The 144,179-nt window shown below is 39.1% G+C and overlaps 2 protein-coding genes across 20 annotated transcripts in view; one reads left to right on the top strand and one right to left on the bottom strand.

Annotated features, from left to right (window-relative positions):
* Positions 1-1,879: 1,879 nt before the first annotated feature.
* On the bottom strand, positions 1,880-55,548 carry BAZ2B (bromodomain adjacent to zinc finger domain 2B). Of its 13 annotated transcripts, none has more exons than XM_066323246.1 (35): positions 55,395-55,548; positions 49,624-49,782; positions 49,051-49,244; positions 46,504-46,710; positions 45,435-45,833; positions 42,804-42,984; positions 40,925-41,221; positions 38,568-38,628; positions 37,947-38,055; positions 37,581-37,682; positions 32,707-32,917; positions 31,683-31,775; positions 31,508-31,569; positions 29,901-29,966; positions 29,126-29,191; positions 28,448-28,492; positions 28,166-28,198; positions 26,914-26,979; positions 24,317-24,457; positions 23,321-23,575; positions 22,347-22,561; positions 20,900-20,974; positions 15,645-15,888; positions 14,907-14,969; positions 13,560-13,704; positions 11,574-12,238; positions 10,788-11,064; positions 10,464-10,619; positions 9,844-10,004; positions 8,635-8,945; positions 8,113-8,248; positions 6,230-6,376; positions 5,237-5,505; positions 4,505-4,648; positions 1,880-3,330 (listed from the first exon to the last, which is right to left on the bottom strand). In XM_066323246.1, the coding sequence occupies exons 1-35, from the start codon at positions 55,546-55,548 to the stop codon at positions 3,177-3,179; spliced, it is 6,063 nt and encodes a 2,020-aa protein (XP_066179343.1). In that variant the 3' UTR covers positions 1,880-3,176. The 13 variants fall into 13 exon arrangements, with proteins under 13 accessions (XP_066179343.1, XP_066179334.1, XP_066179333.1 ...); XM_066323237.1 differs by having other exon boundaries at positions 40,937-41,221; positions 42,375-42,984; XM_066323236.1 differs by having other exon boundaries at positions 10,788-11,061; positions 28,172-28,198; positions 42,375-42,984.
* Positions 55,549-137,428: 81,880 nt separating this feature from the next.
* The window catches only part of MARCHF7 (membrane associated ring-CH-type finger 7), a 24,791-nt gene continuing 18,040 nt past the window's right edge, over positions 137,429-144,179 (top strand). For all 7 annotated transcript variants that reach the window (XR_010744044.1, XR_010744045.1, XM_066323251.1 and 4 more), the window contains exons 1-2: positions 137,429-137,542; positions 143,222-143,372. Coding sequence is in view for 5 of the 7 variants with exons in the window: in XM_066323251.1 (XP_066179348.1) it covers positions 143,232-143,372 (141 nt within the window). In the remaining 2 variants the exon portion in view is untranslated. The remainder of the gene's footprint in view (positions 137,543-143,221; positions 143,373-144,179) is intronic.

Below are 144,179 nucleotides of genomic sequence, written 5' to 3' on the forward strand. Positions count from 1 at the left end.
CGCGCGGCGACCGCCTCAGCCCGGCCTCACCCGGCCTCCGCCCGCCGCGGGCCTCGGGCACAGCCCAGGGGAGCTCCCACACACGGCTCCCTCAGGCTCAGCAGCCCTCAGGTAACCTACGCCATCGCCCTCTCCGCCTCCACATACACGCTCAGCAACTCATGTAAATGGTTTAGCCGGCACCTACACCGGCACCTACCTGTTCTGAGAAAGACAAAGTCACTTTCTCGGGGTCACTGTGCCCAGGAAGCATTCCCCAAATGATCGGCCTTCCGTGTTTAGCTTGTACCGTCTCATGCTCCGTTTTATAGCACGGTATTTGCGCACTCTGTGATCCACAGCTGAAGCCTGGCCTTTGATTGCTCTGAATCCTAGGCGACAGCCGTTATTAACGAGAAGGCTTTAGACCTTTTAAAGCTACGTATTTTGATCTTCAGCTGCTTTTTTATCATTCCATTTTTTTTCAAAGACATGACAGACAAAAGATAACTCACACTCAACCAAAACACTCTTCACTGAGCGCCATTACAGTACTTATAAAATAGTAAATTGAAAGTTTTGGAATAAATTTTCTAAACTAAAACTGGCACAACACTTTTTTCAGAAAGGATGAGAGCACACTGGAAAACTTTTCCTCTTAGGAAAACATACAAACATCAACAGGAGAGAGAATCAGTGAAGAGGAAACGTTACATTTTTTAGTGGTTAAATCGCTGCTCTTTTCTATGGAGATATGAAGGTATATGCATGACTCAAGCTTGCCATTCAAATATGATATTTCCTGTAAATTTAATTTTACTGCAAGAGTAACAAAGACACTGGCTGTTAGCAAGGAAAGCAATACACTGACCAAGTTAGAGAGAGATGATGCCTGTCTTACTGTCATCACTAATTGCAGCTGCTGCCACCTTCCCGGCTGTTCAGCTGAATTGGGATACAAGTTGAAAAAAAAATGCAACTTGTATTATAGATCTTGTATGTCCTGTAGCAGGTAATCTGTCTGACATTTCAGAAAACTAGCAGTTCTAGTATTGCAGACAAAGCAATAACCTGTACAGAATCTGGGGGGAAAAAAAAAAATCACTGAAGAACTAGATTTTCAATTATCTAAGCATATTTATAACACCTCCTTACAAGCTTACCATCATAAATTCAAAATAGTGATTAATCTTCACATCTCTGGTACGTGCCAGCAAACCTCTTTACTGAAAGTCTTCACAAGGGTCGTGGAAAGGAAAGGCGTGGAGCAGTCGGTGTGGGAGCTCACGTTGGCATGCAAGACTGACACTCAAATGTGATCTTTTTTATTGGGGGTAATAACAGATTATTCTAACAGGACTTTGGAATAAAGGAAAATATTGCTGAACAGGATATTCTGGGGAGAGCAATGGAAACTTTCATAAAAAAACAGGCACTAAGACTCAAACATGGCAAACCTAGTTTAAAAGCATAAACCAACACCCTTCCCAACATTATTCTGTGAGAGAATTACAGGTACTGTGGTTCCACAATATCTGCTTCTAATTCCTGTATTTCCTTCAGGAGCAAGAGTTATGATTAATGCCCTTCTAGGCCAAAGAAGAGACAAAACCTCACATGGCCAGTGGTGTTCAGAAACATGACCCAACATGAGCATATTCGTGTCCGTAAGGACAATGATCAGCCTTCACACCCACGTTATTTACAGGCAGGGAACTGCTCTCTGGCTGCTTGGCAATTGCTTCCTCGTGAGCTACCATTAAAAGCCCAGGAGAATTAGATGCATCACGAAGAGAACTGAATGTTAAAGGCAAGACTCCCAAGATATTATCTACAAAATACCCCAAACCAAAAAGCCTGTATACATAGGACCTGAAGTATTAAAATTGCCAAGAAAATCTGGTTTGCAAAACAGTCTTTTATTGTATCCGTGCCACACATACTAGTGAAAAATAACACTCCTAAAAAAGGAAAAGAAAAAGAATGCTACCTTTCCACAACATTTCTTTTAAATAAAACTTCAAGTACTCTTACATTAGTACAAAAAAAATTCCGATCTATCTGCCCCAACAGGCCACCACAACACACAGTAGATAAAACACAGTGGTTACAAATGTCTTCTTTTGTTATTCTGTGGCAAGGCAAATGGAGGGAAATGTTTCTATGAAAAAATACTGTGTGCGTAGGAAATTGTCACAATTTTCTTCCACATGGATACAAATGATTATACTTGAATTTGAGGCCGTGGGGGCTTGAAATTATATAACAAAATAGAAAAATGGAAAACTAATATCCCCTACACCCTGTTTTAAAGGCAGGCACTACCAAGATTAAGGAGACTCCACAGTGTTGGTAGAGGATAATTACTGTACAAGCCATAGAGCTATAATTACCTTAAGACTAAAATAAAATGCTACCATCCTCCTAAGGCATAAACAATAATGTCTGCAAACAATATGTACACATCATACATATTTAAAACAAGACTTAATATAAACAATAATGAACAGTATATACATGTCTCAATTTTTCTTCACTGTCTTGAAATACAATTTAACTACACAAGTGATGCAGCAACATATATATAAATGTACTTGTAACTCTACAGTAAAGTTTAATTTTTAGTGCCTTCACAGCACATCAGTGTAAACAGTTTTACTTGGCTTTGTTTTATATTTTAAAACATTCCTTGTTGTATTTTCAACATTTAAAGCAATTTTCTAGTTCTTCCTTTTCATAGAAAACGAAGATTCTGAATGCTGTATAATCATAAATAATTCATAAAATTAAATACATTCACTAAAAAATAAACTACAAAGTAAAAAAAATGAAAAATAGATATTTATTGAAAGGGAAAAGAGAACCATTTCCCCAAGTAGAGCTCTGGTGGTTGAATATTCAGTGCGTTTTGATAAATTGCTATTGCACTATAACACCCCTTTCTTTGAAATTCTTTGGGTGTGCTTCCCTGTTCTACCTAAATTAGTTTGTTAAAACACACAAACCAATAACCAAGGGGCCATGGTTGCTGTAGGAGTGAAGCCTTTAAAACTAATATCACAACTCCGTGATATTTCAAAGGAAAAAATTAGTTACGTATGTGCCTTGCACTTCCATGTAAATATAGTTCACATTGCTGGTCTTATCAGTCCTCATTTAATGGAAAAAAGAAAAGAAAAAAAAAGATTCTAGAAGCTTCAGCTCACTTTGAAAATCTCTGTCCATTTTTTTTCAAAATACTTTCTCATGTTGTGGCCCGCCCTGCCTATGTCAGAATCATCTTCATTGAAAGTTTCACAGTTGTCAAAAACAAGCCTGACATCCAGCGAAAATGCTTCAAGATTAGGGTACCTGAAAGAAAAAAGTGAAGGGTTTTTGGAACACAGAGAATCAAAGGGGAAAAATATTTCAACTGCATGAGAAAATACTGAAGTCAGAATTTAAATTAGAATTTCCAACAAGAAAATGAACATCAGTGAATGGAAACACTCTCTTGTCACTGTTTTGTTATTTCCCTCAGAAGTTCTGTAAGGTAGAATTTCATGCCTGTACTGGAAAACAAACTTTTAGAAAACTAATTCTTCCTTCTCTTCAACAGCTTTCTAGTAAAAATGTTACGGCTATTTTCCATTTATATATCTATTCTTGGGCTCAGAGTCCTTTCAAAATGTTGAATAGAGCTGAATTTACCTAAATTATGTACAAATGGGTTAAAAAAAAGGCTGTTCAGATAACCCTGTGACACTGTCTTTGCTAATTATTTTAATTATCCTGAATGGCCCGAAGAGTGTTCTAATATTCATAGCAATTACTAAAAACAAGAATAAAAGTTACAAGTCTACTGATACGAGCACATGGGGAGCGTTTGAATTTCGTATTCATGGGAGGAAAAGCTTGAAGAGGTTCAAAAGCTCCTTGTGCTGTCCTAGGAAAGTTGCTCTGTGTGGAGCTGACAGACACTGCAGAGGGTCCATTCTCACAGACTCATTAGTGCACAGGAATATTAACAAGGAGGGAGGGTACACAGAGGCATGTAGTGTGATCTTTTAAGAATCTGTGCAGTCTAATTGCAGGACTAAGAAATGATTAACCAGCATTATAGGAGAGTTACCCACAACAGAGCTGGCAATTCCCTCTACAGCCACATCATTTACAGGGACTCTAGCAGCTTAAAACCTACACAGCTGGTTCTCTCTGACATGCAATAGCACTAAGATGCCTCCGGGAAAAAAAGATGAGGAAAAAAAGCCTTCCTGTTGATTGTTTTGGTGCATTTGACCTGGCAGTTTAACTCTTTTCCAGCTAGTTCCACACATTCTCCCATCTAACATACTATTTCACTGGGATACGGCAAAGATAAAAGCATACTATTAAGAATTCTTATTTTGACTGTAGACGTAATCAGAGATCTGTCAGAGCCTAACAGTTGTTTAGCTAATAGTTTAGCTAATTTTAAAAATGTACTGTGTTTCAGTGTTTAAATATTTTCAAAATGTCAAGTGAAATTTACAGTATGTTTACTTACTGTCCACTACTTAGCTTGTCTCTAATGGTAGAAAAGTCCATCGGTTTTTTAATAACTTTCTTATAACCAGGAACAAGTTTCAAGTTTACAGGAAGTAGGAAAGGCCAGGCATCTTCATGAGTTTCCAATTCTGAGAGAATCATGCTGAATAAAATAAGGCTTCAAGTGAGTATTTTTTAACTGTTCATACAGTCACAGTGCATTCACTATTACATGAATTCCCTATGACCTGCCAAACTACTGACTTTACAAAAGCAAAGCACTTCATCCTGCACCCTTTGCAAGGCTGAGAACAATGTACATTGAGACACACAACTGAGTAACTGAAACAGTATAAAGTTCTCTCCAGGCAACCTGTGTGAGATGAAACGCTAATGATCAACACTCCAAAAGAGAACATGGTTCTGCAACGTTGATCCTCAGTGTAAACCATTTGCAAACCAGCTGCCAAACCTGACTTTCCAAGCCTGTGACAAGGCTAAAGCTGTGTCTCTCCTGCCTGAGCAGCACGTGGTTTGTGATTGATACCCTTGAGAGAGGCAGTGCCACTGCCACTGGGGCTGGCCCTCACTCCTCCCAGCAGACACACCTGTGTGTACTCACACCAGGTGTGCATATATACACACATTTCTCCAACAATAGCATCCCTGCTCCCCAGAACAGAGAGAAAGAAGATCAAGTACTACTTGTTTCAACAAGACTTAGCCCTAAATTTAGCACCTGACACTTTACCTGCATATAGCCAGGTCCTTGGAGTTAGAGTCTCCATCTCTCTTAGGTTTCTTAACAGCAGTGCAATTTTCTTGCTTTAACTGGCTTACACAAACATTTTCATCCATTTTTCTTTTTTTAGGGTCTGTTTTTCCTCTTTTTAAGGCAACGCTTGTAGTTGCAGAGTCTTCATCCTCTGTTTCTCCTGCTAATTTCCTGCTTCTCTTTTGTTCATTACTCTTTTTACCTTTAATTTGAAGCTTTTTTATCTTTAGAGTTTGACCACTTGCCTACAATAGAGAGAACTGAAATAAGTAATAACCTAGAAATTACAGAAACCTGTGTTACCACTGACAGACAGCAATGAAGATCAGAAACAGAAGCATCAAAACAAGTTAAATATGAAACAAATTAAATATTTAGTATTAGAGATCATTCATTTTTTGCTCTTCTCTGAAGGCAAATAAGGCTGCAGAAATTCTTGGTACTCATGACCTAGGTTCTCAACTTGTGACAATACAAAAACAGCTGACATTTAAATTAGTAAAACAGTACCTCCTAACAACCAAGTTGGCATAGTTTTCAACAAACATTAGTCCGTTAATAAATGGCTGATATAAACACACAAAAAAATTTTCACCAAGTTTTTTCTCTGCTTTTTCTTTTACAAGAGAACCTGAGACATTGGTCTGGCAACACTTAATGATGAAATTTCAAAACAAATACTGAACAGACTTTAAAACAGAAATTAGAAGTTATGGTATTGAATTAGCATGAAAATTCTGTACCTACTTACATTAAAAAGCCCACAGTTTAGAGGAAATAAAACTGTAGCCTTTACTGTCACTAAAATACAAGTTAAATAAAACTACTAATCTCATAATTTAACAGGAGCCCCCAGTAAAACACACAGAGCATTATTTTCACTGGAAAAGCACTGGCAGACCTCTAACCCTACCACATATAATACACCAGTCACTTGCTCCAGTCCCTTCACCCTGACACGAGGGTTACCTTTGCTATGCAGGCAGGACAGAACCAGTCCCCATCTGGGATGGTGCTGATCTTGGGTCTGTGGCAGTAGGTGTGACAGCCTTTATCGCAACCATCACAGAGGAGCAGAAGTTCCTCGTTATCTCCCTTTCGACAAATTTGGCAGTACTGTAAGTCATGAAAAATGGGGTTAATTCAGTTTTCAAAATTTGGAACACATAAATGGTACCTAAATTACCCTTCTCTTTCAAACACACAAATTCACTCTCAAAAATACTTTCATTTTACTTCAGTCAGAATCTGCTAATGATCATATCCACAGAAGAATATACAAAGCACCTACATAAGGAACAAATTTAAAGGCTACATTTGGGGAACATGTTAGAAAAGCAATTCATTTATTATAACACAGGCGTCCCTAGAGCACAAAAAAAGATGAGCACTTTTTATAATTCATTAATATCTGTGAGAAGTAAAGGTATACTATCAAAACCTCTCGGCCCAAACATACTATCTCAGAAATCTTCTCTTCATTTGTGCCCATACTGTATATGTACGTTGGTATTTAATAAAGAAAATTTATATTTTACAAGAATATTTCCACATAATAATCAGTAAGGATCTTACCCGAAGGCCACAATGAACAAATTCAGTAAAGCAAAACAAATGATCCCAGCACTTCCTAAAATCCACACTAACTTAAAAATATCTAAAGGATGGTTAACTTTCTTATGTACATTGTGTGATTTTGCTAATCCCTTATTTCTAGACATCTTCTTCAGGAACTTAAAAAATCTCCAGGTATTTTCATCAAATACATATGTTTACTGGCATCACAGAATATTCTGAGTTGGAAGGAATCCATGAACATCATCGAATCCACCTCTTAAGTGAATGGCCCATACAAGGATTGAATCCATGACCTTGGTGTTAAGAACACCCTGCTCTAACCAACTGTGTTGTAATTAAATGCACAGAATATTTAAACCTAATTGAGAGCAATACATTTTTTCAGAATACTAAATTACTTGAAATGTTCCAATGCCTTTTCAGATGCACCTACCAAATTCATGAGCTTTTTGCCCTAAAGATACTACTTAAAACTAACAGCTATATAAACTCAAAAGTACAGCCTCACATTACAGCTTTTATTTAAATCATCCTTTAATTGTCCAGATGTAATTAGAATCTGTATAGGACTGACAGAAATTTAAAAATTAGGAAAAGAATGGAAGAATTGCTTTTGCCACCCACTACATAACACTGGTCATACTTGATCATATCATAGTCCCTACTGCTGTAGTATTAAGTTTTGTTTTCAGGAATTTGAGAATTCAGAGGTCCATGCAAATTTTGACATATCCCCTTTGTGTGCTTTTTTTTGTATATGTAGTTGACACAGATTGACTTTCTGAGTGTACAAGGACAGAGGTTATTTCAGCTGGTCTACACTTGCCTAATTTGTATGTTCAGTTGTGAGAACTCTGCATGCAAAAAGCCACATATTTGGAGCATCTCAACTTTCTGAAAAATGAAACCCTTAATGAAGGATATATGATGTCGAACCTCCGTACAACTTGTGTCACAGGTGAGGTTAGAAACACTCCATTAGCAAGAGTATCTTTCATCAGATGGAGCAAGATGACTTTTACCTCGATGTCATCATCAAAGAATAATTACCATCTTAAGCAATGTAACCATTTACAAGAGCTTTCTATCTGAGCAAGTTTGGGACGCTGAATTTGTGAAGAAGGGACAATCTTTTCCATTAGGCTTATTGATCTATGCCCAATGTACAGTTTAACTGTGTGAGGTTTTATGTGATGTAGTAAGAAATGCATTATTCAACTTCAAATGCCTGAAGTTGTAAAACAGGATACAGCAAAACCAGTTTAGATACTTACAACTTTCATAATGGATTTTTCCCATGCTATTGATTTCTGTAACTGCTGAATGCACAGAGCTACCTGGGCAGCACTGCGGGCTTCTGACAGTGCCCTTCTCCACACCTTCAGCCCCGGAGCAATATCCTCTTCAGTTCTGCAGTAAAATACAGGCAAATTAAGTAGGTCATACCCGTGTTTGCTCATGTTTAAATGTGGGACAATCATTATCACACTGAAAGCCAAGCAATGACAAAACGTACACAGCCAATAAGTATAAGGTTTAAGCAACTAAATTTCATGTAGTGCACAGACTGTGGCTACGTGCCTCAAAGCTTAGTCACAACCAGTTAAATGTAAGATAACTTTGCAAGATTATTAACAAACATAACAAAAAAAATCTTTACAAAGCACCATGCAGAATAACATGATCCGTATGGATCACAGACATACAAGAAAGTACAAAGATAACAGGCAATAAGAAAATAGGCTCCAATTAGCAAAGAAGCACAATAATTTTTCAAGTTAATCTCAATAACCTACCCGTCACCATCACCACTAATAGATGGTGCAGGAGCAGGGACAGTAACTGTGCCCACATTATCCAGTTTGATCTGAATGGTGGTACTTAAGGGGCTCTTCAGATACCTTCGCTCAATGTTCCGCTCCAAGTCAGCGAGCCTGGTTACAGCTATATCTAGAGGGTTGTCACTCCTCCGCTCTAGAGAGCTGGCACTGCCTTCGCCGCCTCCAGCACTATCTCCATCGTGCTTCTTGTGCAATCTAGTAATTGACTTATGTTCACGATATACCAAGTCGTCTCTCTCTGACGCAGGTTCAGGACACAGCCAACCCTATGTCAATAGAAAGGTTTGGGCATTTATTGGTTGCTGGTAACTCAGTGTGTAAACAGAGGAACTGTTTTATGGAATCAAACTAAGTCACTGAAGCGCTGTTTCCAGTAGATCTTGGTTACTTGTAATCCATCTGTAGAGACATTTTCCAAAATATCCAGAGAACTAAAATAATTAATCAAGAAATACAAACATTACCAGACTTTCTGAAGGGACCTTTCTGCAACAGTCTGCATTCTTATCCCCTTGTGAAGTATCCTGTTGTATTTGTCGAAACACCAGAACAGGTCTACCTGTTCACTAGGCTCAGGAGGTGGTATCAGGACACAAGAAAGTAATATCCATTTCAAGCCAAAAACTAGATCCCCAACACTGCACCTGTACTATAACTAAACATACACAATTTAACAACCTTACACCCACCACGGAAAAATTCCAAAATCCAAAGAATTCCTAACTCTATCACACTCATCATCATTGCATGTTCTCCATGGCCCTACAATACTCAAATTATTCTGATGCACTTGTAGGCATTTCTCAAAGCATTACCAGCAACAATCACACAAAGCAGGCAGAAGCGTGGCAAGCCTCACTAGAGTTCAGCAGTCTACACGAAATACCGTCTTTGCACTGAGAGAAGGTTAACACAATGTACACAGAACTGCACTGAGGGAGAACACTCTCCAGGAACTGCCATCCTGAGCATCTTCAGCTGAAGACTGAACTGCAATAAAATGTTTCAAACACAAAATCTCCATGATACTGCACAGTGTATATGTTTCATTTGTGGGCAATTAGGATGGAATAAGAAGGCACTTACCAATACACAAAGACTGCTATTCAGTTTAAATTCTTACCACTTATTTTAAAGAGACATTTTATTGAAAGTTGGTTTTACCTTAACTTGTAAACTAGCTGATGCAACTCTCCTCTCTAGATCTTCCACCTGCTGAAGAATAGCAAGATCCATCTCCATAGCTTGTTCTTCTACTGACCAGTTTTCCACAACATCCCGAGTTACCTGGTTATCTTCGTTTTCATTGATATCAATAATTGCAACTGTATTTGGGAATCACATTTTTATTACTTTAATTAGCATTCAAACTGCAATGGTAAATTCAAGCTGATTTATCCATCACTCCAGTCAAATGCTGAAGAACTGTTGTAGAAGTATACTATTCTTAAAATACCCAGTAAGGACAACAAATTCCGTATGCTTTCAAACTTGCAATTTAAAGGCAAGAAGGAGAAGTCTAGTGTTACAGAGATGGAAAGAGCTTCAGAAGGTTACCAGAGCTTAAGAAGGTTACTTGTACCACTAGAACTATTTATATTAAATGGCATTTCTCTAATCCAGTAACTTTCCAGAACAAGGCTGGTGAAAAGGCAACTACAGATAAGGAGACCATTACCTTTTTTCTCCAACCATTACTTTAACTCTCCTGCTAAACATATCCCAAAGAGCTCTAGTTGTCTAGTGCCCCAACACCACATGTAACATAAATACCAACTACATACCATCCTTGTTTTTGATGCAGGCCAGAGTGATATAATCCATGTGTTTCTGTATTTGCTTTTGTAAGGCCTTTTCTCTTATTCCCCTGAGATGGAGCACTTTAAGCAAAGATTTTAGGTCCTCTGGATCAGTAATCCTCCACCACCCATACTGCATTTCTAAATCAAGACAAGCACATAAACATTTTGCAGGTGCTTTTTTTATGTGATAACACATGATCAGATTAGGCAATCATTTAAAAAAATCAATAGGCAAATTATCTAAAAAAATTGTAACATGATAGAGGCACTGCAGAAATTATCATTTTAGTGTTGCATTACACTTACCTTCTGGTATAGGCTTTGGGTTAGGATAATCTACAGGCTTGGCTACTTCAGCTGCTGTAGAAGGGGCAGAAGCTGTTTTTTCAGCTTGTAGTGCTGGTGATTCACCTTTACTTGCAGGAGCACTGGATGCCAAGAATGAGTTACCATTGACTTCTGATAAACCCAGCCCTGATCCAAGAGCAGGTAAAGGAGATGGAAATGGAACATTTGAAGTAAGAACTCCTGTAGGCCATCCACAAAACTGAAGTCCCATTATAGGTAGTCCTGTCTTCATCTGCTACAGAGCACAACTACCATTACTATAACCAAGAAACCTGAATTATGATTAGGATGCTATTTGTCAAACAATAATCAAAACATGAAGAAAGCCTTTACTCAGTACTTCAATTAGTTTCAGAAAAACTAATGTAACACTGACATGTAATACTTATTAGGGCCCAGTTAATGCTAAAAGGAAATAGCTTCTAAAGGTAGGGTTTGGTGCATCACACTTCCAAAAACTAGTTTGTATTTACCTGCTTTTCACTTAATACCAGTAGCCAACACCCTAAAAGCCAAATTAATTACTGAAATACAAGTACAAAATATCAAACATTGGCTTACTTGAAACATTATAAGCCAGTATTATAAAACTCCTGTATTTAGTTATTAACATTTAGGAACAGAAAAAAACCATAAAGAAATGCAGATACAATGATCGTACATCTGTGAAATAACTGGTACGAACACCCATCCTGCCCAAATAATCTCTGCAAATTCAAGCTATTCAAAAATTAATCTATTTACCTGCAGCGGTGACAGTGCGAAAGGACTTAATCCCATGGGGCTCTGTGCAGAGGCTGAGCCCAGAAGAGGAGATGGAACAGGTGACGGTGACTTTGATGGTGGCTGCGACTGAGGAGTGAGCGGGGCTGCAGTGGCCGCTGTGTCCACGTGGGTCACCGAGGTGTCATCACAGGGCACCCGTGGTAACAGGCTGAACCACTGCCTGCTCTTCTCAGTAAGAGTCTTTAACAACTGATCACTTGCAATTAGCGGAGAACTGTAGAACTTTCCTGTCCCGCTGGCATTAGGACTGAAAAGATTATTAGAATCAGACTTCTCGATGCAGCTCTGTGATGCAGGGGGTTGCAGACTGCAGAGAGAGCTTTTTGAGTTACTCGGGTAAGATAATGTGCAGCCATTTGCTGCACTGCCATTGGGTTTTGGGGACACAGTGTCAGCCTCAGGTGGCATTTTTGCTACCTCTAACAGTTTGCTTAATTTTGAAAATGACCCAGGCTTTTGTAGAAACAGGTTAGTGCTGTCCTTTTCTTTCAGATTTTCCTTTTGCTCACAGTGAGTTGTAGCTAAGCAATGTAATTTTTCTTCTGTTTCAAATTCTTCTTCTTTGATATGCATACTTTCTTCCTTTTTTAACTTCTCTTTTTCTTTTGCAATTTCTTCTAGACCTAAAAATGTGTAAGAAACACAGATTATCTGTAACAGATCAACTATTCTATGAAGTCCTATAATCACAGTTTGAATTAAAAATTACTTCATTTTTGGCTCAACACGTGCTAGATTCCCATGTCCTTGCTGTTATTGCTGTTAGTGAAATCTCTTCTCACTTTACAGCACACTTTGCAGAAGGAAACAAGTTTCTAGGCATAAAGATTTCAACACTACTAAACACCTCTAGGAAAAATCACCTCAACACAGCTAACACGCTATTGGATTCACGTAGTGGAAGCAGTTTGCCAGTGCCAAGTCTCTGAAAGGGACAAGTTTTTGCCAGCTTTCTTTTTGCAGGACTCTGCGTGCCTCATCAAGAAGCCCCTCAGGAGATAAAGGGAGTGCAATGTTTACAGGCTGAAGTTTATTTTTGCAACTGATCATTTCATTAAACACACTGCCAGCTATAAAAGGGAGAACCAAAATTCCTGTTACAAAATCAAATATTCCTCAAATACTGAAATAACATTAAACATTTTACTTCTTTCAATAAAAATCATTAACAACTTTGACTGTGCAACAATATCAACAGTCTGTGAAGTTTAATACTCTTTCATAACCCACCCAGCATGACTGGAACTCTCCATACAACCAAACAGAAAGCAAACATCTAAGCAATTTGAAGTACAGCAACCAGAAGCTGACTTAAAAAGTCTCTTCAAACATAGGAGGTGCAAAAGATCTGAAGATCCACTCTTTACGAAAGGAAAACACTTTTCTTTTTCTCGTTTGAACTGCTGGTCTTTCTTAACCATTTTTCTTCTACCTTTACACTGACTGCCAACTCAGACAAAAAGTCTTTAAAAGAATAAAATGCTTTTGAATAGAGAACTGTAAGCATAAGAGGAAGGAGATAGAAAATCCAATTCCTTATTTTTTAAGTTCATCAGATAGTGCAGTCACACATAAACATGTGACACACAGTTCATGGCAGGGACATATACAAATATTTACTTACTCCTGAAAAACCGTAATTTTTACAATGAAAAGTGCATCCCCTCCTATTAAAACTTCAAAATGTGTTCACAATTATGGTCTCTATCAAGATACAAACAATTTAAACACCATCGACTTAACAACTGAAAACTTCCAAAATACCAAGCCTTGTTTTGAAAGCTTTTCCCTGATCTTTACAACCAGAGAACCACACGAGTGGAGAGCTCTATTGACAACAGCCTGAGGGTGAAGACCTTGCTGCACAGAGCCAGCCTCCAGAGATGGGCAGCATGTCTTGGCCCTGTGTGCATCTGTGTGCCACCACTGCTTTGTGGCTCTTACCTTCACCACTTTCCATGCCTTCCACAAAGATCCCCCCGCACTGCGGCAGGATCCAGTACCGGCGCCTGTAGCGGTCCTGACCAAACATCATCGAACGCAAACAGTGGGAAGCTTCAAACAACTTCTTTCTGTACTGGCTTTGTTGCTATTTAAAAAAGGGAGAGCATTATAAATCAGTAGGGGGGAAAATCTGATGATTACAGAAAACATCTGGCTGCCAGACTAAACAGAAGTTCAAGGGTCAGATGAAGAGGCCCTCTCAGATACTCAGGATTGTGGTGTGTGTGTGTGTGCTGTGATATTCTACTCACAATCACTGCCTTGATTTTACTTACAAAGCTTCCTTTAAAAAAATCAATTACAGCATGCCCTGGCTCAGCCTAGGTTTATCAGTTTTCCTCCAAGAACACATTGCAATGGTGCACCTTGTCTTTTTATCCCTGACTCTCAAAAAGCAGTGGATCAAACAAAGATTTCACTGTAGAAGAACAGCTGAAATCCTGACAACTACACAGCATCAGCAAATGGTAAACAGAGCCCTGAAGACAAATGATAGTGCAGCTGCTGATGAGAGATTAGTGAGATATTTTAACTGTTCATAAAAGAATGACAACAACAGTACAAAAAAATAAACTGTCTGTGAACATAATACAGCTCTTTGAGGGGGGCCAACAAGAACTCCAGTTTGGTTATTCAGTTCTTGCTCTGCTAAATTGACACAGCCAGGAGTCAGGTGGAATCCTGGACTGCTAATTGACTGCAATATGGAACATGAGAAACCAACACACAAGTCTTAAATGACAAATTTTCTAATAGGAACAATAAAAACATGGGCCATGAGTACCCTTAATTACAGCATTACATCTTTCACATTTACACCTCTCTTCCTATTCTATTGCTGCTTCTTTCAAAATGTGAAGCCCAGACAGCCCTGTACTGGCCCAGAGCACAGCTGCAGAAATCAGCATGGAAAGGAGAGCATCAGAACCACAAGTCCAATAACTGAAGCCACTGCTTCTCATACAAAATTTGTCATCGCTTTCTAAGATCAACAAAAACGAATATATAAAGTAGATCTGAATGAAATTACACGTTTTATTTTCTGAAGTGCAAATGTATTATCAACTATTACTAAACAGCCTTTTGAGTGACCTCCACTTAGTGCCACCAGACTAAACTCACAGTTCGGTGTCATGAATTGGAGCTTCATTCACAGCTTCACAAAACAAGAGCAGATACATATTTTAATTTGTATTAAATTGGAGCACTGAAAATTATGTTTAATATACTAACTCATGATACCTAGTGATAACATTTGTAGAAGAAAAAAGAGTAATGATCTCTCACCTTTGTCAGTTTTTCAATCTGCTTCTCTAGTTCTTCAACACTTGCTGTCTGGTCCCCATCATCCTATAATCACCAAATATACTGTCACACCAAATTTATTTCAGGAGAAAATCATACTACTATGTCTTATCATTATTAAGAAAAAGACGTAATAGAAAATGAGAGGAAAACACCACAGAGGAAAAAAAATAGTTTTAACTGTGTGTTTGTACAATATATTTCACTAGCAACAAGATAACTGAAAAGAGAATACACCTTGAATCTTTTCAAACCACTCCAGATGTGTACAAAGGAGAAAGCTCATATTTGCTGAAAACTGAAGTAACTCAGTTTGTGCATGAGCACAACACTAAGGAATTTAACCTTAGTTTCTATGAAGCTTTTTAGATAGTCAAAATGATTTTAAGTGTTTCTCACTTGTGAAATAATGGCATCTCTTAAAACCCCATCAGTAAGCCTTTGGTCAGTCCATATTTGCATTTTATTTCAATATCTACATAAAATTGTAGAGCCACTTCAAATTATAACTCTGCTACAAAAGTTAGAGCATCAATCCTGCTGATTTTTGAAGCAGAATTAACAAAATAATAAAAATTAGTAAGAATTGAAAAACACTGAAGGTAAGTTATTCTTCCCTCCTTTTTATGGGAACATTTTGGGGAAACAGAGCCAGAAAAACAGAAGGAAAACAAGTTTTAGCTTATTCGCAAAAGTTTCATTATACTGACAATTCCCCACCTCATCCTCACAAACTTCTGCCTTCTTTCCTTTTTTATCATCTTTGTCCTCTTCATCCTCATCGTCCTCATCTGCCTGCTCGTCGCTGTCGTCATCGTCGTCGTCGTCATAGTCACTGTCCCCTGCCTTCCGCCGGCGCTTGCGGCCGGCTGCGGGCGTCTCCAAGGAATGTGGCTCCTCACCTCCATCCCCACTCCCTGCAGCATCCCTTTTACCAGTTTTCTTCGCGTGGATGATTCTAAGCCTTGGGACACATGAGAAAGGGTGAAATGATGGATTATGTCTGTAGCATAAACTTGCTTCCCATGAGATTGAAAGACAATCATACACTTCAGATTTAAATTAGAGCTTCTGATTTTCTCAGTATTTATTGTCACTAGCCAACAAGAACAACTGAGGTTATAAAACCCTTACAACTCGTGGTTCTGTTCTGAATGTTTCTCCCAGGTCAATTTTATTGCGCAACTGTTCAGAAGAAATGAAACACAGAAGGGATTTTGAGAAGTCAGGAAAGACGAAAGAGAAGAAAGAACCATTTCAACTTCTTTATTTTTTATTTAACGCATTTAAGAACATGATGACCTGTGTCTGAGCCAGGGAGAAAAAAGTAAAAATCCTCACTTGGAAGTATGAAATTATATACATTGCATGGCAACAGCAAGGTTGGTTAATTTTTTTTTTTTCCAGATTTTTATGAACTTCAAATATTATTTGACTTTGGTCCTTTAGCTGAAGAACTTTTTATTCTAAGATATACTTTTTTGGGGGGAATTTTAGTTACCTCAACTACTAAAGATTACTCAAACTGTCATTTTTCCTTTTATGAAAGAAAAGGGAAACTTACATACCAGTTATTATGGTTGTAGTAGACCTCCTTCTTCTATAAAACCCCTATAAGACAAGATTCCACACAGCAAAAATTACAGTTCCACCTATCAGGGAGCTTGCAGGCAAACATGCTGAACCACAGGAGGTGTAAATAGCCAGGCTGAACCAGTCACTTTTCACGCAGACCAAAAACGCAACTGACTTAGAAGAGATTTATAAACGTGTAGAAAAGACAAAGATTTTGTAAGAGATGACTGAAGAAGGTAGGATGGGAAAAGCAGAACGGTAACGACAAACACAATTACCAGGACGTAATTTTTCCTTGTCGTACTCCTCTCTCTTCCCATCCTACAGAACAATATTCCATACAGCAAGTGGCTAAAAGTACTACGAGTGCTGTCCAAGTACTGGCTCCAGGGAATACTGACAAATGGATCAGCCTTCTAAAACGCTGATAACCAGAGCCAGTTCTCAACAGCACAGACTGAAATGAAGATGTCACTGTCCAACCGAGAGCAGCACTTTTTCTAGAAAAAGACTGTTAGCCAAAAAATCATCAAGGGGACTTGAAAACTGCTGGGCTTTGGTTTTCCAGTGTGGTTTTGTTGTTGCTGTTGTTTTGGGTTCAATTTTTATGCACTGGTTAATCCACTGGAGAATTTACAAAGTTTTATACATTTATTTTTTCTGTATCAAGTGGATGTTTACCTGTTTTAGTGATTAAAAAAAAAAAATCTCAGGCCTTTCAATGAATTTGGAAGCAAGTAACATTTTCAGGTATGGTGCAAAAATCCTCAGTCTCATTAAGCATCGATGCCATTAGGCGACTGATTAATTTTTTTAAAAAACTAATTTAATTTTTACAAGGATAACTTCAAGCCTCTTTGCACGAACTGGAAATTCGTGCTAATACAGAGAAATTTACTACCAGAATCACTTATTCAGTGACTGGATTGACTGCTGCAACACTGGATGATTTCAGTGACAATTTACATACACTAAGATAGTCTTGAAGACAATTCAGTAATAAAGCTGGCAAGTGAATGTTCAATGACCTGCCAACACTTCTTTCACATTCCTAAAGGGAATCAGAAGAAACAAAAAAGGCTACTTTTGCTGAAAGCAAAAATAAAGATGTAATGCTGTCAAGCACTGAAGGAAGCTTGCCTGATACTGCAAATTATCAAGCAGGCAAATGAACCACAGATGCTCTCCTTTGGTAGCACCACAAGCAGAAGAAGGCAGCAGTTCCTACTTAAAGTAGTGCAGAGGCAGAAACCAATGCCAGCGTAACTTCAAAAATGTTACTTTAGGAAGCAGCATGATTCTTCTGTTGCTACCTACACATATGGCTCACTGAGAAAAGAAACCCTTATGTAAGGAACTGTTCTGCCTTTCTCACTTTCAGGTCTGAACCAAACCTGCATCTGCAACTGCTGAGAGAATTATAAAGTTGACTGGCCTATAAAAAGAGTGGGTGGCTCATCAGAGAACCAGATGATTGACTTAAGCCTGCCCTAATCTGATCTATAATGCTTACTAGATCAGAGAAGAAAAATTCACCTTGTGACTCAGTTTTCATGCTTTCCCCATAGTTTTTGTACGTATTAGGTAGAACCAAGGCATGTACTTTCAATATACTTTTAACATTCTTCACTTCGTGTCTCAAAAAATGAAAGTTGGCAAATCAGCATTAGCATCTCCTACCCAAACTAAGTGTGTAATTTCTCCCCTTAGTGATGCTGCTTTTCATATACCATGATCATTTAGACTTGCAATGGTTTCATTCAACAGAAATTAATTTACACAGAGCATTCCATAACACTGGCATGTTAAAAGAACACTGTTGCAGTAAAAAACTGGTTTCAAGTCCTGTAAAAAACCAAATTATTACCTAATTCTTTAAGAGGCTGCTAGTTCATTACTATTCTGTTTTATGTTGATCTGGCTACAAAAGAGATGCCAAAGAGAAGACATGTAATGAAAAAGGAGATGTTGAGATTTTTATTATCTAGTTTAAAAAAAAAAAAATCACAGAATCATCTCAGGTGAGAGTGTGACCACAGCTGTCACACAGAAAGCACAAAGAAAGACAACTTGATTGCATGAGATAGGTGCCTTTACCAAAACCAGATTAGTAGCAAGATTCACATCGAAACATGATAGAGAAGGAATTAGATGCAATCTCTCACTGACCATCAGCTAAGCAGAAACAGCCCAGGCAGTTCAGAACTCAATTTCTAACCATCTATATTACACTTATTAAGATCCTTGAAGGAAGGAAGAGAAAAAGGAGGAAGAGCAGGGAAAGGGGTAAGAGGGAAAGCATCCCTCAAAACAAAATACGGTGATTCCATTTTCCAATCTGTGATTTTACTGTTGCTTATTTGCATCTGTCAAGCACAGGCTTTTGTATTTATTTTTGCCCTCCTCCCCAGCCAAGTAGTTTATGCAGTTTAAAAGTAGGAACATAACCACAAAAAAATTCCTTCATCAAACACATGCGAGGCAGACAGAATATTTTCTCATCTTTCTTGGATATACTTGCAGCCAGCCTGCACACAGTGGTCTGAAGATTAACAACAGCAAACACTGGCCAACCAAGCTGAGATGGAATCAATCCATCCCCTACACACTTCTGGCAGAAGGGGCATGTGCTGAGGGGCACATAAATGTCTGTAGGCACGTGAAGAGAGGTCTCAGCTGCTGATCACACAGCAACTGCTCCACTAACCAGGCATTCCCAAGCAAAACTGTTTGGGACTGGGACGCTTAAAAATTAGACCAAGATGTGAATGGATGAGGAAGATAACATGTAAGAATGAAGTCTGGAAGCAGAAAAAAAATAGCAAAAAGAAGACTGAAGTGTACAGATTTCCTTTCAGAAAAGCCCCAGAACAATTCTGGGGGCTTATGGAAAACACAATTGACATAATAAAGAAAACATTGGTTAAAACTGATTGAAGAAGGCTCTTTTAGAATCTCCTTGGAATTCATCAGAGAAAGTGGAAAATTCAAAAATGTAGAATCAAAGATTGAGAGAGATTTATCAAGCCCAGTGAATTTAAAGAAGCAGAAGAGCAACATTTCTGAGCTCTGCTGCAACAGCTTCACTCAAAAATAGGGAGAGCACTACTGCAACCTGAAATCCACACACAAGGTGAAAACCAAGAAATGGAGAAATGATTGCAGCAAGGAGGAGGAGGAGCTTGGGACTTCAGGGTATGATGCTCACTACTTGACAGGGAAGAAATGAGAGATTACAAGGAAAAGGGAAGATCCTACATCTACAAGTACTTACAGTTTGATGGAGGGAGAGAAAGACTAAGTGCACCCTAAGAAGACAAGGACAGGAAACGGTCTCATTTTGCTAATGGGAAGTTGGCTACATCAGAACTTCAAAAACAGTTCTTGAACTATATCCCATAGAGGGGATACAGATGAAGACAGGAAAAAAGTATCCTCAAGGTTAAAGTACATTCACTCTGTGCAGACTGGGATTTGCAGTGTTAGTAGAGAATTTCTTTTTATTGGTCTAATTTTTTCCTCTACCTCCCTCTTGTCCTTCTTCTTTACTTCTTTCCTTCTTCCTTCTGAGATACATTAAAGGGAAAAAATGGAGACAGAAGATTAGAAATAAAAGTACCTAAAAAGCAAGGACTAAGAAAGGATTTACTGTTCCTAGCAAGAGACAACGATGACAAAGAAAAAGAAAAGCAGAGTCTGGCTATGCATTTTTACCCCCTGTGATTCATTAACTTTATGCCGTCCAGCTTCCTGATAGTTGGAGCCAGTATGGTTGCTGTATGGAATTTTGTCTTGTAGGATGGGAGAACAGTGAATATGAAACTGACAACCCTTAAGAAGTTCCAATTTTACCTTAAACAGAAATATAAAATATATACAGAATACTTAAAAGCTTGCATTCTACATGTGATCCCTAGCTATAGGGAACAACGTGACATTGACAGATGAGAAACACTAAGATAACATAAATTAGCAAAATTCGACTGGCAATTGTATGAAAATCACGTTGTCTTAAAATGCCTTTCAGAATGAACACTGGGAATCATGGTAGGTCTAAATAAACTTTGATTATGTCAATAGCAATTTTATGGCTCCTTTAATATTCCAATTTAGAACTTTTTTGCTTCCTCCAAAGAATACAAAATTAGACTTGATTTTGCTCCAAGTCTGCATGAAACTAATCCTCTGAATCTCATGCATCTTTAATAGACTGTAAAAGACTGGTGTTGCAACAGTCTAAATCCACATCTGTCTTAATTAGGCAGTTTGATTGCTAATTTCCTGGTAAACCTGTAACTTCATCAGCTGATTTTGTGCTTAGAACCAATTCCCTATATAGCAGCGTATGTGAACAAAAGCAAATAAGCAAATTATTGTAATATTTAAGGAATGAAACTTACTTCCGAAGTTTGCCTTCAACCATCCATTTATCTCTCCTTAAGTTTGACATATAATCAATGTTTTTATCAATTTCACTGTCAAAGATGAAAAAATTCCATTAACTGTGAACTTAGGTACCTTTTTCCTGACAGACATTTACATATAGACACTCTTCCTTCAAATAACTGCCTTGGAGAAATCATTAAAATTCAAAATAAATCATTTTAAAGCTATGAAATCACAATACTAGGAATGCCAATGTAGCACACTGCTGTACCTATGACAGTTTTTATCCCCAGTATCACCTCAGCTTGCTTCCCACAAGAAGCATGGCATTCAACATTTCTCATCATAGCTCTAGTTCAGTGTCAAGCCTCCAAATGTCTTTGCCACAAAGCATGGTGCCCTGTGCTGAAAACACAGTTACCACTGCTACATCTGAGGTATTCCACCTAGGATCCCTGGGAATCTACAATCCAACAGTCTTCACTGCAGAAACTGAAGAGCCAAAAAAGGCTTCAGTGCAGTTACCGTCTACCGTCAATAATTCAGCAGATTATAGTTGTTTCTGTGATCAAAATACAGAAACTCAAGTTCTAAGTGATCATTTCTACAAATAGGACCTAACAGCCACCTGCAACAAGAGGCAGTTTCTTTCTATGATGAATTTGGCTGATACACATGAACTTTCTTGCACAGCTGATGCACAGCACTTGCACTGCCCACTTCTGCTGTTTCTCAGCTTTGGAAAACCTGAAGCATCTCTTCCATTTCTGCCTTACACAGCCCTGATTAAATTTTGCAGCACAGTGTACCAAACCCAGAAAATACACCAGGAAACAAAGCAGCACTCAATTAGGTGATGAAAGACTTTACCACAAAAAGTCAGTCTGCAGAAGCATCCCAGAAACTGGCATTTCCTAACTTTTTATTGCACATTGGTGGGTTTTGACAAGTTGTTAAACATAGGAGGGATTTAAAATTCTGAAATGCTATACACTACTGACCACAAATGCAACATACACCTTCTTGATGATACACCAAGCTTGCCACCTCATCTTACAACCCTACTTAAAGTATCTGGACAACAAATGTTTTCAAAAACAGAAGGAAAAAAGGGAAAACAGTGTACTGCAGAAGCCTCAAAAAAACTCTGCCAAATTATTCCCTAGAATACTTAGTAAATTTCTTTGCAATCAAACTCATCTTTTATTCCAAAAACTGCTAGAGAAATTTTGGTTCAAGCTTTGAAAACAAAATTACAGACCAAATATGGAAAAGTACTATTCTTCCTTCATATCAACAGTACATAAATGTAAGAAGCAATAACTCAACCAATTTCAGCTTTCTTTGTAAGAAGAACACAAGTAGTCCTCCTGTAACAGAATACAGTAAATATACAGTATTTCTAAATTGCAACATTTTTAAAATTTTATTTTTACACACCTGTTTGGGAAAAAGTCTTACCTTACTACACTTCTGCTGCATGCTAACTCATTGACCAGAAATGCAAGTACTGATGCTTTCTGAGCTGGAGAATGTGCCTGAAAAGCTTTTGTCCTCAAGCTCTCTGTCAGCTCTGTTTGTCCACAATGAGCCTCCATGAAAATCTGCAGAATCTCAGACACATTATCTCGATTGATACCAACATTCAGTAAGTGTTCCCCAAGAATAGTTTTAGCCTAAAAAGAACAAAGACATTTCAAACAATCATGTTTAAAAACCACTGTTTTCCTTTGCAGGCTATATTACTGTTTATAGAAGATAGCACAGGTTTGTTTGCATTTTTACATAAGGACTTCAAACATGATTATTCTTTGAAACTATTCAAATTTAAATCCTAAATACAGTAACAAATTGGAATGTCTTCACCTCAAAGTTTTTAAAAACAGAGATAATATTAGCAATGGTTAAATTAATTACTTGTAAAAGGCATGGTCCAACTGAAAACTGATGAATACTGCTTTGTATAAGGATGCTGTGAAGAGCTCTAGAGTGGAAGAAAGCTGTATTGGCTTGAAAAAGGCAGCCAGCAAGAAAGAGTCATGAATGAACTGGGGTTTTGATGAAGTGACTTTGACAGCAGACCTTAAGGAAAGAAAAAGCAAGATTCACTGAGAATGTAACATGAGGATAAGAATGCAAAAGAATGGATGGAGAGGAGTTTAAAGACATGGCCACAGATGTGACAGCGCCCTAGAAAAGGTCCAAATAAAAACAGAATGTGTGTTTGTGTACAGAGAAAATGCACAGAAATAGATCATGTCTGGAAAATGGGAAGGCTGATGGGACACAAAGTTTTGGAGTAACATTAGAACCATGACACTGAAGAGAAGAATTAGGAAAAAGAATGGAAATCCATGTGAGAGAGGTGTCGGAGACACATTACGAAGAATGCATTCATATATACAGAGTGTTTACTATGGATTTTTTCTTTTTACCTTGTATCCTGTACCAAGTCCAGGATCGCACACAGCTGCAGAGACAAGTTTCACAAGCAAGTCCTGTACTTCTCCCATGCTGTCCCCTACGTTGAGCAAACCCTCTTGAAGAACACTCAGGGAGGGAACATCAATGGTCACATCAAAGCCAAGAACTTTACCGAAGTTACGCAGGAACTGCACTACCATGAGACAATCCGAAAATGTGCTTCCATCAAGAACGAGCCCTGGGATGCGAGGCAGCTCTGGGAAAGGCTGGGAAGTAAAGCAAAAAGGTGAAAGATTCGCTAGTGTATTTCAAAAGGAAATTTTTTTGGTAACAGCCAGGAAAATTGATTGACACTTCCTTCTGCCCTACAGCATGACAATGCTGGAAGGTACAGGTGACAGGGAACCTGCACCCCTTGTCCATTCAATGATGAAACACGTTTAACTTCCCACACACTACAGGAGGCAAGAGATTAAGAAATACTTCCTTTTTGGCCAGGAGACACTGTAAGGATCTATTCTGAGCCGAATTACTGTAAAAGGTAGTGTAAAATTATTCAGGGGAAAAAGGGAAGCGACTTCTTGGGAACAGAGACTTTGAACCTGAGCTTTGTCAAGTCCTTACAGTCAAGAACTAAGAACTTGGAAGACTGGGAGAGTATTTTTTTTGAGCAAGAGCTTGTAAGAGTTCTCTAGATGACTATCTAGTGCCTGTGTACTGAGACAGGATGCATATTCCTGATGTAAAAATAACTTGAGTAAAGAATTTTTTTGAAGCAATCATGGGTTTGAAGCAGGTCTCTTTTTAACTAAAAGCTCTTAAGTAACTAAACATACACTACTGTGTAGTGTTCTAGTATCTTGTATCTGTATATATTTCAAATTGTTCTCTAATTACTTCAATTAAAACTTGAATGCTTTGAGTGTGGCTGCATGAAAGAAGTTATTGACAGAATTATAAAATAACAAACACGAAGCACGAAAGTAAGTCTGTGTTGCTGTGATTACCTTCTGGTCTGCTAAGCACATATCTTCATTAGGCTTCTTTAGCTCCTTTGCCATTTCTAATTCCAATCTTCGCTGTTCCAGTTTGCGTTCTTTATTTAATCTTTTTTCGTCACGTTTTTCTTGTTTTAGCCGCTCTTTCTCCTTAAGAGAATTAAAAGGGAAGCAAAAAACAAGCCACATGTTAAACTTACAAAGCAACAATCTAAGAATTTGAGAAGCACTATTTCTGTAACCTTAATAATCACCACATCAATTAAGAAACCTGCATTAAAGTAAACGTGAGGGGAGAACTAGAACAAAATCACTGAAATTGTAAAGCTATGTAAGATTCGTTTTTTTTTCTCTTCCGTCCACACAGATACAGGTTTTAAGTACGTTGGCACCGACAAACTCTTTTAAGTACCATTTTAAAAATATGACTGAGTGAAAATATGGCAAAGAATTGCCACGCAAGGCATCTGATTTTAAAGGCTCTGCTTACACCTCAGTATTGTTAATCTGCACCTACTACAGCAGAGACCACTCAAGAAACTTCTCTGAACAATACATGGTTTAAAAAGGCCCACACTACATAAACTAGATATAAGTATCTTATAAAACACAACCGATCTTTTCAAACACAGGCAGCTTCTGGCCTTGAATTATCATACACTTCGCATGCAACCTGAAACTGAACAGTCCTTTATGTCTTACATGCTCAACAAGAACACACGGATCATCGAGTGAGAAGCCAAGCATCTATTATTTGTCTCTTCAACACCCACCACAGTGGAGTGACAGCAATACTACAGCAACTCAGTCTGTAACACTCCAGGACTGACTGTGAACACGGAGCTCCCGTGGCCTCTCCCATCCCTGGTGCCAGGGGTTCTGCTGCCACGTGTTCAACACCAATTCACTGACTGTCCTGATAACACAACCCCCCACACCTCTGTACAGCCAATACCAAGTGTAAACCATGTGGGATGTGCTGCATACCAACACCATCCATCCAGAGCACAGAACCGTGCATATGAACAAACACACGTGTGTGTGCCACCACTCAAGAACCTGATACAATACAAAGGTGAAGATGCTGTGCTTTTCACCTGTGGACACAGAAGGGCTAGACCAAGCCAAGATGCTTCCCATTACTCAGAACCACTCCCTACTATTAGCTTAGTTTAAGAGGTCACTCTAGTCTTTTCCATTTACCACCACCATATTTTGCAGCAATGAGAGTATGGGCAATACTAAGTTAGGGCTCAGCTGCATTTGTAGGTCAGTATTAACCACTGACTTCTCTGTTGAGTTCTGGCAGGCCCCATGACTTTTTATTCTTCCTTTTGATTCTATACTGAGTATTACCAGACCACTACTGACAGCTGTGGATAACCACTGTGAATGCACTGAGATCGTGACTTCTACTAATACAGCCCTCAGTGGATTTTATGCAGGATCAAGTTTCACATTAGACACAAAGAACATGTCTGGACCACTAAATTTACACTGGCAGAAAAAAAAAAAGAAGTGGCATTCAGAACTACCCATCTGCCCACCTGCTTGCTGCTCTACAGCTCTAAAGCATCCTCCACACTGCCAACCCAGGCCCTCTTATCTAAACCGAGTTCCTATCACACATCTTGTATGGAAAAATCACAATATGCTGAAGAGGCACACAAAAGCCCTAGCTTGGTTTTAACATGGAAAATGCCTTCTTATTTGCTTTTTCAAAATAGTTTGTTGCCTATTATCTTAGCCTATGTCAATGTCTCAAGGCCTACTGACACTGCCTGCAACTTGTTTTTGCCGATTTGAAACACTTTACAACAGAAGAAAATAAGAGATGTATAAAAGGATATTTATGTGGCAACACAGTAATTTACAGTTAAGACTGAAATCAAAAACTTAGCTGCACTATGTTTCATAAATCTATTTAAAGTTTACTTTTACTGGTTGAAATAAACACTGTTCTATTTCTATTAGAGTAAGAATATAATCAGAGCACTAGATCAGACTAAATGACCATTTAGCCTGGTATCTTGATTTCCAACAGTGGAATGGGTACTTAGGGTATCATCTTCCTGAATTTCCTTGCACTGAAGTATTATTCTGTGTGTCTTGGGTTTGGTCATCACTTTTATTGAAATTTGTAAATACATCCTAGAAAAAAATTTTAACAATTTCCTTAACAACTACTTGCAATAATGATGGTTATCTTATTTCAGTATCTGCATTATCTGCACTGCATTTACAAAAGTCTGGGGATATAGACATTAAAACAAGTCTCAAGATACAGAAATACATAGAAAGTAAAACAAAAAGTAAATTAGTAATTGTGAGGGTTTTGTATTTTACTTATGTTTCCTCTCAAAAGCATCCAGAACTCTCAAAACTGGGCAATCTGTGCCAGTGCTCAACCACCTCCCTCCAGGTAAAAACATTCTTTTTACGCCTGAACGGAATTTCCTGTATTTCAATTTGTGCCTCATGCTTCTTGTCCTATTGCTGCGATGTACACAAATGAAATTATACCTAACAGAAAGAGACACTGTTCTTCTACAGATGATGCAGAATAAAGCCATGAAAATTTCAAACTTCTAGAGGTTAATACTCACTTCTGCTTTTTTACGTGCTTCCATGGCTTTCATGAGCATCATGTGCTGTCTTCTCCGTTCTCGCTCCTATTGAAGCAGGTAATATTAGAAAAAAACTAAACCACATTTTCAGATCAGTAAAAGAGCCGAGTAACAAATTTAGCATTAATAGACAAGTCACAGTAAATACTAAATATAGGACAAGAATGGCCAAGTCTGTGCATGTTTTAGTTCAGGTTTAGAAAGCAAATACAAGAACAATCAAAAGCAAAAAGGTAAAGCAATGAACATGGAGACAGTGTAAAAAAGAAGCATACAGATTTACTTATGGTCAGTTGTGATGCTCCTTCATAAGCTGGCAGAACAAAAAGCATAATGGTTGGCTGGAACAGGTCAGTTACCTTACATCTGCTATGATGGAACTTGCAATTTACTTCTTCAACAGCCAATTCAGCAGAAATTTTAAACTGGTCTTTTTCAAACATTGGAAATATTAACATTTTTGTAACCAAGCAAAAAATTAACATGATTCATTTTATCAGCTTTAGATCAGTTTTAATCAAGCCAGCGGTGGTGCATGAACGTACGCAACAACACCTGCATTAACTGATGCCTGTCCCTCAGCAAATTATGTCAGTAGCTTCAAAAGCATTGAGGAGCAGTATTCCAGAGCACTAAGTACAGTGGCTTTGCCTTAACAGCTGAAGAGCAAATCTTGGCCCCAGTAAAGGCTATAGGAATGTTATAATCTAATTTGGTGAGGTTAGATTTACATTCTAGTATCTCATTGTATACTTATAACATTATGTATTTACCAACAACTGAAAGCTAATTTCCTCCATATCTTACACGGGGAAGACATCACCCTGATTTCTAAAACAAGTTAATTCAAATTGTACTTAAAATGTCTGGATTCATTCCCAGTGAATGGGGGGGCAAGGCTTGCAAAATTCATCCAAGTGACTACCTATTAATTTTGCATCAATCCCTGATTTTATATACTAGTCAAATTTTTAGTGGGACATCATTAATAGAGATCTCTGGTTAAAAAACCGTATTTAGTTATTGCCACATTCAATTTACACACATGTTCAAGACATGTCTTTTTTTCCTGAACAGACAAGACAAGCAGATGTATGCAATGCACTGTGCTGTAAAGCCATGCAGCAGTATGTAATATGACAGCAGCCAGTGCTACATTTTATGCATTGCTATGACAACCATATCACAACCAAATCACAATGCGGTGTTAGATGTACAAAAATAAACATACCCATACCATATCTAGTCTATGCCTCTCCAACTCCTGGTAGAAAGAGTTGGCACATCATTATGAAACAGAAATCACAAAGTCATAAAACCACTTTATAATCCCCCAAAAGACCCCAATACCAAAGCAAAGCAAAAAATCATAAGGCAAAGGAAAATCTGTGCGGAAATCAAACCCAGAAGTTTAAAAAGTGTGTATTTTGAGGATTCTACCCGCCCCATACAACTGGAATTAGTAGCTCACAATTAGCATTCTGTCTGCTTGGTCAACAGAACTTTTACCAACCTGGTGCTTCAGAAGAACAGCCTGCTGCCTTCTCATCTCTTTCTCCTTCAACAGACCAACAAAAGTCAAAACAAACAAAAACATCAATCAGAATTTCCTCACCAAATTGCACAGTTCTGCCACACTAAAACAGCACATCTGATTTAAATTCTAATTTACAGAGAAGTACACGCAGCATACATGACAGTAAGTCTGGTGAGTTGGGAGTTCCATGTTAGAATACACCTAGAATGCTGAAGCAGCAATAGAAGTTCTTATATACACACACACTGTATTTTCCAGTATGTGTAAAAGAGTTCTCTAGTCTTGCATGCATTACAGCCTAGAAAAAGCTACACTTGCTTTAGTTTTTCATAGTTTTTCAATAGTGTGCCTAAAAGAATACTGTGAAAAATGTTACTGCACGAACATTTTGTTATGTAAATCACAGTAATGGCACATAAAGTACTGTCTCTGTGTATTTGTGTATGTATGTCACACAGACACAAGCTCCTCTGCATATGCTTCATGCCTTTTTATAACCATAGACACATGTTTTCATTTGCTGTCTCTATGTATAGCTTCATCATCGATGAACAGTCTCCTAAATTTATTGCTTTTATGTATCAACATCAACAATCAGTACTATACATTATGTACAATACACAGTTCTTGTTTTTGGAGCTCCTCCAAACTAACCTTTATTCGTTTTTCTGCTTCCAGTAATTTGGCATTTGCTGCTTCTTCCTTCTTTTTCTTTTTTGCCTATGCATGCAAAACACACAACACCATCAAAACCCGAAAATAATCTGATTAGAAGCAAAATTCTGTACCTTTAAAAGTTAAGGTATACATCATTGCTTATTGTGTATATTGCAAGAAATCTCTGATGCAGCTTTCACCATCAATTTACATTTCAGCTACTTTATAAAAATTAAACCAGAATTTCAAGTCCCACTCAAAATTGTTTCACCATGCTATTTTAAGAAAGCAAGTACACAAAGTACACACAAAAACAATATAAATGGCAAAGAGATTACTGTTAATTTTTATGTCAATGGAGACTTGGAAACTAGCAATCTATGCTAGTGCACTAGCAAACCTGTAGAGTATACTCTAAAACCGACTTAGTATTTTTAAACCAAGTGCACTTCATACAGAGCAGAGAATTACATTGTTTTAATATGCTACTACTGCAAACTTGCTCTCTAACAAAAGAATTGCTCTGCTGTTAAGTACACACAAGACCATGCTGATAGAAAATAGTGAGCCCAAGTGTGAGTACTTGTAAGATTAGAGATCACAGTTAATGATCTTTTAAGAAAAAAAATTTAAAATACGTTTTTGAAGTGGTCTTTGGAAATCAAGGTTGTTAGAGCTGCTACATTTAGTTACATTCCTAACTACAAGTGTGACTACTAAAATAGTCTTTAAAATGGCAACAGAAAGATTTCATTTGAGCCATTATTTTTACCTCTAAAATTTGCTGAGCTCGAAGTTCTTTCTCCATTCTAATTTGCTGGATTCGCTTAATTTTTTCCTAGAAGGGCAAGAGTGATTTTTTTAAAAAATATACAAAGGAAATTTATTTTTATATTTGAAAAACGACAAGGTTTATACAAACTTTTTTTTACTGATTTCACCCATTTTAGTCAACTGTTCCCATTACTAGTATTAGATGTCTGGTATAACCCTGAAGGAAGCCTAGTTATGCAAAGGTGCTCATGTTTAAGTTGTCTAAGTTTTTACTATTTTTTTAACACCTTCAAGAGGACCAGATTAATGACCAAGTAAGGAAGCTGGAGCATTCAAATTCCAGCTGATGACAATGACGGAGCTAGTGAGGAATGAACGGAGGGCTGAGTTCTGCCATGAAATACATGATGTTTTGAAGTGATCCCCCTGGCCCAGAAATAATGAGATCTGTCCAAGCACTGCTCGTGCCTCAGCTCCTGCAGCCTCTCTCAGGCCAAACTGGTCCCACTGGCAGCGCCCAGAGCTGAGCTCAGCACAACCAGAGCCCACAACGCTCATCCACATGCAAGCTGGGAAACGTGCTCAGGTAAGTACACCTCAGTTTCTCCAGGTTTTTAAAGCACTCAGGTAATTGATGCTAACCCTAGTATGTAGTTTAGGGGATGGAGCTGCATACATGTGGTAACAAAAGAAGTAACTGTAACAGGAACCATGGGTACTACAGCACCTATGAGCATGTTTCACCATGGTGACAAGAAAATGATCAAGTTGTGCACTCCACAGATGTTTGCTGGGCAACCGTATCCTAATTTAATTCATCTTCATGAATTAGTTCCTAAAATCTGAACAAAGTCCCCCATATTTCCATTGTCCCCCATATTTCTGGCAGCTCCAACTTCAACTGAGCTTTGGCCACATGAATTTTCTCTCCACAGTGGCAAGCAGCATCTCTGTCTTCTTCCCATGTCACTCCTATCCCCTACGGGCAAACTAATCCTAGTACTTTCTCCAAGTGTTGGGACGGTGAGATCACATACAGACATTGAGGGGCTGGAGCATGTCCAGAGAAAAAGGGCAAAAGATCTGGAGAAGGGGCTGGAGCACCAGGAACAGGTGAGGGAGCTGGGAAAGGGGCTCGGCTTGGAAAAAAGGAGGCTCAGGGGCACCTTCTCACCTTCCTAAACTCCCCGACAGGTGAGCGCAGCCAACTGAGGGTCAGGCTCTGCTCCCAGGGAACAAGGGACAGGACAAGAGGAAATGGCCTCCCATTGTACAAAGGGAGGCTTAACTTTCGGTATTAGATAACATTTCTTCATGGAAAGGGTTGTTTAGCTCTGGCACAGGCTGCCCAGGGCAGCAGTGGAGACACTGTCCCTGGAGTAATTTCAGAGATGTGTTGATGTGGCACCTGGGGACATGGGTTAGGGATGGCCTTAATGGAGTTCAGAATTTTAAGTAACATACACGGTGTGGTCTTTAAAATGAGATTTAAAACATACACTTTGCAATCAGCACACTTAGTAATTTACAAAATATTTAAAATACACATTACTGAATTATTTAAAACCTCATTTAAAGAGCTTATTTCGCTATTGCATAGTTTACCTGTTGCTTCATTATCTTTATCTGCTCCTTTTGCTTTCGCTTTTCTTCAGCTGCCATAATAGCTAACAAACAAAAGCAAACAATATCAGCAGAACATGGCAATGGACACGTAACTTTTCATAAACTTCTCAAAAAAATCCCCTAGCATGCACAGATGTGCACAAGTAACACTTACCTTGCTGTTTTTTCGCTTCTTTGGCAGCTCGTGCTTGCTCCTGCTTCTGAAGCTTTCTCAGTAGCTTTATCTGTGCTGCTTGCCTAGCTATTTCTGTTACAAAAAGAAATTACTAAGTTCATAAAAACAGTTCTGTCCAACAATACAGATACAGTTTGTGTTCCAGACATTTGCACGTTGTAAAGACAGAGCAAAGAGAGGATTTGTTTTGCACAAACTGGCGTTTACAAAATTTTTCTATGAACCATCACTAATGGCACATCATGTATGTGTAACTGCATCAACAGTGCAAATGAACACAGATACTTTCTACATAATACTGGTTTCAGAGGAAAAAAAATTTATTAAAAGATAGAATCATGCCAATAATGTTGATTCATTTTAAAATAATTTTCTTATTTTTTTTAAAGCAGAGAACATTTGTTTCAAAACTATTAAATCAACATTTTATTCAGAAAGCATGGCATCAGTTTTCCTTAGAAGTCACCTCATATAATTATGTAATCCTTTTTTTAACAATGAAGTGCACACTCACCTGGGTAACATGCCTCTTTCCTGTGGTTACCTAAAGTCAGCCATTCTTATGCTAATTAGTAACCCCCTGAAGCATTCCACTACCATGTGATATCATTTCTGAAATTTTAATTAACTGCTTATGGACACACCGATAGAAGACAGCTGTAGGAAGGATTTTCTGGAGGTTGAATTCAGGTTGCTTTTCAAAGGACTGAGGTCCAGGACCTGCACGACAGAACTCCCCAAAATACCACTGGCTTCTTATGCAGGAACTATAGAGTAAGCTTTTAGACATGTCTTCACACATGCACTTCCTTCTAAAATTTTAAACCTATATACAGATAACTCTTTACTGATCTTCAAAGAGTCTTCAATAAGAGCAGGTAATAAACATCCACAATAAACCCCTGGATATTAATACCCTAGTGAGACAAATCACTCACCCATAGGGAAAACACCGTTTCTGTACCGATACCCTCTCTCTGTGAAAACGCGGGCACGCTCTCACCTTGAGCCTGGAGCTTTCTCAGCAGCTTTGTGTCGGCGCTGTCCAGGAAGTCCCCGCTGCCCACGTTGGGCGGCCGGCCCTTGCGGCGCCTGCTCCTGGCCTCGTCCCTGCCGTGCTGCCTGTCTGCGTTGGGGGGTCTGCCCCGGCGCCCCTCCAGCGCCCTGATCCGGGGGAGGACCTCCTCCTCCTTCAGGAGACACCACTGCACGCCCTGTGAATGGACACGTTCCACACACAGGTATCACAAACACAGGTTAAAGTAACCCCAAATCTAACACGAGCTGTAGATATTAAATACGCAAGTGTTGTGATGTATTATTTGGGCAGGACAATTTCTTCATGATGCACAGAAGCTACACATTGAGAGACTATCACTAGGAACTTTTGTAAATTCTGCACTAAGAAAGATTTTGAAGACTATCTAAGCACATACAAAGCTTTTACCTAGTAGATACACCATTACCACATTATTTTTAATTATTTCTCATCAAACCAAATTGTTCAACCATTTCTAAAAGGCAAAACAGATTTTTTTCCTTATTATGTAAACCCAACAACAACAATTCTGCTTTCACATAATCCACTGCTCAACATGAATGAAAAAATGTGTCAAGCTATGAGATGCTGTCTTCCAACAGAGCATGTTTACAGAAATTCTGGCATACGTAACAAGCAAAGGCAGTAATGTACTTTTAAATACTGCGCTTCAGTGTTGTAGAGCTCAACAACTGAGCGGAAAGAAACAGATGCATTTTAATCTTCGAGTTTTAGTTAGTACAACTGAGTTCTCACCTTATTCACTGCAAAACAGTTTCTGCACCAACTTGAATCAACGGAAAGCAACTTCTAAGCATCCACAAATCTAAACTCAAGTTACATGAACTATATTCTCTAACCAAAGCACACACTAGAGTCTTTTGTGACATCTTGAATACAGATTCTAAAATGCTTTGTTAATAAAAAACCCCGAGTTAATCCTCACGAAGGAATAACTTTAACTGGTTACTAAAAAGTAGAGTTTCTTGCAGCTACAAAGTAGAAAAGGAGCACCATCTAGGTGATGCTGTATAACTGAACACCAGCACTTCAAAATCTTAACATCTTCTACCATTTCCCCAAGCTTTTGAGAAATGCAGGGAAAAACAGTAAGCTAAGCATCCTTCAGGACTTCTTCATAACTTGCCTTAAAAAAGGTTTCTAAAAGATTTCGAAAATGTCTGCTAAAGCAAGAAGGAAAGTTGGTAACTTTAAAATCTCCCTAAATACCAGTTCAGAAAAAATATATTTAGAATGCTTTAGTTTTCACATTTTTATGTACATAAACCCTAAAATCCAATTTACTGTACCACAAAATAAATTATTTTTGCTTATTCTGGTAATTTGTCTTTTAATTATTTCTGCTCATTCTTCAGAGTCTAAGGTCTCTCTGTGTGACTTCAGCAAAAGAAATGGCAGCTTGTTAATGAGACATTTGGATTTCAGAGGAGTTATCAGTATCTGCAAAGATGCTTTTCTAAAGTTTGAATCATCCCCAGTTAAGGACCATCCCCAGAGTACAAGTCACACTTGGTTTGCACACATTCCAAAGGGTTTTGTTATTAATTATGTTCTGAAAATGCACGGTTTGGAACCAAGATCATATCATTAATGTGCACCCCTAAGGACTTTTTAATCCAAAATATTCACCTCTACCACTTGACTAGAAGTCAATTCTCTTACTATTTTGAATGGTACTACTGAAGTGTAACTTTTGTTTCTCTGCCTAGTATTTCATTTGCAGTTTATCACAGGTTCAGTTTATTGAGGTAGGTTCAATACTTGTACTTACTACCTACACCAACTTCCAACCCAGAAAACCTAATTCATAAAATGTTCCAGGGGAGGCAAAAGAGGAATCAAAGAAAAGGGGGAGAAGCAGCCATAGTTAAAAAAGTACAAAAGTACCTTAGAAGAGCAATGGAGCTTGCTCCTGCCCTGTTATTTGTACTTTCTGCAGTTAATGATACTAACAACAATAAATACCCATCACAGAAAAGTCAGAGGTCTACCAGATCATTAGTACAGAGACCACACTGGGTGTTACATTTTCCTAATGCCGCCCAAAAAAGAAACCAGAGGCCATTATAATGAAGGGAATAATGGTTCAGTAAGCAAAAGGAGCAGGTGCTTCAAGGGATGGGAGAAGACAGAATGTCCTCTCAAAGGGCATTGTGGATGCACAAGTTTTCACAAGTTTAAAAGAGGACATAACAAAAATAGTCCAGAACAAAGGCATTAAGGGTTAAGCAAGAGTTGATTTACCATCTATATTTTGTGCTCAAACAACTTTTAAAATCTAACTCAAATTACATTTCTATTAAAGGAATGTACATGCTGATACTCTGGGGTTTTGACATTTCAAGGATAAAATATAGGAGTTGTGCCCTCACAGGCTTCCATAAAATTGAAGCTTTGCTACTCAAACATGAGAGAAAAAATGGCAATGCCACTGTGAAATGTTGTGGTTTATTGTTCAAACTAATCAAAATAACTTTATTCAATTTCTGACATTAAAGCAGGACATTTGCCAAAACAACACCAGACAACTATGCATGAATGCAGAATCAAGTTCAAATTCTGTTAATCAAGCCAATGAACAAAACCATACACACTTTTACAAGAAGCAAAAATCCACTTAAATATCTGATTAGATTTGTGGAGGAAAGTTAACAATATAGCTTCCCTCACTGAACTGCAGAACTCAGAACAGGACACAGACTCCTGTACATGTTACTTAAACTCTTGAGGACGCATGTTTATTCTGTCACCCCAAATCACATTCATACTAATCTCTCTAAATCACAGCAGTTTAAAGCTTCCAGGTCCAGTCACTGAATTTTCACATTTGCCAAACTGCAATCATTCTTGTAATCCTACTCCTTTATGGCCCACTTCTGCCAGATATGCTTCTGTTACAGCATTCAGATACTGCTTTGAATAACCCATAATATTTGGTGGTTTCCATACCACGAGACAGAAACACAGGCACTAACAGAAGCAGGTAATCCACATACTTTTGGCTTGCTCTAGGTAAATCTATAATAATACTGATTTAGCCTTAAGATAAGTTTCTTCACATCCTGTTTCATCTTAGAGCTGTGTGAAACTTAGCCCAGCATACGTTGCATGTCTCACAAGATGACAGAAATGTGTAATGAAGGAAGGGAAGAATAATCACTAAGGGCTATAAAGAATAATCAAAATTATCGCAAAAGCAGAAATAAAATTTCTGGAATTACCTCCAGACATCCATGAAGATATGATTATCATATATTATTTTGACCCTGGATAATTCAAAAAACTTTAGTAAAGAAGGTGCAAGCTCTTTTTATGAAGTATCAGTACCACATACTGCTACATTAGGCAATATTATTTGCCTGAGTGTAGCTCCAACTGTTTTGTAACTTCTCATTCACACATAAAATGTCAACACATCTGAGCACATCTGACACAGCTGCCCTCAGTCTCCTTTTCTACTAAGAAAACTTCTCCTTTGTGTATCTGAGCCTCAGTGGAACCTACCAAAACCCACATCAGTATCAAGTTCAGTGATGATATATGTACAGCAAATTAATGTTCACACTGCCAGTCTTGCCTATAGACATCTGCCCCTCCCAGTCTTCATTCTCAAGTTTAATAGATCACAGGACAACCTACAAATCAACTAAAGGGAGAAGACAGATATAACTACAGAAGGGAACAAGACTAATGAAGTAACACAGGCAACAGACACAAAAAAGGGAACAGGGCAAAAAGAGAGCAGATACCCTGCCATTACATTACATCCCAGTAAAATGAATTATTTCATCAAGACATGCTGATACATAATGAGGCTCATAACTACAGGAACTTGTAACTGTTGAAGCCAAACATGAAGCAAGAATAGCAATGTTTGAGCCTGTAAGCCAGAAAGCACCACCTAGAAGTAGCTGCTTACCATGAATTCAGCCTTGAATGCTTTCAAATCTATACCATGCAAACATTACATATTTCTACAAGGTATTACAAGAACATAAGGCTTAACTCGAGCCTGAACTCAAGACTGTTGAGAGCTAGTAACATGTTCAGAAACTCCATCTTTTCAAGAAGCAAATACCTGCACTGAGGAAAGTCCAAAAAATTTTGTGCACATCCCGAATTAAAGGGAACATGGCCAAAATACAGTAACACAGCATGGCACAAACACAGTAACAATTGACTTAAAATTTTGGTTTTCTTTATCCCGATGTGATTTACCTAGGCACTGTTGAACAATTTTACCACTGTAAAGCGTAACTGGTGTAGTTCTGCATCCCTTCTCTAAAAGCATCACACTTCAGGATGCTCAGACAGTACTCCTGACACAGGGGACACTTGTATATAAAAACATGCAATTTACATATCTATATCTATAAATAAACACACACATATACACGTACATATACTATGCACAGGAACACACTAACAAAGTGGGATTTAACATCTACACATAAATTACTATTGATATGAGGCTGTATACAATAAAAGAAACCAAGTTTTAAGTCAGAAATACCTGAATACTAAGACAAAATACACAGCTCCAAGTTTTCAAACTAGGCCAAGCCAGACTCAGAGCGGATCATTAAAGCACTCTCCAAGCAAAGCCAGTGAAGGTGGCTCTCAACATAGCCAAGGCTCAAGCTCTCTCCACATCTCAATCTAACTACTGCTAAGAACACGAGCAGCTTTTAGAAATAGGTAAAAATAGGTTTTTAGCTAAAAACAAGTAACGCTTCAGATTGTAGCTAAAATTATTTCACCTAAACTTAAGTTAATGCTCCTTGGAACAGAAACTTTACTTTTTAAAAAATGGATACCTGCGGTCCATCTCTGGCTTCATAGAAGTCACCCACTCCTATTTTTGCACTGAAGCTGAAATTGTCCCTTGAGATATCCATTATTCCATTTCTGCTGAGATACTGAAAAAATCACATATTTTTCCACTTCAGCTTGTAAATAATTACAACCCAGCTTTGATGTACAGCTAACTTTGTGAGTGTAACGTTTTGCATATTCTGTCAAAGGGATATGCATTCATGAGACATCAAATCAGTAACAGACTGAGATACATTACACCTCACATCACAGAAAACAAGTATCTACTGGAGAAAAGAAAAATTACATATTTTAATTGCAAGCATGCTTACCAGCATTAGAACACAGAAGTTAAAAAATTAATGTACCTTTACTACATCAGGATACTGTCTCAGCTTCTTTCCACAAGGTGCAAAATATGCTACTTCTCCTTGAAGGCGACCACCAAAGTTTCTTATTCGGGTTTCTCTTTGCCAGCTAGAGTAATATGAAATAGTTGCATACAACAATACACTTCTTAAAAAATAAGTAATTTGTGTCAATTTAAAAATTGTACCAAAAAAAAAAAAAAAAAGAAGAGGAAAATGTGACTAGAGTATCATATCTCAAACAATCCAAACCGACTAAATACATGAATTTATTTCTATCAAGCAACTTATATATGACCAGATTTTAAACAGCTTAGAACTACACTTTAGGGAGTTATTTGGAGTCTTTATCAGTTCAGACCATTAGCAATAATTTCCAAAGCAAAACAGCTAAGAGACGGGTCATGTTTGCTAAAGAGCAAATCTGAGGCACAAAAATTAACACATGAAATATGCTGACACTTTTTAAAGATATCCACAATCACTGGGAGTCAGAAATCTAAATTGCTAAAGCCCTTTCCTTATTATTCAGCCTCAAAATTTTTAAACTCACTTCTTTACCAACAGATTTTTGAAGGCACTGTCTCCCTTTAAGGAAAGGCAGGTATATAGGTAACGTACCCATAATCAAGAGGAACACGCAGCTCCCGTTCGTCTGCTACTCTTCGTCTTTTTGAAATACCTAAAAGAGAATCTCTGATTAATACCCAACAGAACTTACAAAAGAAAACATCTTCTTAAAATGTACATTTTATGTTTCTATCCCCAAAAAAAGAGAATTGTTTTCCTGTTCTCACCACGTACCTCAATTACCAAGAAAACCAATATAAGTGTTGTCCTTCTAAAATACATTTTCCTCTAAGTTTCCTGTAACCTCATCCTCTGAAACTGTAAACACAAAACCTTACTATCCCATGCTTATCTGCTTGTCCTGTTTAGTGCTCTCAAATATTGCTAAATTAATTCCTTGCCCGTTTTCCTAGACAAGACCATATGTAATTGTTTTCAGTAAAGAAGACACAAATAAAAGCACTTTTTACTTTAAAGATCCATTCCAAGAACACTGTCTATAGAATGCAGTCAGATGTCAAATGAGGAAAATTTTCAGAACTACTTCAGCTTTCCCCACTTCAAACAGATGTTGTGTTTGGTGCTTGTCAAGCAACTGACACCAACAGTGTCCCAGAGACAACTGCCAAACATGGGGTTTTTAGGGTGAAAGTCTTTCCTCAGGCCTCTCAGACATCCACAGGACATGAACTATGCACGCAGACCAACTTTTGGAAGACGCACTTCCCAAAAAGGTAGTCTGGACCTTCTGCCAGGAATGTGGCACATCTCTTCCCTGGAACAGGCACGAGTGAGGGGCACTCATCACCACACTGACCCCTGCCCCAGCCTCTCCCAGCAGCACAGCCCCTGCTGCCAAGGGAGCTGCCTAAAGCTCCTTCCAGGTCATGTGAGGACAGCCCTGGAAAAAGCACCAAGGAAACGTCTCTGCTCAAATGCCAAGATTTAGACACAGGTCTGCACTGCTAACCTAACATGAATGACTACTGCATTGTTCTGAATGGTCACAGTGCAGGGAGGGAGGCTGCTTTTCCAAATACAAGTGAAGTGAAAAGTGCAAAACAGATAGAGGTAAGAGACCACAAGACCCCTTCTGTGACTAACCAACTCTAGGTAAAAGGTTCACAAACGTATTTTTGTAGTATTATGTTGATTCTTATTAGGTGATTCTTAGGTGTAGTATTATAATACGTAAGGCAAGGACATAAAACTTATTTATTCTACCTCCTACTACGGTAAACAGAAAAACTTGCTATCAGACTTCTCAAAGCATCACAAATCAACACAGATCCCTGAGAAAAATGTTTTTGGGGTTTTTCTTTACCCGTTTGGATTACTCCTAATCCATATGAAATCTTCTATAAACTGTACAGTTAACAAGCCTGTTTCTGGGATAAATATTAGGTAGATAACATTACACTGCTTCAAAGCTAATGCCCTTGTATGACATGGAACAAAGCTTCTATTCCACTTAATCCAAATATAAAAAGCAATTTATAAGCAGATGTCCCCATTTAAAAATCTGCTTACATGCACGTTAATAAACATCAAGTCTCTAATTCAAAGTAGGAAACACGTGATTTCATTTCATTGTTACCATGCAAGTTAAGAAGTCTGACTTTCAAAAATGCATTCTTTACCGTAGCCATAGTAATTACTAAACGTTCCCAAACAAGTCACCAAATGATGGATTATATGCACCATATAATATCAGGTAAATGCTAAATGTACTTTCAAAAACATTTTAAGAATAAATTCTTGCACATAATCCATAAATTCTGAGAATTTTGAAAGAATTATTAGAAAATTATGTTCTAACAAAATATGGTTACAAAGTTTATCACGGAAGGGGCAAAAATTGAAGCTTCAGAACACAAACCAGAATGTACAGAAATCAGGAGCAAGAATACCACTTCAGAATAAAATGGAGAATTCCCAAGACTTAAAAATGAAGAGTTTTAATGTAATAAATATAAATTCTGGATATTTATTTCTATCTTCTCTCAAATAATTGCACAAGTTAAAATGTCCTAGTCTAAGTGTAATGTTCTAGCCTGGAGAATTTGCAGTTTGGCTAAAAGATCTTCATCACTGCTTCAAACAGTGAAAAGATCACAGTCACCCAACAGCCAAAGTCCAGAGGGCTGTCAAAAGACACCTGGCCCAGCATTCCTTGGGAAAGGAAGTTTTACCAAGATTTTTTACCTGACCAACTGGCATCTGGAAAACTCAAGTGAGGAGGACTCTGCCGCATCCCTGGGGTGGCTGTTCAGTTAATCAATACTCTTAGGGTAAAAACCTTCTCGAGCTGTCACTGGATACCAGGACCTGGACTATGTTTGCAACTACTTTTACAACACATGGACCTTAGCTATCACATGGCAGTGTAACAGAAGAGAGTGGTTTACCACAGTGTGTACTTGTTGTGAGGCTGGAGGCCCCTGTGCCGAGGAACACTGCAGGCTGGGACTCAGCACATAAGGCAGCTGGTGCGGAGCTCGACGTCTTTGCTACTTGGAGATTAAGTGGGGTGGAGTGAGCTGTAAGACCACTGGAAGAGCTCTTCACAGAGGATGAAGTTTTATTCAGTTTCAGCGGAGTTTTTTCTCCCTCGGTGTCGGTATCCGATTCGTCTTGGTCTTTATCATCCTCATCATCTTCCTCCTCAGACCCTTCTGTATCTGACTCAGAATTACTGTCAGACTCTGTTTAAAGAAAGTGTGGCAAAAGGCTCATGTCTTGGAAACTACTGGCAAGTACATTAAAGTCCTAACACTTGCAAAGTATTTTCTGTTATTATACATGCTCTTTTAATAGCACCTCTTGAGTATTAATAGGAGGTTCTACTACCTTAACTTTAGAATGACTACAAATAAAACAGCATTAAGTAATTCTGCATGATACCACACCATTCTTTTGAATGGAAAGAGATGAGTGACAAAAGCTGCAATATTTCAAGACTGTTTACCCCAGAATGAGCTACAGCTGAACCATCCCATTAGCCTGGCAGCAGCTGGGCATTACCCCAGGAAGGGCATTTCACAGGTGTGAATTCCATCGTGAAAACAACAGAACTGGATATGGACTGAAACAGGTCAGAATCGAAAGTATGGCAATCTGGGCAAAGGAGGAGTAAGAATCAAGGACAGCCAGGGTAAGGAACTAAAGGTGAGATACAATCCTGAGATAAAAAGATTAGTACAGAGCGTGTGGATGCGAGTGGGAAGAGAAGGATGAAGGTGGAGGCTGGACACAAGGGATATCAGCACATGGAACAAAGCAGTGACTGTGAACACAATCAACTCTTTAACAGGCTTGTCATTCCAAACTGCATAGCCTGGTCTGCAGCCCTTAAAACCATACAATTACTTGCTCATCGACTACTGTGCTCTTGAATGAGGCACAGAAACACACCTTTCTTGCCACTCTTGACAATTTGAAGGCCCTTGTTTAGTCCCTCTCTGGTTAGGAATCAGGTTTTGCAGCTGGTCTCTGTTTGCCAGAATCATTAACCATGGATCAGCCTTAACGTCAATCCCCCCCCGAGCACTCTGTCACATCAAGCTGCAGGCTGGGTGACTAAAGTGGAAGGCAGGTCTCTGACAGCCTTTCCAAATGGCTAAAGAGCCACCTTACCAGGCCAGCTGACTAAGTATCAGAACACCTCAAACATGATTTTTGGACACGACACAATGGAGAATGGGGACACGTGCTAATTTCAAGGATATATGTAGGGCACTGTGTGGGCCAAGCCAGCCCAGCATGTCCTGCCCCTATTTTAAAATATGGTGGGAAATGCATGTTTTCAAAATGCAAAAAATTATGTTTCTGCTTTTCCTATTAAAAAGATTAAACCACCTGATTGGCTATCATCAGAATCATCTTCTTCATCGTCCTCATCTTCATCTTCGTCATCGTCGTCATCATCATTTGAGTCGTCAGAGTCTTTACTGCTGGGGGCATCTGAGTCTACCCCTCTGAACTGCTCCACCACCAGTTTTGCAGAATGAAGGCGGTGTTGTGGTTTTACTGCATTTACTGCATTATTGCTGACTGCTTTGTCCTTTCCTGAGCCAGGTAACACAGGAGAGGTAGAGGGCATTACAGCTGGCCGGTTACCAGTTGTCTTTTTCCCACACGCGCTCAGGTTTATTGGCAAGGAAAAGGGGGCACTACTAGAAATGGCTACACTTTCATGGATCTTGGTCTGGGGTTTCGGTTTCGTGGTGAGTGCAAGAGGAGCCTCCTGGATGACGCTCTGAATAACTCCATTGGGTTGGTGATTACCTAAAAGTGCATTTGTCAGGAATGGGTTAGAATGGTTGTTTTCCAAGGATGTGAGTTTTTGATGAGCTGGTGAACTAGATGTTGGTTTGGGGCTTGACAAAGCCGCAATAACCTTCTTCAGGCTCTTAGACGATTCCTGTTTCTTTAGCTGTGCTGCTGGGAATGTCTGTTTATACTGTTCCTAAAGAAATAAGAAGACAAGAGGAATAAGATGTCGAGGTGTTCATTTGGCTTTCCTCGGTATTTTCAGACAGGTGAATTTTAGAAAGATACTACTCTTGTGTACCAGCACAGAAAAACTTCTTATTATTACTCAATTCTGCATATAAAAATCCCATGAGTGAAAGTACAGGTACCTTTAATAATTTGCTCACTTTAAAGCACAAGGTAAATACAACACACTAATGGCTACAATATTAGAAAACCAATAGAGGACTCATAGTGTAGAAAAATTTTATTTTTAAAAATGAGGGAAAAGGTATTACTCAGAAATGCTGTGAAATGTTAATTGTTTAACTAAAAGAGTAGTACTTGAAAATCTTCACGTAAAACTTAGTAATAACTCAGAAACGCATGTCAAGTTTGCAGTGTCTTTAGTCTAAAGACTTCCAAAGAAAAAAGGCCCACATCATCTTCAATATAAAATATAATAAAATGGAGAAAGATGGTACAGTTTAAAACCAATTTTTTAAAATTAAGTCAAACACAAAATATTCATGGAAGTTACTATCATTTAAAACTGAATATGAAATTATGAAGATCTCTAAAATAAATATTCACACAGAGCATACCTCCAGTAAAAGTTTTAGAGAAATCAAACTACTCAATGTGTAATCTACCACCAGCTAAAGACTCGTAACCTAAATTTGAAAGCAGAAGCCTCTTTGAATAGCAAAGATGTATGTTCTCATAATTATAATTTATTTAGCTACTCCTGGTAAGTGACAAGCTTATTTGAATCTTACCAAGTAACAGAAAATTGGAAAGGAAGACCATTTTATAACTTCTAGTCTAGCAATAGGGCCTATGTGTTAGCTGTGAATCAGAACTGAGTTTACTACTACCAAATACTACCTAAAACAAAATGTGAAAAAATAAAATAATAATAATAATAATAATGATAGTTGCCTTGGTAAAGGTACCTTTTAATATAGTTATTTTTGCATATAACCTAAGCCTCAGTGTTTGTAAAACGCCAGATTTTTATTCTTTTCTAATCCCCATTCAAATCTCACTGAATAGAAAATTCCTTAGCAGTCACCTTAATCACTGTTAACAAAATAAATAAACTGAGGATTTAAAAATTTTAGGAGCTACAGAAGTGTTCAGACAGACATATAAACTTACTGTACAGTCATGACCAGTACAGAGGAAGATAAACTGAGGGAGGGTGGGCAGGCCCTGGAATGGAATTCCCAGATTTGCTGGGGCTGCTCCTGGATCCCTGGCAGTGCCCAAGGCCAGGCTGGACACTGGGGCTTGGAGCAGCCTGGGACAGTGGGAGGTGTCCCTGGGACAGTGGGAGGTGTCCCTGGGACAGTGGGAGGTGTCCCTGGGGCAGTATGAGGTGACCCTGGGGCAGTATGAGGTGACCCTGGGGCAGTGGGAGGTGTCCCTGGGGCAGTATGAGGTGTCCCTGGGGCAGTATGAGGTGTCCCAGTGGCAGTGGGAGGTGACCCTGGGACAGTATGTGGTGACCCTGGGGCAGTGGGAGGTGACCCTGGGGCAGTGGGAGGTGACCCTGGGGCAGTATGAGGTGACCTGGGACAGTATGAGGTGTCCCTGGGGCAGTGGGAGGTGACCCTGGGGCAGTGGGAGGTGACCCTGGGGCAGTATGAGGTGACCTGGGACAGTATGAGGTGTCCCTGGGGCAGTGGGAGGTGACCCTGGGGCAGTGGGAGGTGTCCCTGGGGCAGTATGAGGTGACCCTGGGGCAGTGGGAGGTGTCCCTGGGGCAGTATGAGGTGTCCCTGGGGCAGTATGAGGTGTCCCAGTGGCAGTGGGAGGTGACCCTGGGACAGTATGTGGTGACCCTGGGGCAGTGGGAGGTGTCCCTGCCATGGCAGGCGCAGGGCAGAGCTTTAAGGCTCCTTCCAACCCAGGCCATTCTTTGATTCTAAAAAAACTACTGAAATGGCCATACTTTTGAAAGCTATCAGCACATAAGTATCTGTCTTTAAAGAGCATTTTTTTTTAATGGCTTTCAGCTTCTCTGTTTAAAGTCATGGTTAAAATAGGTGATTTCAATTGCTTTGACTTGAAACTATCCAACTTGCAAGAAAGTGAAGCCATGCTTACATACTAGATACGTGAAGAATTAAATTAGCATTTTGACTTAACCTAGACGCACAGGAAAAATATCCAGACCACACAATTTACCCACAAGTACTTTCCTTATTTTGATACGGATCTCAGATGCACACCGTCCTTAAGAGATGCATGACCCACACAATCTAGTTCATTTACACCATTCAGAAACCTAGATCAACTCTAAAAACACAAACTCCCATGATTATGAAAATATATATACTTATAATTTTAATACACTATATTTAAAAGGATTTGATAGCCCAATGTTACATCTTTTTAAGCAGAGGACACAGGTTACAAATAATCAAAAACTTCACTCACCCGTTTAGATCTAACATCGCTGGTCAAAGTGATAGATTCTTCAGAGGTATTTTTATTCCCTGCTTTGAGTAGATCAGGGGAAGGAACTACAAGTTTTAAATAGGTCTCCTTTTTGGCTTCATGTACCAAAGACAAAGGTTTCACATTAGGAACCAATCCCGTAGACTGTATTACACTTGTGTGTTTGTTCACAGATTCCTCCTTTGCCTGAGAGCTTTGAAAAATAAATGGAAGCTGCTGTGACAAAACCTGAGGCTGCTTCTGCTGGGACTGGAATGATGAGTGAGTCTGGGAATCAGACACAAGAGGTATCTGCTGGTGTGTTCTTTTTTCTTGAGACTTTTCCTGTGATTTCTGTCCATCAGTTTTCATATCTGTGACACCACTGTGCATTAACACCTGCAAAATATTTATTTTTGACTGTCCATTATGTAAGTTAAAGATCCTTTTAGAAAGGCTAAACATATGATCAGTCTTCATTAATTATACTAGTCTTGGCAGAGGATAAACAATATCAATTTTTTAATCAGTCTTGTAATATAATTATTGTTCATTTTTGGTATTTTTTCCCCCAGACAGTTTCAGCATGTGACAACAACACTTACAGAGCAGGAGTACTAGACCATGGTTGTTCTTAAATGTATTTAACAGGATCTCAAGGATTCCCATCTTGTTGTTCTACTACTAGGGAAGACAAGCCACTCCGCTAGGAAGAAAAGCAACTGCCAAACCAAAAGCCACAACAATGTATTTTCAATTCACTACCTGCACGCAGTACTTAACTTCTTTATATTTCCTACTTTGTAACAAAAATAACAGTCTACAACTGTAAACTCTTAGCCTGTAAAGAACAGCAATACAAAGACATGCATGCACACAGAAGAACCAAAAAACCTCTCCAGAAATCCCAAACAGAAAACCCTGAAGAAAACCTAAAAAGAATATTCTTGGCATTTATTAATGTGCAGTTAAATGACTGTTGACTATTTATACATGGACGTGAGCAGGTCACCTTGTCACAAACAGCTTGCAGCAACAAGACTGTGGGCAGTGGAGTGAGGTGTCATACCTTGTTCTTGCTTTTGTGATGTGCTTCGTTTTCAGAATCAGATTCATCATCTTCACTCTCTTCAGCACTCTGGTCCTCCTCCTCCTCTTCATCCTCCTCTAGGTCATCAGAGTCACTACTACTTACACCTTCACTTGAGGTGTCTGAAGAGGAGCCTGAGTCACTGTCGCTGTTACTAGAGCTTTCCACTGTTTTTTTCCTGGGCTTCTACCGGGAAGATGAATTCTCTTGTTAATGCTTCGGTTTTAACCTATTATACAATCTTGTTATTACACATAATCTTTGAAACAAAGAAAAGTGAGATTCTGGAATAAAGTGATCTGCAATGCTTATAGAGAAAGTGCTTCACAAGCTGACAAAGTTTAAACCTGGTCACAAAATTCCACTGAAATCTTTTTCTGACCACTGCTGACATCACTACATCACACAGCAAAATGCCAAATTTAGGCCTAGAACACTGACCTGGAATTTGGGTCTAGTAAACCTCCACAGAATGTGCCAATGCCAAAAAAACTCATACCCAAAACTTGTATTGCAAATTAGCACAGAAAGAACAGCAAATACTAGGTTTATCAAACTTTCAGTGACACATTCTTTTAACTACTTTCACAGTATGAGCTGTACAGCAATGTACAGTTTTGAGGACTGAAAAGTATATATTCATCAAATTGGTTCTGGAATTTGCTTCTGAAAAATGGACCAAAATCTGCTGAAATACTCTGACAACTACATCATATTGAAAGTAACTCTTTAGATCTTCATCAGCTGTAAAAATTGTTTGGTATCAGCTTTGCCTCCTTTTTTTTCCTAAAATGAAATAAATATCTTTAACCATTCAATAAATTAATAAATATTTTAACTACATTAATAAATTGTTTAACATTATATACCGTCCTCAAGAAAAAAATTACAACTAAGGAGATGACTGAAGAAATCAGAAGATGAATATAAAAAAACGAAAATCTTAAAAAAAAAGAGCTTTTAGAGAAGTATATTTTAAAGTTTTAAAACAAGATATGCTTTTAAGAAGAGGTAAGTGCTACACTTCAAAATTTAAAAGCATAACATCACTTGTACCAGCTCTAACAATCATAATCATCCTCACGTTGGAGCTCTCAGAGCAATTTCTGCGTTTTGATACAAAAGGTTGTTCAAATAATTACAATGACAAATACCAACAACAAACCAACTGACCAAAAACCCAAAACCACAAACAAAAAACAAAGGCCAAAAAGAGGTAAAATTTTCTGAATAAAGCAGAACCAAAAAGTAACTTTTTGGAAGGTATTTAGAGATATCAAAAGAGAAATTTATTTGGTACTCTGCTTAACTGTAGTTGTAGTCAGAAATACAGAAATAGCATCTGGAAAAAGCTTTACCTCTGCTGTGCGCCACAGAAAGAAAGCTGAAGTTTGCATGTAGATACCCAGGATAAAACCACAATTTTAGAAAGAGCCATTTTTAGTATTTAAGCCTGAAAAAAGTCAAAGATTTCCCAAATACCTTTAACTAGCTTAATACTTTCAAAAGCTGTCAACTGTTGAGCACAAAGAAAGTTTTGAGGGAAAATATTCTTAATAATTTCCCTAGTACCTCTACACAATTATAAGTAACCATTTCAGTGCTAACGCCTATTTTTATGCAGATACATGAGCACCAGCTGTCCTTTGAAAATGCTGATCTCTCACATTTAAACATTCAGACTTGATAGCTGAATGTAGTTCAGTAACAGAAAGAAGCAAGAAGCCCAATTTATTCACAAAACAAAAGTAAGTAGATATAAAGAAAGAAAAAGATTTTAGCCTAGATGACTACCAGTAGAGAATTACTCCCTTAGCTTCTATTCTGACAGTAATCGCCTTCCCAGTATACCATTTTCTGTATTTTACTTAAATAGTTCTGATTCCAAGAGTAGCAAAATTCTTAAGACAGTGCTTAGGTCAGTATATAACATTTACTAATTGAGAGACTACTCATGTCTTTCATGTTAAATGGCAAAGATTATTGCTGAAACACAACAGTTAATGATAGTTCTTTCTTCTGGTAAGCAGGAAATGACTTTCAGAAAAGTATTTTTAACACCTAAAAATTTTCTGTTTGTTTTTATAAGATACATGAAAACCTAATTAAATTCACAGAAATAATTGATAATGTTATAACTGTAATACCAATAGATACGTGAGTATATATATACACTGTAATATAACAGTATCAAATATTGGTGTTAAAAACACACTTTTTAAAAAATGAGAAATAAAACAAGGTGTTAGACACAGCTATTAACTTATTAACTAGTGAAACTAGAACTTATAGTAACTTTTGGTTCACAGGTATGTCAAAAACACCAAAAAAATTTAAAAATTTCAAAAAGCCAATACACACTAAAAAATCCCTACAGAGACAAGGATACAGATCTCGCTCTAATAAATCAGAAGAACCCCAAACACTTTGTAGTTGGAAAGAAAACTTAAAAATGCTCCTGTGTGCAGAACATTAATCATGCCAATTTTTTTTGTCTGACTCTTCCGTTTCTTTCTGTGTATTTACCTTATCTTTGATTTTGTCAGCCCTTGTGTCCAAAAGCTGAACTTTGCTTTGCTCCTGGTTGTACTTGCGTCCTCCAGCTCCTGAGGTTACAGTTTTCACTGCTCCTGCCAATGTTGCAATGCTAGTGGAGAGCATGGATGTGCTGAGAGCTGAGACTGCAGTGGTACTGTTGCCATTCAGTGATCCATTTACACCTAAACATGACAGATTTACAAAGTGACCTTTAAAATAAATCTCAAGTAACATGTAATTTCTTTCATATGCCCCAGTAACACCAATATTCCACAGATATGTAACAAGATCCTAGACTACTTACAAGTTACCTGCCACATGTACTAAAATTTGTCATCAAAGTGTTACTCTGATTTGGAGTTATTTTATTTTAATCATACGGAAGATCCATGATTTAAAGGCCAAACACATACTGGGTATGTGTGATCCTTACTTAACAGAACCAATTTTTATAGAACTGTTTAGCAATGGGAAGAATGAGGAAAGTAAACCTCAAATTCCACATTTTTCTGCATGTGCAGAAGTTCAATATGATTATTTCCCGACAACTTCAGCCATTACCTTTGTCTGTATTGCTCCGACTTTTTCCTGGAGCTCTTGAGTGGAATGAAGCAGAATCATGATTCTGTGCAGGAGGAGCAAACAGTGTGGGAATTCCCAAGATTGGTGGGAAAAAAGCTGCACCAGGACGAGAGTGCGTGTCTGCTGTTCGCCACCATTCTGAACACAAAGGAAATAAAAACAAACTTCAGTTGCTCGAATACTATCTTTAAGTATTTCAGTAAGCATATTGCTGTGTGTAATCCAGAGCAGATTTACTAAATCTAGAAGTGAGAACGAAGCATTTAGGAACTTCTCAATGACATACATTTCCTGCAGCAACTCTTGGTCTTAAGTCATTAAAGCCACTCTGATAAAGATTGCAATGCAGTTTTATTTAAATGCATTCTGAAAATTAATACTTAATCAAAAGCTATATAACACTGAAAGCTATGTAACACCCCCAAACGAATCTGCTAGTCTTATAAACTAAATCGGTATTCACAGATCATCCTTTAACATTTATTATCTCAGCACTCTTCCTACATCACAACTACAAAGTAACACAACAGCTTTCAGTCAACTCTGCAATCTGAGTCTTGCAACACTCCAAAGCCTCCACCACAAAACCACATTTGAAGCTGTTCCCCATGAAAAGACCTCTTAAATAGAGGAACTGCTAGCTACCCAATGGTATCTCTTGCCACTGCAAGAGGTTTCTACCCTTGAGTTTGACAGTGCATTGCAAAAATGCAGCCTCTATTTTTTTTCTTGTAACAACCCCATTCAAATGCCCTAGTTTGAACTGGTGGTCCTGCTTCTAACTTCAGTCTGAGTAATGCCGTCTCTCAGACTGGGAGGTGGGCAGACATGATGAAGATGAGACATGATGAAGATGTGTCCTGGTTCCAGCCAAGACAGGGTTAATTTCTGCAGTGGTTGGGAGGGGGCATGGCCAGGACCCAAAGGTTATTCAAATAAATCTCACATCATTGGCAGGGGAAAGAGACTGTTCCAGGGAGAAGGGCTCTCTTCCCAGTTGGCACATCATAGCAGAGGGCAGGAATTTTCTATTGTCGCTAAGGGGGGGGTCCATCTGAACAGTTTGTTTCTTATACCCTCTGTCAGTACTGCTGCTGTAAATATTTGTTTTCTTATGTCCTCTCTGCTCCCAGTAAATTGATCTTATCTCGACCTGTGGCCTCTGCCTTTTGTGCCTCCAATCCTCCTCTCCAGCTCTTTTCAAGGTGATGGTGAGGGGCAGGGGAGAAGTGAGTGGCAATGTGGTCTCAGAGGGAGCACTAAAGCTAGATGAACCAGACAGTAAAAATTACAGGTAAAATGTATTCAGTCTTCAATAAGGAGACTGAAGCTAATACAGAAAGGAAAATACGTGAAAAGGAAAATGAACAGGGGAAGTGACCCAAAAAAAGTAAATAGAGAAGTTATTTGAGTCCCTACACACTTGGAAGGTTGGGGAAGGGCAGCACGGAAGAGAGCAGGCACAGTACAGCAAGTCAGCATGTATCCACAGGGTAGACAGGTAAGAATATATAATAGCAAAGATGACAGACAAAAATCAAACACCTAGAAATTCTGTAATACTGGCAGAGGATATCTCATAAGAGTTTCAGAACCAAACTTCCTCAGGTTTAGAGATAGCCTGAACACAAGTATGGAAAACAAATCAAGGAATTCTGAGACTGTAAAAGCATGCATAAGCAAAAGAAGAATTTATTCCCTAATGGAGAGAAAAAGGAGGAAAAGACTGAAAGAAAGAACAATAAATCCATTTGTGCCATCATTTAATATAAGGAGCATCATGTCTAAAAGGACAGTATGAGAAAGACCAAGCATTCCCTGCTTTCCAGGAGACTCCCATTATCAACAAAGGCCTCTGCACACTGACCATGCTTCTGGTGGACTGCTACACACAAACCACTATAACTTGTTTGTTAATCCTATTTCTCCCTCTACACGTTTTACACTCTATCACTGTGCTTGTGTATATAAGGAGAGGTTCTGGAATGAGTTCCTGACTGCACTAACTTATCCTATTAGGTCTTAGGAATGCAAAGGCATTCACTAGGATTTTCATTTACTAGCAACTACAAGGCAACATAATGGGGATACTACATATGCAGCTCAGGGACATTCCTCTTACTGATTTCAGATTTCCGGTGTCTTTTTTTCCTTCCTCCAAGACAAGAAGGGTTTTTGCACTTTATCAATGCTAACTGTTGCAGGTGATGTGTAGAGTATTTCTCTGAACTTCTGACATGAGTTTAAAAGCATCATGTTTCAGGTCTACATTTGCTGAATTTAGTTCAAATGACTTCCACATCACTTTGTAAATTATCACAAAAAAGACCCAAAAAACCAGCCATAACTGACCCAAACCCCATTTGTGTATCTTCTTCCACAATGCTTATTTCTCACAGACCACAGTGGTGATTCTTAATCATGCTGATGAGCAACACTGCATCACAAAGTTTCGTAAGATTTTGAAGGTCTTTCAAGTGAAAAGACCCTTTGAGATTGTACATCAACTTTCTTCATCATACAAAAAGTATAGCTAACTCTGCACTATGCTACACACTACTATGGCCTTGAAAAAAGACTAAGCGTGCTACCTAAGCCATTACCTAATGTATCTATGAAAGAGAAGACCTCCATTTTTACACATTTAAACACAGGGAAGAAATAATACACAGACAAAAAATAGTAGAAGTCTTGTAATACTAAACTGAACTGTACTGACATTTCCCCTCTTTCTTACCCAATGAAAATACTAACAGTCTGCTTAGCAATGAATTCTAGTATTCCCTTAATTTTCCTATTTTAGTGTTTGCTCTTCAAGTTACTAACTTACCTTATACATGCTCCACATAGCCAAATTTCATATTAAATCTCACTCCTTAACATTTTTGGCTTCCTTTCAAATAGGTTAAATATTTTTGAGCACAGTCTTTGAACTTCTACTAACCACTGCACAGATAAATGATTGAAAGCATTATTCCAAAGGGCAGCATACATTTCCGCAATGCTGGTCTCTTAGCAACAAAGAATGGCTTTGTGCATTTATGTACACGTTTTTTAAATTGTCCTGGATCTCATTAAGGAGAAATAGGGAACTCCAGAAAGACTGAAGTTTTTTGCTTTGACAAAAACAGCCTCTGGTCTGAGAAAAAAAAACAACCAAACTCTTGTGTTTTGTTACTTTAAAAAGTTAATGAACTTCCCTTTTTTGAAAATTAAAAATTAAGGACCTTCCAGATCTGACAGTATCAAAACAACACAGCTTAGAATGTTCAGCTTAGAACAGTTTAACACACTAGTATTATTGCCTTTCAGAAAGATAAAACACTGAATTATGGTTTTATTTACAGAAAAAGCTACTGATTTATATTCTTCCAAAGTTGTGACCATTCTCATGAGGGTGAATGTAAACCTCTTTCCAGAGGCAATTTACTTTTCCAATGCACCTTCTTATTTTCAGCAATGGGCAAATAAGAAAAAAGCAAATAAAACATCTGTTTACTTGATTAGAATGCTTTAATTATTCAGGAACTAGTGCAAATTAACCAATTAGACTAACAGTATGTGATATATTTCACAATGGCTTCACACAGTTGCTTTGTCTTTTTGACCTGGGAATATGCCAAAATAATTTACTTGTATTTTAATCTCCCTGGCAAAGAATAAAGACTCCCAGTTCTAACTCACCATGTATCATGGGCACCTGACAGAGTATGCAATCAGGTTTATTGCAGAGACTACTTAATAGACTATTGAATGCTGCAAAGAGATGAATCAGACTAGAAAGAACCTCTTTAATCTCATGCATTAAGATGCATTACCTTTTCTTAGTAAGAATAATTGCTCACTCTTAAAAAATATTTTATTAGATACTAGAAAAATGCATTTTTAAATTTGAAGATAATTCAATTACCTGTTTGACAGACATTGTTGGGGTTTTCTAAAAATCAGAGGAGTGAAGAACACCTCTGATTAGAACTGGCTGGTAAATAACCTATTTTGGCTACAGACTATCTTGTAAATTCAGGACACACCATAGGTTATTCAAGGGAAAAGTGTCTTCTGCTGGCTGGCAGCATAAACACTTCTGTGGAACTTTTTCAGAGTGATTACAACAGTAATCACAGTGCACTGTGTTAGCAAAGAAACAGATGTACTCATAAATAAAACTGATGGGACAGTATTGGTAGTAAACTATATTCCAGCTTGGTTTTAGGAAGACAAAGTGTCCTTGCAAAATTATGTATGTTCTTAAACATCAGATGCAGCCAGGCACAACAATCTGACCCGGAAAAAAAAAAATGAATGCTGGTAATTACTAAAAGTTGTATTAACTGTTAGCTATCAGACAGAAATGAAACTTTTTTTTTTTAAATAAGAGATGAGAATAGAACTTTTAAAAGGCCTTTAGTGAGGAACTATCTGTTTTCTAATGAAGAACTAAACTGACAGTTCAGAATCTTTATTACATTATTCATCTGCTTCAGTCTTATGTGCTTTGGCAGACCGACTTCATATCCTATAAATGCACAGAACATTAACAGGAGATATAGAAATACATGATATAATATGTACACAGCAAAAGCAGCAGGGAGAGGTAAATGACTCACAGAAATCCTCAGGTTAGGACTGTACATTCGTACCCATACAGAAATTAGCTCCTGATACATTCTAGGAACCACCACAGAAAACCATTTCAAGTGGCATGGGCTAATGAATATGGACAAAAAATTCTTTTGGAGATGCATTTTTGATGGGGTACTGAAAAACGAAACACTTTGTTATTTATTCCAGAAGAGTTTTAGTTAAGAATTTTATGGCTGATTTTAGAGAAATTAAAATAAATAGCTGAGACATAACTCTAGGTCTGCAGACATTCTGGTTCCAGCTTCTTGAGGCAGGTGCAAATAAACAAATGCAGGATGGAGTTGGGGACCTGGAATCTACTCATTACTTATTATCAAGCTGTATCAGTTTGGAGAATATACTTTTGCTCATTCTGCTGCAAGAACAGAGTTTTTTTCTGAAAACCGGGGATTACCATGAATTTAAGCTGGAAAAACTTCCTATTTACCATGTATCATGTAAGAACAAGGCTAACAGAAACAATATTCTCTAAAAACAGATCTGTTTTCCAAAAGTTAAGTGAGAAACGGCAGGGAAGAGTTGGCCATTTCTTATTCTGTGAGTGATGCATGCATCAGTCAGCTGAAATTGGAGTCTCAGTCACAAAAACGAGATTCCTGCATGGAGAAATCTTCCATATATATTTCTGATTCAAGGTAAGATATTTCACTCCAAGACTGTGGCACTGTGAAATTCATCTTTTCCATTTCAAGCTCCATTAGAAGAATCTATTCCTCCAAAAGTAAAACTACAGTATGGGCTGGGCTTAAATGCTGAGAACATGACATACGCTCAAGAAGCTGATCATGACAACTTAATCTGAAAGTAGCACAGTTTGTTAGATGAACCCTTTGCTTGATCCTCACTTCCAAGGCAGCCTTGCAAATGGATTTTTTTTTCTGAATTTAAAATAGGCAGCTTTTACTTAATATAATTTCTTCAATAAATAAGTACTATGTAAAATGTATTCACTATGTAAAATGAATGTCACTTGGCAAGACAAAAAAACCCCAAGCATTTTTCTCGGATGTATCTGCACAACCTTATTACGTTTGACTTGTAATAATAATTACAAGTGCTGACGAACACTAAAATTACATTGCACTACAGACTTGAGTCATTTTTACCACATGTGTTGACTGTGGAGCTCAGCGTGGCGGCTCCAGAGGAAAGGCCACCTTTCGAGACTTCTGAAGTTACCGACGGTGTCGAAGAGGCTGGAGTGGAAGCAGCTGCAGTAGAGGAGACTGATGATGACGTTAACCGCTCCCCAGACTCCATATCTGGAAGAGAGAAGATAAATGGCTGTCTTCTATGGCAGCAAAGGAAATCGCAAGGGACTGTGGGGCTGTCTGTGGTGACCGTGTCCCAGGATCTGCACTAAACGCTCAAGAGGTTCCTGTGAGACCTTCACATGGGAGGCACATCCCATGAACAGCGCCCATCTGTCAGGGAACTCAGCAGAGCTGCAGTACTATGGGAATTTGGTACTGCTGTTCGGAGTTACACCACATTTCAACGTGAATGCCTCTACCGCACCCTGTGCTCAGGAGCTCCATTGCAGCTCAGGCTGGAGCCCTCAGCCCTTGCCAGAGCCAGCCCATTGCTCTCCCCTCCCTGCCTCTAGGCTACATCTCGTGCTCTAGCTTCCCCCTAGGGTGGCATCAGCTCCCACCTTCTGCTGCCTCTGGCCAGACCGCTGGATGGACACCGGTCCTGACAGACTCCACTGTTCTGTCTGACCCCAACCAGCCCAGCACTGCTCAGACTGCACGGGACTGTGCCGGAGTTGGGAAAAGCCCTGCCTGCATAATCCTCAACTGCCAGCCTATCCTTCCTCGCAGAGCAGCCCTGCTCTTTGCTGCTCCCTGATAGACAACTTTAAAGAACCATGCCAAAACGTCCATATCTAGACTCTTAATTTAAGAAAAGACCCAGCAATTATGGTGAGACAGTATAAATACAGGAAGAAAAGCTGCGAGGGGTTTGTGGTGGTGGTGGCATTTACCGGTGAGGTTTTTATACAAAATAAGACATTTTTATCTGTGTCATGAATTGTCTATATCAAAAGTCACCAAACTTATTTTACTGAACAAATGTATATTTTAAGAAAAAGAGACAGTAATATTATTTTCAAAAACACTAGAAAAGTGTTCAGACAATACTCTCAGGCACACGGTGTGGCTCTTTGGGATGGTCTTGTGCAGGGCCAGGAGTTAGACTCAATGATCTTCGGGGGTCCCTCCCAACTCAGCATATTCTGTGATTCTGTGAAGGAGTTTCTCAAATACTTAAGAAGCCAAGCCAATGATGTCTTTGCACAGTGGTAGCAGCATCAACAGACTGTCTGACTCAATCTGCCAGAGAAGCAGTTGATGGTGAGTCAAGATCACAGTGTAAATTGGGTGGGGAAAAATTTTGAAGTCCCTGGACTATTAAAAATGCCATGAGAGTAAGCACAGTGAACTCTTAACTGGGAAACTTCCCAGAAACCTGTTCCTGTCGTGGAGTCTCCCTCACTGACAGAGACAACACCCTTTCTCAGACTCATGCCTAAAATCTGAGGGGGTAAGTACTGAACCTAAATCAAACAATCAAACAACTGTTACAAAAACTCATTCCCAGAACTTGTAAAGCAGAATGCCAAGTACACAAAAAAGACACTTTTCCAAATTCTATTTTAAACAAATTAGAAAATTGGTACGTTAAACAGCACTTCTGATCCAAAGTTGTATTAAAAAGTGACTTTTAATAAAAGACAGCATAAAACTTGTTATCTGCTTCTCCAGAAAGTAGGTCCTAGGTTCACCTCAGCCTGTACAAATGAAACTTAAAAAGTCACAGCAAATACAAAAACAAAATCAACAAAGAAACATTAAATATTGTGAATATACCCTGCACCCATTCTAACTAAATTGTTCATTCCCTGTCACTAACAGTTTTTACACACTGCAATGTCTATGCACAGGGCAAGTCTCCAGGCTTTTAAAGCCAACAGAACAAAGCCTACTACTTTGGGAAAGTGCAAACTGCTAACACAGGAGGTAGAGGCTGTCACACAGAACTGCCAACCCTTTGTACCAACTGCAAACAGCCACTCCACCCTCAACAGCACCTAAAGACTTCACTGTTTTTATTCTTTACAACCTAATTTATCACAAATCGTTTTTACACGCACAAAAAATCAGCTACTTATACTGATAAGGTGCCAAAAAAGATATCTACTACTATACTGATTATTAGGGGTATGACCTTCTCCTTCAGAACAATAGTAGAAATAACAAAACTACTTTTTTCAGGAGATTTATGAAGTAAAAATATTATTAAACATTTTAATTTTTTCATTCAGGACTCCTAATATACATACTCTACCCCAGTTAAACGTTTTCCATCCACAGTTAAAGAATACCTCATTCATTTTTAGCAATCTGTGACTATAATCAATCAAACGTGCTGATCAGTGGAGACAGGTCACTGAAAAATAGTGCATATAGTGTTCATTACATATATATGTCCATTAGCTTTTACAACTATTCCAAAGGATAATAATTAACAAAAATCCCGTTCATGAAGGACTACGGTTTTAGTTTGCATCTATGGACTTAAGTCCGCAGCATTTGCAAACACATAGTAAAAAGATTTACTATGTTTAGTATATCATCAGACATATCAGGACATCAGTAGACACAAATTATTACAACAAAGTACTTTTTTAGCCACTACAAATGCCTGAACTTACTTGAAGCCAACAAGCATTCCTTGTACAAATAAAAATTTGTTGTATTTTGGTGTTGTTTCAATTACAGCTACTGCGAAGTCACTGTATTTACAGAGAGCATAAGGCAAATTAGAAACAAATCAAAATGGTATTATTACAGTATTTCCTTGTAAAAGGAAAGGTACCTCTAAACTTTAACACACTCCATTCGAAACTCAGGATTGAAACTTCTTATTTTATGTTCCATCCAAAACATCCAGAACTCTCAAATTTCTAAGAAAAAAAAAAAATCCTGTAATGCTATGTGTGATAATAAAACACTAAAATCAGTCTTTACCATAGAATCCAACCTAAATGGGTGGAAAATACCTTCAAGATCATCGAGTTTAACCTGTGCCAAATCCCCAACTTGTCACTCAGACCAGAGCCCTGAGTGCCATGTCCAGTGCTGCCTGGAAACACCTCCAGGGATGGGGACTCCACTATCCCTTGGGATGCCCCTTCCAGTGCCTGACCACTCTTTCCATGAAGAAATTCCTCTGATGTCCAACCCAATCCTCCCCTGGAACAGCCTGAGGCCATTCCCTCTTGTCCTGTCCCTGTACCCTGGGAGCAGAGCCTGACCCTCACCTGGAGGTTCCACCTTCCTGTTCAGAGGGAGAAGGTTCCCAGAAGCCTCCTCCAGGCTGAGCCCTCCCTCTGCTGCTTCTGGTGGCCCTTCTCCAGCTCTGTTTCAGTCTCTGGACTTGCTCCAGCCCCACAGTGTCTTCCTTTTCATGACAGACCCAGAAGTGGGCACAGCACCTAAGCTGCCTTAGCAGTGCCAAGCAGATGTCAGTGCCCTGGTCCTGCTGGCACTGCTACAATCCAGGTGTCCCTGGCCGTCTTTACCACCTGGGCTCATGTACAGCCACTTTCACCAGCAGCCCCAGAGCCTTTCCCAGCTTACCAACCGCTCTGGAGCACTGCAGGGGACTGTTGTGATCCAAATGTCAGATCCAGCACTTCACCTTACTGAACTTCAGTTAGTGCCCTTGGCCCATCAGTCCAGCCTGCCCAGACCCCTCTGCACAGCCTACCTAACCTTCCTACCCACAAGCAGATCAACAATCCCACCCAACTTGGAGTCATCCACAAATACACTGAGGGTGCCCTCAATCCTCTTATCCTGACCACTGATAAAGTTACTGAACAGGACCGGCCACAGTGCTGAGCCCTGGGGAAACCACCAGTTACCAACCCCAGCTGGAAGTAATTCCATTCACCAGCACCCTCTGGGCCTGGCCACGCATTCCTAACCCAGCACAGAGTGCCCTGTCCAAGCCATGGGCTGCCTGTTTCTCCAGGAGAGCGTTCTGGGAGACAGAATCAAAGGCTCTGCTGAAGCCCAGGACACATCCACAGCCCTCCCCTAAGTCAGTGGGCAGGTCACCTGGTCACAAAAGGAGACCAAGACCTCAGACACAACCTGTGTCCCTAAGCCCTGCTGGCTAGTCCTGCTCCCCCGGTTATCCTGGATGTGCTGTGTGGCCGCAGCCAAGATGATCTGTCCATAACCCTCCTGGGCACTGAGGTCAGGCTGACAGGCCTGCAGTCCCTCACGTGTGAGAGGCTAAAGTGTTTTAGAAATAAGTGTAGTTAAGAACCACCTACAAGCAGTCCATGTTTGAGTCACAAATAAGAAGACATCCTTGGCAAATCGATACATTTTTAATACAGTAAAGTAAATATAGCTATACTTGCAAGCTTTAAACCAACATAAGCCATCTGTTTGATCAAATAAGAACTAGGAAAACAGTAATAAGCTGCCCTCTTTCCCACCCCACACTGCTCCTTTTATTTCAGTTTGCAGGGGTCTGGGAAGTGTTTCTGAAAGGGTGCTTTTCCAAACTTTAATTTAGCTGCTTGCTTAATGTCTTTAATAGAGAACTGGAATATTGGTATTTCTGAATTATTTTGAATGGAAGAAATTTACATTCTTCTCCTAGAGACATCCATACTTTTGATTTCAAACCCTAAATTATGTTTAATTACTCTAACCACAGCAGATGGCCAACTCCAAAAGAGATAATCCCCAAAACAGTCATTAGACAGGATCAGCAATAATTACACTGTAGACCTAATGTGTTCTGTGACTAAAAAGTCCATACCAGTTACAGTAGATTCATATTCTTTTTAACCTCAAGTATGAGTGAAACATTTGTTCCATTGGAGCTATTTTGTCAGTCGATAGTTATGAATGTTCATGACTGTTTTTAATCTCTCATATTTTTAAAAGAGAAAAATCACTAAGCAAAACCAGGAAAATAATTACTTAAAATTTTTCAGGTGTAATGATTTATCTCAGTTCTTCTCAATGCTTTGCCCAAAACTCCAAGTATTTTCCCAGTATTTTCCATGGTGAATAATAATCATTAATGCAACTGAACCCAACGAAAACAGAAAGTAAATCTCTCAGTAAAAAAAGGAACAAAGAAGGAAGCATGTGAAGATTTACACAAGAAAAATATTGGTCTTTGGGGGGAAAAATTATTAATGTTTAATAAAAATAGAAACATTAAAAAATAAAAGTTTACTAAATCAAACAATATTCAAATAATTTTCAAATATATCAAGTTGAAATTTCTTTACAGTCAATCACCTACCTATTCTATGCTCAAAATCTTCAAAATATACCCTAACGCAGAAGAAAAACCCCTTTCTTAAACAGGTATAAAGGAGTAATTCTCTTCACGGGATAGTATCATGGATTCAGTAGCCTATCAATGTTAGCTGGGATGTGCGAATACTATGAAATGTGTTTTGAAGACATATAAACTCCAAATTCCAGTTTAACTTTTACACCCCCATTACTACTTCATTATTTCAATTATTACCTGTAACACAAAAAGTTGGGTAAAAATTATGCTTTCTCAATGACCAAGTGAAATTTTTAACAACTTTATGACCCCCAACTATAAAAGAGACCCACAATATTGTGTTTTCTTGCCTTACAGCAAGATATTTAGTTGTGTCATAATAATATTGTCAGTCTGCCACTAGTTCCTGTGCCAATGAGTGCTCTGATGCCAGAAATCTTGCAGCTGATGAAGGGAAGCACATCAGAGTGTCTCAGACCACACAGTCCAGCACATCACAAATGCAAAATGCAGTGTCCAAAAAGGTCATGCTCAGAAGGTAAATACAGAGGATGGGTGATAGCCTAGAAGTGACTCAGCAGTACCTGTGCATTTCACACCTTCCACAAGGGTCACAGAAACAGGGAGGGCTTAAAACCAGTGGTGTGCCCAAACAAAACCCCCACAAAACAAGCAAGCACACCGACCAAACCTCAGGTGAGAAGGAAGTGAGGTACCACAGGAATGGGTGCAGTTCCTTACAGACTACAGACACCCGGGGCTCCCAGCGATGCTCCCTGCTGTACTGGTCACAGGCCTTCCAACACACAGTCTACTACTGCTTTGATGTTTTACACACTGAGAGTCTTAAAACTCAAATAAAAGTGCCAATATAATTAATGAGATCCACTGTCTCAAATATTGTACAAACCATAAAAGCCAAGTTAACTGCTACATATTGCAAATTTCGCAGGATGTTGCTGTAATTATGTCACTTTCAATAATTTACTCTAAGTACTTTATGTAAAATTCTCTAGGAAAAAAGCCACCACAACAAAACTTATTTTACTAAATCAACCACCACAATAAAACCTTTTTTTGCTAATCATCAGCAAGACTGGCTTGTGTTTCAAAAACACTATAAAAAGACATTTCTATGCACCAATACACTTAATACATTACTGCCAGTTACACTGTGTGAGGCACTGTACATTCCTGCATTACATTTTAAATGGACTTTATAGCCTTCCCCTGACTCACATCACTCATATTCAATCAGTGATACAACTATTCATGGTTTATTGCATCAGAATCCACAGCAGTGAAAACATTCATAAAATCACATAGATGTACAATTACGTAAATATGTATTTTAACAGCCTTTACCCATATAAGGTGACTTACTAAAAGCCACTTCAAAGCAGATCAAAGAACTTTCAAGTTCAGTATAACTACTGGCCTGGCAAAAACAGAAACAAAGAAGGGAATCAATTGCCATTCTAATTCTTTATTAATATGTAGTGGCCATTTTAAGTAGTCTTAGGATAAAATGATGCTTTAAACAATGCATCTATTTTGATTCTATCCAACAGGATAAACACATCATTAAACAATACATGCAAAATAAGTTGCAACTCAAAAACTTACTTTCTCCTATTTTCAAGTAACCAAGTTGCTTTCCCCTAGAAATAAGCGTCGCTTTGAATATTTCTGCAGTCACACACTTCATGATTATGGTAAAGAAAGAATAGTTACAAATGACAGAGGGCATTATAATTCACTATACATTCCACAGAGGCAGGAGGGGCACACAGTCAGGTTCAACTACAATCCTCTGTAAGCCTCACTTCCGGGCAAACCTCAGAATATATTACTGAAAGCTGCATAATGCTGGGCAAGAAATCTCATCTATCCCATCTGTCCACAAAAAGTGTATGGCCACACTAAGTACCTATGAGGCAACACAACACCACAGAGAGGCACTTAATGTTGAAGTGACCCAAGCCTCCTTAAATGTTTCAAACCCAGAATAACACCACCAAGAGTCCGGTTTAAACAAATATATAAACAGAACCACAGAATGGTTTGGATGGAAGGGACCTTAAAAGCTTGTTTCATTGCATACAGACACACAGCCCACCACAGGCAGGGACGTCTTCCACTGATGAGGCTGCCCACAGACCCGTCCAACCTGGCCTGGAACAGTGTCAGGGATGGGGAGACCACCATCACTGTGGTCAACCTGCGCCAGTGCCTTGCCCCCCTAATTTCTTCCCAACATCTAATCTGAACCTACCCTCCTAAAATAAGATCTACCTGCATTATCTGTTATTCTGTATGGGGTTATCAACTTTATACATCCACGTTTAGCAGTTACCACTTTTATTAAGAACACACATCCCTTCACTCATTTTCATTTCTCTGAAGGGTTAGGAAAGGACAAGTTGACACCATCACCCTCAAGACACAGAAGTAGATGGGGATAGCTTCTTACTCAGATGTACACACTTGCAGTCAGGGATGCTCACCCTACAAAAGCAGCTGCCCAAGCCACTTCTCACAGCACAGCAAATTTCAGAGAAGAAAGGAACCATCCTGTCAGGTACATTCACCAATGGCAAAGCTGTGCAATTCATCCAGCTCCAGAAGAGGAGCACTCAGGACGTGGACAGCAGGGTGGCAATGGTACAGGGCAGCTGTGTGCACACATTAAGGCTTATGGACACTCGGCTCAGGCACCACACCTCTGCACTCCTACGCCCCTAAGACTGTAAACAGCAAGGAAACACTGCTACCACATAAAATCGATGCAAAGGCTGGACTCTCGTTATAACTGCAGAGGCTAAAATAATAGCACATAAAGAACATTCAAATGCAAAGATTCTCTGGCACCAGTTTGGTAAATGCCCCAAAGAGGCACGTTCACCAGAATTTGTCATCAAACCAAAACAAAGATTTATCATTTCAGAACTGAGGTTTCAGAAACCTTTCTGTTCCTAAAAAAACCCTAAACCAACAAACCAACAGATCGTCGCAATGTTTTATACTGTCTTGGGATGAATATCAGTTTTTATTTTCATGCCTAACAGTTCAGCTTAAAGATATGTTTCCAGTTTCAATGTAAAAGCTCACTCTTCCATTCCCCACATATCTTTTGTTTTTTAAATATTCTCATTATGAGACCTCAATAGCTTGGGGTTTATTTGCACTAGATTCTAGTACTACCACATCTTGTTCTACAGAAGCTAGACTTGCATTTATTACTTTAGTTTATGAGGGCACTGAGCAAATTACCTACAACTACCTCTATAACTTTAAAAATATGAAGTATTATTCAATCTTTCCATATTGATAATCAGTACAACATTTTTTAAATACACAGCAAAAATTCTTGCTTAGAGTGGCTCTGAACCACCGTAAGAATAGGAACCCACACTAAAAATCCTATGCAACAGTAGTTCAAAAATCAGCAAAAAAACTGGGACAGCTGAAGTCAATGCCTTTTTTCCTGTGCTTTTCCAAAACCTGAATTTCAATCTGACAGAGGCAAATTTTCTGCTTTTCTGGTAGTACTCTGCCACTCAGAAACTCAGCTCTGTTTAGCCACCGTATCGTACACCTCTTCCTATCGTTCAAAGGCTAGACTTGATCTCAAGCTCAGGATGGGGCTTAGCTCCAATGACAGGCACCAGCAGAGCTGCAGAAAACTCCTACGGGGGAGTGTCCTGCCGAACCTCTGACGGCAAAAGCTGCCACAGGCTTGCCTACGATGGTTAAAATTCAACAGTGCTCGTGCCAAACATGCTGCTGTATCTGAATCTTGCCTAACTTTGCCAAATAATAATAGGAGGCATTAAACCAACAGCTAAAAGTATCTGCTCCAATACAAGAACTATCAAAAAGAGTCATTACAAACAATGTGTTTTGCCCACTTGGTATTATTTTGCTTCATTCCGGGGGGGGGAAAAAAAAAAAATGAAGAAATGACTGCGTAGTGAAAACTTCAGTTAATATTTAAAAACATAATCTAAAGGAAATGTAATTTAGGGAAGAAATAACTACAAATCCAGTATCTATTTTGGTGTATGAACACCATGTGTGTCAAAATAACTAGCTCAGAACTTGTCCATGGGCACTGCCCTGTAAGAAAAAGGATGCTAAATAAAGGGTTCTTTTATCGTGCTGTCTTGAACTTACAGACCACATATACTCTAACAAGTAAGAAGGGGTAAGAATGGTAGCCAAAGTCCTTCCTAACAAATGGTCTTGAGATTTTGGAGGAGGGTTGGTTTGTTTGGAGTTTGTTTCTGAGTTTTTCATCCTAACAACTTAAGTTTTTATCCTAGTCCTTCAAATATTGCTAAAAACTATAACCACCAGCATACTCTGATGAGAAATTAATTATGACTACCAAGTCAGAATTCCAGAAAAGCATTCAGGAGAAACAAATCTTTTCAGTGTGTTCCTGTACCAGCCTCAGGCTTTGCAATGGGTCCTGATTTTGTTTTAGAATATCACCCAATTTCAGTCTTATTATTCTGACATTAATATCATTCTGCGTTTAAACAAAAAGAGAAAAAGCCAAACGTCTAAATTGTACATTAGGTTCTCCAATGCCAACGAAAACTAGTTTTAGCCCAAGGGAGAGTGAGAAGAAGTCTATCAGCCTCTCACATCACTGACTGAGTTTTGGCACCTTGACTAAAAAACCTATCATTGAGGAATGCTAATTCCTCAGTTTTCAACTACTAAAAGCACCTTGCAGTGTCATCTGGCAGGAATGTAATAGTTCCCACTAACATGCTGAGACACAGGCAAATGGTTTCCACATTTTCATGCAGTTGCACTCTCATGGTTCTTTGGAAACCCAGAACCAGTTCCTGAAGGAAGCATTATGTGCCACAATTTTTTGAGTCAGCTTCATCAGTAGCATTCACTCTCTTTTCCAAAGTATCTTTCTTAGGTTATTTGTTCATTGTTTCTTCCAATTTAAAAGGTATCATGACTTTTTTTAAAAATGGAGACATTTAAGCAAAACAAAGCCTCCATAGAACAACAACAGAGTCTACTAAAGTTTAGGTAAACAGAATAACTACAAGGGAAAATAATGGGGGTCTTAAGATACAAAAAAATAAAACAGCCTCAAGAGAAGCCACAGCAGGTATTACTGTGTCAGAAGACTATTCTGGCTGTCTCCCTTCACAACATTATTTTCACAAACCAAACAGATGCAAATCTGACATCTTGGTATTATTTACAAACTTTGAAATAAGTGCTTAGACACAAAAAAAGCCTGCTAGATCGCATTTTTATTTTCACAAACTGGAAAGAATGAAGATAATAGGTAATCCATACTTCCATCTTCTAAACAGAAGTACTGTATCTAGATTTCAAGCTCTAACAAAGCCACATGCTACACATTACATTTTCCTACATGATTAAAAAACACTGGTTAAAACACAGGAGTCCACTTTTGCTGTACCAGGTGTTGTTTTCTTGCAAAGCTTGAAAACCCTTTAAAGATTAACAGTGATACAGATTGCAATAAACCATTCTTTCAAAATTTAAAGGCATTCTGCAAAAACAAGCAGTCAGTGACGGTCACATCTGGCAGATAAAGCTGGGGCTGTCTCGTGTAGTAGGGGAGCAGCAGCCCCAACTCCTGCCACCCATCACTCAATCCAAGAGCTCCGTGAGGATCTATGGCACTTCTCTTCCCTGCACAGCAAAAACAGCTGTATCCCTTGGCCACTGCTGCCTGCCACACTTCCCTTCCCCCTGGCAGCTTGGGCAAAGCAGCTCCTGCAGCTCCCATCAGGGCTGTTCTACCTGTTCTTCCAGAATCAGGTTTGGTAAGTTAAGCTGAAGCTTGAGCCAACAAGGTCAGCTGTGAGGCACCAAGCTTTAAGAGTCTCCTCAGTGGTAGAATATGCACAAAGATTGCAAACAGCAAGGGAAACCTTTTCAAAACATCCAGATAGCAGGACATTGGAAAAAAAGGAGCAGGGGTACAAGAAGACAGCTGCACAACAAGGTAATCTGCTGGAAGACAATCCGTATGCTTTGCTGGTCACCAAACTCTAGGATATTTCATAGACAGAGTCAATATTAAGCACTACTGTAACTTAATTGGAATATCATATAAAGTTTATCTATTAACAGCAGCAATTCAGTATTTTGTTTAAAATAACTTCAAGAGAATCTTGTTTTGTAAGACACATTAGAGCATAGGATAGTACTCCAGGTTACTGGGCTTCCAAATGAAATACCAGTATTAAAGGGGTTGTAAGGGAGGCAGCATGCATATAAAACCTATGGCTATCCTGTGAAACCTTTGTCTTTTAGTCACTGTTCTCAAGATGAAAAGGTCATCGTTTCAGAGAGAATGGCACTCATTCCTCAGCAATCCTCAGAATACACCACAAGTATTTTGGGGAAAGAGCAGTTCAAGTCAAGGCTTCCATATACCACATTTTCACCACCTTGCGAAGAGGAGAACCCTTTAAGAAAGTAAAACACATTGAATCCCTCTTCCTTTCCTCCCCACGGCGTGTTTCCTGCCTTGCTCTCCTTAAAACAGACCTGTATCTACATGCTCTAGCCACTCCGTTGACCACACCCTTTTCTCTATAGCTAACAACTCATGTGAACTAATAGGTCGAGCATGTCCAAAAACCTCTTTCTTCCTCAAGCTGGAGGAACGCTGTTCCTCACCTACTTGTTTTTTTCATGGAGTGAACAAAACAGATATCTCATATATGCTGTCTACTTCACAAGATTTTTAATAGCTGTTTAATTCAATATCTATTTTTTAACCATCTATTATAAAAAACATCTCTCTCTGTTAACTGAATCATACATTTTCTCCATTTTTCATTTTCAGTTCCAGTTTCTGTCAACACAATGGATACGTCCTGTTACTAAATGAAATTGTACATCCTTTTATTTCCACATAAAACATAATAATAGAAAAAGTGGACTTTTGAAGAGCAACAATGATTTTGGTTAGGAGTTCACTACAAGGTTTTTTATACTCTAGTTTACAAAAGGAAAACAAGTCTTTGGTACCAAGAACACAATATTATTTTATTATTAATTTATACCAGAACTGCAACATTTAATTCAGCACTTTTTTAAACTTCCACAAAATCACCGAGAATTGGTACTGTATACTACAGAAGGCCAGTAACATTAATCCATGGCATGTACAGCACTATGGCAAATGCTATGCCACTTATACAAGACTAACTGTAAGTAAAATATAATCATTGTAGACCCATGTAACAAGCCGAGTGAGACCAAAAACATGCTGCAACCATTGTTTTACAATATGAAATCTATTAGACTGATACTCTTGAGAAAAGACCACACCTGTGCCCTGAGTGATAGCTTACACTCACCTGGTCCTCAGCAGCAAGGGCTGAGAAATTACTTGAAGTAAAAATAACACATCAACTCTAATAAAGACAGAAACAGCACTCACACGATCATATAAGAAAAGCTGACAAAAAGACTGTTTTGTTTGATTTGAAAGACTAAGTTTGTTTGACAGGAAACAGTTCTGGAAGTGATAAAAATATTATGAAAATATCAATACCTCAGAATTTGCCTGAAACACATGCATTCTATGTCACTACATTTGTCCACTGAGTATTCATCAAAATTTTTCTTAAAGGTAATACTAGTTGGCTAAAACCTAAATAGACTTCAACGGTTTGGGGCTTTTTAATCTCATGAAAATCAGGTGTTCTGCTAATCACTATTGCCAGATAAGCATTACAACAAGCAGTAGTTGTTTAAAAAATAAAAAAGAAAAAAAAATGCTACTCTATAAACTCTTCTTATATTCTTCTTCAATCTGTAAACATTTCAAACTATTAACCCAGGGAAGGCCGGGGGGCAGGTGCAGGGGAGAGGGGAAGGTGGGGAAAGGAAACACAGAAGAAAAACACCGAACACTTGGCATTACAGGAGAACAGATAAAAAACAAGAACAGCTTACTGCGGAGAGGGGTTTAATCAGGAAGTAGCCATTATCCTGTCGCTACAGAGCAGTGACAGCACTCCAAAACAAGCCGAGGGTTTGGTCTCGGAGGTTTTTGTTGTTTGCTTTCTTTCTCAGTCAAGAAGGAAGAAAGCACACATGCTATCATGTCCGAGTCTGCTGAACCCAAAGGTCGCCAGATGCCTATTGTCAAAAGCTATCCCGAAAATTCAATCCAAGCAAGCGCTGACGAAGCTGTATTTAAGGAAGCATCTAAAATCTACCACAAGCTCCCTCTGTGTTACACACAAAACATGGCTGTCTTATTCAGAGATTAGCAATTATTGTAATGAGATACTGTCAGAGAGGGTCAAACAGTGCTTCCTGCAGTTTACACATCTTGATTTCCTGGTAAACAAACCGAAAGGCAGGTGGAGCACTTGGCTCACCAGTGACACACTGCTCACGGGCCAAAACCCGCTCAGGTGAAGTATGCAGCTTTACCTGTACTTTAATTACACGAGGGGAAAAGGGAGCAGAAAAACATAAAACCAACTGAACTGTGAAGGAAATTTTTCCCACAGTGTCATGTAAGCATCAGTGCCAGGCTGCACTGTTTTCTTGTTTATGCCAAGGAAACAGCTCAAGGAAAATGTCTTTATTTTCATGTAAATGACGCTTATGTACATGCACACACACACCCCCAGAACAAACTGCTCCCCAAGTTGCTTTGGTATGCAAAAGTGCTATGAAACTATACACTGAAACAATCCTGGAAAAATACAAAACTGAGAAAGACAAACTCTAATCCCTGCATGTGAATTTAAGCATCAACCTCCAAAAAAAAGCACAACTAAAGAAACCTAATAATTTGCAGCAATCATAAGAATTAAATAATTACCACAATTTTAAAAGAAAAAACATTCAAATGCCTTTTCTTGAAATTGCCAGAAACTCCTCCTGCACAAAAAGAAATCGACATATCGACTACATACATGGCAATGACTCAGTGAGAAGAGATTATAGGCTGCCCCCTGCCTATAATCATTCCAAAAATTCATTTCCACCTGATCATATCTTCAGATATGATCACATCTTCATAGCGGAACTGAAGACAGTCTTAGGTTACTATGAAAATTAGAAGGGAAAAAAAGAAAAAGCAATTCGCAACAAAAAAACAAGAACACTCCCCCCAAAATAAAAACTTTGACTAACTACAAAAAGCTCACTTCTCCTAAGCAACTACAATGAAGTATTTGGTCCAAGACCAGAATACAGAATTTCTGCAAGGGATAAATATAGTTAACTTATTAGTTAACTGTTACAGCGACCTAAAATAACAGCGCAAGGGCCTGAACCACAACATGTTATCCAAGAAAAATAATTTGTATAGCAGGAGAGAGATACGAAGGCACTGAGGGCTGGGGGGCAGTGGATCAACTGAATTCTTTCTCTCTCAGAAATTCAGCAGCATCAGACAACCTAGGGAATACACCAAATTAACATGCCTAAACAAAACAAACCAAGAAACAACGCAACAAAAACGTTTCTAATAACAATGTTAGAAATACATTGCAGTCGTTTTTCACAGTGAGGAAAAAAACAAAGGAAACGTATGAAAAAAAAATACGGAAAGCATTACTGGAAAGATCATAAAATACGAAGGGGCGCATCTGTATCAGCAAACACTGACAGTGAAAATGCAGCCTCTGCCAATGAAGGAGTGATTCCATCCTCACAATCTTCCAAACAACCTAAGTTATATTAAGAGGGATTTCTGCAATCAAAACAACATACCAAGAATTTTGCAGCCTGTGCCTGTTACAGATATAGCGAGTGCAGCCACAATTTCCTCATCAAACACCTGCATATTAACTCATTGCCCTAAGTTAAGCTACACCAAAACTTCAGCACTTCATTCATATGGTTTTTTGGGTTTTGTTTCTCGTTTTAGAAAAAAAGCACTTTTGTCAAACTATCTGCAGTGTTTCTGAAGAAAACAGTAACATTCCAAACCATCAAATGAGAAATGCCTTTGTAAAAACAAGGAGTATCAGCAGCAGTCCTCATAGTAGTCTTAAAAAGCAATATATGTTGTATTTAATTTAATAGGGTAGGTTTGCTACTAGTATCACTGCAAACAAGCTTTGACTGCAAGATTTAGGAGACCATGATCTGAACCCTCAATCTGCTAATATCAGAAATTTGCATGCTAAAATACAGCCACAATTAATTTTATTCTTGTATGACTCCAGGAGAATCACATAGAATAGCACTAAATGTTAAAATAATATCTCATAAACAATGATTTTTCTAAAGTTATTTCAATCCATATTGCTCATAATGTGAAAAATACTTACTGTGGAACAACTGCTTAGCACTGACAGAGCAATGAAGGAGAGAAAAACAAAAACATGCCACTGGAAGCAGCAAACCAGAATGTCCATACTTATTTTCTGAACCCCAGGCTCAATCAGACCTTACTCCAGTAACAGTCAGTGACACATTAAAAGCACAGATCTATTTTCTACCACTGTAGCCATCAGAGAAGCTAAATACACTGAACTACAACCCACTACAGCTCCACGCTGGTCAGCAAGACAGCAACAAAGATTCAGCAATTGTTCTCAGACAGAGGTTTTACAGGCTATCAAAAAACTGGTGGTCAGCTTCATGAAAAAATTACGTTTATAAAACTGACACAATATGCTATGATAAATCAACTACTCCAGCTGTATCTCAAATACCCACCAGCCCCTGCCCTTATGAAATGGCATGGCTCAACCTGTGGAGCCCAAATGGACAGTTACTGTCTTGGTGAAAGATTTACTTTTTTTAACAGTATCACTTTCTATATAGCAAATCTAAGTATAAATATGGGTATTGGATACAACTCTGGCTATGGGTATGATTAGGTAAATTAAGTAAATTTAAAAAAAAAAAAATCAAGATCTTACAAAACAATACATATGGTAACAGTAAGTAAAATACTCAAGTGTTCCTCCACTGAGATTTCAAACACTGCCCATGCAAATTAAATCTATGATCATGAATTACAAAATCCTGAAAACTTTACCTACTAGATTTCAGTCCATCTAGAACTACCTATAATCATTCAGGTAGCTCTATTCCATATGTTGTGATTTATAAGGTCTCAGTTTACCCTGTGATAAAGAAATATAAAAGCAGCTAAGTCATGAATGTTGGTCACACACACTTGAGAAGCACATGTAATCCGTCTGGAACATGCACTGAATGCTAACAAAGCCAAAGATTTCCATTTTGCATCATAATTTGATTTATATTCAATATTTTTGCAAAAAATATGTTACTTCACAGCAGAAACACTTGTTTGAAACAGCAAGCGTTTATTAACACAGGCCCAATACCTAAATCCAGCATCATCTGTGAACACAGCTTCATCAATTGTGTCGGAGAGCATAAACTTCCTGCAGTTTATTGAATCAATATGCTTATTTATAAAAGTTTTAGATGCAGTATTAGTCTTTATTTATAAAAGTTTTAGATGCAGTGTTAGTCTGTATTTTGCTTCTAGCAATTTTAGCTGGAATCTTCTGACACTAACTGCATGGACCAATAAGGAGGAGACAAAAGGGCTAATACATTACTTAAGGAATAATAGCAATTCTTAAACACTGTTTTATTCAAGAAAAACCTAACAAGTTAATAGAAGTGACCTCCAACAAAAGTATAAAATATTGGCAGGAGGAGGGAAGTGTCCACCAAGGATATGCCCAACAACTTTCTTACCCTCACTCAATCTGCAACAGAAGTCTCAACCACCATTTACCCCTCAGAGACCTTAATGCAATGGCACACCAAACCAAGTCCTACTTGCACCCCTATAAATTCAGATCCTGACAACATTTACAAGCTTCAGTACTATTTTTCCCTACATATGCTACTGTACAGAGCCCACTCCTGGAGTTCCGCTGTTACATTTGGTACCACTAGAACTCACTGGCCTACAGTTTGGTCCCCAAACTGAAAACAAAGATGCATCGCAAGAGATAGATCACCTCTTTTCAAACAGTTTCTCACCACCAAGAACAACAACATCAACCGATCTTTAAAACCCATCAGTCGACAATAAGGAATCTGCATCCTTACACTGCTTAGAACTCTACCAAAGCCAAGGGAAAGAAAGGCAACAATATTCCCTTCGTTCTACCTCCTATGTATGCTGGTCACATTTATGGGGCATACCGCTCATGATTCAGCTTTACTTTTAAAGGCCCTTTGATCCTCATTGAATTGTTTATAAAATGGATGAACACTGCACCAGTCAATCTGATCCTTAAACGGTATCTTGGATTTGAAATTAACACAGCAGTTACCATTGAACCACCACTCAGAAAGAGTCATATTCTACTCCTATTAAATACATCTGTACCCAAACCCTGATAAGTACAAAATTGTTTCAGTGCACGTAAGTCACACAAAACCCCAGAAAATGAGCTTATTCTTTACATTATGTCAGTGCCCAAAATCATTCTGCATGCAAGCTCATTACTTCAAACTAATCACAGAACTACTAAAAATCTATCACTTATTTAGTAGCATTTCAAACATTTGCCACTAGATTTCAACCCCACAAAGTATATATACATGGAATAAATATTCAAAGAGCATAGAAAAGTAACTGAATAAAAGAATTTCAGTACATTTTAATTTTCTTGCATCAAAGCTTTCTCATATGCTCCTTTTCATTCTTAGCATTTTGATTATCAAGATATCTTAGCAATACTGAATGGTTTTAACTAGCAACTTGGAAACAAAACAAACTAAACCATATCAGGATCTCAAGGAACACATTGTCCTATATACCAAATGCCATTTCATAATAAAGTTGATATATCTTACCATAAAGTTTTGCTAATATTTTTCAGTACAATCTATTAAAATGTAGTCATTTGAGTTTTATGAGATTTGATGCCAAGATGAGGTTTATTTCCATGTTCTGCATACATTAATTACTATCATCCATTTTAAAAAGTATTACAGAAACCAATATTCTTAATTTCCTTTATATAAATGGAGGGGATAAATTCAGTATTAACTGCTGTCTGGTCAAAAAAGATTTTGGTTGAAGTGATCACATAGGTAACAAACATGGCAGAGAAATGCACACAGAAGGAGGGTTAAACTGCTATGTTCCACAAAAATAACCATTAATTTACCACATCACTGGAAAATTGGAAATAAATTCTTTTGAAACTATACAGATATTTCAGAAGTTTTAAAAGCTTGGAACAACAACAAATATATTCTTTATCTATCACCAAAGTACACACACATGCACAGATCCTCTGAGAATACAATATTCATTTTGCTGCAGAAGAACAGACATTGCATAACAATGAGATTTGCTAATGAAATCAGCCATCAACCTGCAATACATTTATATTAAACCAAGACCTCAGTGTCATTTTCTTTTTGCATCATTTGTTCTTTCTCTCATTTTTCGACCTTTCAAGTATCCTGTCCTCCTGGTTTCACTGCTTGAAGTACAGCAATACTGCAAAATATTTTAACACTGTATGTACAGCACTTTATTTTACAAAATTTCTTTCTCTGCTTACTGCTAAACGAGATTCTAATTGCACAGTTTCTATCAACATTGTTAGTGTAGCCTTGAAAGAAAAATCAAAGGGTAGTATAGAAACAAAGGAGTTTTATTTCCTCTGTAAAACTGAAGGAACATCTAATGAAAACTGGCTGTCACTTGGAACAAACTATATTTTCATAGTTCAAGTTGCACGCCCCTTAATGCAAGAATTTAACAGAACACTACATTTCAGAAAAATACCCTATTTATCTAATGATTCAACAGGACAGAATTCAGCACCATTACATGAATGCAAGTATATTTTCTTTGCCTGAACATGCAAAACCGGAATGAATAAAGAAAAACAATCCAGCAAGTTCAGCGACAGTATGTTAAAGTATGAACTACACATAACAGGTACATAAAACATTTTAATGAAAAAGAGACTAATACAGAATGAAACTATTTATTCTACTACTCAGAGGTGACCATAAAAATTTAAAAATTACAAAGGTATTTAAAAAGACATTTTTCTCTCATTATACTAATATAATATTTTGGTTTTACAGGTTTTATGCTGTCTTATAATTCATGGATAAAAAGAAACCTGTTTGCACCTCTACCTCCAAAACTATTAAATCAATGTTTTGATATCACCCCAAAACTACTGAAACTAGAAAACAGTGCACTAGTTTTTTCTACTGTTCTCATTTTACAGATTTTTTCTTTCAGTTGAACTAATACAAATAATACATTGTTACAATAAGGTACTATCAAGTTAGTATTACTGTTGATAAACTCCAAAGTCATGCCAAAACCTAATACAAAACAATAGGGAATAAATGTTTGCTGACTTGTTTGGTAGGACTGGCTTTTTTTTGCAGAAGCAGGGGAAAGGGGCGGGTCACACATGACATGGTGTTTGCTTGTTTTTCTCCTTTTTTTTTTTTTTTTTTTTTTTTTTTTTTTTTTTTTTTTTTATTTAATTTAACACTACAAAACCCAAACTCCATGAAAAGGAAAGGGCAAGTAATTACTTCCTTCAGTATACAAAAACTGCACATGACTCTCATGGAACTAACGGAAGTAATTTTTAATTTATTTTATCTGGGGGATGTAAGGAAGTAATTCAGTCGTTCTATAGTTACAAGAGCCATCACAACATCAAAAAAACCCAAAAGGTATAAAAGACCTCTGAAAAAATACAGGAGAAAAATAATTACATGCCAGAATATGGACTTAAGCATCCCTGGAGCCAGTTGTATCAAATAGTCTCTATATGGCCCAGGAAGAATACCATCATGATACTGGACATAATGAACTAGGAAAGTAGCTAAAAGCACAAAAAAATTTCATGAACTGTCTTCATATGTGCTCCATTGCTAAGTTAACAAGCAACTATGTCATTAAGAGCTTTTGAAAGCTAAAGGCATAAAACATATGGCCTTATTCTTGGATTTTCATGGATTTTTTCCTCCATTTTCCTCAGTTTTAAGGGTATGTGGCTACAAGATACAAACATCCAGGCATATGCCATCTGAAGAGGTCTTCCTCTCATTCATGCATTACCACATCCTAATAAAAAGATACATGAATACTATCACACACTATCAAAAATGCTTCTTCCAGTTATGAAGCATCTCCCCTTCTGCAATAAAGCCATCTACATTACATCTCAAAGCAACTGAAGCTAAAGAGATAGAGGAGGCACGATTAATATGAAAGCAAGGACCTCCAGGCTCTGAAATAAAGAAGCTCTAATGCAACAACCTTGACCCTTGAAAGTTATAGGTCATTTTCTTCAGTGATAAACAGTGAGTGCTTTCTGAAACTCCAACAATTGTGAAGTAGGCTAAAGAGTATGGCTGGCAGATGATAGTTGTGAAAAGCCTGCACTTTCAACAATGACTTACTGCCATGTAATAGAGTCCAACTGAGCATCTTCTACGAGATCTTATAGGCTCTTGAAGCCATATACTACAGCAACTGACATCACTGGTCTTGTTAGGGATCACTCTAGTTGGACATGGATTCTAATTTCTACAACCTATTTCTAAGAATATGTGAAAACTGTTAAAATGATACAGTGTTAATTCAAATGAGAAAGACAAGATATGCAAACCTGCTGTATATATGAAATATGTGATTCTGGTACGTTGCTACTGACATTAGGCAATCATGCATATACCTTAAGCACATGACATAAAACTTCACAACTCACACAACTTGGCATAAATTTCATAGGCATGAGAACACAGAAACCAGTGATTCTACTAATAAAAGTGAACCCTTATTTTAGAAGTATAGAAATGAAACCGTATCAACACCACACAGAATAAGAAAACACCAGGTACTAAAACGTATTTGAATTTCTATTAATAAGAAGAAGTACGAACCCAGAAATTTATCTATTCGTATTTATTCTCTCTGAACTCTGAAGAAGCTACTTCAGTATGTAGTCTAAAATTCTGTATTTTGCTGCAATAAGTCACAGATATACACGCTCAAGGTAGGAACATATTCCAACAATTAACACTGTCCATTTTACGGTGTTTCAAATATTCCAGAGAATACTTATAAACATATACACACAGAATATGCACATATACACATCCAGTTCACAGACAGAAGTTTTGTATTGTGCTGCACTCGTAGTCATGCATATGCACACTAACACCTTCAATTTCAGTAGTACACAGTGCTTAGTTAAACGCAATTAATACTGGCACTTCCATGCAGAAATTGTAAGCATCCTTCAAAGCTTACTTTTAATATCTACCAATAAAGCAGGCTTGTAATTTTTTCACAATAAAGTAACACAAATTTTACTGAATTATAATGACTACTATTTATCTACTTTAGGGAGTAAAACTGGAGGACAATTTATTAAAGCACAGGAGGAACTCCTGAAAGCTGGAAGGTCACAGGCTATGTGCTGAGCTGCTAAGCAAAAGTGTCTATGATGTTGCAGAGCTGCCATTTTTCTTCCTTGACAAAGCCTCCATCTGCCACAGAGCCATTTACAGCCTCAGAGTCAGAATATCAATGATTTCCAACCATTCTGCAAGTCTGCTTTCACCTTGACATCACCTCTGTAAAATATCTGAAGCAGATGACACATATAACCCTCAACTAGCTCTAAGCCCATGCTTTATTCAACTGATATGCATTTAAGCTGTACTCTAATACACTATTCTTTACTTCCTCTGAATTGTGCAAGAATATGAAAACTCCAAATTGTACACGCTTTTCATTGTTGTGTTTGCCTTAAAGAAATTACCTCTGAAAAACCTAAAAAGAAAACCTTTGACTATTGACAAAATATGTAAAAAAAAGTTAGAAAACATCTGTATTTACATAATGTACAGACATCACAATTTACATTATTCTTTCCCAAATAAATGAAACATGCCTGCTAAGATACTTACTACACAGAATAAACTGTCACAGCTGCACTGCAACCAGCAAAACTACTTTTAGCTCGTGATATACACACAAACTGATTAAAAAAAAAAATCCATACTAGAGCTGGGTCAGAAGAGTAAACAGAATCTTGACTTACTGGAAGAATGTCTAGGTCCTCAGACAAAACAGGTTATACCTGGATTAATAAAACCAATCACATATACACATATATCAATAAGCATTAACATACACACACGCACACACACGGACACACATGTTCTCTGTCAAGAACGAGAATATAAACTCCATCTTCAGGCTCATTACAACACGACTTTAATGAAGGCACTCACAGCAACTTTTTGGAATCTCAAAATACAGATGAATGTTGGTACTCTAGACTAATTTTAAAACAGGCAAAGTCGCAGCTTGGTTTTACACTGAAACTGGGCTACAGAAGAAAAGATTCTGTATTACCAATATGTATGTAATCACATATGATAGCCAGAACTTCAACTATTGCCATGCAAGCCCTCAAGCTGTTAAGTACACAGGAGCAAAATATTTGAACATCAGATGAATTTGTGAGCATCTTTATGAAAAAATTACTTCGTAACACCTATAAAGTACATATTTTACAATCTCAACTTCTGAATAATCAAATGTAAAATTATCAATGGCAGTCTGGGTAAATAGCAAAAAATCCTACATACAATACACCTCCCTCCTTCAACACACAGCCCTTACAAAGACCAGACTTTTTGGAGGGTCCCTCTAGTGAATCAGTCAAGTCCTATTAAAAAAAGCTTTCTAGTTGGAACAAGGACACAATGCTCAAGAAGAGTTACCTGCAGCAAATTTCCTAATGAAAATAGACTGAAAATATATGGTGGCCACAACTTACATATGGAAAATTATCTTCTTAACAGTCAACCAGAAATGTCTTCTTAACCTGAATATCCAAATTTCAGAGCTACTGTATTTTAAGACTTTGAAATTTACTAAGATAAAATATTTCTCATTTCCCATAAGTGGGCAAAGCTTTATTTTTAAATGCTAAGAACATTTCCTTCTGTAAGAAAGTCAAAGCAAACAAAGTGAAAACTCTAATCTAATCACATGTACTTTGAAAGATTTCTGAATTATTAAACTTTTGAAGGAACTGTAAACAACACAAAACACTTTATATTGCATACGCAATGTTGCTATTGCAAAGAGAAATCAACCAGCCTAAACAACACGGGGATACTACCAAAAACTGAATTTACATCCGAGCTCCTCCAGTTGTCATCCGTACAGTAAAGTTTAACAAACCACTTACTCTCCAAACAGTGGATTTACAACACTACATCAGACTCTGCCTTTCAGCAGATGACCATTAATAAATCTGGTTTGTAGCAGAAACAGATTAACAGAGTTAGGAGTAAGTCTTTGTCGGGGGTTAGGTTTTGTTCCTTTTTACTCTAAAGATTTTTTTCCCCGTAAATTACCAAGGAGACTAAATGTCGTACTTAAGACTATTTAACAAAACAAAGGGATGGTCAAAGCTCGGAAGGGGGTTTGAGGCAGGTAAAGGGCAGAGCTTCAGGCAGCCCGTGCCTCTCTGGTTTTCGGTGTTCGGGGAGAAAGCACGGCAGGCTTGGTGCTCCTGCTGGAGTTCACTGTCTCCGGAGGAGTCCGGTCCTGGGAAATCTGCCATCATCTGCTCGCCCTGGAATTCTGAGCTCCTCTGCCACCCTGGGAGAGCTGAGCAGCCCTGTCCTGCCATCGTGGTCCCATCAGCGCCGCTCGTCTGCTACAGAGTGACCCTGCTCCCTCTGCCCTGCTGGGGACACCCTGCCCTGCTAGGGACACCCTGCCCTGCCCTGCTAGGGACACCCTGCCCTGCCCTGCTGGGACACCCTGCTCCTGCTGGGGACACCCTGCATCCCCCTGGGACACCCTGCCCCTGCTGGGGACACCCTGCATCCTCCTGGGACACCCTGCATCCCCCTGCCCCTGCTGGGACACCATGCCCTGCTAGGGACACCCTGCCCTGCCCTGCCCTGCTGGGACACCCTGCATCCTCCTGGGACACTCTGCATCCTCCTGGGACACCCTGCATCCCCCTGGGACACCCTGCATCCCCCTGCCCCTGCCGGGACACCATGCCCTGCCCCTGCTGGGACACCCTGCATCCCCCTGGGACACCATGCCCTGCTGGGACACCCTGCCCTGCCCCTGCTGGGACTCCATGCCCTGCTGGGGACACCCTGCATCCCCCTGGGACACCCTGCCCCTGCTGGGACACCCTGCCCCTGCTGGGGACACCCTGCATCCTCCTGGGACACCCTGCATCCTCCTGGGACACCCTGCATCCCCCTGCCCCTGCTGGGACACCATGCCCTGCTGGGGACACCCTGCCCCTGCTGGGACACCTGCCCTTGCTGGGACACCCTGCCCCTGCGCTGCTGGGGCATTCTGCCACTCCAGCTACCAGCCTGAGACTTTCCCAATGTTCCAGCTTGGTGCTCTGAGGATCCTACAAAGGCACCGAGACCAAACTGCCCTGGGTTTTTGTGAAGCAAAGCTCTCCAAGTTCTTGGAACTGTTTTTGTTATCAGTGCTGTAAGGGGTTTTTTGTTTGTTTGCTTTGTTATACATACTAGTAAAGAACTGCTATTTCTATTTCCAAAATCTTTTGCCTAAAAGCTTTTAACTGAAAAAAAAATGTAATTGGAAAAAGGGGGGTGGTGGTTTACATTCTCCATTCCAAGGGAAGCTCCAGCTATGCCCTGGCAGATACCTGTCTTCCCAAACCAGGACAGTCTTACAGAAACTGTGTCAGTAAAGGGGGGTTGTGTTTTGGTTTGGTTTTTTAATTGTCTTCTAGTTATAACCTACAACACATCAAATGTAGACTATCAGTTTAAGAGAAAACTATAATAAAAAAGTTATTCCACAGAGAAATATACAGTTCATAAATTATTTCCTTGAATTTTTTCCTCAAAACTTTCCGTCCTTTTGTAATTTTAGTTATTTGATCTAGCAAGTTAATTTATTTTACTCAATAAAGGCATCTAAATACATACAAGCAAGGATATACAAGTCCATACAGTCTAACCATATTTGCAGACAACATACAGCAATAAACTACTTCCAATTTTTTAGCAAAAATCATTTTCTAAAACTAACTACATAGAAATAAGTAGAAAAAAGGCACAACTGCCCTGTGTTTCATTTACACTCGATATAATTATTGCAAGCACATAAAGCTGTTACAATCATTTTCTTAAGTTTCTTAGTCAGTGTTAATTGTTAGTATACCAAAGTGAAAATGTAATTAAATCTCCAGGTGTTACACGTGTACGAAGAAAGTAAATTCTCATGTTATTTGGGGGATGGTCTGTTTTGGAATCTTCTAAATTTTTTCTGAATTTTTTACATAAGCATGTATCTACCTACACAGTCAAAAAAACCGCCAAACTGCTACTTTTCAAACAATATTACCATAAATCATGAACAGCCTCCTTTTATAGTGGCAGAATGATTCTGTTTAGAAGGGACCATACAGCTCATCTCCTCCCACCCCAGCCATGGCAGGGACACCTCCCACTGTCTCAGGCTGCTCCAAGCCCCAGTGTCCAGCCTGGCCTTGGGCACTGCCAGGGATCCAGGGGCAGCCACAGCAAATCTGGGAATCCCAGCCCAGGCAGGAATTCCCAATCCCCAATGTCCCAGGCAGCCCTGCCCTCTGGCAGTGGGATCCATTCCCTGTGTCCTGTCCCTCCAGCCCTTGTCCCCAGTCCCTCTGCAGCTCTCCTGGAGCCCCTTCAGGCCCTGCCAGGGGCTCTGAGCTCTGCCTGGAGCCTTCCCTTCTCCAGGGGAACATTCCCAGCTCTGCCTGGAGCCTTCCCTTCTCCAGGGGAACATTCCCAGCTCTGCCTGGAGCCTTCCCTTCTCCAGGGGAACATTCCCAGCTCTGCCTGGAGCCTTCCCTTCTCCAGGGGAACATTCCCAGCTCTCCCAGCCTGGCTCCACAGCAAAGCAGCTCCAACCCTCGGAAGACTGCTGTGGCCTCCTCTAGACCTACTTTAGCAGCTCCACACCTTCATTGTACTGTAGGCACCAGAATTGTTTTGGGGGCAATATAAAAACAGAGATACCTTTTCCATAACCAAATGCACATTTCCAGGAATTCACTGCATCTTTTAGAATAGTTACATGATGTAAAAAGGCAAATACAGCTATGAATCTAGATGCTTAAGCTGACTTTTGATGAGGAGGGGAACAATTGTGGAGAGGGAGCTACCAACACAGTCCAACTGCCATAAAACCACAGAACTACTTTTGTTAACCCAAGTTCACCAAATTTTTCTTCTTTCTTTCTTCCTTACTTCTCTGTAAAGTGTATTACAACTTGTCATCAACAGTTTCTCATTAGCTGCTCAGACTTATCAAATTTCACTTCTGGTTCAATAATCCCATTTTTTGTTAGTTTTCTTTTATTCTGTGATATAGAAGCTGCAAAGAATAAAGGAGGTGGCTTTACAAAAATAAAATAAAAACTGTTTGCCTAAGCTGCTTGCTTCTGCAAGTCTTCTGTTTTTTCACTTAGCTGCAAATAGGCTATTATTTATCTGCATTTAAATTTCAAGTAAGAGAAGGGGTTTTTCTTGGCAATCTGCTTTCATGTTTTAGAACCGAAATACATGAAATCTTTCATGGGTTTGACTCACACTCATTTTTTGTTGCTGTTTGCTTTCACACTCCTAGCCACCAATTCCAAATAGGCCACTGAAATATGTTGTTACTGTGAAAAGAAACTGGGTAGCTTTCAAAACCTGTTAAATCCCTACTTAAACTTACTGTAGAATACTTGATTTCTGAATCTGCTAACATCTTGCTCTTCTTTGCTTTTCTTTTTTCCCCGTCCACCCTCCCCTCCAAAAAAATAGGGAAAAAATCCTTAAGGGTAGATCTCACCTACGAAGATGCTTCTGCTCATCGCTATACTCATCCAACCCTAGTATCCCTGTAATGGTAACATCTCTCAAAAATTTGCCTTGTCATCACAATTTTTGTCCAAGAGGCCTCTCTTGTTAATTTCCTAGCTTTACTCCAGAAAATTTTGTTCAGCATTCTGTTGAGCTGATCTCTTACTTTCAACCCTTTTTTAAAATTATTATTACAGCCATTAATAACTTTTTTTAGTTACAACCACATAGACAATTTTTTAGAAGTACTATCTGTTTAACATTCAAGTACTGTGTCAATACTCAAAATGAGCTGTTTCCACAAATAAATTGGGACCGTTAGAATTTTGTAACAAATAAAGAGTGCCACAATTAGTAATTAAAAGAATTTTGTATTTGAGGAGTAGAAATCAGTATCTAGAAGAACTTCCTACCTAAAATGGCGTCACTGTAGCATGAAAAATAAAAAACACCCCAGCAAACAAACAGACAAACTACCAACACCACAACTGACACCAGAGAAGGAATTATTACTTGCCATTTTTCCCAATCTTTTCAAGTTCTCCCTTGATCAACCTATTTGTTACAACCCCAGGCACACTGGAGTGCCATTCCTCTGTTTGGATGCAAGGGTTATTATTGCTTCATAGCAAAGAGAGCATGTTCTGTAGGCTAAAGAATTGACTGTACTCACAAAAATGCTAGAGATGACTAAGGATATATTTTTATTATTATTCAGAGATTTGGTATTTTTCATCTCTCAGAAAAGAATTAAGTATGGTTGGACAAACACACAAAGAAAATAAACCGGCACACTAAGTTACTACTAGCAGCCAGCATCAAAATTAAATTTGTTGAAAGGAAGAGCTACACCTGGCAATTGTTTCCTTCATATTTTTTTAAAGCCTACAAGAAAATTCATCAAAATGCATATATCCTTCTATAAATTCCTTGTTCTTCTCCAATTGCATACTTAAAGGGAGGAAATTCATGTATGTCAACCTGATTGATTATGGAGCATTTCTCTCACTTTCCCGAGCAAGGTGCTCTTTTCTTCAGCATTCATCCCGATGGCTCCACAAAGTAACAGTGGTCAGCTGCCAGCAGCAGCAGCTCTTGCTCCATGCTCCATGGTTGTAGGCCCAGGATAATCTTCCCCACAGAGTAGGACTTGTTTGTAAATAATAACTCCCAAAACATTAAGGACAAAGGAGCCCTTGTAACACTTAAGTGTTCAGAAGTCAAGATGAACTTGTAACTCGAGCAATGCACCTGCATTCTTAGTGGAATTGTATCTCCTTCCCAAGCTACAGGACTTTTTTAAAAACAACATTTCCCAAGTTAGAAAGGTTAGCTTTTCAAAGCTGCCAAGTTAGCAGGTTTAGCTTTTCAAAGCCAAATATACAGGTAATGTTTAACATCAATTATATATTTCATCCTCTTATCCTCTGCAAAACTGGAAGCTTCTTCTAGAAAGTTTCTACATCCTTCCAGTCACTGGAGGCTGGGAAAGCAGCACTCTCAGTACATCCCAGCAACAAACGTTACCTCATTAACAAAAACCAACTGCATTAAGCTTTTATTAAATGAAGACTTTCACTAAAACCAGCTCAGGTTACAGAAGCTGGCAGTACACCACCGCATTACAGGAAGTTTCACAATGGCTGATTCTGCACTAAATATTAAATACTAGATAAAGCCTTCCTATTTCCGTCTGTTATTGCAAATTACCTAATGACTTTCCTAGTTCTGCTTTTTATTTTTTTTAATGGTTCAGAATGCTGCTCATGATTTTGAAATAGCAGGCTATCATACCTCTCACCCTCACCTGCTCTCCTATCACTGCCTCCTAAGCAATATGTTCAATAGAAAATCAGGTTTTTTAACTTTATTTCACTTGATCCCTCCTGTTCATTAGATTTCTCTTCATATTAACCTATTCATTCTTTGAATTTAGCAGTTGCTGGTGGTGCTCTTGCAGTCCCATAAACACTGTACTAAGACACATGTAGTGGCTGTCACAGCTTCCCCCACACTGAACAGAAAGAACATCTGAAACCTGAGCCTTTAAATTTTAATCTTACAAATTTTTTTAACCAGCATGCAAAAATTATTGACTTAGGCTTTTCTTTCCTACTGTCAGGGCAAATTTCACCTCTACTGACTGTAAAGTTACGTCTGGGATGAGGGCCAGAAGGTCGCTATTGAGACATAAGACTTCCCTGTATCACCCAGTCTAATAAAACAAGAATACTCATGTTCATCATCTAGCAAAATATCGCGTATTCTCTGACTGTGCAAAATGCCTTTCAAAGTTGCTAAAACTGATTTTGGAATTAACCTGCCAGCACACACTCTCAGTACTCTGCAAACCGTACAACAGACATCAAAACTACTAAAGGTATAAACTAAAATTACACGCTATCAAACTTATATTTCAAGTCTACATACAAAGTAATCCAGAAAGAATGCTAGCAGTATTATGTTAATTGTTAAAGACCTTCTCAACAGCTTAACTTGAAGTCACAAAAATAATTGCACTCATGGACTAAGAATCCATTAAGTTTTAGCTGAGGCTGTATTAAATGTCTGCCAGAAATCACGACGTGGATGAAAAATTTAGCACTAAGCCATTCAGTAAATAATATTTTCCTTTTCCCTGTATGAGTCATGCTTCTCAGAGAGCTATCAGAATGCTTACTGCTACAGCTTACTTACTATGACCAACGTGGTCAGTTCTGTGACATTGCTGCTCAGCCACCTGAAAACAGAAAACAACTGATGATCAACTGAGGCATCAAGTACCTTTTACAAGGACAAAGACACATCAAACAGAACAATAAAATTATTCAAAAAAAAAGTAATGCATTTCCAGCACACTGAAAGCACTGTTTCCCACTGCCAGATATGAAGCCATTACAAGAGGAACAGTTGAAGATAGATATTATATAGTAACACTTGATTTATTTGCAACCATCTGTTTAAATACACATACCCATTTTACCACAATTAAATTGTGAATGACACAGTACAACACGGACCCTCCTTTGATAAACACAGTAAGCCAGAGAAATCTGTCAAAGTACAAAATAAATCCCAAAAATAATGAAAAAATCTTTCTTTAAAAAATGGAACCAGAGTTTCATTCCATTCGTGATGCTCTCTAGCACACAGATTTCAAATTCTTCTCATGATATGAGAATTCAGAAGCATCTGTGTGTCAGTACACGACCCACACATATTGCACTGAAAACGTAAAATTCAAAATAATTTTCAGCACTTGTTTGTATTGTTTACTTTCCAGATTTTTTTTCCTCTGGGTAGATCAAACTTTTCTAAACACCTGGTTCACAAACAGTGTACAGGACACCGAACACAACATGACAGATGCAACATTCCCATTTCAGAAAAACGTTACTTGCTATAGCAGTAGAAATCCAATACTGTTGGGGTTTTCTGATATATGTTTTTTCACTGAAGACATGTAAAGATTCAGTGAAACTTTAAAAATATCTTCTGTAAGTTTAAACACGTCCTGGCTTTACAAAGCTTAGAGGTGCTCTCTTCAGCTCCACTGACAGACAATTTAAACTAAGCAAATCGACGTAATTTGCCTAAGTATCAAAATGTTTCAGTAAGATAGCATTTAAGGATTTTTCTTTGGATTTGCCTTGATTGAGGCTTTTAGCCTGAACACTTTATAGAAAACAAATGTCTAGAAAAACAGGTATTTTTACTCTAGATCCTTTTCTACAGCATCACACTGCTGGTAGCATTAAGCTCACCCATCTCAGTGGCACAGACAAGAAAGCACACTAAAAAGTGTACAAAACAAAACTTCAGTCATCTGCATGAGCAAGAACTTCTTAAAGAGTTTGGCAATCTAGCTAATTTATATCTAGGTAGGCAGTTGCATCAACAGCAGCCATATTTTTTTTAATGTAATCTTAAATTACAACCTGTAAATGTGTGGGCATTAACTCCAACTGCTTTTTCTGTTTGTTCTGGCACCGATGTCAAGCTACACTCCCAGGCCTGCCAGGAAAGCAACAGGTATTTTTCTTCCTTGACAAAGGACAGCCAGGAACAAAACATTCCTCACAACAGTCAGTGGCAACATCATGAACATATAAAGGAAAGGTATCATGTTTATTCTCCCAAGGGGAAATCTAAACATTTATATTCTCCTCCTCTATCCTACTGCCATGCTTTGACACCACCAAAAAACCCCAACCTACGGGAACCAAAACAAGAGAGGAGACAGAAGACACCAAACAGTAATTACACCATTTAAACAACTGGAGCAAAACACTTCAGAGAGGGGAAGATTAAAAAAGTATGTATTTTACTACACTCTCAATTATCCTATTGGCTCACCAGAGTCCTGAATTGTCTTCCAGAAAGCAGAAAACAAAGTGGCATTTCTTTTCTTAAGTTGGAAGCGTGGCACTTCCAGCATTAACTGAAGCCCAAAGCTCAAGTACTCGCTTTTAGCTAATATTCTGCACACATGTTCTACTTCTGACTATATACATTGCTGTGGCACTACTAAATTTGGGGTATGGGATCAGACCTGAAGGCACCCAACAGTCCCCCAAAACCTGAACTTTGGGACAAATGTTAAGAGGTTCAGCAGAGGGCAGTGACAAAAGCTCTTCAGGTTCCTCCTTGCCACCTGCCAAGAATGAGAACCAGCTCCTTAAACACCCAGGACGCAGGGATACTGTACTGTCACAGCTTCCTCAGCTTTGAATCAAGTCGTGGAATAGTTTTAAAAACAGGATTTACTAGGGCACACAGACTGGTTTTGGCTCCAGTGTCCAATGTACACAGTAAACAGATGCCATAAATAGAAAACCAAGGTAAAATTCAATAGCTAAGATATGACTTGGCATGAATTGAATGAAATAATAGAGCTCCAACTTCTCCATACAGTCAAAGAAAAAACTACTCTAAAGGACCAAAGAATATTGCTTCAGATTAAATATTCTCTATCTTGACATAACTGCACACATGAAAAGCTCAGGATCTACCACTTAACTGTGCAATACTAGATGTCCTTGAAACTAGTTTCTTCTTCCTTTCAGTACTCTCAGTTATTCTATTAAAGCCCTACAGAGAAGCGTTTTTGTGGTTTATTTTTAGAATTGCTTTTAGAATCAATTATTAGAAAGTGTAGAACAAAATATCCTCAGATGCAAACAAAATCCTAATGCAATTTAAGAATAAAAGGCCAGAAACAGTCAACATTCCACACTCAATAACAATGGAGAGAAGTGGAAGTTGAGCATTTTAAGACAAAACAAAAACAAACAATGAAAAAAGCCTAAGAGTGGTCAATGGAGAATGGGACACTTAACATGGACAAGAGTGATTTTATTGTTTAGTTTCAAATTTTAATATTGACTAAGCAACATTAATGTAATCTAATCAGGCTTCCCGGCATTATTTCCTTACTGTGTAAAAGGTAAAGACAAAGGAAGCTTCCTGTGTTTAATATTAGCATATAAATGGAGCTAATTAAGGTTAGACTTCAGTGGGAAGACAGGATGAGGTGAATTCCCACCTTTGTTACTCTTATCACTTCATAAGGTGGGTTTTTAAGCAAGACTAGCGTAACTGGTTTACATTTTGGCAATGGCATCTTCTCATTTAAATCGAAACTTACTATCTGAAAGCACTGCAGAATGCAGCAAAATAAAACAACGTTTGCATAAAGCCGTGAGGGAAGACATTTTCTATCTTGATGGCAATTTGCTTCTTTCTGCAATGCAAACATACTACAAAAGATATGCCTGTCTTCTAAAAACCTAGTACCCTTTTTAATCGTATCACAAACAAGGACTGAAAGAACACTGCTTTCAGGTTGCACTTTTTCTGGATTTTATTAGTAATTCAGGACTCGTGTGCTCTGAAAGTTTACTGTGACAGGAAAGCTAACAAAGTTGTAGCATTTATAAAAGACTGAGAAAGTGAGAATAGGAAACCTTATCAATCTGTTTCATATTTCCATTAATATTTGTAACCAGCAGTTCTTAAAAACCCCACTGAAAGAACAGATATCAATTGGGGAGTCCTTATTCCCCTAAATTTACCTGAACATTTGAAAAAACTGAAGTGGGTTTCTCTGTGTAAAACAAGAATGCCATTTTTGGTTTTTTTAAAAGGCAGAAAAGTCATCAATACCAACTAAAGACTAGTAGATGACAATGTATTTATTGAGAATTCGTTCCACTGCAAGAGTCAAAAGGAAGAGAGAGGGCATGGGTTTATAATATAGTTATATACAGACACACCACGAACCTTTCCACGTCAGGACCTTTTACTGTTATGACAGCTGAAAGCAATGATGTCAGCTATGACACGGTCTACATTATAATCAGATATTTTCATCAAGATTCAAGACTTGCAAAAAAATGATCTTTTAGTGAAGTTTGCCCAAAAGTGCTGAAAGGCTTCTGCATTGCTTTAGTTTTCATAGACTCTCACATTCTACAGACGTGACAAAATTTTTCTCTGACTCAGCACTTACAGGGATCAGCAAGCACACTCAGGACTGAAAAGCATGGCCATTCTACCTAACCTCCCTACATGCGAGAAACAAAAACTGTGTCAAGGCTATTCTCTAACAACTGAGGACATGCTGGTTAACAACTCTATCATGCTAGTAACAAAGTGAAGAAAGGAACATTGCCGGTAAGGTAGAAAATAAAAAAAAAAGAATTTTTTTTCTTCTAGCAAATGTACCATTACAGCCTCTTCTGAGCTAAAGAACAAGAGGAGGTCTGAGAATTACTGTACTGGCAGGAGTCAACCCCCCTACTGAAGAGTGACTGCTGCTATCTTGAGATTGCATATGAAGGTCTTGCAGACAAGAGGGGAGCAGCAAGACTTCAGCATTCACACAGCTAGCTGCTTCACTCTGCCTGAAAGACACAGGAACTGTTTCCCAGTGCCCCAGCCACAGACAGCGCTTCCCTGACTCAGAGAATCCTAGACACTATTTTAAAAGCAATTATCACACAGACACAAACAGAGCTCAGGAAAAGACTGAGAAAGTAGGAAGGAAAAACTCAAAGGAAGAAAAAAAAACCAAAGTCATTAGAAAGTTTCAAAAGGCTTTGCTTTTGTTTTTTTTTTAACTAATAGTTTCTAAATTACTTAAAACAAAAATGCAATGCAATTGTGAAGTCTCACGGGAATTAAGTGAGACTAATAGGATGAAGATGATGATGAAGAGTACAAATAACTTTAAATTCTTTGATATTTTGGAAATTCTCACCTGTGATATAGGTACCTTTATTAACCATGTGTTTAGTCACACAGGCAGCACATAATTGAGACATATCTAAAATATCAGCAAGTCACTTGTATTAAGTCTCTCAGCACTGAAGTCTGGTAATAAACGATTTAAAAAGGTGTGAAATATAGGTTTGATGCACAATTAGATTATTTCAAGTACACAAGCTAATATAAGAGTCCTACTCTGAAAACTGTAAGAAGATAACTCTTTCTATGTAAAGATATTATTTCCAGGTTCTTAAAAAACAAAGTTTGATCTCCAAAATTTTGAGATGCTCTGATGTTACAAATAGTAAACATCTTGTATCTTCTCCAATAAAAGCAATTACCAGATGCATGCTAAAGCATTTCAACCAAATGAAATTGGAAATTAATCGGTTATCAAGCACAGCTACATTTAAACATCCTTTGTATCAATCTCCTGTTTTTATACTTCTACATCAGTCACAGAAACATTGCCATGCCTGTCTACAAAACCAATTAATTCAACTTGTAAAAATTAATTTTCAAAAATGTATGCACATATATGTATGCATATATAGGGACACTGCACTATCCCAGGTTGGTGCAAGCCCTGTCCGGCCTGGCCTGGGACACTTCCAGGGACAAGGCAGCCACAGCTGCTCCGGGCAAACACTGCCAGGGCCTCAGCACCCTCACGGGGAAGAACTCCTCCCCAATATCTGGTCTAAACCTGCCCTACCAACTACCTGGCATTTAGAGCCCAAGGTCCGTGAGAGAAAAAGACCCCCATATTGTGTGACACTGAAGAGTTAATTTAAACCTAAAGCAAAAGCAGTATTTTTGAGGCAGAAACATAGGTACTGTTTAAAGTTACTTGCAATTATTCTCTTGATTGACTATACATACATGAAAGAATTTTTCAAAGTAAGTATACAAGAAACACATAACCTGAAGCAGGTAGGATATAGTTGTTTTTTTTTTTCATAAAGCAGAACTCACAAATTAAAATCTGCGGAAAAATAATCCTAAGTAATATATTGGAAGGCTTATTTGGCACAGAAGTACTGGAAGCCAAGAACAAACCCATTTCCAGAAAAAATAACTCAGATAATGCCAGGATCAAACCATTTACTACATATCATTACTTATAGGTGCATCAGACAAAAAAAATGAACAGATTTAACAAATAAGAGCATTTTAGCAACATAGACACCTTTTTCCCATAAAAACACATTAAGGAAAAAGCAACAATGTACTGCAATTCTAATTCACTCTGGCCCAAGATAGCAGTACCCTCCTCATGCACATATGTGACAGTTTTAAGCACTGGAATGTTCTCACAGGGATCCACAGTTTCCATCTATCCATAAACCAAGTCAATATAATACAATATTCAAACACACACACCACTCTCTTTCAGCAGGGCAAACCCCTACAATCTCAGGCTCTCGCTGTTTCTTCCAAGACAACAATCCTGCATCGGCAGCTGTCATACAAAACAATCAGAGTAACACTTATTTCACATATCACATAGTCCTTAGACAGTAATACCACATTCCCTCTTCTGCATTTCCCAATGCATACTCCTCCACTCTGCTCTTGAGAACCAGAGTCTGATTTCATGCTCCGACAGAAGATGCACATATTCAAATCTGACTTGCGTAGCCTCTTACTGAAAGATGCCAATAACAAATATCTAGTAATATAACTAGCACAGTAACTAGCATAGTACATAACGAAAATAGATCAGGATTCAAAGAAGCTGGGATAATAAAGTACCTCATATCTCAATCAAGTATTGTATCTTCATTTTACAGTGTTTAGTAAAATATATTATTTACATTAAAAATCTTGTCATCTTTATCAGTTTACAGAACCACTACATTTAGACCAGAACATTTCTCTTACTAATCACAATAAAAATTACAAGCTAATGAATCACATAGTATGCTTTCTAGTCACATGTCTAGTACTAGGCAGCATTACTTTTCAAAACAACCACAAAAATGAGAAAGTGGGGGGGAGGTATTACAAACAGGGGTTTGTTAGGGGTTTTCTGTTTGTTTTTTAACATTTGTTAAATTTAAGTTTATTGTCTTACAAAAAATGACTCTGGAGTATCCCCAAGGGTGAAGACTTTGCAGGCTCTCTAACAGCCCACATCAGTGCACAGCCATCCCCACCGACTGCTGTTGTTTGGGGAACTTCACAGAACAGGGCAGTTTGAAAGGGACAGCAGCAGGTCCTGTGGTCCTGCCTCTGTGCTCAAGCAGGGTCATCCCAGAACACACGGCATGGAACCTCCTGTGTTTCAGTCTGTGCCCATCTTTATCCTGACCCACTGAAAACAAGCCCGGTTGTCCTCCTTGCACCTTTCAGACAGGTATTTATAAACACTGCTGAGACTCCCCTGAACCTTTTCTCTGGCCTGAGGAGTTCAAGCTCTCTCAGCCTTTCCTTACAGGTAAGATGCTCCAGTCCCTTCAACTCCTAATCAGATGCACTTCAGTAGTCCCATGCTGAGCAGCTCAGAACTACACACACAACTCTACAAATCTCACCTCTGTCTTTCAGCATGTATTTAGCTGTATTTTAACAGTGAAATGCCATAAAGAATTATGGCAACAACTTATGAATTGTGATAATTCTTCTGGCAAAAAGATTTATGGTAACAGCTAGTTCAAAGAAATAGAACTTGCATACCAGTTCAACTGTATTAACGAACAAAAAACATTAAGACAGTGTTGTGCCACCAAAACAACAGACTACAAGGCATCACTGGATGCTGCAAGTGTAAAGCAAGCTAGCAATCTTACCTAGTTTAAAATAAAATTGATAATTAGGCGTGAGTGATAGGCTCTGCTGTCAGGATCCCCCAGTCCTCCTATTCCCTCAGTCTTGCTGAAGAATTGGTATGAATCTTGGCCACATACGCAAGAGAAAAAAAAATAACCCCACAAATTATACTCAGAAAATATAGTCTAAAAATAAGGAATTATTGGTAGACAAAATGTTTTACTTCAAACCATTCACATGCATTACATATTATACCAGCATCATCCTAGTAATGTACTAGACATTCTACTAGGTTTCTGCAAGATGGGAAGCTAACAGCAGCATGGATTACAGTAAGCCTGAAGACTCTATAATGGATACTTACATAAAAATCTGAAACCTGTGTTTCCGACTATTTTTCTTTCGCTTCCCTACTCTTTCTGGGGAAAAAATAAGCTTGAAAGTATTTTCTCCTGCTCTGTGAGCTTTCAAGTTCAGGATAAGAACACAGTTTTGACAAGATAACTTAGGAATTTGTAAAAGAAAGCTGACTGTCTACTGATTAAGAGAGAAAATACTGTAAAAAACTCCCAAAAAAAACCTCAGCCTTAAACCTGAGTGGAAAGGACCACTACAGGGTATGACATTACAAGAGGCCACAAGCTAGCAAGTCTGAATTAATGAAGTGCTTCCTAATAGAGTATCCCTGACTTTTCAGCTCCTAAGAGGTGGAGCTTGAGCTCACAAATGAAACTTCCACCACTGCTTAGCACTAAGTCAACTCTGCTACTAAACGAATTTGAAGTACATCTAAGAACATCAAGAGAAATGCTACACATTTTTTAAATATTGCCCTAAGTATCAACCAGTATCTGAGTATCTCAGACAAGAAACATTGAATCAGATTAGTAAAAAATCCACCACAGTTTTTTTTGCTTTTAACAAACCAGATTTATTTAGAAGGAAAGATGGTCAAGATATGAGTTTGTTCTAAAACTCACTTTTGGTTTGATATCTAGAGACTGCTGATCATTCGACCTCTGACTCTTTCTTTATGGCTCATTAAACAAACAAACAAACAAAAACACAGAACAGGAAAGCTAGCAACAGGCAAGTTGAAAATTAATCATCCTGAGGCCATACACTTTTAAAAATGCAACTTCCGATTATTTCATTGATTTTTTAAATGTAAAGTAGTCTATTTACAAGAAAAAAGACTTTAAAAAAAAGAACTTAAGTGTCTTGCCTAAGAAACTAAGCTCCTTTTTAAGTCCTGTAGAAATTATAGTCTTACAGTTCTACTGTTCAAAATTAGTTACATTTACGCTGATCTAATGGGACCTGACTTCTGTTCAATGAGTGAAAACATACTGAAACCTGTTTTTCAGCAAGTCTACGACAACTTACTCTCTAGCATCCACAGAAGTTAATTACTGCCACATACATGGACCAGTATGATTTCTACTACAACAAAAGTAGCTACCTCTGCAGGCTTTTTAATATCTGGCAAACAAGTCTGACTCTTGTTAGTCTAGTTTATAGTTTACAGGATAGCGGTGAGCCTTCTTTATCATTGAAATCCAGTCCACAGTATATGGCAGAGGTTGGGGGTGCGCGGGGTAGAGGAGGGCAGACAGACATCTCACTTGCCTTAAAAAATAGCTATGACTACATCTTCTAAAACCTCGTATTTTTCGCTTACATTCGACTATATAAAATAGCACAGTCTGTTTTTATTAATGAGACAGCAATCAGTGTCTGTAGGCCATCCCTATGACAAATGCACACAATCCATTTCACAGGGCACTGGTAAGCACACAGATTTCAGTTCTGAAAAACCCTCAACTAAAATGAAAGCTCTGGAAAACTGTGTATTATTATGTGCATGCATTTCATAAACGCATATGTTTGTCCTCTCGTTTAACACTGGGCTGGAAAGATAGCAAGTCTAGTGAACACAAGACTTTTGCTAGACTATTTGTGTGCCCTCAGTAAGAAATAGTGTGCACATAGGAATGATTCTAAGGTATTTACACCAATAGAAATTACTGGATTCCTTATTGCTTGTAGTTACAGATGTAAACATCATTCTAGTCATTTCACTTGAAAGTGAGCAATATTTTCTAATTGAAGTCATACTGAATTTATTCCAAGAACAAAACTTTGATCCAAAAAAAGTAAAATTTAATATCCACTATCTGCATTCTACTGTGCACAAAACCCATGCACATGCTATCATGCAAAAGCTTTTTACTACAGGTCTCCTCATGCGGTACTTTTGAGGTGGCTGAAAAAATCCTCCTGTGAGCAGCGTTCCTACGATGGTCCTTTGCATTTTCCTACCGCCATAAACCAGACACCATGAGGAAATACAGTTCCACTTCACAATTCACTTCACCAGGACAGTGCTGACAGCATATATCCTTCTTGGACAGTGGGCACACATTGAGGAATCAGAAAACTGCTTGGGGCACTGGTGAAGTAACACTAATACTGGCCTACCACTTCCCCAGCTGGCGGGTCTAATCTGTGCATCATTTTCACTACAGCGAGTAATTTTCAGAAAACTGTAGAACTTTACTGTTGAACGTCTAGCCTACTTTTAAGTTATGGCTGAGAAGAAATGGCAAACAAAAGTTATGGCATGGAATGGAAAGGCACATGGACAAACAGGTGAGCACAAAGCCCGGTCACTCAGCTTTACAAAGAGATCCCACATACACGCATTTCAAATGTCTCCTAGAACATATAACACAGATCCTTCCTTAAGACGATTGCTTATCTATTTATTTAAACAAATTACAAGGTATAAAAATTACCACAATTATAAAAATTAAGCATTTAGGGGCCTAGAAATCTTTTAAAAGTGATTGCCTACGCTTGTTTTAACATAGTCTTTACACTATTCACAGATCTCTCAGAACTCATAATTCATTTCCATGACCGCAAAAAGACTGCAGGCTACATTTGAATACTGCTCTGTATAAACCACTTACATCAACACAATAAACTTTGCAATATGCTGTATATCTGTAACATCTTAACTGCTAACACTGAAAATCCACTGGCATCTGCAAGAGTCAAAGGATTATAAATTTACTTCAATGATAATCAGAAACAGGTTGACATAGAAAAACATCTCCCAAAAAACAGGCAAGTATTTCAAGCTGCTCTGTATCTTTCTGACATATAAATAAAAGGAAAAGGACATAGCATAATCTGTTCCTTTCAGTTCCTAATACCAGGCAAAAAAGGGCAGTTCACAACTCACTGCACTTACTGGTGCACTTAACATTAGTTTTAAACTAAAGTAAAGTGTGAGCTCGTTCTTTCCTTCCCCACATGCCCTTTGACTGCTTCTTTGCATAAAAACACACCAATTTAAAAAAAACAGTTTAAAACAACCAGTTTAAAACTAGATAAGGCTCAACCATGGAATCAGTACTTCCCACTGTTGTTCAAAAATACATTTGGTTTCATGAAGACAACTTGCTATACCCTCTAAAGGGGGAAAATCAGGTCTGAAATGCACTTCTAGAAAAGAAAAGAGAACTGCAGAAAAATATAGTGCTATACCAGAGTTAAAGGCCAAACAATAAGAGACCCTTACTAAGCCTGTTATCATTTTAGTAAAATATTCTTTCCATATGCAATTTTTCTCTTTTCTGAAATTTACTGCTCTGAACACTTTTACATGCATTAGGAGGCGAGTATATAACTATATAAACCCTTCAGATATTTTTTATTTGGCAAGTTGTTCACAAGTTAAAATAAACAAGACATGAAAAACACTAAGAAGAAAGACTTCAGTATGTCATCAAAATGAGGCATGCCCACTTTGCATTCAAATTCACAGCCATTCTAAAATCCTATCCTCCAAATCCCTCTCCATTACATTTATGGTATGACTAAATCCAAGCGCATTGTCTACTAAGCTGCCAGAAAGATAATAATTATTGGAATATCTTGCTCTGATTCTTTTCAATAATCCACAGTATTTCACTCCCTTTAGTCAAGACCTGGGATGTCAACTTTCTTCCCATTTCTCACACTTTCTTTGGGACAGTCACTTTTTAACATGGTCTCTGCTGACAACGCAGTGAAAAAAATTCAATCACTGCCTGCTATTAACCAAGTGTCAGCAATTACTGAGAGGAGGGTGGGTGTGTAATCACCTAAAATCAGAATATCCTGCGTTGGAGAAGACTCACAAGGATCATCAAATTCAACCCCTGGCCCTGCCCAGGATACCTCAACAATCCCACCCTGTCCCTGAGAGCACTGTCCAAACACTGCTGGAGCTCTGGCAGACTTAGGGCTGTGACCATTCCCTGGGGAGCCTGCACAGTACCCAACAACCCTCTGACGACAGAACCTTTTCCTGATATCCAACCTAAACCCATCCCTGAGACAGCTACAGCCATTCCCTCAGGTCCCGTCCCTGATCATAGAGAGCAGAAATCAGAGCTATCCCTTCACTTTCCCTCCCGAGGAAGCTGTAGACCCCAGTGAAGTCTGACCTCAGTCTCCTTTTCTCCAGACAGAACAAACCAAGAGAACAACCTCAGCCATTCTTCAGATGGCTTCCCCTCCTGACCCTTAACAATTCACTTCTTCAGACTCCTCTGTAAGGTAATTTCACTGTAAGAGCCAAAATGGGCGCGTCTATTGCTCCTAATATTAGACTCTGTAACTAAAAGTGCCCAAAAACCCAAATACGAATTCTCCTTTCTGCTTTGAAAGCTCCTACAATCGTGCTATGAAGAAATTGTTTCTGGCATTACAACTGTTGTAGAGGTTGGGTCCCCCCAGGGGCCTATTGAGCACTCTTCCACCCCACTTCTCTCCTAAACCACACAGCTGTAGTCTCGGTTAGCTCTGATCTAGCTCCTTTTTCAACATTGAAAAGAAGCACTGAGGTGCTATGGGTAACTCCAAGGAAGAAAAATTATCAGAAATGCAATGGAAAAATACTGGTTTGCATTTCTCACAGTTAATCCTTTTTTCAGTTGCTGTAACTACTCAGACAAGACCAGAGCTGTAAGGAGTAATAACGCCTTTTATTAAATCAACTGATACAGCTTGAAAAACTAGACTTTTTCAGGCACGTATGTTTGATATTTTTATCTCACTGACTAAGACAGTAAGAAACCTCCCTCAACGGCTTCCCATTTTCCTGGATCCGTACATATGAAGTAAGAATTTATTCACAACTTTCTTCAGCAATACTTTCTACTTACATGCCAGGTTACAAATTAGTAATGAGTCAATAACTTACAACATACTAAATCAAAAGACGTATGGAGAGCAAGAATTTTGGGCTCCCTTTTATTCCCACAAGAAATAAGGATGTTAGGAAAACTGACTGTTATTGTCAAAAGTATATTACTCCTTATGAAAGTTCTAGTCACTGGGGCAAATAAAAATACAGAAAAGTTATCAAACTTTTCCGTATAAGCTCGATTTCTAACTGAGAAGCAAAACTGAATGCAAGGAGATAAATTTTATGTCACAGCTTATATATAATATTAGTAACAAATATTTCTAAGTAGGTACTTTCCACATTATAATGATAGATAAGCATACCTTCATAAGAGTACAGTCGTTCCTAATACATCCATTATTTTCTCCATGGGATACTCAACAGGACTACTTACTTCTATTTTACTACCCCTTCACTTTGTGTAATACAACCACATTCTATACTTCTTGGTTTTCCCCCAAAAGCACTGGGTATACAACGCAAGAAAAAAAATCCACCACTACAGTGTTAGCAAGGTAACACTGGGTAAATCTAACAAGGATTTCTTATTCAGAACAACAAATGTTACAAAAGGACTACAAAGCTTGGCTGATGTCAGTTTTTTAATCTTTACTTAACAAGATTTCATGTTTAAGATGTGTGTCACTGCTCACTCTTACACCTTGTTTCTTCAAAGCTCAGAGTTTAACATTTCATTCAGCATTTAGTTAAAAATAAATATTTAATACTGAGGTTGTTCTATGATGCAAGCACAGCTAAAATGAAGGGCCTGTGTGACTGCAGCAACCAGATTTCAAATGCAGGTAGATCAATAAAAAACAAAAGCTCAAGCACAGTTTCCATGTGTGAGTAGAATGGTTTATAATAGCTTGAAAATGACTATGCATTTGCTGTAGCCAGCTGTTCTTAAATAATAAATGTGCAGCTAATTCATGTTAAAGCCAAATCCCAGCACCGTTTTTACAGGGAAATCCTAGTAATTTTTGCCTTGTTCCACATGTTAGTTCTGTTAAGGCTACATACAAACAGCAGTAACTTTGGAACAAACAGGACCAAACTATTTGCATTTCATTACTATGTCCATTAGCACAGCAAGAGTTGTCAATCTTTAGAACTCTCCTACAACAGTGTAGGCAATACAACAATGATCTCCAAGCCAAAAACACCCCTCCACAGCAGACACACAAGCCCCTTGCCAAGCTTTTGCTTCAGCCGATCAGCCAGTCTGCCCTGACCTGCTTGAAGGCTTGCATCAAGCTTCAAACACTTAAAAACATCCATCATAAAAACAAAGACAGGACACTGAATTATACAGTATTAACCTCCAGGGTTTGCATACGAAGACATAAGATTTATTTATGTCCTAGCACGTTAAGAGCTTCAGCACACTGTTCTTTACACCAAACTAGCTGCCAGTCTGATGAACCTCTTTGCCCTCAGCAGTACAGTGTCTTTGATTAATGAGTGCGTGCTTGTAGAAAAGTGCAAGAACAAAAAACGGGACAAAATCCACACAATTATGTCCCTGTGCACCGATGGACCACTGCAGTAATTTCTGTCCAACTGGCTTCCTGTTGTAGAAATACTGAGGGCTGGGGAGGGGGTTGTGGGATTATTTTGTCGACTATACTTGGATATTACATAATACTCTTCTAAAATAGGTATCTGGTAAAATGCACTAAATTGTTTACTAAATAATCTTTCAGCATTAGAAAAGTATTAACTCCTTAACACAAATCGATTAATAAATAGGGTCACAATCCAAAAACATAATCTATATCCTCAGTGAAGAAAAAAATACTCTCTAGAAGATTTCAAGGTTTTAGTTTCTAATCCAACAGACTCAGGACTGAGGTTCAAGTCCACGAACAGCTAGGCAGATTATTTTGTGCCTTTAAATCACTGTATTAAATAGTCTGAAGAAAATCTACCTTACACTTCCTGTAATTTACAGGACTAAGCATACACTGGTAGGGTTTATCACTACTCAAAAAATGAAAATTCTTCATTATTCTTTCCAACAATTCCAGAGCAGAATTCCCTAAGTTCTGCGTGAGGCTCCAAAAAGACAACAGCATTATCAGACAGTCACCATATTATTTTTAAGTCTATTTTCTTTCCCAAAGCTTTATACTGTAAACATTACCAGTGACAAATACTTAAATTTAGCAGTCCCATTAATTACTAATGTAGAATCCACCAGGTAGAACAATTTTTCAGGTAGTCATTCTTTACATTTTTAGTAGTTTGAGTTTTAAGGTTTTGGGCGATTCCTCCCTCAGCAGCTAGAAAAATCTCTGCAATCTTTTTTTGCAAACTACCAAGGCTTAACCCATTCAGCTCTTTACAATGCCTGACCTACATCAAGTGAAAAGAGTCTTATGTCCTTTACACACAGAAAACAAGACATTCAGGAGGCCCTGAAGGGCATGAGTAGTAAGGTAAAGGGAGAGAATTCACATTAAAGGCAACAGGCATCATACAGACACTGACAAGCCCAGCACATCTTTTCCTAAGTCCATACTTTCAGAGACTATGTTTTAAAGATCATCTGTCACTAAGCAAGGTTTCAAAATTTATACTTGTTTTGATGTTGGTCATTTTTCCGATGATCTGAAAGATACTCTATAAAAAGAGAAGGAACTGGTATTAGGAATTGTGTCAAATGCATAGATTAATTCTGTTAAACTAAGCTGAGAAAACCCTTGTATCCTTCATTCCTTGTTGCTACATCAAAAAAATTGAAACAAGCGCTAAGACTTCCCCACAATCCAAGAGTTTCTTTCACCTAGCATCTCATGAAATGCTAACACCACAATAAAATAAATCACAATTTCTCCTCCCCTAAAAAGAATTACTTACAATAACATAACTTTTATTATTTATTTCCATTTAAATCTCAAAGGAATTTCTGTATTGGACTTACTTTAACAAAGTATATTTGTTTTTTTCTTTTTAAGGAATGGCTCAAGACCATGGCAGCATATGACAGTAAATTTAGGACAGTAAAGAGCTTAAACACTAAAGAACTTTGATAAGAACTTAACACAGCTAATAGGTGAAACTATGTGCTAACTGGATTTCATGTTCTACATACCTCTTTTCCACTTAAAACTGTATGATTAAGAAACAAAATAATGGCAAAATACTGCATCTTGCCTGGCCTTTCTGCAAAGGCTGAACGAATACATGGTCCCAGTTTTGCTTAATGACTACGTGCTGCATTCTGCTTACCTCCCCGTAGCAATTACTGGGCAGACTAACAAACCACGCATTTCCGTTTTCGAGGAAACCACCCAGCACACTACAAGGCAAAGACCGTGAAGACAGCTTTTTTTTCATCCTCTACCACCAACTACATGTGATGTTGGTAAAAGACTAAACTCTTCCAGACTCCTTATCTCTGTAACAGTGAAACTAATATTGTCTTGCCTTCATAGAGTCCTAAGAAAGGCAAATTAAAAAATTAATGAGAACCTACTGTTTTCCTCACACAGATCTTCTGGAGATTCCTTGTTGATTTGTCAGTTGTTATTTACAGTAAAAATGGTTTTAAAGTTAAAATACTGTACTATAACAAAAAAATCCTTAAAAGCATAGATGTCAGTTTAAAAAAGGATGTTTCATTTCCTTCTGTGATGCAGTGGGGAAAATCATCTGGACCAAGATTTCGAATACTGCACAATGTTCCTCAATACAAACTTGGATTTCTATAAAATATGTTAACCAACATATACCTAGCACATTTTGTCTACATTCAGAATGTTGTAAACTATCAAACAATCACAAAAATCACTGCGAACCTTGACAACTGTTTCAGTGTTCCTTGTGGTGGCAATTAACAATCACAAACTAGTTTATAATGTAATATGACATAATTCACTGAATACACTGTAGTAAAACTACAGTATTAACTCAGAAGTTGGACCGCACTTGAGAAAAAAGTGGTAGACTATGGGAATCTTCCCTGGGCCAAATTATTTAAATGACAAACACACTTAGTATCACTCTTAGTACTCTATTAGAATAAATTGTTTATTTTTTAAAACTTTTTTTAAATTTTCACCATTATTTACACTATTAAGTTTTATTTAAAGATACCTATACATTAGAGTCTGGGAGACGGATCACAGAGAAGGGATTTGAACGCAGAGTGTGCTTACAGTGAAACCCCTAATGTGCCAGAGGGAGAGGGGAAAGGAAGGGTGTAGGAAATTGCATTGTTGGTCATACCTCCCAACAGTCAAGATCTCCTGTTCTCAAATATGCCATTACAAGAAAATTATAGAACTAACAGCAGTGAGATATTCCTTTCCCTCATTCTGAGATATGAAGCCGGGCGCACGAGTTTCATTTTATTTGCAGCTCTGATTTTCCACGTCTTGCACAGGAACAGAAAAGTAGCAACAAAGACCTTAACAATTGCAGTTCAGGCTGGGAGGGACTGCTCTATTTGAATTCAATGACACCACTAATGGCTTCTTAGCAGTTTCACGAGATCAACCAGCTGTCAAATCGATGCATCAGAAGGAACAGTTATGCACTCCCATATGAAAAAGCAACATATCAGGATGTTTTGCAAAGCATCTGCTCCTTTACAACGCAGTTCTACAATAAACGTGCAAACAAACATAAAAAAGGGCAACAGGACCTATAAGGAAAGGCTTCTAGAACCTTCTTATTTGCATTTAAAGTGTCTCCCAAAAAAAGACAAAAAAAGCCAGTCTGTAGAACTTTCTTCTTAACGTAAGGTCAATATAAAGATTAAACAAATATACTAAAGCGGTCAACCAATGCTCTTTCTCTCCATGACATAAAGATATTGCTAGTTTATCCTTTGAAGATGCAAAACATTTTATTACATGTTCAAGAAAAACAAATATTTTTCACCGAAAGGTGCGAAGTATGTATTTAGGTTTTTTGTCTCTCACACTACTCAAAAAAACTTACAGTGGCACTGACAACCTACAAGAATCTTAAAAATAATTATCTTTTTGTGGGAACATAGACCTCTAAGGAACCCAGCACAGTGGAATTTAGTTGAAGAAAATAATTTTGATGATAAATACCCGTATGTCATGGTTTAGGAATGGTATTTTCCAAATCAGTGCTCCACTGAAACCATGCGCTGCTCATTCACTCCCTCCCCTTCTTCAGGATGGAGAATTGGAGGCACAAAAGGTAAAGGTCATGGGCTAAGATAAGAAGAGTTTACTGGAAACCACAATGAGATAAGAAAACGAATAGTAATAGCAACAATACCACTGACAGAGACTACAAAAAAGCGTCCAAAGATTCACACGGAAACAAAATGCCCTAGGTTCACTTAGAATAGAGAACCTAGTGTATTGTTGCTGGTATTGCTGTTTCCGTGTCCCAAAAGGAACAGAGTGCCTTGCCTGCCTTTCCCACCCCCAGCTAACAGCGGTAAGGTGGTCAGAACTACTGGGTCCTAGGTCCCAGCCCCTCCTGGCTACTGCAAAAATGAACCCTGTCAGGGCTGGAACTAGAACACGGTATCACAGTTCCAGTTTATTTTCAATACACAGTAGTCACAAAACCTTGTACTGTGCCGTCCAGAACAGACTTTGGATCAGGAACAAAAAGGAAACAATACCAGATCCTCCAAAGAAATATTTTTTACTCTTCAGAGAGTTCTGTTTATGAACAACTTTATCACAACCTGGTATGTATACACCCCTTGCTTACAGGAATTGGTATGACCTATCATTAAACCAGCATCACTTGCTTGAAGTGAACACAGAATTTCCTGAACACTGTAGATTCCTTAACAATTCCTAGTGCTTTCTCTACATATACTTTACAAAAATTACCCTGGCTACCGTTTTCTTAACATTATGCAGCTTATTTATTTTGCACCATTTTGACAAAAACATGTATGTGGTTTATTGGAGATATCAAAGCTTATACTGCCATTTTCGGAAACTACTTATCTACTGTTGCTCACAATTTATAAATCTTCTAGATTTTAATCTTCTAGATCTTAATCGAATTTATGATTTAGAATCATCTGCTGCACGTGCTTTCAACTGTTTAAATGTTTTCGCTTTCTTTCAGATAGGAAATAGCAAATCCAACCACACTTTCTGATGCATTTAGGAAAGAAAAAGTAAGCATCTGACATGTGTTCTAACATAACCTTAAGGCTGCTTTAAGTACAGTATTCAGTACTGACTAGAATAGAAAGAAAGTCTTGATGTACAAACAGCTATTCCTATTACTTTCTATGTTATCTGTTGTCAGTATTTTTCCCAGTCCTGAAGACAAAGAAAATGCGAATTAAACGCAAGTAGTTTCATGTTCTCCATAGTGTGACTTCAAACACACAGCAAGTCAAACAAGCATAGAAAGAAGAAAGGAAAAACAAAACTCTACCTATAACAATTATTCCTTACCGATTACATGTTTCATTGGGTCACGTGACCAGAAAAACTTCCATGAGATTAAAAAAAAAAAAAAAAATCAATTGAGAACCAAATTAACAGAACAGTACCTTTTATTGTTCTCCCTTTCACAATAGCTGATGCAAAACTTGTAATCAGAGGAAAAGAGATTTGTTTTAGATTTTGGGTAAGGAGTTGTTGTAGGCTGGTTTTTTCAATGAGTTCAGGATAGTTACTACGTTTAGCCACACACATGATACAGTACCTGGAACATAACCCAAACTACATGTAATATTTATAGGTACTTTCCAGATGGAACCTTTTAATAATATACCATAATAAGTTCGTTGCTTCCAAACATACCTCCAAGTCTTTTAAAAATGGAGGTCTGTATTCCCATGTTCCTCGTGCCATGAAGACACTGTTTATTTCTCAGAGAAGATCCTGTGCCGAGTATCTCATGTAAACTTCACACCAGATTAATACTTGCCATAAACAAAACCAATACAAATCTCCAGATAATTTGTTATTTAAAACAGTACCTTCAGAACGATTTTCAAAATAATCCAACAGTTCAGCATTGCACATTAAATACTAAGGCCAGGGCAGAAAAAAAAAGGGGGGGAGGGGGTGTGCACGATTGTTTTTCTGATACGAAACCAGACACCAGATAAAGAAACACATTCACAGCGTCCCCTGTTCGTGCACGCTCAACTAGGAACCTTTCTCTTTAAAGTGCAGTTTACAGCACGTTAGATCAGGAATTCCAGGGGAAAGCAGCCTTGGAGAAAAAGCCCCTTAAACTTTACATGACGTCACTATCGGTCCCTCTAACATTCCCTAAACTTTGATGCTTATCCAGAAGCGCTTTCAGGTTTTCTACTCATTCCCTCCTAAAAGAGACGGTCAGACCTAGGAATAAAAATTTGCCCAAGATGGCGAAAGGCTTGTTGTTTAGAGGGCAGAAAAATGGAGGATATTGTAATATACACAAAGGGATAAATTTCAACAACTCGGCCCAGCACTGCAGCTGCTCGTTTCTCTTTACAAGGACAGGACACGCACAAAGCCGCGGCCGGAGGGGCCCGCAGCGAGCCGAGAGCGCGGAGCGGAGCCCGCAGCCGGCCCGCGCCGCGCCCCGCGCACGGGGAGAGAGGGAGGGAGCGGGGGCTCAGGGCGCGGGGCTGCGCGGGGCTGCGCGGGGCTCCGCGGGCCCGGCCGAGGACCGGCAGCGCCAGCCGCAGCCGCTGCCCCGCGCCCGCTCCGCGCGGCCCCGCCTCGCGCACGCCCCGACAGCCCCGACCGCGGGGAGCGGGGCAGCGCCCGCCGCCAGGAGGGCAACGGGGCGGGAGGGCCGCCGGGAGCGGAGCGTACCGCGCAGCGCCACACAAAAGAGCCGCCCGCTGGCCGCTAGCGGCCTCCGCGCCGCCCCGGAGGCTGCGGGTGTCCGTCGGCGGAGACGTGACCGGCGCCGCCCGGCCGAGACACGGGGCGTGCGGCCACGAGCAAAGTTTAAAATCGCTCGGGACGCGGCCGTCCCGCGTGCAGACACCCCGGCCCGGGCCCTTCCGCGGGACTCACCTCCACGCGGCCACTCCGCCTCCCGGCCGCAGCCCTCCCCGGGCAGGGCCCCGCAGCGGGACTCGCGCTCGGCCCACACAACAAAGGGGCGATACGCGCCGGCGGGGACGCGGCCGGCGAGGCGGGCGCTGCCCGGGCTCGGGAGCCCCGGCGCGGCAGAACGCGGTCGCGCCCAGGCGCTCACCTGGGAGAAGCTCCGGCGCTCGGCGCTCGGTGCGCGGCTCTCGCTCTCCCGCTCTGTCCCCTCCGCGGTGCGGGCGGCGCGCGCCGGGCCGGCCCTTCCCGGCGCTCCCCGGAGCCGGGCGGGGGCGCGCGCGGGCGGCGGCGCGCGCGGCGGCCGCCCCCAGCCGGCGGGACCCTGGAGGGGGTCGCGGCCCCGCGGCCCCGGTGACGTCACCGCGGCGCTCCCCGCGGGGCCGCGCCTCTCGGCTCCGGAAAAGTCCCGCGGTCTGCGCACGGCCGCGCCGCGTTCCGCTCCGCTTCGGGCCAGTTCTTAATTCAGACTTGGCTTCTCCCCGACCCAGAAAGCTGCCCGCCTTAAGAACCTACTGATTGGGTTCAGGTTTAAAAAATTAATAAAGCAACAATAGAATCTGTGGTGTAAACAACTGCCAAAAAAAAAAAAAAAAGGAAAAGAAAAGAAAAAGTAATCTGCTTCTAAAAGGGGAGACATTTTAAAGAAGCAACGTTCAACTTCAAGTTTTTAAGTACTCGATAAATTCAAGTAAAGCAGGCAACAAGGGTGGCGGAATTAATTTAAAATCAAGGGGAAGTATTAACACTCGCCAGCTATTGACACAGGAATTAACATTTAAAAATACATCTTTTATATACAAATCTTCTCCTCTTGCCAGAAACAACCCACAGAGGTTATTTGCAGAAAATTAAAAGCTCCGTTTCCTTACACCAACCCTTCACACTACACACATGGTATCCTCCTTCTTTTCCTTTTCTATTTTTTTTCTTTCCTTGGCACAGTCTCAAACTCAAGCAGGGTTAAAGTACACTGCAAGAGCCCAAGGACTTCTCCCTACAAACCGTAACACTATAAAGTTAAGCCACAGTGCAATGAAAGCTTAGTGATTTCAGTATGAGTTGGTAAAAACTTATTAAATATTAAAATACTAAATACTTATTAAACCTTATTAAAGCATATAAACATTCTAAAAATCAACAATATTTCTAAATAAAGTCGATCTGTGCATAAAGAAATATGCACATGTAGAAAGATGCCATTGTCTTCTGTTTCCTCTTCAGCCACTGGCTTCAATTTTAATTGTGCTGGAGGATCTTCATTAGTATTAACACATGGGGAGATTTCACAAAGCTGATTCATTAGGAAAAAAAAAAAAAAAAAAAAGCCTGGCAGACTAGCTCTTTTTGCATGCAACGAGAATGTCAGCCTTACCTCGGTCATTTGTAACATAATAAGTGCAAGCACAATGATTGCAGTGCAGGAGCATTGGGGGAAGGGCAAAAACACTGCCTAATACGGATATGAGAAAAGAAAGCTTCTCATTACACAGTAAAATTTATGCTAAAAATTAGTGAGGATGATGTCTCGTGAGATTCATGCTAAATACATTAATGTACTGATATGTTTTTAAGCATTATTTTTGTGCCGGACTATTTCATTCCAAGGATTCACATCCAGCAGCAAAGGTTTCCTAGCATTTATTGATTTTTTTTTTGTCTGCCACATTCCCGGAATACAGATTTTAATCATTTCACTACACCACACTCAGTAATTTCATTAAAAAAATGGAAGCATCCATCCCCAGAAAGGCATTTAATTTCAATGACACACAATTTCTTTTAGCAGCAAACTGTCTCAACAGTAAAAGCTGGCCTAAGGTTTAAATGCATAATTTAGTCCCAGATTCTCCATGCTCTGCATTCCTTTGAAGCTATAATTTGACTAACTACCTAATAACTGTAATAAGGACAATGATTTCCTTATAATATGGTATTAACCCACATTTAATTAACTCAGAGGCTGAGCTCTGTACATGTTTGATTGGGTCAGTACCTCTCTAACCTCAAAATTTACTAATAATGGTCATAAAAAAGAGTGTTGGGTAAGAACTAGTATAGATACAATAAACAGCTGCTCTGCTCAGAATGTTATCCATCAAAAGCTCACACATTTTACAATACAACAATGCTGTCACTCATGAGATAACAGAATTTTGTAAGGGGAAACAAACAATGGATTTAGATAACTCACTATCAAATTTACTGGATGTTTGGTGCATATTTAATATTGCTGCTTGTAACATTTAAAAGAAATTCTAGTAATAATAGAAATTTTATTATTACAACCTCTCTAAATAACCATTGTAAATACATTTTTTTTTGTTGTCAGTAAGAGCCATTTTAGTATCTTGTGACAAATGTGTGTATGTTTGGACAATGTTATGTAATCTTTGTTTTCTGTAATGCTCAGCAGGACAGAATTTAATCAACATGACCACAGAACCACAGGTTCCAACACGTATTTCTCTTCACAAAGTTCAGTCAACTATCCAAATTTTCACCACTGGGTTATATTTGTCATCAAAATGTGGAAAATATCTTTCTTCTTGTATTGAGTATTAATTTGACTTTTGGTCAACTATTTAATACAGACTTGGGTAGCTATACAATATTTTATAGTCTACACCAAAATATGTTTAAAAAGCTACAGTTTTTCCTCTAGACACAAACAAATCAGTTTTACTACTGCAAAACTTACTAAGGTTTTACAAACGTTTTTACAATTCCTTTGTCTTAATATGCTTATTCAACAGAAGCTGTTGTTTAGTGGACGTTACTGATGCATTTAAAGTGATTAACTATTACATCAGAAAGGTCCCTAGCTTTCAAATTTGGCTGTTCTCCCTCAGGCAGGAGGTAAAGGTATGAAAGCTGTAATTTTCAATTTTAAAAAATGCAAATTCAAACTGCAGCACATATACTACAAAAACCAGATTAATTTTTCTTTTGCTTCCTTTTCATTATGTATTAATTACACATACAGTTAGCCTTTACATTCTTTTCAGGCTCCCAGCGTAAATACCATTAAAAAAATACACCATGACAGAATTTTGTAGTTCCCTTAGTATTTTCTGCTAGGCTTTTTGACCCTATCATTATATTTTTTTTAACTAGCTGCATGCATCAATGCTTTCATAATCTTAACTGCTGAATCGGGAGAAAAAAAGAATAAAAAAAGCACTGTATTTACAGACTTGTAACCTCACATTTGAATAATTACACTGATGTCACAAGGGCCATTTACATACCCTACATAAATGTCTGGAAGGTCAAATCCAAAATTCCTGTGGGAGCACAGAGGTAGAGGTCAGTCTCAGCAATGATCTCTCCAGAGGCCCAGATAACAAGTTTCTCCCTTCTGCACCTCTACTCACAGGCTGGCAGCACAGGTTTGCAGCCTTTCATTTGTAGCAATCCAGCTGTTGGTGAGGCTACACTAAAGTTAAAACTAATACAACACTTCCAAATTCTGATCCTGTAACAGGATCTGTTCTAGACAGTCCTTCTTACACACCTAAACAAACAAAAGGTTTTTGAAAGTGTTTTAAAAGGCTAGGCAGCATTCACTAGGGACTAGAAACTATATTACATACATCTGCTTACAGATGTCTTGTGCACTGTTTGCAAAGCATGCATTTTATTATCATAAGATATATTAAAACTGATTTGCCATACTGTAAGGACCAGCAGAAAGTTACCATGAGACCAAAAATAACAACATTTTTATAAGGCTAGTAGGGCTAGTCCATCCCCTGATGCAGGGTTGAGATAGTTATGATTTAATGAACACTATTAATAAAAAAAATTAAAGGCTGATTTTCATAAAAAACCTGAATATATAATTCAATTTTGATGTGCAACTGTTTTTTAACACATTACATTCAAAAATATTGCAAAGCCTTTTTGCTGATTTTGCTTTGTGTTTAGGAGGCTTATTGTCATCACAAGTACTTGTCAGCATTTGCAGAGGTTATGCCAGCACTCTCTGACAGCTCCTTATAGAATTTAACATGTCTAAGTATTCCTGGCTTTATGCTCCTATACATGTGGTTTTGTTATGCCATCCTGCAGTGGTCAAATGAGTATCTACTTCACTACAATGACTGTGGGTCAAGGTGCAAAAGGCCAAGGAATCTTTAAAAACATGAATAAGTTTATAAAAAGTATGAAACAAATCAATATGTTCACCACTAAGTTGCTTTCAGTAAGAAATGCTTTGTAATTGTTGAAAATCGGTACGTAAGAAAATTTTGTTTCCAAGTTTTGCAAAGGTGCTGAACTAAATTAATCCACAGAGCAGCCATACCTGGTTTGCAGAAAACACAGATTTGAAGAACCAAAATAAGGACTTCTGAAGGATGGGAAAGAATCCAGAGTGCAAGAATCTAGACTTCACATATTCTATAAAAGCCTGGAAATCTTCCCCAAGGAGTTTCTGCATCAGCCTATAGTACAGACAACTTACCAAAATTCACTTCATAGAAAGTGCACTCTTCTTACAACACATCTCACTGTGAGAGAGCTGAAAGCAACTATGCAATATTTCCTTTCACTCATAAATTGTTAAAGGATACTTCTGCCCATCTTAAAAGATAGAGAAATCTATTATTTGTTCTGCCAATCGCATTTCAGCAGCATCCCATACCCCAGCCTTGCCTTTCGTAGCTCCTCCAGCATCTTTCATGTCTATGATCAAAAAAATAATCTTTTTATTAACCAATAAAATCTCTAAAAGTGAGAAATGCCAGTTCAATCTAAACAATTAAAATATTATCTTTTTGAAAGTAGAGAGATAAAAAAAGTTCTTCACGAGGTCCCTTCTGTACTGCCATTCCTGTTAAATTTTACAGTTAAAATATCTGGCTCTGTCTTGTACTCAGAACCAAACGTTGGATTTTAAGTACAAAGGTGCTCTCAACTGCAAGTTGTTTGGGATGTATATCCAGGATGTTCTATTTAGCCCTGGAATTAATTAAAAACAAGGTAATTTTAAATGTTACAGTCAGGCAATAAATTACCTCTACATTAGAAAATAATGAGGTAACATTTTTCTGTTTGACTGGAAAAGCACCAGCCTCACCGATAGCAATGTTAGCAAATAAGGTACTGAAAATCTTTGATTGCCATGACAGCTCACATTGTTCTATGAAAATCTTTGCAAATTAAAGTGGCTAAAAGACGTACATAAAACCAAAAGAATCAGGGATTACTTTTGCATCATTTTTTCCCTGGGTGATTTAGAAGAACTAAAGCAAGGAAATACTAACTTGCAAATTCAGTTAATTTTTATCTTCTTTGAAAAAATGGATGTTTTTTGCTATTTAGGCATATATGGCATTTTCCCTTCCATATATAGGTCTACATAATAACTTGGTTAATTTTCTTATGCCTACAAAGCTCTCTACTTCTTGACCAAAACTACAGTTAGTTTTCTCTAATCAAATGATGTAGTGTGGGGTGGTTTTTTCCTGTTGCTTCTTTAACCACAAGGATGCAAAAAGACCTACCTCAAAATTTAGTGTAGATCTATAGTAATTGCACCCACAAGTGAAAAGAAGCTCTTTTAGGGTGGAACACAACAGCTATTGCATAGCTGACAAGACTATACAGTAGTTTAGGACAGGAAGTGATGGCATCTCTTATTAAACTATATTTAAGCAGGAAGTAATCTTATGTAATCAGCCAACTTGGAACCTGGCCAGGTCATGAGGATTAAGAACTCTTGCAAAAATTTCAGCACGATCTTAGTTAATTGTCCATGAACCAAACTTAAAATACAGCATGTTATTACTGCCTATATAATGCTGTATGCACCAAAAAGAGGTGTGGCAAGTTATTTTGTCCGTATATAAATTTTCAAATTGCACATAGGCTATTAATGATGTTGCCTTTAGTGTACTTTTAATAATTTTATCCATAAAACACCATCCAGTTGGCTACCTTTAAAACTATGCCAGATTTATGCATATGGTCTGGATGATTTTTATATCTTGAAACAGAATCAGATCACAATACACCAATCACAGATCACCAATACTGTGAGAGAACAAAGATTTTTTGGTTGGTTGGGTGATGGGGTTTCTGGCTTTTTTTTTTAAGAGACGCATCCTCTTCAAGTCTTATTTAATTAACGTCTCTCAAGCCTGCAAAACGTATAGTTTCAAGGCAGAACCTGGCTTTGCTCACATAGTTCAAATCCCTCAGCTTATAGCTCTTCTCTTACTCTATCTTTATTGTGTTTGCCATTTTGCGAAAGACATTATAAACACATTTCTGTTTTTCAAGACTTGGTGATGCATCCATAAACCAGAAAATATGTAAAACAGAGCACGAATTACTGCAAAAAAGCTAAGATGGAGAATAAATGCACTGACACTTCTCTTCAGCCACTGAGATAATGACTTTCATGGCAATACCACTAATTGAGGGAAATACTGAGGACATGGGTCTAATGTCCAAGAATGCCCTTAGCATAACAGAATCAACCCCTTGGTATATTTCATTTCCCCCTCCAATATCATAAATGCTATTCTAGATGACAGCTATATTGAAAGGTAAAATATACAAAGGCCCTTAAAAGTTACATTCCCTTGCTCTTTCTTCATTGCCTTACAAAGACTAATTATTAAATTTTAAAAATACTAATGATTATATTCTGTTTATTGACAAGGATTGAGGTAGGCAGAATGAAGAGCTGAAATCATAAGCTTGTGATTTCCTGCATCCTGTAAATTTCCACGTTCCAAATACTAGAAAAAAGTTTCTTAGAAATAGTTTTGTACCAAGATTAGTTGTATATGTTGATAAAGAAATAACACGTTCCGTGAACTGATAGTTTGTTAGGAATTTATAATAATACAATTTGTCAAAGTGTTCAGTAATAATATTCCTGAGTGCAATACTACTGCCATTAAAAAAAAAAAAAAAGTTTATCCTATTGCCATGTCTTCCAAATCTCTTGCTAATCCATTATTTCTTAACCTGAGCACATTTTCTGCATCATCCATTTGATGTCACATCTACTTGCCCTATCGTAGAACCCTCAGAACATTATCACCACGTGTGTCACAAGATAACCCAAATAAACATCAGGCTTCTTTCAGAACTACAGAGAGCTGAACTATGGCTCTAGAGATAATTATTGCAACTATCAGAAGCTGAATATTTTTTAAAGTGTTTCTGAAAAGACTGCATCATGTAGTATGGAAATTTTATACTGTTTTGTACAAAAGTAACATTTCTTTTCAGGAAGGCAAGCAAGAAAAGGACCTTTTCCACACTACTGAAAATTCTCAACTCCCTACATTTATTGTTAGGTTTTTGGGGAAATTTTAGGCCAGGAAAAAAAAAAAGGCACAAAAAGCTACTTAATGTAACTAGAATAGTAAAAAGCTGGCATGTGTGTATTGATAAGACAAAACTTCCAGTCTTGGCTTTTCCTATACCTTTTCCCTTCTCTCCCTCCAGATTTTATTAACTTCCTTTGTTGAAAGTTAAAAGTGCATAAATTTATTGCTATCCACTATAGAGATGTCTATGCTAAAGCACTTCCTGGCATGGTAAAAGGACTAATTTGTGCTTCTGTGAAAGCTCGTATGTATTATCGTAAGTGGGAAAGGTGCATCGTATTTGAACTTTTTATGACTATAATAGGCAGCGTTCTCAAATTAAGCACGTAATTCCAAATTTTAGCTTCTAAAAATTCAGGGGGTTGATCACATTTTGATCATAGAAATCAATAAAGATTGCTTTGATGCTTCCTGTGTCATTATGTTTTAACATAAACAGAGAAATAAAAAAAGAAAAAGCCCAAAACATTCCAAGTGTCTAGTCTTGAATGTCTACATTAACTCATACTCAGCAGTTATAAATACAGCTGCATTTTATGCATCTCGTACAAGATTGTGTATGTTCATGAAGTGCGAGAGTTAAAAATAACCTCGATGCTTTTCCCAGTATTTTTAGCAGCCTATATATACTTAATTCAATCTCATTGTAGCAGTTTAGGAAAAACTTTAAGCAGCTATTAAAAATATATATATATATTAAAAAAGGGCAAATAGTGGAATACCTCCAGAATTTAACGACCCTCGGCCCACACTCAGCTGTGGCCGTAGTTTCCGTCTGCCGACGACAGCGCACACGACGGAGCCGACCTGGGTGTGGACGGTGTTACAGCTCCGGGGAGAAGCAGCACGCCGGGAGCGCCCCGAGGCTCCGCGCCCGCCGCTCCCAGCCTGTCCCCTCACGGCCCGGCTCCGAGGGCCTGCGAGGGGCGGCCTCACCGAGGGGGCCCGGAGCCGGCCATACATACCCCGAGGGGGCCTGGAGCCGGTCATACATACCCCGAGGGGGCCCGGAGCCGGCCATACATACCCCGAGGGGGCCGGGAGCCGGCCATACATACCCCGAGGGGGCCCGGAGCCGGCCATACATACCCAGAGGGGGCCTGGAGCCGGTCATACATACCCCGAGGGGGCCGGGAGCCGGCCATACATACCCCGAGGGGGCCGGGAGCCGGCCATACATACCCCGAGGGGGCCGGGAGCCGGCCATACATACCCCGAGGGGGCCCGGAGCCGGTCATACATACCCCGAGGGGGCCCGGAGCCTGTCATACATACCCCGAGGGGGCCCGGAGCCGGTCATACATACCCCGAGGGGGCCCGGAGCCGGCCATACATACCCCGAGGGGGCCGGGAGCCGGCCATACATACCCCGAGGGGGCCCGGAGCCGGTCATACATACCCCGAGGGGGCCCGGAGCCTGTCATACATACCCCGAGGGGGCCCGGAGCCGGCCATACATACCCCGAGGGGGCCCGGAGCCTGTCATACATACCCCGAGGGGGCCCGGAGCCGGTCATACATACCCCGAGGGGGCCCGGAGCCTGTCATACATACCCCGAGGGGGCCCGGAGCCGGTCATACATACCCCGAGGGGGCCCGGAGCCTGTCATACATACCCCGAGGGGGCCCGGAGCCGGCCATACATACCCCGAGGGGGCCGGGAGCCTGTCATACATACCCCGAGGGGGCCCGGAGCCGGCCATACATACCCCGAGGGGGCCCGGAGCCGGCCATACATACCCCGAGGGGGCCCGGAGCCGGTCATACATACCCCGAGGGGGCCCGGAGCCGGCCATACATACCCCGAGGGGGCCCGGAGCCGGCCATACATACCCCGAGGGGGCCCGGAGCCGGCCATACATACCCCGAGGGGGCCGGGAGCCGGCCATACATACCCCGAGGGGGCCCGGAGCCGGTCATACATACCCCGAGGGGGCCCGGAGCCTGTCATACATACCCCGAGGGGGCCCGGAGCCGGCCATACATACCCCGAGGGGGCCCGGAGCCGGCCATACATACCCCGAGGGGGCCCGGAGCCTGTCATACATACCCCGAGGGGGCCCGGAGCCGGCCATACATACCCCGAGGGGGCCCGGAGCCGGTCATAGCCCCGAGGGGGCCCGGAGCCGGCCATACATACCCCGAGGGGGCCGGGAGCCGGCCATACATACCCCGAGGGGGCCCGGAGCCTGTCATACATACCCCGAGGGGGCCCGGAGCCGGTCATACATACCCCGAGGGGGCCCGGAGCCTGTCATACATACCCCGAGGGGGCCCGGAGCCGGCCATACATACCCCGAGGGGGCCCGGAGCCGGCCATACATACCCCGAGGGGGCCCGGAGCCGGCCATACATACCCCGAGGGGGCCCGGAGCCGGTCATAGCCCCGAGGGGGCCCGGAGCCGGCCATACATACCCCGAGGGGGCCCGGAGCCGGCCATACATACCCCGAGGGGGCCCGGAGCCGGCCCAATCGCCCTGACGGATGCCCGGAGCCGGTCATACCCCGATTGGCCCCGGAGCCGGCCCAGCGCCCCGGCGCCCTCCCGCACGCCCTCGGGCCGCCGTGGCCCGCCCCGGCCCGTGAGGGAAGCGACCGTGGCTTGCAGCGATGGCCTGCAGTGGGGCCGGCCCGCAGGTGAGCAGAAATGGGCTGCGCTGGGGCCCGGCCATGAGGGCAGCCCTGGCCTCACAGCCCGCTTGCGCAGCAAGGCAACTTGGACAGGCGGCCTCAGGCTGAGCAGACCCTGCCTTTTGGAGTTTGTGCTCCGTCTGCCAGACTAACTGCAGAGAGACTTGAGTCTGAGTCCTATCTCGGTTATTAAACTATATCCCTGCGTAAGTTCGGTTTTGCTTGTACAAGTTTGACTGGAGGTGACCTCATACTCGACTAGAGTGATTTATTGAACAATTAAATTTTCTTACCTACGTAACAAGCAAGGATTCTTCTTTAGAGAAGGCAAATAGTTGTACTTGCTTCTTAAAAGGCTGTCTTTTGTGAAAGCGTTATGAAAAAGCTGGAGTAATGGCAAAGAATTATTAAAAAGTCTTGATCTCTACTTGGTGTTCTATCTGCTCTCAAAAATCAGTGTTGGTTGAGGCAATTCAACAAGATTGTCCAGTGTTGAACATTGTTCTTACTCTTAAACAAACTGCCAACAGCAGGCAATTTTCCATTGCAGACTAACCTGAAATGATCTCATTCTGTATACTTCAGCGCACATAGAAGGCAAAGACAAATTCTATAGATGCTGATAACCACAAGAGAGAAGATCAAGGTAGAGTCTCAGACAACTTTTAAGAGGTAACTAAATAGCATCATTATAGTTCTTCAGTCAAGAGATCTAGATGATGTCAAGGAAACTGCTAGCAAAGAATTCCCATAGTTATATTTGAAACCTATCATTAAGCAAGTCCTCAATAGTTTGTCTTTTCCTTCATGGGCATTTATTAAGAAAAGGTGTTTACTAAGGGTTCGCCAAACTTTGTGAATCCATTCTTACTAAGCATTAATTTTCTGTCACAGAAAGTACAAAAGTATGTGCTTCTGCTGTTAGACCTTGAGCTGTGCATTATTTTTTATTGATGTTTTTCCATTCACTCTACCAAGAAATTCAGTTAAAAATATGGGGGTTTATTTTTGCCAGTGTCAAATATATTAGTTCCATTCTCTGTGCCATCCTAACTTCCACTGATTTGTTTCAGGCCAAATGAATTGACAAAAGTAATCTGAGTTTTGATTTCTTTGCCCTATTTCTGCTGAGTAGTATTAATTTTATTGACTGATACTAGGTCTTTTCATTAAAGTGTGACTTTTATAAGCACACCAGAGGTGTTTAGTATTAGCTATTAAGTTACTTCTTATGATTGTCTGAGCCTTCCCTTGATCTCCTCTCTTGTGGTCATCAGCATCTATAGATTTCTTGGCTGTCTTCTATGTGCACTGAAATATATGGAACCAAAATAAGTTGGCAGGTGGGAGGTGGTGTGCAGGTTCTTTGACCTAGCCAGCCTAAGCTTCCTACACAATTTGTGGAAGGTGAGAAATAAGGCTTTTACTTCTCAAGTCCAAATATTAGTTGTATTTCAAATAGGGCTAAGTTGAAAGACCAGCACAACTGGTGCACTAAACAGTGTAGGTCTTTAAGTTTGGCTTGATGCAGTCAGCCCTGGAAATTACATCTTCCACACCTGCCTATATGTTCTTAATTTTAGTGGATGTTAATTGGTGCTCATGAGATCCCCTTTAATCTGATCTGTTTGAACTGCCATCACATCCTGTAGTTTCAGTTATATGGAATCATAGAATGGTTTGAGTGAAAGATCATCTCATTCCTATGAATATTAAGATGTATGCAGAATAGTTTCTGCAGCTGTTCAAAATTCCAGACATCCCTCTTTTGTGATTGTTTGAAGATCCACACCAGAGGACAGTACTGGGGTTGCCTATATGCACAAGAGCTTCATTACAAAAGACAACTACGTATTGATGTGTATGTCTAAAAACACTCCAGGGCAGTGGAGATTTGGATGACCAAAAAAAAGGTGTCTGGCCTCCTAAATTCTGGGTGGCAGCTATAAAACAGGAAAGAAAGAACAGACTTTTGGCGAGGAGGAGGGAAAACTTATAACGTTGATTCGTAATCTATCAGTTTTAATTTTTCAGAAAACTGAATAGATAAAAATCTAAGGTTCATCTTTCTGAAAGGGACTACAAAGTTGACAGCTAATTAAATGTCAGTCATCCATTAAGCTGAGCAGTCCTAAGGACTGAAAATTAACATATTATAGAAATAATCCTGTACTACTTTATGGGCCTTACATTTTACTATTATAACACAAAAATATTTTCAAGACTGCACAGACAGGTTCTCTGAGCTAAGAATAAACAGGGCTAAAATGCATGTGTGACATCAGTTTGGCCTCTTTGTTCTCCTCAGCTTATTATTCTAGTGTAGTTTGATGGAGTATTAGGGCAGTAGACAAAGGAGGCAGTTGTCTATTCAATTCCTTAGCCAGTTGCTGCATAAGTTGGACCACAGAATGAATGAAATATTGAGTTGTTGGTCTTTAAGTTAAGGAAAATTAAAACCAGACAGAAAAGTACGCTTTCTGTCTCAATCTCTGACGTAAAGTGTTTTTTATTAAATCGAAGGCTCAGTGATTAATCTTTATTACCTAAATATGCAGTTTGACTACCTGTTTTCTAGAAGTATGGGGTATTCACTGGCTTCCATTCACAGAAATTTAGAGCTGTTTTCTGAGCAAAGATCTTCACCGAACACAGGTGCTTGACCTGAGCATCTGAACTAGTCAAGCAAAGTTGGCAAATACATCTTTTAATATGCCACATATGAAAACTGGTAAAAGCATTCCTAATACAGATAAACTAGCATGCCAAATCAGGACTACTTATTCCAGAATCAACTGTCACATAAACATGGTCTCATATATGGCTTAGTCACCCTATTGTAAAGAATTGTTTTAAATTCATATCTACTCTTCTTCCAGATTAATTTTTACCTGTAAAAAAAGTCATTACTCAGACCTTCCTCCTTGTCTCTGAGTTGATAAATTCCTCATGTGCCTTAATAGTGTGTGTGTTACTACTGTACGAGAAGTAGAAGCTTGATGTTCTTCTTCATTTTGCGCACACAAACAACTATCATAATCAGGCTTGGTATTTTGACTACAGTTGCTTTCCTACAGAGCAATTGATTAACAGTCAGTGCAATAACAAATTCATGAAGACTTATTTTAAATATCTCCTTGTAATCTGATCTGTATTGCCACTGCTACAATTGCACAGGGGCAATTTGAGACCCATGACCAGAGAGGTGTTTCATTAAAGAATTCTGTTATCAGAGTGCTGGTATTTTTGACAGAATGATTTTACTTATGGTTCTCAATCCAAAGGTAATTTTCATTGCTGTTTCTCTGTAAGCGTGGCAATTAAAAAAAAATTCTCTAAGTCCTCATTCTGTGAAAAGGTAGTGAATCTATTTTATTTTGTCACTAATATCAGTATTTTTGTCTCTATAAATTAAACATTTGATCTTTCATAAGCTTAGCTCTTATTTAAAAATCCAACTTGTTTAAGGAAATTGAATTAGATATTTTAGTCTAAAAGCTATGTAATAACCCATGCATTGATTCTATGCCCTATCTCCTATTAACCTTCTGTTAACTACAGCAAAAGCTGTAATGTGGCCTTCTGGAGGGGCAAAAGAAACTAGGCTTTGCTAATCCCACTAGCCATAGAGCTATTTTAATTTGTGTTTATTGATGTAGTTGAAAGAAATCTGAATATTTATGCGTGCACAAAATGCACCTTTTCAGTGAAAAGAACAATCAGGGAGACATCATTTCCATGGGGTTTTGTCCTTTGACTCCTCTTCTATCACAGTAGTCCTGTTTATCCCATGATCCCTTTGGTATCCTTTCCAGGACAGGAGACAACATATGTTATCCTAGTGTAAATCTGTGAGAGCTGGCTGGCCAGGAGGTTTGTTCCAGCCAGAATATACAGCATATGCATTCTTTTCTTCACTCAAAGTATTAATTCTTATTACTCTCCTTCATGCCTGGAAAGATAAAGCCACCAAACAAGACCTCCAACAGGTTTTCTTGCTGTCTGCTTTTACTGCTCACTCGGGATCTCCAGTTAACACCTCTGTTGCAACGAGCAACTTCTATCCGTTTGTTCAGGCTCAGAACTAGTTGTCTCCACTTCTACACACTCTGGGTTTGTCACTCAAATGGCTACTGTTATTCTGTCATTCGCTTTTGCACAGTCACTGATTTTCAGGAAACTTGCAGGAACACAGATTTCTGTCCATCTTTCAAAATGGGTTCGAATTGGTCAAGACAGTAAACAGTGGAACTGGCAGGGCATTTGTATGAGCCTCATTTCCTTGGGAATGCACAATTGAATTATGTCTCTCCACCGTGCTGATGCAAGTACTGTCACCTCTGCAGGGGCTAGTGGCTCCAGATCCAGGGTAAGCAGAGATAAACTGGCCCCCTTTCAGAACACGCCTCCATCAAAGTCTGTCTGTCCATCAGGCCTGGGCACATCTAACTAGGATCTTACAAGAAGTCTGTAACAAAACACTGGAATTCATCTATGCTAACTGTTCACATTAGACATGTAAGTGTGAAAGAAAAACTAATGGATGAATGGCTTACATAATTATTCCTGTATTTTTCAAGTCAAAAGAAGAGTGACAACCAGAAATGGCAGAGGTGGAAAGTAAACCTTACTGGAAAGGCAGCAGGAGGCAGATGTGTACAAGAACAAATGAAGAAGGCAGGCAAAACCACACAGGTATTTTAGAGTGCAATGAGTTTCTGATATCTGCAAAAGATTATTCCCAGTATAAACAGAGGCCTGTTGTGGGGGAAAAATTACTTAGGGCTGTGAAAAGAAATATCTTACCAGAATTTGTTTCAAATAATTTTTAAAAGAATTACTCTGATCTTCACTTGAAGTTAATTTCTTTGGCAGGAGCAGAAGATCATCAAGGTGTACTTTACACAGTGCACTCAAACTGACAGACTGGCCTTAAAGACTTAAAACTAGACAGGTAAATTGACTTTACACAAGACTCAGATGTAAAACTCTTTTAGCAATCATTTAGACAAAGGAAACAATTGCCATGGGCTGCAAATAATTTTGGAAAGGTTTCATCTTAAGTAGGTAATTGGTAAGAAGCCTGCTGACTCCTGGCATTTGCGTGTTTCCCAGCAGCATGGTACTAGCTGCTTTGCTGTCCTTCATGGATGCATACAGACAATTGCACACTCCTCCAAGAATGTGTACATATTGCTATTTTTTTATTGCAGAAGATTGGATAAGATGCAGAGATAGATCTAATTTTTAATGCAGTATTTTTAGTACAAAATGGAGGTAATTTTCTCAAAATAATTAGGCTCTTTTTTCCATTTTTTGGGCATTATTTCTATGCTTTCTTCCATTAGCTATGTTTCCATGTGATACAGACACAAGTTTCTCATGTTTATTCTTTTTTACTTTGATAATTCTGATGGTTACTCCTGAGTCTTGATTTGTTGGCTCTAACGGGATACTCCTTTTCCTCATTATAAAATACCAGTGGAAAGAAGCATTTATTTGGCAAAAGTAGGCAAAAAGTAAAATAAACATTTGGTCTAGTATAGTGTTAAATAGCCTACCCTACTTAGTATTTGGGAGACTCCTAAATCAATCTATATAAATATATATACACAACACAGAGGAAACAAAGAACACAGAAAGCAATTTTACTAACTTCAGAAAGAGATGTGCAGTGGAAGTTGGATGGAATAAGCAGACTGTGATTAAGTGAATTATGGTATTATTTGTTATATTTTCCCCTTGTCCTAATGTCATTTTTTCTGTGTGCAGTGGACTTAGCTCACAGTGCAGGACTTCTTTCCAAACGCTGTATCAACAATCCTGCCATGTCTCTGCATGTGAGCAAAGGTGAGCACAGAAAACCCCTGTGAGATGGTGTGAGGTACGTCATCATTATCTCAGGTCAGGATAACTACCCATCTGATGAAAAGTCACTGCAGAAAGCACCAAACTTACTAGTAAACAAATCTTCGGAGAGGACAATTTAACCTTTATTTTATTCTGAAGCCAAACCCAGCAATTTGGATCCTTATAAAGCACTCAATATTGTGCCAGGTAAATAGGGACCAGTGAGCCCAAGCTTTGAACATTGATTTTATCCAGAGTTTATAAATCCTGTGTGAATCTTCAGATGGCAACCAGACTTTTGAAAGTCTAGAACTGTTGTCTAAATGAGTTGTGGCAGAAATTCTGAGAAGGTGTAATATGTAGACTCAGTTCTAGTGTGGTAATCTGTGGCCTTCCTTCCTCCCTCCCTCCCTGCCACTATTTGGATTCAGGAACATAATCAATGTTAATTGCATATATTTGTTTTGCATAGTTGTTTGAATGACTCTTTATCATAAAATAAACATTACCTGTAACCAGTTGTGTTAGAAGTGGCAATGAGGAATGCAGACTGATGATTTTAAAGGAGTACGTGGCATTTGTTTTCCCTTTTCACTTGCAACTCACAGAACTTGGTTATGGAACTAAAATTATGTGTTTACTTTTCTCTACATTATTTCCTAATATGAAACTGGTTGTCATGCTTATTTATTAAGGTAAACAAAATAGCCTATAGTTTTGATAGCTAAGATACTAAGTTATTTATCTAATGCGATGAATGTGCCTTAAATTATGAGAAATTACAAGTATTTTTTACTGTATTTGTTTTTTATTTTATGAAGTGACAATGATGCAGAGGGCTGTGTGTACGACACCTTCCAAACAAAACACACTCTAAATTTAATTGTGCGAAGTGTAATCGCAGGAATCTAAATATATTAGCATAAGAAATTTTAATTCTGTGCAATAATAGAAGCAGGCGGAGTTATGTTAGGGGAAATGTAAGATATAAGCTTTCTTTTTGTGAGACCTTTATTTTGCTCTCCGGTGTTAGAGTCAAAATCTGGGATTTTAACTTCACAGATAAGCAATAATCCAGAATTCGATCCACTTTTCCTCAAATGTAAATATTTTTCTTACTGAATCTACATTATTTAAATTCCAGACAGTATTACTTGTTCAGCAAAATGCTAAATTCTTGCTTTAGTCTGTTAGAAGACAGATGATCTTGAAGAAGCAGGAGACAGTTAAAAAAATCCGTTACTGATTTCAAAGCTGACCAATTCTTAATTGATTGAGACTCAGAAGGCGTAAAGTGACATCAGCCTTTATGACTGTAACTGAGTAGAAAGTCTCTAATAGTTTTTGAAAAGAATCTTTAACATTGATAATGATATATAAACAAGGCGAATCTGGTGTTTTGCAGTCTGGAGAAGTTGCATGCATTTACATGTATTTAGCAAGGTATACAAAGAAAAGTAGCAAATTTATTAGAAGATGCAGATGCCATGGATATTTTCAAAAATTAAAGACGTTAGCTTATCCCCAGTATATACACTCAGGTATTTCAGTGATGCTATGAGTGACCTTGTCCTTCTTATATAATTACCAAAAATTATAGAGAAATTACGTAATAAAGCAGCATAATGGCTTGCAACAAAGCAATTTCTCAAAGGGTATTTAAAAGCAGTTTGAAAGTATTAAGATTGGGGTGATACAGTGTGTCTTGCAGTGTGGTCTTTCCCCTCTTTGTACATCACTGGGAATCAGTTAATCAATAATAATTCAGTTATAAAATTGCTTCAATTTGTAGCTTTCCAGAGCAAGCTACAGCCGTCCTCACAAGAGAATGGAGAAATAGTGTCATGGGATATATCAAAATCAGTTGTTACTGCAGCCCAAGGTGTCTGTTTCTGATTTCACCGGTCAGCGCTACTGTGTCAAGTGGTGTAAATAAACGGCTACAATAAGGGGAAAAGAAACCGTGTGCTGCATCAGTGAGGAAAATGAGTACTGAGAAAAATGGAAAAAAACTCACATGATGGTATATGATTACACAACAGAGGAATTGAGCCTGGAATATGTTTCAGAAACCTATTTCTACTTACATATGGGTATTTTAAAGTAAATAAAATATTGTGAAGGCCTTTTTCCTGTTTTGTTGGTGTACTATCGCTTTCTTTAGTTTTTATACGTGACATCTTGGCCGTGTGTAGTTTCATTGGTTAAGTGATAAATGCTACCCCCACCGGGTTGTTTCCAGCTCCACCTGATGGTCTGAAACTCACCATTTCCATCGAGTTTTGGAGTTGGCTCTGTATTTGGTTCTGGCTAAATTCGTCTTATTTTTAGGCTTGAAAATTCACATAAAGGCTAAATGCGTTTTATTTAACTAGGGTTTCCCGTATTTCTATTAAAGCAGTAGATATTTTACAGCTATTTAGCAGTTTTCACCCTGAAGAGTCGAAATATTTTATCGCTGCGGCATCGGGCCCGGGCCCTGGGGGGACGGGCGCCACCGGGTGGATTGCCGTGGTACGGCCGCGATTTGTCTCCGAGCGCGTCTTGCCCCGAATCACGGAATGACAGAGTGTTCTGAGTTGGCAGCGACCCGCAAGGATCATCAAGCCCTTACGCCCTTGCGTCTCAGTAATCTTTACATTGCTCTCCTGTACCTAAGGGTTAGCATTTGGCCTTTAAATACATGATGGCCTTTTGCTGAGATCACTGTCCATCCAATGGAGAAATATGTTTTCATTGTCTTCTGTGCTGTTTACTCACTTCTTTGCCTGATATTGGGGCTTAAGACCATCCTTGATTTTCCTTCTATGTTAGAGCAGCAGTTATCTCAAAAATATCTAATGGGTCATTATGGTTTATGTGTGCTTCATGCTACAGATAATGTGAAAGTATTATGAAGGCATTGTCTGGAACATGGTGGATCACGTAAGAAGCATCAATGAGGCAAGAGAATTATGTTCAGTGGAAAACTGTATGTCTTAGGAAGAAAATATTATAGATGAGCAAAAGATTTCGAACAATTTTTGTTATCTGGATTTTGGATGAGGCCTTAATTTCTGCTCATTAACATTCCAAATAGATCCTTAATTTTTAAATAATGTCTTAGATGCAAAAATCTATATGTAAAAGTTATCTTTTCATCCAGAAGAGCAGTTTATTTATGCGAAAACAAACTAATTTTTCATGTGTGAATATGTCTGATTAGTAGTAAAGACAATGATGTTTTGGAAGAAATAATCCTATTTTCTGGTTTCATGAATATTGAATTTTTTTCAACCTTTTTCTGCGTAACAGCTTGCAACGACAGGACCCACTCCCCTTATTTTCTCATATACACAGCCTAGCCAATAGTGTTACGTGAAGACATTTCATAAAAGGTAGGGAGAGTTTTCCTAGAAGGAGACTGAACTTGATTTTTACCTCTCCTAGGTAAGGATCAGTTGACCACAAAGAGATGCAGTTCTTGTATTACATAGCAAATTCCTCTTGGGGATCCAATTATTTAAGAATGATCTGGCAGTCCTGTGCTTAGCCTAATGATCTGTTTCCTGAGTTACGACTGAGTATTTGCATTTGTTTTCTTCATTTACTTCTTGCGTAGGAGCGTCAATAGCTGTTATCCTTTCAATTCTCCGCCCAGGGGGTGCTGGCTGGCAGCAGCTCAGCAGGAACCAGATGATGCTGAAGGGAGGTGGTGGTCCCTCTGAGCTCAGCATCGGTGTGGCCTCACCATGAGACCCACGTGTGGCGCTGGGCCCCAGTGTTGGAGAATAATGTGCTGGAGGAGGCAGCTGAGCCGGTGAGGGGCTGGAAGGCATGGCCTTGGAGGAGCAGCCGGGCACTCTGGGCCTGGAAAGAAGGTTAGGAAAGAAGGCAGCTGAGGGGTGACCTCTGGGCGTTTTACCAATTCCTGAGCAGTGGACATGGAGAGGGAGGTGCTGCACTCTTCTCTCTGGGATCCAGGGACAGGACGTGTGAGAATGGCTCAAAGCTGCACCAGGAGAGGTTTAGGTTAGACATGAGGGAATCATTTCTTTACCAGGAGGGTGGTCATGTGCTGGAACAGGTCACCTGGAGAGGGAGTTGATGTCCCAAGTATTGAAGAGTCATTTGGGCAGTGACCTTAATTACAAACTTTCAGTTTTGGTAAGCGCTCGAGAAGTCAGGCAGCTGTACTAGATGATTGTTGTGGGTTTCTTCCAACTGAAATAGTCCATTCCATTTGAAACCTTTTGGCTGAGTACAATATCCTTGTTTTAAAATGTCCATCCATTCTTTTTGCTTTTCATAAGTAAATTAGATGGCTATTAATTAGAACTATGATTTGGTGCATTTATACAAAAGCATTAGGACTATGCACATTTAAATAAAGGAAACTAAATTGCTTTTTAGTTTTTCACTGGTCTTGCTGAGAATGAGAAATGCGGCTTGCATTATACAAGAAGCCTGACTGTAGGCTTCTCAGTGTTTGCAAAATAAAAAAATTACTGTAGTTAGTCCAGAAGAGTGGCAAATCTCAAGGTAATCAATGAGTAAAAACAAAGCTACATTTCCGAATCAGTGAAAACAGATATCCCCAAATTGTTTCCAGAGAAAACTGTATGTTTTCAGTAAATTATAAACATATATTTTAATGTGTTGTCAGTGGTGTCCAAGCCCAAGTTCCTATTGCAGACTTGGGAACACAGTGCTGGTGCAGCCAGTATCTTCATATCAATTTTATTTTTTTCTTCTTTTGACACCTTGTATTACAATGATTTATGAGCATGCTAACTAACCATTATGGTTTGTGAGAAGGTCCCTAAGCCCCAGAGCATATCAGGGCTGTTGCTTGATAATCAGTTTAGAGAGCTAAGAAAGAATGTCATAAGATGTCAGTAATATTTGTAAGTATAAGTTTAATATTAGTCAGTTACATATACAAAGCTTATTTACTTGAGTGAAGTCTGCAGAACTGCTTCCAAGATATCAGAGTAATCACTACACTAGCAGATACTAGATGCAATACTAGTTTTCACTAGAATCTGAAGAGATGTCAGTGTCTGCACAGGTGTGCTGGTTTAACCTGGACAGAGTTCATTTTCTTCTCAGTAGCTGGTCCAGTGAGTGCTATGTTTTGGATTCAGTATGAGAATAATATGATTTTGGTTGTTGCTCAGCAGTGCTCCTCCTAAGTCAAGGACTTTTCAGCTTCCTCTGCTCTGTCAGCAAAGAGGTGCACAAGATTCTGGGGAGAAGCATGTTGAGGACAGCAAATCTGAACTGGCTGAAGGGATGCTCCATACCACAGAGCATCACAGGACATGCCATGCCATGTTAATATGTATGAACTACAGGTTCTGTAAATGCTTATAACTAAAACTTAAATGTACAGATTCTAAGTCTGAACTCCTATGAAAGTACTCCAGGGACAAAGGGTCAATTTCCTAGGAAAAAAACGTTTTATTATATCCTTTCCCTACCAGCCAGCTGATGCAAGACAAATGCTTATCCTCAGTTCTTGATTCCAACAGTTGTCTGTGTCTGAATTTTAAACCCATTTGTATGCTGGTCTTTGTTAGAAGCAGTAAATTCTTCTCTGTTGCCAAGAAAACCTTATTTTGCAGTGATTTGTCTACTTTCTTGCATTGCACATGCCTCCTGTACATAAAAGAAGTTGGAAATACTGCAAACAATTGTCTCTGGAGATCATGATCTCTGACCTTTATCTGCATTTAACAACAGCCTAAATTCCACATTTTGTTCAGCATAGGATTCACACAAAAGTCTTCTACATAGGCTCTACCAGCTGCTATTCAGACCTGCCTCCATTGTAAAAGCCTTTTCTCTCAGATTCCATTGTTTTAGAAGTAAAATATTGCTGGTTGTGTTTTTAGAATTTTTTTTATCCTTTACATCTTTAATGAGAAGTGAACATGCTAATAGTCTTCCATGCATTTTCTTTCTATGACTTTCTGCCAAGCACAGCTAAATCATCAGTCAAAACACTAAAGGTTTTTATGTTAATAATAATTTGAATACTGGTTTGAAGAATGAAGTTGTTACACTAACATTTTAGTTCCCATCTACTCAACAAACATATACAAAGAAAGCAGATACTTCTAGCTGTGATAATTTCTTGTTTTGACAGCTTGTGTCCAAATCTCCTTTGGCTACTTTTGAAAGCAATAGATTTGATAGTAGTCTCAAGTGCTAAGAATAAAAAGGTTAAGAAATGCTACTTAACTATACTAAGAATCTGATTTAAAATGTAAGATCTAAATTTTCTTATTCTGTCTTATGAATGTGATGTTATTTAGGCTGTACAGTTTGGATAAAACCAGTTTATTATTTACAGAAGTCAAAAATTGTACAAAGCATCTAAATTAAAGCCTTTTATATTGTATTTGATATTTAAAATGAAGGGAAGGAGAAAAAAAAAAAAAAAAGCCAAACCAGAAACAAAGGACTTGAAGCTGTGGAAGACAAAGCCATTCTTGTTTCCCTAATACACAAACCCCACCCAGAGTTATAAGGTTAAGATTCATGTGAAACAGGAGAAGCCTGCATTTAATTATTCCTGAATCTTAGATCCTGATTTCCAAGGGGAAGAGCAGAGCCCTCTGAGTCACTGGGGTATGACCTCTAAATGGAACACAAAAAACCCAATAGGCCCTGTGTTCTGTAAGGACTCTATATTTTTTCCTAAGGCTCTGACCAAAAAACCCCGAGCAAATGGTATCTGCAGGGTGGGAACATGCTACCTCACTTGCAACACTCACAACTCAGAATCCCATCCTGGGTAACCCACCCATACTCTTCCCCTGTGCACAGCTGCTCAGGCACTGCAGTGGTCAAGGCTTTTAGAACCTTTCTGGATCATGCATCCATCCTGGCATTTGGGAGAGGACAAAAAATGATCTTTGAGACTGCAGATAAAAAGAAAGAAGTGAAAGTTATTAACAGCTGTAACTTCCCTTATGCATTTTAAGAAGATCGCTTCACTAGCTGCAACACAAAGTAACACATAAAAATTACCCTTTTTCCAGGTCAAGGTAATATGATCAAAAACAAATCCCTTTTTATGTAAGGTGCTGCATATGAGACACTCAATGGGTTGGGCACAATATTAGAAAGGAAACAATCTAATTAATTTGTTCCAGACTTGCCAAATTTAACACAAGCTTGCCTCAAATGAAAAAGCCATATGTCACTAACCAGAGATTCAGATTTCAGGTTCAGTCATTCCAGACAGGAAGATTTAGATTTACTTAGGGGTATGTGCATTGCAGCAATAAGAGCCATCTTCCCAATAGAGCTATCAAGCTCACTTGTGAGGAAGGAAAAAGTCAGTAGTTGACAGAGATTTAGTTTGACACATTTCCTACTTATGGAACAGTCGAGGAGCAAACAAACAAATCTCCCTATATGACATTCAGAAAATGAGTATCCAAAGACAGTATTTTGTTTCCAACAGTGTCTGTGCGGTGGGTACACCTTGGCTGGCTGCCAGATGCCCACTAGGCCACTCTCCCACTCCACCTCTTCAAGAGCTCAGGGGGAGAAATTATGTGGCTTGAGATAATGAAAGACATCACTTACTAATTACTATCAGGGGCAAAACAAAACTGACTGGGGGAAAATTAATTGAATTTATTGCCAATTTAAAATTGAGCAGGATGGTGAGAGACAAAGCCAAAATGAAAATCCATCTCCCACCCCTTCCCCTATTTTCCAGGCTCAGCTTTACTGTTTTGTTCTGATTCTTCTACCTCCTCTCCCATGAGCAGTGCAGTGGGGGTGGAGAATGGGATTGTACTATGCAGTAATAAAGCATTCCTGTTATCAACACTGTTTTCATCACAAATCCAAGACATAAGGCCATACAAGCTACTGTGAAGAAAATTATCTCAGTGAACACCAGCACACACTTCTCTACCACACCTCCTTCTTCATGCTGTTTCCCGTCTCCAGCATGGGATCCCTCCCACAGGTTACAGTCCTTCACAAACTGGTCCAGCATAGGTCCTTCCCATGGGCTGCAGTTACTTAAGAGCTGCTCCAGCATGGGCCCTTTCCACGGGGTTCAGTCCCTCAGGCAGAGACTGTTACAGTGTGGGTCCCCCCAGGCCTGCTAGAAAACCAGCTCCTGTCTCTCCCTGGACCAGTTTCTGCCAGCAGACCGCCCTGGTGTGAGCCCGCCGTAGGCCACAGCCTCAACACACATCACCATGGATTTCCTCATGGGCTGCAGGGGAATCCCTGCTCTGGCTCGTAGAGCACCTCCTCTCCCTCCTTCACTGACCTTGGTTGTCTGCAGAATTATTACACATTTTTCTCGCTCCACTTTCATCCAGCTGCTCCACAGTGTTTTCACACTTTGTTACATGTTACCACAGAGGCACCAACAGCCTTGCTGATGGGCTCAGCTTTGGGCAGCAGTGGATCTGTCTTGGATATGGCTGGAACTGACTCTGTTTGACAAGAAGCCATGTTTTTTCACAAAAGCCACTCCTGCAGGCTTCCCATTACCAAATCCTTGCCATGTAAGCCCTATACGAGCTAATAGCAGATGTCTAGTGAGGGTATGGGAATAACAAAAGATACAATGAAGGCAGCTTCTGTGGTTTGCTTTACAATCCAGCATGCAGAGTTCTGTTCAACTCTCCTCCTGAGAAGAAGCATGGATTTCATTCCAGACTGAATCCTTAGGCATCTGCATTTTTTCATGGCCTGTAGTGAGCAAACCCCCAAGTACAGTGTTACAAGTGCTTAGAAAGGAATACAGTACACAAGTGAAGTCACCACTAAACCACTATTTGTCCGTGGTGTGCCTACACCCTCAATAATGAGTTCAGTTACAGCTACTTCTGACAGAAATTATCTAGTAGAACCAGAAAACTAAAATAAAGGATGTTCAAAGTTACAGAAGAACTCATGGACTGAAAAATGGACTAGAATCCTGTAACTCAGAAAAGGCAAAACTCAAAGTCAAGATGATAGGTATCTATAAAGTTGGAACTTGAAAAGGAAATAATTGTTTGCTCTTTCTCTTATTTCAGAAATTAGGAAGTATCAAATTAAATTATCAGATAGTAAGCTCTAAGCAAACAACAATATAATACAACTTTTGCACATCACAAAGCTAAATTCTGGAATTACAACTACAGGATGTGTCTGTGAGGATAAAATAATCAGTCATCATAAGGATGTGTTTCACTACCTGGTTTCAATCTACAGGTCTGAAATGCGAGTCTGGTATTTGGTGTTCCTCCTCGCAAACTCTGTGCATGTCCTGTCTCACAGTCTGTGTAACATGAGCAGCATCTATCATAGCATCAGTAAAAGAAATAAGGTGACAAAATGCCTCTGTTTAATATCCCATGAAGTCAATTTTCACTTCTGGATCTGCTTCTGGCATTGGCTATGTTGTCTTCTTGTTATTTCCAGTCCTCTCTGTGTGAGGCAAAGGTGAAGATATGCTGTCTCAGCCCCATGTGAGCCTCCCCGATGAAAACCTTATGCCAAATGCAGAACTGTGACCTCATCTACCTTCTCCTCCCTTCCCGTCTCTGCTGACTGGTGGTTCCCTATCCTTGGGCAAGACAAAATCCTTTTATTTTCTCTTTCAATTTCTTTATTTTAGGCTGGTTTCAAATGGGCACAGTGCAGCATATAGGGCCTTTTTTGTGTAAATCACTTCTCAGGTAAATTCTAGCTAGGCCTTTGTTACATTTATGTACACACCCTTTAGTTTTAAATGAATGATTATGTATTTTTAAATGCACAACTGTATCTACCACATCTGCGCTGTAAAGTTAAAAAAAAAAAATCAAAGAAAAAAAAAATCAGGCAGACAGGAAGGTGAGCAGCTTTTCCACAGGTGAAATACACTTGTAGTACATACAACAGTAGAAACAAGGACTATATTCCTAATCCTACATATGATTTATTAAGTCAAATCCACTTGATATTTATTTTCTTATTTGTGTAAGGCACAAGAGGAAGAGATTTACTCTGGTCCTGTTAAGTGCCCAGCAAAACACAGATGTTAATTTTTATTTTTTCCCTACTGGAACCTTAAGAATATTAATCTGTTCTATCATAAAACAAGAGCAAGAGAGAGGTATAATTTCAGCAACAGTTGCAAATGCTTTCTGGTTTTAATTATGTTTCAATCACAGTCATTTGTTCTTGCCCATAAAAGTGTTTGACACAAGAAAAATTCATGTAGGTAAATAAATAAATTCGAGACAACTTTTGAGACAACTCCACTGCCAATTCAGGAAAAGCATAATGAACTTCTTGTATGTACTGTAACTAATAATTCCTGATGTTTTGCTCCTCCCACTTCCTTCTCTGCTTTAACTCTGAATTAGTCACCATGTGACAATAACAGTAATTACATTGTATCTGGATTCCAGTCCATTCTCATCAACACAGAAATAAAACATATTGCACTCTCCACCCTACTTACATACTATCCTCAGCAGCAGATAGATTTCAGTAAAATCTTACACCCCTCTTATTCTTGTTCAAAAACTCTTTTAATCCTATATAATAGGTATATAGAAAGATAGTTTAAGGCTATCCAAGTTTTTAGCAGCTAAAATTTCTTTCTAAAGGACAATAAAGAAAGACATTTTCATCTCCAGTGGAGTAATTTCCACTGCTCTAGCCTGGGTTGAAGACGTCATTCTGGATAGGAAGATGAAAGAATATACTGCTGTCTAAATAGTCTTTTTTCTCTAAAATGTGTTGTGACCTTTCACTAGTAGCTTTTTCTATTGCGAAAATGAGAAGCAATTGGTGAAAGGTGAAGAATTCTTCCTATTTATTAAGATATTTGTTCACAAGATATACAAATATTTAGATTTTTTTTCTTTTTAAACATAAAAGCTATTGGAAAGGGAAAACGTAGTTGTTTCAGATGTTTGCTGAAGCTCTCAGTATTTTTTTTTTTTAACTTTATGTGTCTCTAGTTAGAAGACTGGTTATTCCTCAAAAATAAATGAAAGAGCATATAGGTATTCTGAGAAAACAAACCAACAGAAGCATTTTGATCAGTGTTATTTAAAATGAGCAGTAAGAGCTCCCTGGTGAATAAAACAGCACTAGAAGTACAATTTTGTGCTCCATAGAGCTTTATTCTTCCTGACTTGGAACATGGGATGAAGAAAAGAAGTAAAGAAAGATTTTTAAACATTGACATTTTTTATAGTATTAGAATTTCAGAAATAGTAATTATAGAAACAACAACAACAAACCTTATCACCTTTATAAAACATGACGAGTATTTTTTAACAATTCTAACGATTGCTGTAATTTTAAACACACATGCTTTTAGCTTGCAAAATATAAGTTTAGCCAAAACCTAAAATTTCAAAAGAAGATACATGTACACTTGGCCCACCTAACAAGGTATAAGTAATACTTACAAAATTAATCTGTTAGTGTGGTTTAATTGATTTTTACTTTACACTGCTTGAAAGCAAGAACAGATGTGATTCAGAAGGCACATAGAAGTTTCTTGATTAAAATAAACTGGTAACAGGATAAAGTTAATTTATTTATGCTTAAAAAATAATTCTCAGGAACACTGGACAATGATTTTAGATGGATATTTAAAAATAAGTACAGATTTATAAGGTGAAACTACAAGAAGGAAACATCTTTAGAATGGGGTGTGCCCCACAGCATTTTATCTCATAAAACTGGGATCCGTATGGGTCAAAATTATTTCGGTTTGATTTTGATGAAATTAAAAAGCCTTTTAGTTTCAAAACTTCCTATATCAAAATTAGCTTTTAAGGTAATTTCCCATATCAAAACATTTAAAAGCAGTTATTTTAACACTGCCTTAAAAAATTACTATCTTCAAAGTGCCTTGTAAAGCCTATATTAAATATTTCTGTAAGAGTTACACCATGTTTCTCACTGTCAGTATTACAGTAGTTTCTTTAGAACTTAATCTGTTCTAAACTCTCTTGTCTCTGCAATTTTTTTTTTTTTAATTTTAGTATCACTGCTGTTTATTTTGCAGTTTGGATACAGACCAGCAGCCTTTTGCAGATACCACATTTACCAGATTTGTTTAAGGTATGAACGGTGATTTGGATTTATTTTTTTGAGGACAACTTTCTGGTTTACTGTCCACTTTCAGAAATCTTTCTTGTGTAATGTTTACCACAGACAGTTGAACATGAACTCTGCTTTTCTTCACATTCCAGTTTTCCTTCCTCTGTAAAACTTATATGGTGCAGACCTACTGTTTAGCAAGTGAACCAGGAGCAACCCCACAACCCCACCTGGCAGACTAGAAACCAGGGAACCTCTAATACAGTTAGTGTAATGGTCAGTAGCCCTAGTTCACATAGAATCACAGAATCTCCTCAGTTGGGAGGGACTCATCAGGATCATTGATCCAACTCCTGGCCCTGCACAGACACCCCAACAATCCCCCCCTCTGCCTGGGAGCATTGTCCAAACGCTCCTGGAGCTCTGGCAGCTGTGGGGCCGTGACCGCTGCTCTGGGGAGCCTGACAGTGCCCAACACAACAGCCTGCAGAAAGAAGAAAAGGGTTAAATTCATTAAAGAGCCCCAGGGACGTGTATAGTGTCAACCGTAGGGACTATCCTCTTAGTACTTGTTCTGGCTGACGCAGTAAAAAGAACAAGTCCATGTATAACCTTAGTACCACTTTAGTGTAGAAAAAAAAAAGCCCCTGCATTAGAAGGATGACTTGAGATTGCCTTGGTTTTTGTGTTGTCTGCAAGTTCTTCAACCTATTCCTTTTTGGGTGTCTAAGTCACACACCCACGGCAGGTGGTGTATTTCAAAACCTGTATTTCATAGCGAATGTTGAATAAATGGACTTTTGTCTCAAGGATGCATTTTCCTTTTTCTGGGACACAATGGCTGCTCTCCATGGAGGTCTTTTTCCTGCCTCTGTCACCTTCAGAAATGGTTACTGTAATATTTGGGATCATCTATGTGATAATATTCCATATCAAAAAACATTTTCTAGATTTGAGACATTTTTGCTACCTTTTCTCTCTGAAAGAAGAGGGTTAAGATTCTTAGGATATTGCCTGAAATCCTTCATAACAAATGAATAGTCAAGGTGCAGTTTAAATTGCATTTTAAAAGAATGTGCTCTGCAATAACATTCTTGCAGTTTGATCAGAAATTTAACAAAAAGTCTTTGGAAACTGCCTATCTTTAATGGTTATTAAAAGTGAATTTTACTGAAGAACGACTTACTAATAGGGATAAGTATAAACTATTCAACTAGACAACACCAATTTCTGATAATCTTAAAATTTCAGACTATGACCTATTGAAGTTAAGGATAGACACTACAAAAAGTTCAACAGACACTACAAAAAGTTCAGGCATTTGTGGAAGAAACAGCTTTTGTGAATCCCTTTTTGTGAAGAGATGTAAGAATAGACAGTTAAGGATAGTTACTGATTTAAATCTGCCTGTTTCCATATCATTGATATGGTTAAAGAATGTGATAAAGCAGATGTACACTAAACCTACTGCTTTGCCATTTACAGAGAGAACACTCTTACACAGAATTTGTGGCTTCAGCCACTAACACACAAGATTAGATATTTTACTTGAGACAAACCTAAATCCACATTTGTTAGATAGTGCCATTTTAGCAATGGTTCACAATGTAGAGATGTCTTCATACAATGTGGTAGTATTGAACACTATGTCTTAACCTTTCCTGATTTTGTATATTTGTAATTAAACTAGTTGTTACAGGGTAGATCTTTGATCTAATATGCAGTTTAAAGTAACAAAAAAAAAAAAAAAAAAAAAAAAAAAAAAAAGCTAAGCTCATGAACTCAGGTGAGAATCCAATTTCTTTTTTTCTAGGAGCTAGCACATGGCTCATAGAGCTCATGGATTGTTCATGAAAGGTTATTGCATTAACCCTCCAGTAATACAATTGGTGCATTGCATTGGACAGGGCTAACGTAGTGAACGGTATAACATCCTAGCATTCCCAGTAAATCCTCTTCTGACGATAGCAAGACTGAGTTGAAGACCTCAGAAGTGTTGTATTGGATGGGGCTTTCCCCACTTACTTTCTAGCTTGCTTTTAAAAAGACAAGCATAATGCCCTTGATTAGTGGTGGTTGTGATCTCTCCTGGCTGCAGGGAAGGCTGTACGCTTCATCCTTCACATTTACACGGGTATTTCACTAGATCTGTGAATAACACTTGATTTGTGTGTTACTTAAACACGGAGTGAGTCCTTTAGGGATTGCATTTATTGTAGATCTAAGTGCTCTTTGTGTAAGTGTTCTTGTTTGCTAGCCAGGAAAAAGAGTAGCTGTTACTCCTGGCATCATTCATGAACCCATTCTAGCTGTCCTCTTCCCCTGGAGACTGTTGTGCCAAATAAATGGTATTGTCTGGGGTGGTAGGCCTGCTTCTGGGTGCTATAGACAAGATTTTCCCAAGTCCAATGAACATTGCTCTAGGCATGATGGTGAAAGGTAACATGCCCACCAGCAAAAAAACCCAACAGCCTTTCTGAGTTTTTGAGTTTTTATTCAATTGTTCCTCTCTCTGTTTACAGCTGCTCCTAGCTCTTCATCTTTGTGTCCAATAATATGCTTTGCCCACTATTTCTCTGTGGGAGGAAGTGAATAAAATGCAATAAAATCCAACCATATTTATAAGCGTGAATGGAAACAGAATCAAGTGTATTGCTAAACATAGCAATGGGACAGTCTATAATTTTGCTGCCACCTGTCTATTTTCTAACCAGCCTGGCTGGTCTTACATGTGTTCCAGATCTGTCAGACCTATTAGGCATGGCACACATTGAATTTGTATGTGTTGTAGCTCCATGCTAGGGTGGCTGGTTGCATTTCCTTCCCTTTTTAAATGTTCTTTTTTTCTTTTTTCGTCCCTTAAAGAATAGCCAGCCTGCTACTGTTGCACACCCCCCTTACCTGACTTGCAAAGTGTGATCTAGGGCACTCCCTTTGATACTGGGATTCAGGAAAGCCCTGCTGCAGGCTGATGGCAGATGGACGTTGGATCAGTAAAATAGAGAGACTCATGTCTGCTGTGATACAAGTCTAGACTCCGTAGTAATAACATAACCAGTCTTCCTGAGGGCCTGGCTCAGAAACACAGTGTGAAATCTCTGCTGTGTTCCACGGTGGCCAGAGACGCCGGAAATCATAATTTGTTTAGGATTGCTAATCTGAAATCTCTGATTACGCGAAGAGTTTGAATTTTAAGAATTTGGGAAGATTATCTCCTGATTTCCTACATCATGCAACATCTTCCCCTCAAGTAAAAATGCCTGCCAATGTCTGTTACTTTCTATAAGAAACCGAGGCCTCGATGCAATTAAAATGAATGGCAATTCAGTTCCTTTGCGGTTGAGGGGGCTGTGCCCAACAACCCCATGCCGCCGTGTCCTTCAGGGACAGCCTGCTGTAGCCGGCCACGAGAGACGGGGGAATTCATTTACAGGGTTCAGGCAAGGAAGAGAACGTGACATAGACAGAAGACTCAAAGACCGTGTCGCAGTTTTCAGGCTGAAGCTGGAAGAGGATTCGGATGTGTGTGGGGATGCTGCTCCGCGCACAAAGAGGAACGCTGTGACTCGCAGCGCGGATTTTCGGCGCTCCGCGGGTGCCGCAGCTCGGCCCGCCCACAGCCCTCAGGCTGCGCTCAGGGCTCCGCCCCCGCCGCGCGCCTCCAGCGGGGCCGGCCCGCGCCGCCGCGGCTCTCGCGAGAGCTGGGAGTGGCCGCGCCTGGCGGCCGGGCGGTCTCGCTCCGCCGCCATTGTCTTGCGGGAGCGGCGCGAGCGGCGGCCCGGCCCGGCTCGGCCTGCGAGGAGGCCCGGCCGTGACGGTGAGTATGGACCGCCCGCGGCGGCCACTGCGGCTCGGGCCGCGCCTGTTGCGGGGCCCCGCCCGCCGCGACGGCCTCTCGCCAGGGCCGGGGGAACCATTTTGTGCCGTGCTGAGACCGGCTGACCCGTCCCTCCCTCCGCCATCGCCCCCAACGGCCGCTCGGCTCCGTGCCCGCTCCCGCAGCGAGGCCGTGTGACACCGGGGGCACCCTGTTCCTCTCCGCGCTCCTCGCGGCCTCTGCCCGGCGGTTGGGGCCGGATGCTGCCTGCGCGGCGGGATCGGGGGCGGCCGCCGGCCAGGCCCGAGCCGTGCGGGCCGCTCCCCGGGGCCTGGCAGGGGAGGTGCCGTGCCCTCGGCGGCTCCTCGGGGGACGCGCTGGCTGCGGGAACAGCCCAGCCTTAATGCACCGGCCGCGGCAGCGTGGGCAGCCGTCGACATTTGTAAATACTCCTGCTCCTCACTGGGCTCCTGAGAGACTCCTGAGTTATCTGTCAATTTCACCGCATTGAAGGTTGAGAAAATACCGTAACGAAGAATTGCACAGTCTGAGAGAAAGACTCGTGAGCACTGTCTTGTTTGTCCTAAAAAGATGATAGTGAATAAGCCCCGAGAAAGACGCATGAGCACAGGTTGGTCGGGAGAAAAATCTTATGAATAGTTTTATGTTTAACTACACAAAAACATGTAGACGTGAGACGTCAAGTCTTAGGTAGAAGTGTCAGTGCATAGTTCCAAGCCAGAAGAATGAATTTAAGAGCAGGCAGTGAAGCTTATGCTACCCTCTGATGGAGAGTTCAAGGTTGCTTAAATCTGGTAGGAATCATGGAAGCTGGCAAAGGCTTTACTTGTAGACATGACTACCTGAAATTGGTCCTCTTTTATCGATAGAGAGGGCCAAGGCAGAAGATAAATATTTACTCTCTGTGTTTTGTGAATCCCTTTTTGTGAAGGAGTATAAAAATGGACACTTAAGGATAGTAACTATTTTTGTCTTTTGAGATTGCATTGCTTTCCCTCAAAAACCTCTTGGATCTTTTATTACTTTGTTATCTCTACCCATGGCTGTGTTAGGTCTAGTTCATCTTTTATAATGCTGTTGGGGGGATGACAGATCAAGAAGGGCAGGACATTTGATCTGTGTGCTCAAAATAGGCTGTGCAGTTCTACCTCCTTTTTCAAGCTGGTCATCTGTTTCTCAGGTGTGACTTAAAAGTTTTATTTCAGAACTTGGTTTCTGACCAAGTCTTGAGAAGTATTGCATATGTCCCTTTTTTCAAGAGTCTCTAGAATTGTTTCCAAATTTTTTTCATAGGTTTTGATTGCTAGGTAGTGTAACATGGCATAAGCTGATGAAATACGTTGCTTTGATAAGAAGAGTGCTGCTCATCCTGCTGTACACATTCTCATTTCTCTGTTGGATATGAGCATGAGTAGTGTTAAAATAATGGAGAAGTGTGTTTTCACTGGTTAATGTGTTGAGGGTTCTCAATGAAGGACACATCAGGTGTGAGATTTGAATAATAATAATTTGAATAAAGGTGCTCCTTTACTTTTTGGCAACAACAAGCTTTTTAATCAGTTCAGACTACAACCCAATTTCTGTTACTGTGATTATTGTTGTTATTTTCTCAGAGAAGTAATTTAAGTATTTTTTGATCTCACTACCTTCTATGTAAATTGAAATGTCTACTTTGTCATAAAACTCATTACAGCATGTTAATTACTGCTTGGGGTTTGTTGAATTCCTGTGTGTGTAAACAAAGTGCTTGAGGTTTTGAGTGGTTTTCTTCAGGAAAACTCTTAAGATGATGATACTATAAAAAGGAACCATTCTCATTCTGAAATATTGTGTACGAGAGCAATATTCCCCTTGTAGGCAACTATTGTTATGACTTCAGTAATGTGATTTTCATTTTAGCAAAAGACCATTGTGTGTCTCTCTCCTGTGCTTTGTGGTAGCTTAGCGTGCTCACCTTATTTATAACCACCTCGTTGTGTTTCCGTGATCAGCATAAGCGTTATATGTGTTTTGTTTGTATTCAAGCCACCTGTGAAGACAGTTGCAACTCAGGCTTTCAACGTGCAGTGCTTAAAATGGTTTTCAGAGAACTCTGGGGGAAAAAACTCCAAAACCCAGAAGACATCTTACTAGTGTTGATCACCAGAGGTCAAGTGCCTAGATCTAGTTTTTTCTGTCTAGTAAATGGACATCATGGCTGCATTGACTTCAGCTTCATTTCTGTCCATCTAGGTAAGACTATGAGGAAAAGCTGAAAGAATTTGGGTTTTTCAGCATGGAGAAGAGAAGCCTCCAGGGAGACCTCATTGCAACCTTTCAGTACTTAATAAGAGCCCATAAGAAATATGGAGACAGACATTTAGTGGAGCCTGTTCTGACAGAACAAGGAGTAGATTTATGGAATGCATTTTTTATGATGAGCATAGTGAACCATGGGCACTGATTGCCCAGAGAGGTGATGGATGCTGTGTTCCTGGAAACATGCAAGGTCAGGTGGGATGGGACTCTGAGCCATCTGATCTTGTTGAAGATGTCCCTGCTCATTGCAGGGCGGTTGGACTAGATGGCCTTTAAAGATCCTTTCAAGTTCAAACTATTCTATGATTTCTGCTAGTTGGATTGCAAGTAAATTTTATAATGGATGGCCAGAAATTGAAGAGCTCTTGTGCAGCAGATTTTTAAAAATTATTCATCTTAATGATCCGCTTTCTGTCACTGAACCTTTATTGAAAGGTAAAAGTAAAATTCAATTTCCTTGGTCAGAATTTCTTTGCCTAGATCATAAGGCCTTTTATTCAGCCTCTTTTCGCTTCTGCATCAGACATGACAGATGTCAAATGCCTAGTCTTACGTGACTCTGATTGATATTTATAGCAGATCCTTCTCATTTCCTGGCTGAAGCAAAGACTGCAAAAAAAAAAGTGTAAGGTTCTATGCAGGAAATTAATCACAGTGTGTATACATAAACTGACACATTAAATTTTGCTGTTTCTATTGTGCTACCTTAGCTGGTTTTAACACTTTTTTTGGGGTATAGTTTCTGCTAGATTTCTTCGCTTGTAGAAAGAAAATATTCTATAGATAGTGTTATCTTGACATACTTGGATTGAAATCACAACCTGTGCTAATTTACAAGATTAGGCTGATGGGTAACATTGTCTGTCCTCTTGGGGCTACTACCACTGAAGGAGAAAATTAGTCTTGTGCCTATTTATGTGTATTTGTGGAAGGAATTTGCTAATTTTGGACTCAGTTTCATCCTCTGCAGGTAGTTGGCTCTGGTATCCAGTCTTCCACACTGTCCTTTTCTGTGTGAATGCTCTTACTTTTTTTCTGCTCCTTGGATGGTGCATAAGCAATTTTATTAGTATTAGATGATTTATAATTTAGTCTTTGAAGTTGTCTTGCACTTCTGTCTCCTCCGCTGATTCATCTGGACATTAATTCCTACTAGTTGGACCTTCCATCTCTTCTTGAACGTTTGCATTTTCTGTGTGTGTCCATGTCTGACTTTTATCTATGCTACTGAATTCATCTGGTTGCACACCTATCTGAAACAAAGTGATTCAGAAACAGAATGATCCATAATAGAGGAGATACTGCTGGCACTTTTGTCGAGTACTTAATAGTACAGAATTGGATCCATTATTCTGTGTTGCTTGTTCCTTGTATTTTATGTCAGTGTAAAACACAGACAAACAGTCTTTGAGTGTCAGATCTCATCCAGACATATGGCTGTTCTGTGCAGCTGACACTCTAGTCTGTATTATTGTGATATTATTTTAGCTTCACAGTTTGCAACTTTGATAGTTACTTTTTACTTTAACTCACTGCAGCTTCATGCAACTATAGAAGTTGTAGAGCACATTACAGCAGATTACTCTTAAGGTTAAATTAGCTATCATTGCAGTTTAGGAATAAATATGATTGTTACATTTTATTGAACTAATGATCCACTTGAAGTGGTGTGGTTTAGATAATTAGACTTGTCCTCAGTTTCTTTTATATTTCTACAATTCATTGTTCTGTTGAACTCTGGACTGCTGCTTAGAACATTCTTATTGATACAGATGTGCTTACAACTGAGAACTGCATAAAGTGCTGAATATTTACCTGAGGTTTTAAATGTGATCCAGGAAATTAAATTATTTCAGTATATTAATGCAAAGTTGGGCAAATGAGCATTTCAGATTCCTAACCAGATCTTGTTTACCTGATGATGGCTTTGGCAAACACGAACGGGTTACTAATTTTGGAATTGTGGTCTAGGAGCAGGTGTCCTCTGTACTACAGGCCAGTAGTTCTTCTGTACACAAAGGTAAACAGTCACTTAAACTTGGTATACTGTGGAGTCCTGCTTGCAAGATTAAACATTTTGGCTTTTTGTGTTTTGGCTGCTGTTGTAAAGCTAGCTGACAACTGAACATGCATGAGAACAGTGGTTAAGGAAACTAACCTCAGCTGTCCCAGCTGTTAGGTCAGTGGAGTTCTGTACAAACTAACAGGCTTCTACCAGGTGGAATATTTAATTCAGCATGACTTGAGCAAAGATTAAAAGTCCTGAGTATGTGGACTCACCTTGAAACTGCAGCTGGACACGAAGTGTGTCAGGATTGATGTAGCAGCTTTTTGCAGAGTGTGATACTGGTGAGCATGACTGAACTGTGGAAAAAATGTACTTTGTTGATGGATAGGGTTTTTTTTTAATCAGTAGTTTAGTCCTGTTCTCAGAAGGTTAGGCCAGAATTTGAAGTGGTTAAATAGACTGTACCACTTTGGCAAATCATCCTGTGTCAGTAGGATTCTAAGCCACTTGTTTGAGTTATGTGTCGTGCTACTCTTCATGTACTGCACCACTGAGGATACTGAGTTTCCTTAAATTTTTTTAAGAGCTGCTGTTTCTGATCTGCTTCTCTCTGTACTATCCCCGAGGAGGAGGAGTCTAACTGTCTGGAGTTTTAGGTAAATGTTAAGTCAGATACCATTTCAAGGGCAGGGATGAGTATAGGAACACATCTCCTGTGGAAAAGGCACAAGCATTTCTTTTTAAATGCTTAGAAATAGCAAAAAGCAGATAAACACCCAGCAAGTGGGAAGTAAATTTATGAATACACTGTGAAATAGCCTGTGCTCCTTTGCATATGTTAGCTTTCATGGGAGTTGCCTTTGGAGGAGTTGAAGGCAGATAGACTGCCGATGTGTTTTTTCACAGGAGGGTGAAGTTTCACAATTTCAACCCTGAGGAAGAAGTCTGAATATAATTTCTGTAAGTGTTGAGATGCCGTTCATTAGCAAAAACATAATACGTGAATTTAAGAAATCTTAGTAACGTGTTCCTGACTCATTTTGCATTTATATGAGTACTGTGTGGTGCTTTAGGGAGTACCTCTTATATTTATAATTGCAATAATATATCATAACAAAATCATAAAAGGGTCTGTAGTTTTCTAATGAGGGATGGGAGATGTAAAGAAGAGGTTAAAAAAAACTAGGATAAGAACTTGTTTCCCCGTTTTGCTGATGCACAGTCAGACCAAAGCACTGTGCAAACAATTGTATGTGTGAATCATATTTATGTTATGCCTGGAATGACCTGTGCCTGTTTTGCATGAGTTCCCTGCTTCTATGAGGAAAAATGATCAGTATGTCCTTGTACAGGATACAAAGAATGGAGTCAAAACCCTCAAGAATTCCTCGCAGGATATCTGTTCAGGCTTCCAGCTCTCCTCTAGGATCTAGAACTGGAAACAGTTTATCTGGTGCATATAATACAAGAGAATCTTCATGGAGATTAGAATCTGGATACCAGGTAATGTATTTTTTTTTCTTTTTATGAAGTATAAATGATTTTAAAAGTGTCTTTTTTACCAAGAAAAGCCCCAAAACTCGGATAAACAAGATTTCAAAAAAGCAAGAATTTACTAACCAAGTCAATGACAGTGATCTATGAACTGGTAGTTCTAGATTTTCTGGTTTTACCTGCTCTTGTTTGTAGCCGCACCTTTAGAAATCAGCTGTTAAATGAATGAGGGAGCTCAATCCTGATAATATAGATCTATTTTCTGATGAGTCACTGCCATCATAAACCTGGGTAAGTGGAGTTTTCTGTTGAGGGAGAGGTGAGGGTTTTGTTTGAACTTTGATATGTGTAGGGCATTACACTTGATGTGTTGGTGATGCAAAAAGTACAGGACTGTGTTGTCAGTACACAGGGCTCTACCATTCTGCAGCATCTCCTATGCTTACAGTTTGAAAAGATAAGGAGAGGAGTTTTAGACTCTGTTGTGGTTTGACACTGGCCAAATGCCAGTTGCCACCTGCAACAGTCACTCACTTGCCCTCCCCTGCCGCAGCTGGGCAGAGGAGGGAAGAACTTATTGAAGGCTTCATGAGTTGAAATAAGGACTGGGAGAAAACACTCCAAGGGCAGAGCAGGCTTAAATTAAAGGTACAAAGAGAATGTATTATTAACAAAATCAGAGGAGGATAATGAGAAGTAAAAAAAGCCCTGAAAAACACCTTCTCCCAATCTCTCCCTCCTTCCCACTGATAGTGCAGGGAGAGAGGGCATGGGCGTTATGGTCAGTTCGTCGCCCGAGGTTTTTCTTCCGCTTGG

This window comes from Sylvia atricapilla, chromosome 7, assembly GCF_009819655.1.
Source record: "Sylvia atricapilla isolate bSylAtr1 chromosome 7, bSylAtr1.pri, whole genome shotgun sequence".
NCBI classification, from domain to species: Eukaryota; Metazoa; Chordata; class Aves; order Passeriformes; family Sylviidae; genus Sylvia; species Sylvia atricapilla.

Coding starts and splice junctions, on each gene's coding strand:
- BAZ2B (XM_066323233.1), bottom strand. CDS start 55,548: ATGGAGTCTGGGGAGCGGTTAACGTCATCATCAGTCTCCTCTACTGCA. Junction 13,705..14,906: donor AGATTGAAAAACTGACAAAG/GTGAGAGATCAT, acceptor TTTTTTAAATAG/CAACAAAGCCAGTACAGAAA. Junction 8,946..9,843: donor CAGCTAGTTTACAAGTTAAG/GTAAAACCAACT, acceptor CTATTGACATAG/GGTTGGCTGTGTCCTGAACC.